The sequence below is a fragment of the Lissotriton helveticus genome, chromosome 5_1 (assembly GCF_964261635.1).
Source record: "Lissotriton helveticus chromosome 5_1, aLisHel1.1, whole genome shotgun sequence".
Lineage (NCBI taxonomy): Eukaryota > Metazoa > Chordata > Amphibia > Caudata > Salamandridae > Lissotriton > Lissotriton helveticus.
Genome location: NC_136065.1, coordinates 783,632,472 through 783,776,650, shown reverse-complemented (window position 1 = coordinate 783,776,650; position 144,179 = coordinate 783,632,472).

The following is a 144,179-nucleotide window of genomic DNA, read 5'->3' as shown; positions in this document are numbered from 1 at the left end:
CCTTGAGTGAGCTGTCCATCATAGTGGGAAGCTCACAAATGTTTTTGGGCTGATGATTGTTTCCTGAATTTGTGCTGCAACTCGAGCGCCATCTTTGTCTCCATTGACCATGTGTGCGTTACTATGCAATCGCACAAATGTGCGCAGTGGTCCCTTGTGTGAGCTGTCCTTCATAGTGGAAAGGTCACAAATGTTTTTGGGCTGATGAATGATTTCCTGAATTTGTGCTGCAACTCGATCACCTGCTTTGTCTCCAGTGACCTTTGTGTGTGTTATTATGCCATTGCACCGATGTGCGCAGGGGTCCCTTGAGTGAGCTGTCCATGATAGTGGGAAGCTCACAAATGTTTTTGGGCTGATGATTGTTTTCCTGAGTTTGTGCTGCAACTCAAGCGCCATCTTTGTCTCCAGTGTCCATGTGTGCGTTACTATGCAATTGCACAGATGTGCGCAGGGGTCCCTTGTGTGAGCTGTCCATCATAGTGGGAAGGTCACAAATGTTTTTGGGCTGATGATTGCTTTCCTGAGTTTGTGCTGCAACTCGAGCGCCATCTTTGTCTCCATTGTCCATGTGTGCGTTACTATGCAATTGCACAGATGTGCGCAGGGGTCCCTTGTGTGAGCTGTCCATCATAGTGGGAAGGTCACAAATGTTTTTGGGCTGATGAATGTTTTCCTGAATTTGTGCTGCAACTCGAGCGCTTGCTTTGTCTCCAGTGACCGTGTGTGTTACTATGCCATCGCACCAATGTGTGCACAGGTCCCTTGAGTGAGCTGTCCATCATAGTGGGTAAATTTAGGAAAGATGGTGCACTCCGCTAGTTGGTGGGCATTGCCAAACGGGGATCTTCTGTGTGAGTTCACATGCCTCTTATGTGTATAAATGGTCAGAGACTGATGAGAGCAGCAGATGGGGAGAAAGAAGCTCCTGGTCATAGGAACTGTTTTTGGATTGCGCTTGTGAAAATCAAGGATGCAAGTGCCTCTGTCCAGCATCACAGTTAACCACAGTAATTCTGTTGTCCCCCTCCCCATGAGAATCCCTGATGACGTCAGCGCGCACAGCACGCGCCAACATCTTCAGGGATTCCCAGGCGGTCGGGAAGCCATTTGCTTCCTGCGCCTGGAGGTGTTAGGTTGGTTTTGAGATATTTGGGGGGTTTGCAAAGAGGCATCAGGGGAGAGGTAAGTGAATTTCCTCTCTTCTGATGTCTCTTTGCAGGGCATTTCTGGCTCACGGTCGCGCACAGCATTGCGATTGTGCGGTGGAAATGCCCCCACTAGCACCAGGGATTTTATTTTAGATTGTAGGAAGTGACCCATTGGGCAAGGGTCGCTTTCAGGTGGGTCGGATTTTAAATTTAGATTTTCTGGCCTCCCCCCGGTGGGCAAATCAACCCGTACTTTTGTCCGTTTTGCCCTTTTTGATGGCCCATCTGTGTGGATGTGATTTTGGGGGTAAATTTGTGTATTGTTTATTCATTTGTTATGTTGTTTGTGAAATGTAGTATTAAATTATTTTTTTTCTTCTTTGTTTTTGATCCAGGCTTTTGCTGTTTGTATTGGTGTAGGTTGTGGTTCGGTTAATGCTGATTTTGCAGCTTGTGTAGTTGCATGTGCTTGGTAAGTAAATGTTTTTTGTACTATTTTTCCTAGATAAATGTGTTTTTATGAAAAGTGAAGTTATTGCTGTTTGTGTGGCTTTGTGTTTCTTGATTGTTAACTTTTTTTTGTATTGCTGCTTGATGTGTACTTTGTCTAATCTATACTTTGTTTTTCTTTCCAGTGGGATTTCCTTTCTTTTTGCTGTGTTTCAGCAGAGTAGGTGCTGGTGAGTCTTCTTATATTTGGTTAGATTTGAATTGTTTTTGAGTGTATTGATTTTTGTGTGAAGACTCTACCTTGTTTACTTCTTACTTTGCACAGTGTAGGTTGTTGTTCACTTGTGTGTGTAGTCTTCTTGATTTGTAAGGATAATGGCTGCTCGCAGGATTACTGCTAAGCAGGTTGTTAGTTTGCTTTTTGAGTCTTCCTCTGACCATGGTCCAGACACTGACTCCGATTCGGAGCATGAGGTAGGTGCAGAAGATTCAGGCAGTGAGTTTTCTCTTCGCATGGTATCATCGGATGATGATTCTTCTTCTAGTGCTGATGAAGTGCCTGTGGTAGAGAGGGACATTGATGTGCCGGTAGAGAGGCAAGAGCCATGTGAGCGGCAGCCTAGGTCCTCAAGGTTTCCCTTTTTTTCTCGTCGGGAACAGGCAAGTGTGGTAAAGGCTGCGCCCAAAAGGTTTCACATTGCTGTGGTGCGCCAAAGGTTATCTGGTGCTGCTAGTCTTCCTGTTGTAGAGCAGCATGAGGCATCTGGTGCTGCTAGTCTTTCTGTTGTTGTTGAGCAGCAAGTGGCATCTGGGGATGCGAGTTCTTCTGTTGATGTTGAGATGCAAGAGGCAGCTGGGGATGTGAGTTCTCCTGTTGGTGAAGAGATGCAAAATGTATCTGGGGATGCTAGTATTCCTGTTGGTGTAGTGATGCAAGAGGCATCTGGGGATGCTAGTGTTCCCGTTGATGTAGTGCAGCAAGAGGCATCTGGCCTGCAGGCTAGGGTGGCTTCTTCTCCTCATGTTAGTGATGACGTCTGGGTTGCCCCTGGCATGGTGCAGCCGGAATTGCCAGACTTCACTGGTGTTCCAGGGTGTAGAGTGAATACTGACAATTTTTTGCCAATTCAATTTTTTCAGTTGTTTTTTGACGATGAGTTTTTGCAGGAGATTGTGGAGCAAACTAATTTGTATGCAGAGCAGTATTTGAGGGACCACAGTGCCAGCCTTAAGCCCCATTCTAGAGCTACCCATTGGTCTCCCACATATGTTGAAGAGATGAAGAAGTTTTTGGGATTAACTTTTTTGATGGGCTTGCTAAGGAAGCCATCAATGTCTTCTTATTGGTCCACTAGTCCCTTGATGGCAACATCTATATTTCCAGCAGTTATGACTCGTGATCGATATATGCTTCTTCTTCGCATGATGCATTTTGTTGATAATGATTTAGTGTTGCCACGCGATCACCCTGATTGTGACCGTCTTTTTAAGATTCGGCCTGTCCTTGATCACTTTGTTGATCGTTTTCCTGAGATCTTTGCACCTGGAAGAGAAATAGCTGTGGACGAGTCTTTGGTATTGTTCAAGGGCCGCTTGGTTTTTAGGCAATACATTCCTAGTAAGAGGGCACGCTATGGCATCAAACTGTATATGCTGTGTGACAGTGAGACTGGATATGTTTATAATTTCAGGGTGTACACCGGTAAGGATTCCAGCATTAACACTTCTGCTTGTCCGTCCACTTTTGGAGTGACTGAGAAAATTGTGTGGGAACTAGGTAGACGATTATTTAACAAAGGCCACCATTTATATGTAGATAACGTTTACACTAGTGTGCGTTTGTTCAAGGAGTTGGCCAAAGTGGGCACTGTTGCATGTGGCACGATGCGCAGTAACCGGAAAGGTTTCCCAATAGAACTTGTTTGCAAAAGGCTTGTGCGGGGACAGTCTACTGCATTGCGATGTGGGAAGCTTCTAGCTGTGAAGTTTTCAGACAGGAGAGATGTTTACATGCTGACTACTATCCATGACGAAAGCACTGAAGCTCTGCCAGTTCGGGGTGAGACTGCTGAAGTGCGTAAACCTGTGTGCATTTTAGACTATAATAGGCACATGGGTGGTGTTGACAGAGTAGATCAGAGGTTGGAACCTTATGCTGCTCTTCGAAAGGCTTACGTTTGGTACAAGAAGTTGGCTATCCATCTTTTCCACTTGGCATCCTTTAATGCTTTTGTTGTTTTCCAGAAATCTTGTCCTGAGTCAAAGATGCCTTTTGTTAAGTTTCAGGAGACTATAATAGGCAGCCTTCTACTAGTGGAACAGGCAAGTGTGCCAAGATGTGGAGTGGTGGAGGAAGTGGCTAGACTGAAAGATCGCCACTTTCCAGAATACATTCCTCCCACAACTGCAAAAGACAATCCCACTAAAAGATGTAGAGTCTGTTGGCGAAGAGAAGTGCGGAGGGGGTCTCGTATGCACTGTCCTGACTGTCCTTCAAATCCTGGATTGTGTGTGCCAGCTTGTTTTAAATCGTACCACACACAAAAGAAGTTTTGGGAGTTTCATTGAGCTTGTAAGTGTACTGTCTGGTCTGTTTTCTGTAATATTTTTTAGTTTGCTTTTAGGTTTGCATTAGTGCAAAGCATTTAGTTTTTGAATTTGTGTTAGCAGATTTGTAGGTTTCTACATTTGATTTGTGGTATTTCTTAAAAAAATTCTAATTTCGATGGTGGTGTGTGCAGGATTGTGCTTGGATTGTTGGTGTGCGTGGACTGGCGCTTGGCTGGTGGTGTGCGTGGTCTGGTGCTTGGCTGGCATAGTGCATGGATTGGAGTTGTGCTGGGGGGGTGAGTGGATTTTTGCTTGGCTGGCGGAGTGCATGGTTAGGTGCTTGGCTGGTGGTGTGAGTGGATGGCGCTTGGCTGGTGGTGTGCGTGGTCTGGTGCTTGGCTGGCATAGTGCATGGATTGGAGTTGTGCTGGGGGGGTGAGTGGATTTTTGCTTGGCTGGCGGAGTGCATGGTTAGGTGCTTGGCTGGTGGTGTGAGTGGATGGCGCTTGGCTGGTGGTGTGCGTGGTCTGGTGCTTGGCTGGCATAGTGCATGGATTGGAGTTGTGCTGGGGGGGTGCGTGGATTTTTTCTTGGCTGGCGGAGTGCATGGTTAGGTGCTTGGCTGGCGGTGTGAGTGGAGTGGTGCTTGGCTGGCGGTGTGTGTGGAGTGGTGCTTGGCTGGCGGCGTGTGTGGAGTGGTGCTTGGATGGTGTTGTGTTTGTGGAGTGGCGCTTAGCTGGTGGTGTGCGTGGAGTGATGCTTGGCTGGCGGTGTGTGTAAAGTGGTGCTTGGCTGGTGTTGTGTTTGTGGAGTGGCGCTTGGCTGGTGGTGTGCGTGGAGTGATGCTTGGCTGGTGGTGTGTGTGGAGTGGTAGTTGGCTGTCGGTGTGCGCTGAGTGGTGTTTGGCTGGCAGTGTGCATGGTCTGGTGCTTGGATGGTGGTGTGGGTGGACTGGCGCTCGGCAGGCGGTGTGTGAGTAGTTACTTTCTGTTGGTCAATACACACACTGCTAGTTGAGTGACACTCCACACAGTCCATCATTTTGTGTAGTTGCAGTGTCAGAAATGTGGGCGTGTGAAAGTGATGGGCCCTTGAATGGCGCTGTTTGCTGGTGTGAGTGTTGAAATGTGATGGGTCCGCGGCTGGCGGTGTGAATGTTTTGTATGTGTCACGCGTACGAAAGGTGTATGAATGGCCTGTAAAGAGGTTGGTGCCTTGACGTGGCTTTACAGCTCACGAGCTGTGAGTCAGTGGTTCAGTTTATCATACTTTCAATTATACGCAGTGTATTTCATTTTTGATGAAATTACTTGCGTATCCAATTGTATGTACTGAATCATCACTCACCCTCGTGCCAAATCCAACCAGTATGTGTGTGTGCTTGCGGATTAGATGGGTGTGCAGTAATAATTGTTTTTTTTCTCTTTCTGCAGTAGGGTGTACCTTGCCCCTTATTGTGATTGTTGTTATGTGTTGCTTTTCCATTCGGATGGTGTCAATGGTCTGGTTTGTATCAGGTATGAAAGGTGCGTGAATGGCCTGTAAAACGGTTGATGCCTTGTCGTGGCTTTACAGCTCACGAGTTGCGAGTCACTGGTTCCGTTTTTATGCATTTATTTATTGACAAAGCATTTCATTTTTTTGAAATATCTTGTTAATAAAATTTTATGTACTGAACCATCACTCGCCCTCGTGCCAAATCCAACCTGTATGTGTGTGTCTTTGAGGAATAGATAGCTGTGCTTGAATGTTTGACTTTTGAGTAACTCTGTTAAGGTGTGGTATCCTTTTACTCGGGAGAACAAGGGGAACGCAGGAATGGTAGGATTTTTTTGCCGGCACGGCGATCCCACGCCAAAATGTTTGGAAAAGTGCTATTTTTACCTATTTTTAAGGTTTGCAAAGAGTTCTGGGTAGAAAAACATTGGGGGACCCACACATGCCATACCTCCCTCGACTCTCCCGGGTGTCTAGTTTTCAGAACTGTTTGGGTTTGCTACTTTCCAAAGAATACCACCCAGCCCCGGGCCACAAACTCAGATGCCCCCCCCCAAAATCAAGGTAGTTTTGCAATGAGGTAATGTAAATTCACCACCGTACGATTTGAACCGTTTCCTGTTGCAGCCACTATGTCTATCCACGCAAGTGAGGTACCATTTTTTTCGGGAGACCTGGGGGCACGCTGGGTGGGTGGAAATTTGTTGATCCACGCAGATTCCAGAACTTTCCACCACAGAAATGTGAGGAAAATGTGTTTTTTTGGTCAAATTTGTATGTTTGCAAGGGATTCTGGGTAACAAAACCTGGGAGTAGGCAGACGAGTCACCCCATCCTGAACTGCCCTGGGTGTCTAGTTTTAAAAAATGTATAGGTTTGCTAGGTTTCCCTAGGTGCTGGCAGAGCTACGGCGCAAAAACAAAAGGTAGTCTTTTTGTCCGAATCGTGCTAAATTTCACTGGGAAATTGAGGTGCGACCATGCTGCGTTTTGCGCTGTTTCATGTCGCAGCCACTATGCCTACCCACGCAAGTGAGGTACCATTTTTTTCGGGAGACCTGGGGACACGCTGGGTGGGTGGAAATTTGCTGATCCACGCAGATTCCAGAACTTTCCACCACAGAAATGTGAGGAAAATGTGTTTTTTTGGTCAAATTTTTATGTTTGCAAGGGATTCTGGGTAACAAAACCTGGGGGTAGGCAGACGAGTCACCCCATCCTGAATTGCCCTGGGTGTCTAGTTTTCAAAAATGTATAGGTTTGCTAGGTTTCCCTAGGTGCTGGCAGAGCTACGGCGCAAAAACAAAAGGTAGTCTTTTTGTCCGAATCGTGCAAAATTTCACTGGGAAATTGAGGTGCGACCATGCTGCGTTTTGCGCTGTTTCATGTCGCAGCCACTATGCCTACCCACGCAAGTGAGGTACCATTTTTTTCGGGAGACCTGGGGACACGCTGGGTGGGTGGAAATTTGCTGATCCACGCAGATTCCAGAACTTTCCACCACAGAAATGTGAGGAAAATGTGTTTTTTTGGTCAAATTTTTATGTTTGCAAGGGATTCTGGGTAACAAAACCTGGGGGTAGGCAGACTAGTCACCCCATCCTGAATTGCCCTGGGTGTCTAGTTTTCAAAAATGTATAGGTTTGCTAGGTTTCCCTAGGTGCTGGCAGAGCTACGGCGCAAAAACAAAAGGTAGTCTTTTTGTCCGAATCGTGCTAAATTTCACTGGGAAATTGAGGTGCGACCATGCTGCGTTTTGCGCTGTTTCATGTCGCAGCCACTATGCCTACCCACACAAGTGAGGTACCATTTGTTTCGGGAGACCTGGGGGCACGCTGGGTGAGGGGAAATTTGTTGATCCACACAGATTCCAGAACTTTCCACCACAGAAATGTGAGGAAAATGTGTTTTTTTGGTCAAATGTTTATGTTTGCAAGGGATTCTGGGTAACAAAACCTGGGGGTAGGCAGACGAGTCACCCCATCCTGAATTGCCCTGGGTGTCTAGTTTTCAAAAATGTATAGGTTTGCTAGGTTTCCCTAGGTGCTGGCAGAGCTACGGTGCAAAAACAAAAGGTAGTCTTTTTGTCCGAATCGTGCTAAATTTCACTGGGAAATTGAGGTGCGACCATGCTGCGTTTTGCGCTGTTTCATGTCGCAGCCACTATGCCTACCCATGCAAGTGAGGTACCATTTTTTTTGGGAGACCTGGGGGCACGCTGGGTGGGTGGAAATGTGTTGATCCACGCAGATTCCAGAACTTTCCACCACAGAAATGTGAGGAAAATGTGTTTTTTTGGTCAAATTGTTATGTTTTCAAGGGATTCTGGGTATCAAAACCTGGGGGTAGGCAGACGAATCACCCCATCCTGAATTGCCCTGGGTGTCTAGTTTTCAAAAATGTATAGGTTTGCTATGTTTCCCTAGGTGCTGGCAGAGCTACGGCGCAAAAACAAAAGGTAGTCTTTTTGTCCAAATCGTGCTAAATTTCACTGGGAAATTGAGGTGCAACCATGCTGCGTTTTGCGCTGTTTCATGTCGCAGCCACTATGCCTACCCACACAAGTGAGGTACCATTCTTTTCGGGAGACCTGGGGGCACGCTGGGTGGGTGGAAATTTGTTGATCCACGCAGATTCCAGAACTTTCCACCACAGAAATGTGAGGAAAATGTGTTTTTTTGGTCAAATTTTTATGTTTGCAAGGGATTCTGGGTATCAAAACCTGGGGGTAGGCAGACGAATCACCCCATCCTGAATTGCCCTGGGTGTCTAGTTTTCAAAAATGTATAGGTTTGCTATGTTTCCCTAGGTGCTGGCAGAGCTACGGCGCAAAAACAAAAGGTAGTCTTTTTGTCCAAATCGTGCTAAATTTCACTGGGAAATTGAGGTGCAACCATGCTGCGTTTTGCGCTGTTTCATGTCGCAGCCACTATGCCTACCCACACAAGTGAGGTACCATTCTTTTCGGGAGACCTGGGGGCACGCTGGGTGGGTGGAAATTTGTTGATCCACGCAGATTCCAGAACTTTCCACCACAGAAATGTGAGGAAAATGTGTTTTTTTGGTCAAATTTTTATGTTTGCAAGGGATTCTGGGTAACAAAACCTGGGGGTAGGCAGACGAGTCACCCCATCCTGAATTGCCCTGGGTGTCTAGTTTTCAAAAATGTATAGGTTTGCTAGGTTTCCCTAGGTGCTGGCAGAGCTACGGTGCAAAAACAAAAGGTAGTCTTTTTGTCCGAATCATGCTAAATTACACTGGGAAATTGAGGTGCGACCATGCTGCGTTTTGCGCTGTTTCATGTCGCAGCCACTATGCCTACCCACGCAAGTGAGGTACCATTTTTTTCGGGAGACCTGGGGACACGCTGGGTGGGTGGAAATTTGCTGATCCACGCAGATTCCAGAACTTTCCACCACAGAAATGTGAGGAAAATGTGTTTATTTGGTCAAATTTTTATGTTTGCAAGGGATTCTGGGTAACAAAACCTGGGGGTAGGCAGACTAGTCACCCCATCCTGAATTGCCCTGGGTGTCTAGTTTTAAAAAATGTATAGGTTTGCTAGGTTTCCTTAGGTGCTGGCAGAGCTACGGCGCAAAAACAAAAGGTAGTCTTTTTGTCCGAATCGTGCTAAATTTCACTGGGAAATTGAGGTGCGACCATGCTGCGTTTTGCGCTGTTTCATGTCGCAGCCACTATGCCTACCCACGCAAGTGAGGTACCATTTCTTTTGGGAGACCTGGGGGCACGCTGGGTGAGTGGAAATTTGTTGATCCACGCAGATTCCAGAACTTTCCACCACAGAAATGTGAGGAAAATGTGTTTTTTTGGTCAAATGTTTATGTTTGCAAGGGATTCTGGGTAACAAAACCTGGGGGTAGGCAGACGAGTCACCCCATCCTGAATTGCCCTGGGTGTCTAGTTTTCAAAAATGTATAGGTTTGCTAGGTTTCCCTAGGTGCTGGCAGAGCTACGGCGCAAAAACAAAAGGTAGTCTTTTTGTCCGAATCGTGCTAAATTTCACTGGGAAATTGAGGTGCGACCATGCTGCGTTTTGTGCTGTTTCATGTCGCAGCCACTATGCCTACCCACGAAAGTGAGGTACCTTTTTTTCGGGAGACCTGGGGGCACGCTGGGTGGGTGTAAATTTGTTGATCCACGCAGATTCCAGAACTTTCCACCACAGAAATGTGAGGAAAATGTGTTTTTTTGGTCAAATTTTTATGTTTTCAAGGGATTCTGGGTAACAAAACCTGGGGGTAGGCAGACGAGTCACCCCATCCTGAATTGCCCTGGGTGTCTAGTTTTCAAAAATGTATAGGTTTGCTAGGTTTCCCTAGGTGCTGGCAGAGCTACGGCGCAAAAACAAAAGATAGTCTTTTTGTCCGAATCGTGCTAAATTTCACAAGGGAAATTGAGGTGCGACCATGCTGCGTTTTGCGCTGTTTCATGTCACAGCCACTATGCCTACCCACGCAAGTGAGGTACCATTTGTTTTGGGAGACCTGGGGGCACGCTGGGTGAGTGGAAATCTGTTGATCCACACAGATTCCAGTACTTTCCACCACAGAAATGTGAGGAAAATGTGTTTTTTTGGTCAAATGTTTATGTTTGCAAGGGATTCTGGGTAACAAAACCTGGGGGTAGGCAGACGAGTCACCCCATCCTGAATTGCCCTGGGTGTCTAGTTTTCAAAAATGTATAGGTTTGCTAGGTTTCCCTAGGTGCTGGCAGAGCTACGGCGCAAAAACAAAAGGTAGTCTTTTTGTCCGAATCGTGCTAAATTTCACTGGGAAATTGAGGTGCGACCATGCTGCGTTTTGCGCTGTTTCATGTCGCAGCCACTATGCCTACCCATGCAAGTGAGGTACCATTTTTTTCGGGAGACCTGGGGGCACGCTGGGTGGGTGGAAATGTGTTGATCCACGCAGATTCCAGAACTTTCCACCACAGAAATGTGAGGAAAATGTGTTTTTTTGGTCAAAGTTTTATGTTTTCAAGGGATTCTGGGTATCAAAACCTGGGGGTAGGCAGACGAGTCACCCCATCCTAAATTGCCCTGGGTGTCTAGTTTTCAAAAATGTATAGGTTTGCTAGGTTTCCCTAGGTGCTGGCAGAGCTACGGCGCAAAAACAAAAGGTAGTCTTTTTGTCCAAATCGTGCTAAATTTCACTGGGAAATTGAGGTGCGACCATGCTGCGTTTTGCGCTGTTTCATGTCGCAGCCACTATGCCTACCCACACAAGTGAGGTACCATTTTTTTCGGGAGACCTGGGGGCACGCTGGGTGGGTGGAAATTTGTTGATACACGCAGATTCCAGAACTTTCCACCACAGAAATGTGAGGAAAATGTGTTTTTTTGGTCACATTTTTATGTTTGCAAGGGATTCTGGGTAACAAACCCTGGGGGTAGGCAGACGGGTCACCCCATCCTGAATTGCCCTGGGTGTCTAGTTTTCAAAAATGTATAGGTTTGCTAGGTTTCCCTAGGTGCTGGCAGAGCTACAGTGCAAAAACAAAAGGTAGTCTTTTTGTCCGAATCGTGCTAATTACACTGGGAAATTGAGGTGCGACCATGCTGCGTTTTGCGCTGTTTCATGTCGCAGCCACTATGCCTACCCACACAAGTGAGGTACTATTTTTTTCGGGAGACCTGGGGACACGCTGGGTGGGTGGAAATTTGTTCATCCACGCAGATTCCAGAACTTTCCACCACAGAAATGTGAGGAAAATGTGTTTTTTTGGTCAAATTTTTATGTTTGCAAGGGATTCTGGGTAACAAACCCTGGGGGTAGGCAGACGAGTCACCCCATCCTGCATTGCCCTGGGTGTCTAGTTTTCAAAAATGTATAGGTTTGCTAGGTTTCCCTAGGTGCTGGCAGAGCTACGGCGCAAAAACAAAAGGTAGTCTTTTTGTCCAAATCGTGCTAAATTTCACTGGGAAATTGAGGTGCAACCATGCTGCGTTTTGCGCTGTTTCATGTCGCAGCCACTATGCCTACCCACACAAGTGAGGTACCATTTTTTTCGGGAGACCTGGGGGCACGCTGGGTGGGTGGAAATTTGTTGATCCACGCAGATTCCAGAACTTCCCACCACAGAAATGTGAGGAAAATGTGTTTTTTTGGTCAAATTTTTATGTTTGCAAGGGATTCTGGGTAACAAAACCTGGGGGTAGGCAGACGAGTCACCCCATCCTGAATTGCCCTGGGTGTCTAGTTTTCAAAAATGTATAGGTTTGCTAGGTTTCCCTAGGTGCTGGCAGAGCTACGGTGCAAAAACAAAAGGTAGTCTTTTTGTCCGAATCGTGCTAAATTACACTGGGAAATTGAGGTGCGACCATGCTGCGTTTTGCGCTGTTTCATGTCGCAGCCACTATGCCTACCCACGCAAGTGAGGTACCATTTTTTTCGGGAGACCTGGGGACATGCTGGGTGGGTGGAAATTTGCTGATCCACGCAGATTCCAGAACTTTCCACCACAGAAATGTGAGGAAAATGTGTTTATTTGGTCAAATTTTTATGTTTGCAAGGGATTCTGGGTAACAAAACCTGGGGGTAGGCAGACTAGTCACCCCATCCTGAATTGCCCTGGGTGTCTAGTTTTAAAAAATGTATAGGTTTGCTAGGTTTCCTTAGGTGCTGGCAGAGCTACGGCGCAAAAACAAAAGGTAGTCTTTTTGTCCGAATCGTGCTAAATTTCACTGGGAAATTGAGGTGCGACCATGCTGCGTTTTGCGCTGTTTCATGTCGCAGCCACTATGCCTACCCACGCAAGTGAGGTACCATTTTTTTCGGGAGACCAGGGGGCACGCTGGGTGGGTGTAAATTTGTTGATCCACGCAGATTCCAGAACTTTCCACCACAGAAATGTGAGGAAAATGTGTTTTTTTGGTCAAATTTGGATGTTTTCAAGGGATTCTGGGTAACAAAACCTGGGGGTAGGCAGACGAGTCACCCCATCCTGAATTGCCCTGGGTGTCTAGTTTTCAAAAATGTATAGGTTTGCTAGGTTTCCCTAGGTGCTGGCAGAGCTACGGCGCAAAAACAAAAGATAGTCTTTTTGTCCGAATCGTGCTAAATTTCACTGGGAAATTGAGGTGCGACCATGCTGCGTTTTGCGCTGTTTCATATCGCTGCCACTATGCCTACCCACGCAAGTGAGGTACCATTTGTTTCGGGAGACCTGGGGGCACGCTGGGTGAGTGGAAATTTGTTGATCCACACAGATTCCAGAACTTTCCACCACAGAAATGTGAGGAAAATTTGTTTTTTTGGTCAAATGTTTATGTTTGCAAGGGATTCTGGGTAACAAAACCTGGGGGTAGGCAGACGAGTCACCCCATCCTGAATTGCCCTGGGTGTCTAGTTTTCAAAAATGTATAGGTTTGCTAAGTTTCCCTAGGTGCTGGCAGAGCTACGGCGCAAAAACAAAAGATAGTCTTTTTGTCCGAATCGTGCTAAATTTCACTGGGAAATTGAGGTGCGACCATGCTGCGTTTTGCGCTGTTTCATATCGCAGCCACTATGCCTACCCACGCAAGTGAGGTACCATTTGTTTCGGGAGACCTGGGGGCACGCTGGGTGAGTGGAAATTTGTTGATCCACACAGATTCCAGAACTTTCCACCACAGAAATGTGAGGAAAATGTGTTTTTTTGGTCAAATGTTTATGTTTGCAAGGGATTCTGGGTAACAAAACCTGGGGTAGGCAGACGAGTCACCCCATCCTGAATTGCCCTGGGTGTCTAGTTTTCAAAAATGTATAGGTTTGCTAGGTTTCCCTAGGTGCTGGCAGAGCTACGGCGCAAAAACAAAAGGTAGTCTTTTTGTCCGAATCGTGCTAAATTTCACTGGGAAATTGAGGTGCGACCATGCTGCGTTTTGCGCTGTTTCATGTCGCAGCCACTATGCCTACCCATGCAAGTGAGGTACCATTTTTTTCGGGAGACCTGGGGGCACGCTGGGTGGGTGGAAATGTGTTGATCCACGCAGATTCCAGAACTTTCCACCACAGAAATGTGAGGAAAATGTGTTTTTTTGGTCAAATTTTTATGTTTTCAAGGGATTCTGGGTAACAAAACCTGGGGGTAGGCAGACGAGTCACCCCATCCTGAATTGCCCTGGGTGTCTAGTTTTCAAAAATGTATAGGTTTGCTAGGTTTCCCTAGGTGCTGGCAGAGCTACGGCGCAAAAACAAAAGATAGTCTTTTTGTCCGAATCGTGCTAAATTTCACTGGGAAATTGAGGTGCGACCATGCTGCGTTTTGCGCTGTTTCATATCGCAGCCACTATGCCTACCCACGCAAGTGAGGTACCATTTGTTTCGGGAGACCTGGGGGCACGCTGGGTGAGTGGAAATTTGTTGATCCACACAGATTCCAGAACTTTCCACCACAGAAATGTGAGGAAAATTTGTTTTTTTGGTCAAATGTTTATGTTTGCAAGGGATTCTGGGTAACAAAACCTGGGGGTAGGCAGACGAGTCACCCCATCCTGAATTGCCCTGGGTGTCTAGTTTTCAAAAATGTATAGGTTTGCTAGGTTTCCCTAGGTGCTGGCAGAGCTACGGCGCAAAAACAAAAGATAGTCTTTTTGTCCGAATCGTGCTAAATTTCACTGGGAAATTGAGGTGCGACCATGCTGCGTTTTGCGCTGTTTCATATCGCAGCCACTATGCCTACCCACGCAAGTGAGGTACCATTTGTTTCGGGAGACCTGGGGGCACGCTGGGTGAGTGGAAATTTGTTGATCCACACAGATTCCAGAACTTTCCACCACAGAAATGTGAGGAAAATGTGTTTTTTTGGTCAAATGTTTATGTTTGCAAGGGATTCTGGGTAACAAAACCTGGGGGTAGGCAGACGAGTCACCCCATCCTGAATTGCCCTGGGTGTCTAGTTTTCAAAAATGTATAGGTTTGCTAGGTTTCCCTAGGTGCTGGCAGAGCTACGGCGCAAAAACAAAAGGTAGTCTTTTTGTCCGAATCGTGCTAAATTTCACTGGGAAATTGAGGTGCGACCATGCTGCGTTTTGCGCTGTTTCATGTCGCAGCCACTATGCCTACCCATGCAAGTGAGGTACCATTTTTTTCGGGAGACCTGGGGGCACGCTGGGTGGGTGGAAATGTGTTGATCCATGCAGATTCCAGAACTTTCCACCACAGAAATGTGAGGAAAATGTGTTTTTTTGGTCAAATTTTTATGTTTTCAAGGGATTCTGGGTATCAAAACCTGGGGGTAGGCAGACGAGTCACCCCATCCTAAATTGCCCTGGGTGTCTAGTTTTCAAAAATGTATAGGTTTGCTAGGTTTCCCTAGGTGCTGGCAGAGCTACGGCGCAAAAACAAAAGGTAGTCTTTTTGTCCAAATCGTGCTAAATTTCACTGGGAAATTGAGGTGCGACCATGCTGCGTTTTGCGCTGTTTCTTGTCGCAGCCACTATGCCTACCCACACAAGTGAGGTACCATTTTTTTCGGGAGACCTGGGGGCACGCTGGGTGGGTGGAAATTTGTTGATACACGCAGATTCCAGAACTTTCCACCACAGAAATGTGAGGAAAATGTGTTTTTTTGGTCACATTTTTATGTTTGCAAGGGATTCTGGGTAACAAACCCTGGGGGTAGGCAGACGAGTCACCCCATCCTGAATTGCCCTGGGTGTCTAGTTTTCAAAAATGTATAGGTTTGCTAGGTTTCCCTAGGTGCTGGCAGAGCTACGGTGCAAAAACAAAAGGTAGTCTTTTTGTCCGAATCGTGCTAATTACACTGGGAAATTGAGGTGCGACCATGCAGCGTTTTGCGCTGTTTCATGTCGCAGCCACTATGCCTACCCACACAAGTGAGGTACTATTTTTTTCGGGAGACCTGGGGACACGCTGGGTGGGTGGAAATTTGTTCATCCACGCAGATTCCAGAACTTTCCACCACAGAAAAGTGAGGAAAATGTGTTTTTTTGGTCAAATTTTTATGTTTGCAAGGGATTCTGGGTAACAAACCCTGGGGGTAGGCAGACGAGTCACCCCATCCTGCATTGCCCTGGGTGTCTAGTTTTCAAAAATGTATAGGTTTGCTAGGTTTCCCTAGGTGCTGGCAGAGCTACGGCGCAAAAACAAAAGGTAGTCTTTTTGTCCGAATCGTGCTAAATTTCACTGGGAAATTGAGGTGCGACCATGCTGCGTTTTGCGCTGTTTCATTTCGCAGCCACTATGCCTACCCACGCAAGTGAGGTACCATTTTTTTTGGGAGACCTGGGGGCACGCTGGGTGGGTGGAAATTTGTTGATCCACGCAGATTCCAGAACTTTCCACCACAGAAATGTGAGGAAAATATGTTTTTTTGTCAAATGTTTATGTTTGCAAGGGATTCTGGGTAACAAAACCTGGGGGTAGGCAGATGAGTCACCCCATCCTGAATTGCCCTGGGTGTCTAGTTTTCAAAAATGTATAGGTTTGCTAGGTTTCCCTAGGTGCTGGCAGAGCTACGGCGCAAAAACAAAAGGTAGTCTTTTTGTCCGAATCGTGCTAAATTTCACTGGGAAATTGAGGTGCGACCATGCTGCGTTTTGCGCTGTTTCATGTCGCAGCCACTATGCCTACCCACGCAAGTGAGGTACCATTTTTTTCGGGAGACCTGGGGGCATGCTGGGTGGGTGGAAATTTGTTGATCCACGCAGATTCCAGAACTTTCCACCACAGAAATGTGAGGAAAATGTGTTTTTTTGGTCAAATGTTTATGTTTTCAAGGGATTCTGGGTAACAAAACCTGGGGTAGGCAGACGAGTCACCCCATCCTGAATTGCCCTGGGTGTCTAGTTTTCAAAAATGTATAGGTTTGCTAGGTTTCCCTAGGTGCTGGCAGAGCTACGGCGCAAAAACAAAAGGTAGTCTTTTTGTCCGAATCGTGCTAAATTTCACTGGGAAATTGAGGTGCGACCATGCTGCGTTTTGCGCTGTTTCATGTCGCAGCCACTATGCCTACCCACGCAAGTGAGGTACCATTTTTTTTGGGAGACCTGGGGGCACGCTAGGTGGGTGGAAATTTGTTGATCCACGCAGATTCCAGAACTTTCCACCACAGAAATGTGAGGAAAATGTGTTTTTTTGGTCAAATTTGGATGTTTGCAAGGGATTCTGGGTAACAAAACCTGGGGGTAGGCAGACGAGTCACCCCATCCTTAATTGCCCTGGGTGTCTAGTTTTCAAAAATGTATAGGTTTGCTAGGTTTACCTAGGTGCTGGCAGAGCTACGGCGCAAAAACAAAAGGTAGTCTTTTTGTCCGAAACGTGCTAAATTTCACTGGGAAATTGAGGTGCGACCATGCTGCGTTTTGCGCTGTTTCATGTCGCAGCCACTATGCCTACCCACGCAAGTGAGGTACCAATTTTTTCGGGAGACCTGGGGGCACGCTAGGTGGGTGGAAATTTGGTGATCCACGCAGATTCCAGAACTTTCCACCACAGAAATGTGAGGAAAATGTGTTTATTTTGTCAAAATCTTAGCTTTGCAAGGGATTCTGGGTAACAAAACCTGGTGGTAGGCAGTCGAGTCACCCCATCCTAAATTTCCCTGGGTGTCTACTTTTCAAAAATGTATAGGTTTGCTAGGTTTCCCTAGGTGCCGGCAGAGCTAGGGTGCAAAAACTACAGGTAGGCACTTTGCCAAAAAAGGGTCAATTTGTAACTGCTAAATTTAGGTGTGACCACGTTGCATTTTGCGCCGTTTCCTGTCGCAGGCACAAGGCCGACCCACACAAGTGAGGTACTGTTTTTATCGGGAGACCTGGGGGAACGCTGGGTGGGTGGAAATTTGTTGATCCACCCAGATTCCAGAACTTTCCACCACAGAAATGTGAGGAAAATGTGTTTATTTTGTCAAAATCTTAGCTTTGCAAGGGATTCTGGGTAACAAAACCTGGTGGTAGGCAGTCGAGTCACCCCATCCTAAATTCCCCTGGGTGTCTACTTTTCAAAAATGTATAGGTTTGCTAGGTTTCCCTGGGTGCCGGCAGAGCTAGGGTGCAAAAACTACAGGTAGGCACTTTGCCAAAAAAGGGTCAATTTGTAACTGCTAAATTTAGGTGTGACCACGTTGCATTTTGCGCCGTTTCCTGTCGCAGGCACAAGGCCGACCCACACAAGTGAGGTACCATTTTTATCGGGACACTTGGGGTAATTCAGATTTGTAAATCAACTGTTATTACCAATTGAGCTTTCATGCATTTCTCCATCGAATGAAAGACATTGTGTAAAAAAGAAAATCTTTATGAAAAATGACCAATAATTCTCATGCTAGTATGAGTATTTCCAACTTTGAAAATGTGCAATTATATACTGTTTCTGAACTCTATAATTTGTACCCAATTCAGAAATACATAGGTGTCTTTCATACAGATTATTCCATGTATACATTTTCCAAGACAAAGTGCACTATACCCAGTAAATGAAAAAATACCATTGCAAGTTGCTGCTCAGTTTTTGGATCTGGGTTCGTCGGGTTCTTGGTGAAACTACAAGTCCTATATATCCCCACAACCAGGAAGGTCTAACCAATGTAACGGTATATTGCTTTCCAAGAGCTGTCAAAATTAGAAAAAGTTATAGGTGAAAACGTTGAGACAAAAGGCTGTTTTTTTCAACAAAATTTCAAATATTCCAATATCTAACTGTTAGTTTCTATAACGAAACCTTCATGGATTTAGACAAATGACCCCTTTCCGAATTCAGAATTTTGTCTACTTTTCAGAAATGTAAAGCCTTCCAGGATCCATTATTGCTTTCAAACTCATTTCTACCATTAACTGGAAGGAGGTGAAAAGCTCTAAAAATAGCAAAAATAGGCTATGTCCCAGAAAAATGCCAAAACTGAGTGAAAAATGTCGGTTCTCTGACAAAAGTCTGTCATTCCCTGAAAGCTGAGAAAATGGAGATTTCAGCCCCACAAACCCTTTTGTGATACCATTTTCAGGGAAAAACCCAGAGGCTTTCATTTGCAGCCCGTTTTTCCACTTTTTCTGAAAAAAACTAAAAAATCACTATATTTTGGTTAATTTATGGGACCCCTCCAAGGGAATCCACAAACCCTGGGCGCCTTTAGAATCCACATGATGTTGGAAGAAAAGGACGCAAATTTGGCGTGGATACCTTATGTGGTCAAAAAGTTACAAGGGCCTAAGCGCGCACTAAACGCCCAAAAAAGCCTCAGCACAGGAGGGGAAAAGGCCTAGCAGCGAAGGGGTTAAAAGATTTATAGTTAGCTTTGTACCCAAAGATTTCTTTATCTTCAATTCTTGTTTGTCAATGCTGTGCTTTTTTTTTTCTCTCAACAAAACCTACCCAAAAAGAAACCCCCATTCCCATCCATTTTCCAAACCCTAACCGTCTCCCCCCGGGCTGTGTGGTTTTGCTTGATGTTTGACTAAATGACATCAATAATTCCACACACTTGCTGGGGAGGATAAGGTCATAGCAACAGGCTGGTGAAGGAATCCGAGGATATATTCTAGACTTACTCAGCTAGCTTCAGTACTATTTCTTGTAGTAGTAGCCAATGTCAAAGAAATTCAACACAAGTACTAGTTATACTTTCTACTTTACCATTTGTTAGGCTCTGTGTGGCACTGTTCTAGTGAACTGTCACCTCCTATATTCTCTATCGTACCGTTGTAATGCTATAGTAAGGACAAACCAGGTTTCATTTTCTTTTTTTCCATATGCATGCAACTGCCACTGTGTCACACCACTAGTACCACCGCAATGAGGACATTTCATCCGCCCAGGATTGCCAACCTTAATCGCCATTTCCTGTGGAGCCAGCCCTGGTACTAGCCCTACTTTCAAACACAAATTACAGGTAAAATAAGCGTTTGGTGGGAGGTAGTATAATGGAGTATTAGGAATAGACGAGAGATTGACGGTAGTACTACTAAAGTCCTAGGACTCCTCAGGAAAACAAACTTACTGTTAAACCCCCACCCAGGAGACTCAAAAGCAGTAAAAAACAGGTATGGTCTGATAAAGTTTCAAAAAGTATATTTTAGTAGCCCTAACAAAATAATCTCCCGCAAGACCCTCCCTAACCCCAACGATTGTCCTTCAAAAGTCCCACAACCCAACTCCCAATTCCCACCTCCCAAAAGTCTCTAAAAAAGGGGCAAGGGAGTCGGGACAGTACACTACGGGAGGGTGCTGTTAACTTTAGCGGCCAGGGCATCATACTCCTTGCGTAGGGTGGCATGGTCGAAGCGGAGGCCCTCCACCAAGTTCTTGTAGGTATGGACCTCCTGCTCCAGGTAGGACACTCTTAGGGATAAGCGGCGCTGGCGTGCCTTGCAACTCCTGTGGGGGGCAGCTGGTGTCTTTGCTGCTCGGCGGTGGCGGTTGGCAGCCCGGCTCCGTACCGCTGGAGCACTGCGCTGGCTGGCAGCCCGTGGGGGTACGGAGGAGGATGCAGCTGTCCCAGTAGATGTTGTTGTCGTACCGGTTGACTGCGTGTCCTCCTCCTCCAGGGCACCAGCCGCCGATATTCGGCGACAGTGGCATCCAGCCTCCGTTGCCGGGCCATTCGAGCCTGCTCCCTCCGCGATGGTCTAGTTGATTTGGAAGGAGCAACTATATGAAGAAAGAAAGACATAGTCTGTAACCAATGCTCCTTAAGATTAATAACACAAAGTGATTGAGCACAAAGTTGTGTCACAGTACAAGTAGCAAATTGAAAGCACAGTACATAACTATTGAGGACAGTATCTATCTAACCTCCCACTTCTTCATCCTTGCTCTAATATTAGTGGGAGTTTAAGGAACTAATTCTACGAGCACTATGGACTTCCATTACAGTCGACTATGACAGTCCACCACTCTTATTCTTCTTCTTCTCTCTTGTTTAGGAAAATTGGTACGTTATCTTATGCAAGCCGGCATCATGCCAGCGCAGTGAACTTGCACCCGAGAAAAACAGATGCACACCATGATGAGTGAGACAGACTTGCGTTACTGTACCGGTCCAGTACATGCAGGTGGTGAAGCTCTTCCTTTTCTATTACGGGTGGCACTGAGAATACTCTGTTACAAGGGCTACTGCTTAATTAATTTAGCTTTCACCCTGCAGTGCAAATGAGTACTAGAAAAGGAAAATGAAGAAGCTAAATAATTTGATTATCTATCACTTCACATGGGATGTTTTTGATGACATATGGGATGACTTTAGGTGCGTTGCTTATTATTGAGTGAACAGTGATACACCCACACATGAATGACGTACTACTACTAAACTAAAGTTATTATGAGAGGTAGGGAGGGAGTGTCCACCGTAAGAACCGGATATATGCTGTGCTTGCAGTTGCAATACAAACTACTGCTACTATTCATGGTAGTATTTGGACAAAATTACAACTTCTTTTCCTTGCCTTTCCTACACTGGAACGGACGTGCGGGTGCGGTGTTACATGCTCTTCAAGGTAACACTTAGTTCATCCGGTGACCGTCTACTCTCTCTAGATACACATATGCTATCTAAGAGTCAGATAATACCATGATCCAGGCATCCATCCATTCAAAGTATATGCACACATACAGTTTCTGTTTCACCCACCCAGGCTGTTCTCCTTCCACCCATCCTTGCTTCATCATTCACCCAGCCATGCACCATACCATTTTCTTTCCTTCCCAGCCACCTCGGGGACCAAGCAAACACATATCATTCTTCTTTGCCAGCCATCATTAAATTTCTCGTCCTTCCACACTTACTTACACCCTTCTTTCGCTTTTCGTTCATCCCATCCATCAAGTTCATCTCAGATCTTATTGGGATTCTTCTCGCCAAAAAATTCACAGCTAAGTCGAAGTACATTTAGAGGAGGCTACTACCTGGTTGATTTATAATACACCCGTGCAGAAAGCACACTATGCAGTCTTCAATCTCAATAAGTAAGGAATATATAGCTTACCTCTTCCCGCCACCACCGTGTGAACCCTCACAGGAACGTCCGGCACTTGCACCGCCTCCTCCCCAGAGTCCTCGTCCAACACCACCACCTCCGCGCTGGCCCCGCCACCAGATGTTCCACCTACAAAGTACATTTAAGAATGTTAGAATACACCACTCACTACTATATAATATTTGGTCTAGGAGGAATAAAGAAATGTGAAAAAAACTAAATACAATGTAATATTTTATTGCATTATTTTGTGTCCATAGTTCTGTTTGTGCAGATTTGTCCCTGCAACAGTAGTAGAATGGATTGTCCTAGTATCCAAAACAAAAGTAAAGTAGTATCTTATTCTTTGTTGGTGGTCATTCACCTTTTTATTGTTGGCAATTGTCAAAGCATAAACATTTCGCAGACTTGAAAAGACATTATGGACAATCCCAGAGGACTGCACTCAGTGCATAGAGCTATTGCTGACTAGAATGGGAGTCCAATGGAATTGCCAAATGTGCAATCTTAGTTAGCTACACAGACAGACTAATAAGAATAATCTAGTAATACCACAGGGAGTCATAGTCGAGGCAGGATAAGAATTTAGTTCCAGTCTACAAGAAGATCAAAGACGATTTAGAAAAAATCGAACGAGGAACGCTAGGAAAAAATAGGTACTCCATATTAAAATTAAAACTTACTGGGGCCAGCAAAGGAGCCCTCGCCTGCCCGATCCTGGCCCGCATCCTGAACAGCACCCTCCTCCTCCTCCTGTGTCCTCCTCTTGCCCCTGGGGGAAGCTGATGTACAACATGAAAGAAAGAAAGACCAGAAAACATGGATGATATTTGTCAACCAAATCAAACATTTCAAAATAACAATACAAAATATTTTGGCGAAATAGCAAATAGATAGACAACTATTCCAAGGGATATATTGACTGATCTCATGTGGTATACTACGTTATTAGTATTGCTTGATTTGCGGACCGTTGACTTTGAAAGTTCCTATGTAACTCACTAAACAGACTACTAAAAAGGTTTACCTTGGCCTGGCAGGCAGCAGTCCGCAGCACGCGAAGTGACAGACAAAGTCCATCGTGCTTGCAGATCAGTGAATACTCAAACTATAAATCCACCGACCACCACCACTATTTCTTCTTATAGCCATGTGTCTAAAGGAAGGACTGGACTTGAGTCTGTAGGGGCTGATTTTGAAGCCCCTTGCGGCTCTTTTGCTCCATTGTTGCGTGACTTTTGTGACGCAGCGGCAGAACAAAAGAGGCGCCATGGTGCGGCGTATATTAACAATGTGACGCATATGGGAGATGCATCACGTTGTAAAGCCCTGCGCCATCAGGGGGCATTCCGGCGCAAGGGAGGGCGTTCCTGCGCAGGAACGAATCCTAAAAGTGGCTGAGGGAAATCTACAAGATGTCAATCAGTCACTTTTAGGACAATGATGCGTGTCTCAAACCCTGCGCCTGCTTGAAGCCGACGTACGGCTTGATGCAGCATTGGGGAGATAGGGCACCCCAGAGAATTGCTGGAGCTGCGCCATCATTGGCACGCAACTCCAGCAATGCGCCGCCTTTACGGCACAGATGTGTAAGGCTTCTGTGACGTTATGGGCCAATGAGTGGTGGTGGCATGGCGCACAATTACTGGCGCATCCCTGCTACTTTGCAGGGATGCGCCGGTAATTGAAAATATGACCCTTAGTGTCTAGCATTACGCAGTTCTTTACACTACACTCATACATAATTTCTCAGGCCAATGAAATGAACACAAAATACAAAACAAATAAGCATAGTAGCAAGGCTACTGAGAAGGAGAGCAGTGCACCTGAAATGCATAGAAGATTTTGAAATATAATTTACCTACAATGTAATCGACAGCATTATTCCTCTTGGTAAAAAACAAACATTTGCAAATAACAGAGCCGGATAAAACAGAGTAGTGATGAAATAGCTAGAAATAGCTACTACTACTCACCAAGCCCGGGATCTCTACGCCAAGCACGTCCAGCAAGTCGCGTTCCCGGTCCATGACATCCGTCCAGCGGTGGGTGGCCTGGTTATAAGTGCGCCGGACCCCAGAGAGTTTAAACATGGCCCGGCACACCTTCTCCCACCGCTTCCGGCGCTCCCGGGTGCCGTAGCCGGTTGCGATCTTGCCGCCTCCCATGATGGTCTTGGGGAGGCGGCTCTGGGCGTGAAATATTAGTGCGGCCACCTCCTCCGCACTAAAAATCTCCCGAGCTGTCACTGTCTCCCCCCTCAAACGCCCGCACGGGAGCCGGGCACGGGGTGCGGGACCCTTCCCCTTTGCGGGCTTCTTCCCGGCTCCCTTTACCATGGTCTGGGCAGAAAGGAAGCAAAATAAGAAAGAAGAAATAGAACAGGGAAGAAGAAAATAAAAGTGTTAAAAAAAGTAGTTCAAAATTAACAAAAAGTAGCAGAAAACACAAAAATATAGAGCTAGAAAAATAGAGGGATGGATTGTGGTAAATAAATAAATAATACCCTATTTTTGACTAGACTTATAGCATAACAGATAGCTCAATAAATAAGAGTCAAGATTCGAGGTAGTAGGAGTTTCTGCAGGTTTATTACAGCATAAGGACAGGATCAGGACAACCTGCATAGGGTGACCCAGCAGCTGCCGGGGCTTGGTCTGGGATGAGCGCGCTAACATTTAATAACATAACATTGATTTATATACATAGCGCAAACACATAGCATTACATTGCAGTAGGCGTAACAGTGGGTGGAGCAGAAGGCGTGACGCGTAGCAGTCGCGAGAGATAAGAGTAAAAGTAGGTGTAACTGGGAGTTTACTTAGACATGTGATGCAAAACGTAACAGAATATGTCATGAATGGGCGGACACATTGGAGGGGGCTACCTAAGGAGCCGGGACCTCTAACCTAATGGTGCGCGAAAACTGGCAATGACGTGTTACTAGGAGAAGCTGGGGGCTACGAACTCTGTGCTAGGAGCAGAGACTAGAGTCTGGAGGGTCGGAGCGACATGTACCTAAACCCTATCTGGTATCTAATGTTTAGGGAACATGTTGATATAAACTAGAAGTCATGAGGGGAAAGGCTAACTGACTCTAAGACTGGACCATGCATTATTCTACATGTAGTGCGTGATGAAGAATATTAAATGACCATTAAATACAGTATTTCTCTAACATGGAGACGAGAAGGCTAGACAATGACGGAAACTATTGATGCAGTTCAGTAGCTTAGGAATGCAGAGGAGGAGGACTGAACTGATAGCTGGAACTATAACATACTTTTGGCAGACTTAGAGGCAGAGCCGGGCTGCACCGGGCACTGCGAGGCAGGAAGTAAGTGAAGGGTCGAGGATACAGGTGGGGGCTGTATCGCTCCTCAGCGAGGCTTTCAGGAGACAGGAGCTGAATCTGTGGTCCGGGCCCTCTTGAGGCCTGGAAACGGGGACTTTATAATGGAATAACGTGCACACTGAGAAACGTGGCAACATTACTTTACATAGGCCTGATATTCGTAGTATTCACGAGAACTGGAAACTAACATATAAGAGGTGGACACAACTGTAATTGCGTCTTCAATCAGAATGGGGAATAACATATGTATATTGGTCATGCATACATAACATATGATGGATGGGGCGTAGGGACACAGAACATGGCAAAATTTACTTTTCCACATTCCCTCCTTGTCACTACGTTTCCATCAGGAAACATCAATATTCATGATACCGTCTATCATTTCATACAGCACCATTTGCTCGTCTTGAATTGTCTTGGAACGGGATTTAGAACGGGGCTTGGGACTAGGAATACAAGAGGTAGCACACATGCTGCAAATCGCAGGGCCACATTGTATACAGAGGCAGCAGCTAAATATGATCGCTACTGCAATACCTAAAAAGGACAGGACTTTCCATCCCCATGCAGAAATTACATTCCAGAACCAACCGGACCATGTCCAGGTGCCTGGATCTTGGTGTAACAGATGGGCAATTTTATGGAGTCTGGTTATAGCTGAATAAACAGACGGCGCGTTATTTGGAATGAAAATACAACAACTGGATCCGAGAATTCTACAGGCCCCGCCCCTATCGGCCAGTATGACGTCAAGGACGAGACGATTCTGTAAAACGACAATTCTCATAAAGGATTGCTCTTCAGTTAAGTTACCTAGAGCAGAGGCAGTCTCATCTACTACAGCTTCAAGGGTTCTTGTTAACCTACGAATTAGCTTACTATTTACAACTGTACCTAAATAAGGGAAAACACCTTTATCTATATCAATGAATTGCTCGGCGGCGGTTTCAGTATAATCGACAATCGGGAGATTTCTCTTGTGTCTAGTGTGTACTAAGAAAGAATTCCTATGATAATCAGGTGGGGCTAGAAAAACAGGTGGCAGTAGGAAAGCAATGTAACAGGTTCCCTCCCAATCGAGGGGCAGACGGACATATGCAGTTTGACCACAAATAAAATAAGAATGACGTGAAGCTTTGAAAATAGATTTCCCACTGTCACTATACTGGATAACAGTAGTACATTCACTATGACCTATATGTACAGAACCATAACTACGGACACATAATTCGCCTTTGACTGGTAGTACTGAAATAGCGGGTGAGTCTGGAGTAGTATCAGACTGAACATTCAGAACCATGAAATTCGACGAATAATTTCCTAAATTATATACTTCATTTTCTAAATCTAAACCTGTTCTGTGGGGGAAACCTTGCTTGTCTGGGAAACATGTACTGTTAAGAAAAAACATATCTGTTGAGGATGACGTTAGCGTGGACCATGCTCCACATGAACCATTGTGTGAGAATGGATAAGGAAAAAGTGGCAGAACTCCCTTCGATGTCTGGAAAGGGGGGAGTCGACCACACACCCAACAATTAGTGGCATTGCTGGTCTGGTGTGAATAATGTAACATACGGATGAATGTGTTATTACGCATGGCGAGGCGGTATGAATATTCGTGAGGAGGCAGATCACTAAACGTGTGCTCTACTGTAGCATTAGCAGACATATTTACATGAGGAACTGAAAAACACAGATAGAAAGCATAACTGGTGCAGGAAATCATTATGCTAAGAAATAATATGAAACTTAGAAAAACGATGCATTGAAGTGAACTTCGACTGACTCTCTCACTATGGGGGTCTATTTTATACATGTCAGAAACAGTCTAACCGTTTCACCTAGGGGAGGACTTATACAATCAAACTGGCTGACTTATTAGACCTGAGCTTTAACTTATACTCCTGTTGCGGAGTTTTCTCTAACAAGGGAGGGGTTGTAATAAAGTCTGGTGCGGGACAGTCCTTCAAAACAATGTTCTGGCAATCCTTCGAATCCTGGGAAATGTTCTTGGCAATGTCTGGTTCCGATCCTTTGAAAAGTTTTACATGAGAAAGGTGGACCCACCCCTTCCTGCCTTCCAACTTGACGGCAGTTCGGGTGGTCAAGAGGACCTGACGTGGCTCCTTCCAACGTGGTTCCAGCGGACTTGATCTGTCAAAATTTCTGATCATCACCAAGGAACCTGGAACGATCTCGTGCGGTGCCACCTCGGTATTGTCTGGAAATGCGGCGGCAACCTGTGAACGACATGAGTTGAGGGCAGACATCAAGGAAGCTAGGTAATCTGTCAGCATATTACATGAAACATCGGTAATACTTCGGGGTCTAGGAGTACCCCACATGTTAGGGGGGCGGCCGAATACGACCTCATACGGGGACAGACCTGATCTGGAATGTGCGACCATACGCATGTAAAACAGAGCGACTGGCAAAGCTACTAACCAATCCACACCCTTGTCTTTACAAACTTTTGCTATACGGATTTTCAGAGTCTGATTATGTCTCTCTACGAGACCGGCTGCTTCAGGATGGCGTACACAATGGAACTTCCACTGGTACCCTAACAACAGGGAAACATGTCTCATGAGTTCGGATGAGAATGGCTGACCGTTATCAGAATATACGACTCTAGGGAGTCCGTATCTAGGGAAAAATTCACGAACCAACTGCTTGGCAGTGGTCGCGGCTGTGTAATCTGGGACTGGATATGCTTCTGTCCATCTGGACAAGGCGCATACAACTACAAGGACATACTTGAAACCTCGACATCGCTCCATTTGAATATAATCCATCTGGAGGACCTCAAAAGGGTGGTCAGGGGGCTGGAAACCACCTTGTTCCACCGGGACACTTTTACCTGGATTAAACTGACAACATATCATACAGGTACGGACTTTCTGCTTGGCTGCAGCTCGTAAATGCTTGTTAAACCAAATGTTCTGGATACTGTCTAACATAGCTTTTTCTCCTAAATGTGCTGGGCTATGTGCGGTGTTGATAATGACTTGAACCATAGAATCGGGGAGAAACCATGTGGCTCTACCCTTCGTTAACCATCCTTGATCTGTCTGGACCCCTCCTTGTACAGACCATTTCTTGATTTCATCGGGAGTAGCATGTGACTGAATATCTATGACATCTTGTGTAGGGTCCTTAACTGTCATGCATGTAATCAGATCTGGAGTATGTGTCATGTTTACTGGAATGTCTGGAGTCTGTGCTGTAAGCTTGGCTGTGCGGTCTGCTAGATCATTACCTTGGGAAATAATGTCAGTAACTTTCGTATGTGCTTTGCACTTCATGATAGCAATAGATGTCGGTAAATGTATGGCATCTAACAGAGCTTGAATAAGGAGACCATGCTGAATCTTGGTTCCATGAGAAGTCATAAAACCTCTCTCCTGCCAGAGCACTCCGAAGTCGTGTACAACTCCGAATGCGTAACGTGAATCTGTGTAAACATTAACCTTCAGGTTCTTGGCGTGTATACAGGCTTGTGTTAGAGCAACTAGCTCTGCTGCTTGAGCGGACAGAGTATCAATACGGTGTGTTTCAATAACTTCAGTGTCAGTAGTCACTGCATACGCGGCGACTAGTTCTCCTGTACTAGTTCTCATACATGAACCATCCACATAAAGTGTCAGGTCAGGATCTAGTAACGGAATGTCTGTCAGGTCTTGTCTTGGCTTTGTCGTAATGTTAACTACTTCCACACAATCATGTGTGTCTGGATTTGAACTAACTGATGGTAACAGTGTAGCAGGATTCAGGACGTTGCAGCGTCTAATTTCTATGTGTGGCTGGAACAGTGTCAATTCATAACCTGTTAAACGTGCAATTGTCAAGTGCTGAGTTTGTGTTCGGTTTAAAAGAACTTCTACTGAATGTGGAACTTGTACTGTCAGGGAGTGTCCTAGAACTATGGAATCACTTTGTCTGATAGCTAGTGCTGTGGCTGCAACTGACTTGAGGCACGCAGGCAACGCCTGGGCGACTGGATCTAATGTGCTCGAAAAATAAGCACAGGGCTTGTATTGACCTGCTTGATCTTGTGTGAGAACAGATAATGCTGTACCTTCGCGTTCTGTAACGAAAAGTATAAAAGGCTTACTGTAGTTCGGTGTAGCTAGAACTGGAGCTTGACATAGGGCTTTCTTTAACTCGTTGAAACTAAGTGTATGGTCAGATGTCCAAGGGAGGACAGTCGATACGGCTGCCTCCTGTGTCGTTAACTGTATCAATGGCTTGGCTAGGAATGCATACTGGGGAATCCATTGTCTACAATAAGAAGTAAGGCCGATGAAGGCACGTACCTCCTTCTGGGTTCTGGGCTGGGGAAGACTCGCTATTAGCTGGATACGGTCGGGTGTCAACTGCCTACCCCTCTTGGACAGCAAGTGTCCTAAGTATACCACTTGCTGGACACAGAATTGAAGCTTTGAAGGTGACACCTTGTGCCCCATCTCGGCTAGAAAATACAGAACTGTAAGTGATGCTCGCTCGCAATCACGTTCAGAACGGGCTGTGATCAGTAGATCATCGACATACTGGAGCAGGGCAGTGTCAGTTGGCATGTGAATGTTGTCTAGTTGTCTCTTGAGTGCTTGACTGTAAATACTAGGGCTTTCTGTGAAACCTTGAGGAGCGCGTGTAAACATATAGCTCCTTCCATTTAAACAGAATCCGAAAAGAAACTGGCTGTCTGGATGAATTGGAACACTAAAAAATGCATTCTTGAGGTCAATAACAGTGAAAAACATGGCTTCGGAATCAATGGCAGTTAACAGAGAAGAAATGTCTGGAACAACTGGGTACTGAGGAATTATACATTTGTTAAGCTCTCGTAAATCAATCACTAATCGATATACTGGGGGTGCATTCGGATCAGTACGTTTCATGACTGGAATGATCGGAGAATTGCATACATTGGAGTCAGTTTCTACAACTACTCCCTGAGCCATGAGCTCGTCAATAATTTTGGATAAGGCTGCTACAGCCTCAGATGGCAATCTGTACTGCCTGATTCGTGGTAACACTACACCTGGTTTGAGAGTCACACGATAGGGTGTGATTTGCATGTAACCTACATCAGTTGGACCTTGCGCCCATAAATGCTGCGGAACATTAGACAATCTTGAATCAAAATCTCGCAATACATAGTGACCCTTAAAGTCACGTAGGAACAGACGTATTCCCTCTGGGGAACAGCAAATAACTGCACCTAACTCTTTCAGTGTCTTAATACCTAACAGATTTTCTGGACATGACTTAGTAAGTAACAGATCAGTAGTACGGGACAATGGACCTACTTCTAGAGTAACTGGCTTTGAAATCTCATTAACGATGGGTTTTCCTGAAAATCCAAGGGAAACATTTCTTGAGCCTGAGAGCGGAGCCCCTGGAACTTCGGCGTGACTAATTGTGGTCCTACTTGCCCCTGTATCGATCAAAAACTTTCTGTCTTTCCCTAATACTTGGCTATGAACATAGGGACCTTCTTGGTCTACAGGTATCTCGATGAGAGGCAAGCCTACCTCCCTCTCTAGGCTGTTTCATGAATATGACTGGTACTCTGGATACTCGGACTGTGCATACTGGTACATCTGCGATGTAACGTGCTGTGTTGCAGCAATAGGCTGCGGTACTGTAACTGTCTGTTGTGCATTCTGTGGCTGAGGAATCTGTGAAACTTGTTCTTGTCTCGGCGGACGTGGTCTTTCTTTAGTCTTACCAGTAGCTATGTTGTGTTTCAGAACTGCACACTCGTTTATAAAATGGCCTGGCTGTTTACAATAATTGCAGTTCCCTTTAACGGGAGCTGCAGGATGACTGGCTTGATTCGGACCCCTCTTCTGACTGTCTTGAGGAATAGATTGTGCAACTAGTACTTTCATTTTCGTGTCTTTCATACGTTTTCTTTCGTGTTCTTGCTCTTCTCTGATTCTATTCTGGTGATACTGAAGCATCTGGAGCATCTGGGACGGAGTATTTGCTTGCCAGGTGCTTTCGACTTTCAAAACTCGATTTTTAATTTGTGGACTTGAATTCTCGACTAATTTGGTAACGAAAAGATGAGGGTATGACTCACTACTTGTCTTAAGACCACTGTTAATACTGAAACATTTCTCAAATCTAGAATAAAAATCACTAATATCCTCATCTTGTTTCTGTTTACAGGCTGAGATTGCATCCCAGTCTTCTTTCCTAGTTGTCAATAATCTGGGTAAAACTTGAATCAATAATTCTGGTAATTCTTTACATTTATCTCCAAGACCGGTACCTGGTACTCGTGCCTTGTCTTCAGCTTCTAGAGCTGCCCAATCGATCTTTTTCTCTCCCACCTCCCATTCTTTTTCCTTTAACTTTTCATACACCCCTGCGGGTAGCAGAACCTTTAACATTTTAATGATATCTGGGTAAGTGTATTCTCCCATACGGAGCATGTCTTTTAATTCTCTATGGAACCCTGCTGGATCTTTGTCATGACAGGGAATTAATTTTTTCATTTCGAGGAGTTCCATCTTTGTGATTGGAGTGTATACAAACACTCGTTGCATTTCGCCACCCGCCCCTTGGACTGGGTGGACTTCTCGTAACGGATTCTGTCTGTCTATGTAGAATGGTTTACTTTCTGGGGGTGAGACATGAACAAAATGCGGGTTCAGGAACGTTCTATACTTGTGGCGCTGTTCTAGAATGACACTTATTAAATCGGTACCTAGACCTCTCCATCTGTACTGGAGTAACTCGTTCAGGATATCATGTAACGGGCCTGGATCAGAATGTTGACCCTCATACAGAGTAATGAGGTGCTGGATCATATACATACCCACCAGTCGTTGCTCGGCTGGGGGCAGTTTCAGAAACATTTGTGCCACTATTTCGTCTGGAAAAGTGGTAGAATCAGTAATCCATCGGACTGCTGATCGGGCTAGTTTTTGTTCATGCATGGTACTTAACTCACTATAACCGACTCGTGATTTCAGAATGTGATCGGTAGCTTGAAATACTTGTTCTAGAGAACCTTGTTCTGGTGTTGGATGATGAAAAACAGACTTGGGTTCTAGGCGTAAATGGCGATCTGGAAATCTGGATTTTCCTACATACGCTATTCTGGCGGGATTCTCGTCTTCCTCTTCAGGATCAGAGATACTTTCTTTCTCGCTTACTTGTGCTGCTTTACGCTGTTCGTGTAACCTTATTATTTCTTTACGAATTTTCTTGTACATACTTTCCATGGCACTAATGGTCTTGTGCTTACCCTCGGCTATATTATCACTCCACCTTGTTAGGATTCTCATTTCGGCGGGATCTTTAGACGGGTAATCTTGTTCTCTTATTAGACAATTGATCAGGAATTTTAATATCATGAGCTGAATCTCGGCTTTCCTTTGAGACATAATCTCACCAATACTTTCTGGATCATCCCCTGTACGGATGAAACGATATATTCTGTCTAGATCTTCTTTCATATTCGGTAAGGTGACTAGATACTCGGTCACCCTTCTTACGCGTACGGAATATAAAACCATATTATACTCGCCTGGGACTGCGTCATAGACACATTCGGCAAGGGCTTGTCTGATTTCCGTAACAGACTTATTACTTTTAGGAGTACGCTGTGATGCTTGAGCATGTAATTCGAGTGCTGATAAACGCTTGTGTGGCGGCGGGGTTTGAGGAGGACCCCCTCCTGCGGCCCCTAGACTAGAATCGTCGACTGACATTCTTCGTGCTTGCAGGGTCGGTAATTGTAACGTGGGCTGAACTTGTATGGCAGGCTGACCCGGGGGTACCGCAACAGGTACTCCGGTGTCTGGAGAAACGGGAAGTGCCTGATTTACAGGGACAGGTGGAGCGCGAACTGGATTTGCATATTCTGGAACTGTGTCGTCCAAATAGGACGAAATAAAAATATCAGCTGCGGTCGGTTTGTGACGTAGCTTGGTCGGAACTAATGGTGGCGGGAAATTACTGGGTGCCTCTGGGGTCGCTTTTAGCAAGCCTTCGGCAAGGAGAGGATACATACCCTTAATAAGGGCATGCCTCTGTCTATCTGACTGTTCGGCTTTGACTTGTTCACCTATCTCGATTAATTCTCTTTCTTGGGCTCGTTCTTGGGATTCTCTACTTAACTCTGACTTTCTGACTTCCTTTTCCGTTCTTCTATGCGCTTCCTTACGCCATAACTCGATGGCATCTTTCTGTGACTGTCTGGCTTTCTTTTTCCATAATGCTTCTTCTACTCGCATGATACATTCGGCATCCCATGTACCCGATACGGGCCATCTATAATTTTCTTCTAACTGTTTGGTATACTCTACCCATAAATCTAGATACAATATGGCGCTTATGCCATGTTTCTGATACATAAAGTGACCTGGACTGTCCCTAGGCGGAACAGGAACTGCTGCTTCCAGCAGACCCTTTCTAGTTTTTAACTGACGTAACTTGGAAAAGAGCGGCATTCTAAACTTGAATCGGAACACAATACAATACACGAAAAACACTAACAATTGGGAAAACAATTCAGGCATACCACGACATTGGAAATACATTAAACAACATTATAAATAACAGTTCGAACAGAATACTACCTGAAAATACTGAAAACAGAAACAGAACAGAATTCTCGAGAACGGAACAGACTAGAATTACTGGATGCACTGCTATAACAGTACGGAACATACCGGTCCCATAAAGGAACACATCAAGACCCGTATCCACCTAGGTGAACACTTCGTTTGTGGGCTTGGGTACCACCAACCCACGGACCAGGAGTCAATTTAGACTGACCCTGTCTAGACACTACCCCAGCAATGGTACTCACCGGGCAGCACGGAACGGAAGGCCTCGGACGGGACTGGACTACGACGACGAACTTCGGACTTCGGACTTCAGTTACGGGTGGACCTCCGGATACCTCGGACCTTGGACTCTCGGCTTGGGCTCTGGTCGGGACTCGCCGCGTTCCTCCACCGTCTCGTTCGGATGCTGGACCGCCTCCTCCGTCTCCTCCGTGGGCCTGAGGGATACTTGAAGCAGAAATATCTGCACTTGGCCAGTATGGTTCCGTCACGACTGCAGAGGGTCAGGGGGTCGGCGTGGCTTCACCGACGCGTGGGGAAAGGGCAAGTCCCTGTTCGGGCGCCATTATGTGGTAAATAAATAAATAATACCCTATTTTTGACTAGACTTATAGCATAACAGATAGCTCAATAAATAAGAGTCAAGATTCGAGGTAGTAGGAGTTTCTGCAGGTTTATTACAGCATAAGGACAGGATCAGGACAACCTGCATAGGGTGACCCAGCAGCTGCCGGGGCTTGGTCTGGGATGAGCGCGCTAACATTTAATAACATAACATTGATTTATATACATAGCGCAAACACATAGCATTACATTGCAGTAGGCGTAACAGTGGGTGGAGCAGAAGGCGTGACGCGTAGCAGTCGCGAGAGATAAGAGTAAAAGTAGGTGTAACTGGGAGTTTACTTAGACATGTGATGCAAAACGTAACAGAATATGTCATGAATGGGCGGACACATTGGAGGGGGCTACCTAAGGAGCCGGGACCTCTAACCTAATGGTGCGCGAAAACTGGCAATGACGTGTTACTAGGAGAAGCTGGGGGCTACGAACTCTGTGCTAGGAGCAGAGACTAGAGTCTGGAGGGTCGGAGCGACATGTACCTAAACCCTATCTGGTATCTAATGTTTAGGGAACATGTTGATATAAACTAGAAGTCATGAGGGGAAAGGCTAACTGACTCTAAGACTGGACCATGCATTATTCTACATGTAGTGCGTGATGAAGAATATTAAATGACCATTAAATACAGTATTTCTCTAACATGGAGACGAGAAGGCTAGACAATGACGGAAACTATTGATGCAGTTCAGTAGCTTAGGAATGCAGAGGAGGAGGACTGAACTGATAGCTGGAACTATAACATACTTTTGGCAGACTTAGAGGCAGAGCCGGGCTGCACCGGGCACTGCGAGGCAGGAAGTAAGTGAAGGGTCGAGGATACAGGTGGGGGCTGTATCGCTCCTCAGCGAGGCTTTCAGGAGACAGGAGCTGAATCTGTGGTCCGGGCCCTCTTGAGGCCTGGAAACGGGGACTTTATAATGGAATAACGTGCACACTGAGAAACGTGGCAACATTACTTTACATAGGCCTGATATTCGTAGTATTCACGAGAACTGGAAACTAACATATAAGAGGTGGACACAACTGTAATTGCGTCTTCAATCAGAATGGGGAATAACATATGTATATTGGTCATGCATACATAACATATGATGGATGGGGCGTAGGGACACAGAACATGGCAAAATTTACTTTTCCACAGGATAATAAGTAAAATAGATCAAAAAAAACTTCAAAAAAGCAAAGGATGGCAGAGATTAAGAAAGGATACAGAGAGCATGCCCAGAACCATAGCAATGAATGAGAAACAAGATGGCCGCGCCCGTTCACGACCGCGTGGGTAAGTTCGCGCAAGATTTTCCTCGCGATCACGCGCGAAATTGTACCAGCGAGCAGCACACTTTGCGAGATTACACATAGCTGCCAGAAACGGAATTACGTCACGCAAACAAGATGGCCGCGCCCATGTACGACCGCTAGGGTAACTTCGCAAACGTAGCGCTACAAGCGCCTTGCGAACACGCACAAAATCACGCGAACATACACGCCGCAAAAAAAACAAATCGTGTATTCGCATGAATTCGCGGCTTCCGAAATCGATCTCGCACGAATTCGCGCCCCGCAAATCGCGCGAAATTGCAGAAAAACGATTTTTGCAGAACTGAAAGCAATCAGCAGGTGCAAAAGTTCAATCTTAACATTAGTAACCATTCACTCTAGTTCTTCCTGAGGGGCCCCTACAGAGTTCAGGTGCCTATTTGCAACTATTCTATGACCCTGCTCTGACCCAAACAGCAGGCTCATAGAATAGCTACAAGTAGGCCATAAAGGTCCTGTGAAAAAAAAATTGCACTGCAACAGAAAGCAAATTACAGATAAGGAAGGAAGAAGGTGCCAGCCAGACTGGAAGTTTCAAAATCACTGACACATTAATCAACCCCAAATTAATTCATGGCAGTTGAAGCAGGGCAGGTATGCTTGCTTTTTTTCACCCCCATAATTTACAGTGATAAACCAACCAGAGGGTGGCAGTGAGGGTGTACCAGAGGGTGGCATGGGTGTACCAGAGGGTGGCAGTGGTGAAACAGAGGGTGCTGTGAACCTGTGATGATGAACCAGACGTAGAAACAACATAGTCGCGGCCGTTGCGAGCCAACAAGTAAGTTTGCAATTGCGAACTGGTACACAAATCCTCGCGAACCCTTGCGAACACAAAAAACACAAAAATCCGCAAATTCGCGAGAGTTCGCGGATCTTGCGGATTGCGAATCCGTAAATAGGCAAGTTCGCGTACGCCAGATTCGCTAAATCCGCCCATGCTTAGCCACAACTTACTTCTCTCTTCTCTCCCACTGGGTAACTCCTTGATGAAATGGATCATGCGTTTTGGGTCCCATCTGATCGGAGAGTGTTGGGGATTGACCCCGTAGGAGCAGCAAGTTAGATCTCATCCGTGCAGGAAAAGTATGGGGCTCTGCAGTCCCAGCTGGGAATCCCTGGCGCAGCTGCTGCTGACGGCTGTCTCTGGCGCTGTACAAGCAGACTGCTGTCGACGGCTTTTGTTGCCAGGCTACCAGGAGGCTTCTGGAGCACAGATCACAGCTGTGATGGCTGCTCTTGGACAAGGGAAGATGCAGATGGCGGTTCGTGCCAACAACTCATTTCAGCCACGTCACAAAGGGACAGAGGCTAAAACAGAGGCAGGAAAGCAGACCCTACTGCCGGTAAGGGGTACAAACAGGATAAGGAAAAGACTGAACTGCAGGACAAGATAGTATCTGTGCCCTAAGTAATACCCGGAAGCCGCCCACGACATCTCGCGCACGGAGGCGCTTAAAAAACGAGGACAGCCCCAGTGGAGCGGGTGCTCTCTGCAACTTACTGAAACTCACCTGACTTCTTTCTTCACTGCCACAGGACTCCCGCTCTTGCTCCCAGTGCCCGGTCTCCCCCGCCGCCGCAGCCTCCTGGCGTCTTGGCGCGGCTGCGGCGAGGAAGGGGCTGCATGGCCCGCGAGCCTCTGCGGCAGGACCCGGAAGCCACCCGCGAAATCTCACACACGGAGGCTCTTAAAAAACGAGGAGAGCCCCTGTGGAGCGGGTGCTCTCTGCAGCTTACTGGGACTCACCTGACTTATTTCTTCACTGCCACAGGACTCCCGCTCTTGCTCCCGGTCCCCAGTCTCCCCCGCCGCCGCAGCCTCCTGGCATCTTGGCACGGCCGCAGCAAGGGGGGACTACATTGCACAGGAGCCTTTGCGGCAGGACTCGGAAGCCACCCACGACATCTAGCGCACGGAGGCACTTAAAAAAACGAGGTGAGCCCCATTGGAGCGGGTGCTCTCTGGAGCTTACTGGGACTCACCTGACTTATTTCTTCACTGCCACAGGACTCTCGCTCTTGCTCCCGGTCCCCAGTCTCCCCCGCCACCGCAGCCTCCTGGCATCTCGGCGCGGCCGCAGCAAGGGGGGACTACATTGCCCATGAGCCTTTGCGGCAGGACCCAGAAGCTGCCCACAACATCTCGCACACGGAGGCGCTTAAAACACAAGAGAGCCCCCGCGTCGTGGGACGCGCGCAGGACTCGCCGGGCTAAGCCCGGGCAAAGGGCGGGCCGTCTGAGGCCGTCATAGGCTGGAGGAGGCTGGGCAGGCCCACCCCCTAATGAGCCATCTATCTAAGTGAGACACTTTATTCTCTGTTTGTTGCCTGATTACTGTTTGTAAAATTGTATACAGATAACTTGAGCACCCAATATTCAATAGATATCCCTGATTGGATAAGGTCTACCAGCGAGTAAGATTATGGCACTTCGACCGGGAAGGGGGAGGAAAGTGGCGTCATGTTCTATTGGGGTAAGCGTTACTGGGACACTGGATAATTTTATAACGAGAGTCGCAGTTGTCCTGGAGTGGTAAATCGCTCTCACTGAAAAGCGCCTATCTTTGGAACCCCTATGCTCGAAGCGGTCGTCTCTGGTCTCTATAATGCCTGCAAAAACCCCATAACAAGTAGGTAGCCAGATTCATATTGGAGATAGCCTTTTAGAAGTTAGTACAGGGTCGGTAGGGAGCCTAACTGGTACTTTGATGAATACCACAACAGATAGTACCTGATCTGAAGAAAGTGGCCCCGCAGTACTAAACACCATTGATATCTCAGTTGATTGCCCGTCCTCAAAATCTATATCACGCCCTGCACAAACTGGGAAAAGAAAGGGAGGTGGAGGACGTCAAAAAGGTAGCCGCCCGAAAGTGACCAAAACAACTGATATAGGGGGAAACCATGTGACATTAGCAAAACCAACACAAAATATTACTTCTAAGAGTCTGCCCACCAAACCCCCTCCTATTTCCACGGCGCAGTTGTCTAAGGGGTCCCTCTTAACCGCACAAGCCCAAGACGGCTTCATGGCACAAGTGGAACAAATACTGAAATCTTTTATGTTAGCACTTATAGAAAGAATGAAAATAATAAACAAGAACCTACGGAAGCTCGAGCGAGCCACTACAAATAACTCACAAATACTGGCCAACCTGGTAACTTGTATGCAGTCCTGAGGCCCTTATAGAAATAATTTAATGATCACAGGTGACTTCAAAGTACATCCGTGTGGTGACCCAAAAAAATACAGATATGGGGTGCTCACTGATACAGGGTTTACATTTTGAGCATTCCGCTCAGGGAAATGTTCTTAATGACATGCTTAACAAATATGATCTGTAACCTGCCATGAGCTACGCTCCTCCAACCAGTAGACAAAGGGAACCGACATTTAAAGGCCGCAGGGAAGGATCTTTTATAGATCATATACTGTTCTCTAGGCCCATCTTGGCCTTTTTGAAGGGATTTTTGATTGCAGCAAGTGCCCATAGTGACCACAACCCAGTGTGTGTGACTTTAGGAGGTAGCATATTGAAGAAAAAGGACTCCGTATCAAACCCTGCTCGGTTACAATCAACCGATGGTAAGCGTCGGTTGAAATGGACCCAAGTAATCCCGTCCCTTTTTAACGAAGCACTTAAAGTTGCATGTGCGGAGGAATTTTCCTGCTGCACGAATGTGGATTCAACCGCTCAGGGCACCCTTAAAGCATTTGAACAAATTTTCATCTAAGGTGGGGAACCTGCTATCTGCCCCGGGGAAAAATAAGGCGTATAGTGATCCTAAATGGTTTAGCCCTTTATGTTTCAAAGCCGCAAGAGATGTCAAGGCGGCCCTTAAAGAAATCCCAAGGGACAGAGAACAGATTCGAACTCTTCGGTACAAATATAAAAAATTGCTGGCAACCCGTAAAAAGGAACTGAAAGAGGCTACATGGAGGGAGCTTCTAGACCCCCTGACTCTCTCTAGTAGCTCCCGATTCTGGGAAATCATTAATAGACCACTCTTTTCAGTGGAAAGAGTTGAGGAAGTGGGTACAAACATAACTGAGGAGGAATGGGTATCTCACTTTGCTAATATTTTTAAAAGTAAATTCACCCTGGTACAGTCGACAGTTAGGACTCTGAATAAGGAAACAGTTGTGTTTACCGTAGGGGATGTGGAGGAAGGCATCAGTAACCTTACAAACAAGAAGGCGCCGGGCCCAGATGGTGTCCCGCCGGACCTTTTTAAATCAAACCCTTCTTTCTAGGCTTAAATCTTGGTTGCAGTAATTAATGCCACAGCTAAAGAAGGTTGCCCAAAATCCTGGGGAACCTCTATCATTGTGCCAGTGTTTAAGAAGGGAGACAGCGACTGCACCATGAACTATAGACCGATCTCCCTCATCGACTCCGTAGTAAAGGTTATAGGAGGAGTCATCTTAAAGAGACTGACTACCTGGGCTGAAGATAACAAGCTCATCTCAGACATCCAGTTTGGGTTCCGCCCAGGCCATTCGACCATTGCACAATGTCTTAATCTCTACCTGATCCTCGAAAGTACACCATTGCCCGCCCAGGGACAATCTACTTGGCCTTTATGGATTTGTCATCGGCTTTTGATTGTGTTAATCGGGAAAAGCTGTGGCAATCCATGAGGAACATAGGGGTGGAGTCCAACTTGGTGGACTTTCTGATGGAACTACATAGAGATACACGGGCAAACATCAGATACGCTTCTGACCTCAAGGTGACCAGAAATTTTAAAATAGAACGGGGGGTACGACAGGGGTGTATTCTTGCACCATTCCTTTTTAATCTTTATATTAATGACCTAGAAGGAACTCTGCGGGAGACTGGGGCGATTATCAATACGTGGGACGCCGGGGACTGCCCGTCTTGCTATATGCAGACGCCGTCCTCTTGGCACGTACCCCCAATGGTTTACAGACCTTACTTGATGCATTTAGGGGGTTTATGGATGATAGAGACCTGGACATAAATAATTCTAAATCATTCGTAATGCAGGTAGGGCAGCGCCCCAAAAAGCAGTATCCCTTTAAGGTAAATGGTGCTAGAGTGCCCATATCCACAACCGTCACGGACCCCCCTATTTTGAATATTAGTGCCCTGGGGTGGTGGTGGTCCCCGGGGCGTGGTGGGTTTGAGCCCCCCCACACAGGTTTTTTTAATTTTTTTTTAAAAGAAGCCCTCTGGGCACCCCTTGACAAATAGTCAATTGCCCCCGGGATTTGGCGCCCCAGGGGCTAAAAAAAAATAATATGCAAATTTTTTTTATCAGCAGGGTACGCGTATCCTGCGATTTATTCAAAAAAATATTTTTGGGGGGCCTTGGGGGTCCTTGTGGGACCCCCTGAGCAGGCCTAGGGGGTCAGGGTGTTTCTACCCTGCCCCCTTTGTGCCTTTTGCACACTTGTTTTTCAATTTACTTGTGCCCTCGGTTCTACCGACGCACAAGATGGCTGCCAACACTTCCTGGTTTGGAGTGTTGACAGACAGTTTACAGCAAATTAGCATGCAGCTCGTGCTCGTAATGGTACGCGTATAATCTTCGGACGGTACGCGTACGGTGCAACTTCGCAAATATATCTATGATTTTACTTTTGATTTTCTAAGGAACTACTGAAAGGATTTACACCATTTAACAAAGCGTAATCTGCGAACCAAACTCTACCTTTTTGCCAAATTTGGTGTAATTCCGTTCAGCAGTTCGGGCTGTAGCCTCACTTAAAGGTCCCTAAGGAAAATTGCATGGGGAAAACACGTTTTGGGTCCCCCTTTTTTCTCGGCCCCCACTTGACAAATAACCCCTTTCAGGGAGGAGTGGAGCAGGCCATCTTCTTTGAGAATTTCACGAAGATTCGTCGACCGGCGCCAAAGTTATTCCAAATAGAATATTGTGGATTTCCTATGGAAACTAGGTCCTCACTATAACTACCTACTGACAACCGCCAGTAGGTAATATATATATATATATATATATATATAGGTAGTTATAGTTAGAACCTAGTTTCCATAGGAAAAGCATTTATTGATTTCCTAATAACTTTGGCATGATTTGTTGAATCTTTGCGGAATTCTCCCAAAAAAAGTCTATCCACGTCAGCTCCTATACTAAAAGTTTGGGGGTGATTCGTAAAGCGGGGGCTGAGAAAAAGTGTTTTTTGTCCACGTTAATTTCCATAGGAAACTTTAGCCAAGGCTACTGCCCGAACTGCTGAATGGAATTACACTAAATTTTGCAAATAGGTAGCTCTTGGTTCAGAAAGCAACCTTTTTTTTTAAATGGTGTAAATCCGTTCATAATTGCTGAGAAATTAAAAAAATAAGAGTCACAAAATCAGTTCCCCATAGAAAACTTTAGCCAAGGCTACAGCCCAAACTGCTGAATGGAATTACACCAAATTTAGCAAAAAGGTACAGCTTTGCTCAGAAAGCAACCTTTTTAGAAATGGTGTAAATCTGTTCAGTAGTTGCTCAGAAATCATAAAAAAAGAAATATCGATATATATGGCCGCAATGGAGTCGCAACCCCTCCCGACCATCAGCTTAATTTTAATTGGCTGACAACACTCCAAACCAGGAAGTGTTGGCAGTCATCTTGTGACTCGTTAGAAGCGAGTAACAAGAAAACAGTGAAACACATGCGAAAAATAAGAAAAGGGGGCAGGGTCAAAACACCCTGACCCCCTAGGCCTGCTCAGGGGGTCCCACAAGGACCCCCAGGGCCAACAAAGCATTTTTAGTTTTTAATAATCAGCCAAATTTATGCCGTGGTCGCGAATCCAGCCAAGAAAATAATAAATAAATTGTATTGAAGCCCCCAGTTAGGCCAGGTCCTGGGGGAACTGAAAAAATATGTGTGGGGCCCCAATCCCCCCAACCATGCCCCGGGACTGCCACCTCCCCGGGGCTTGATTTATGAGTTGCCCGGAGGAACCCCCCCCCCCCCCCCGCAGCCCCCTGGGCTAATTTTTAAATATGTGGGGGCCTCCAAGGACCCCCAAAGCCCCGGGAACCAAAACCCTGGAGCTTTTATTAAATATTTGTGGGGGCACATGCTCCCCCACTGCCCCAGGGACCCGTTTTAAGTTGGGGAATAAGTCCCCTTGAATCCTGAGGGTTCCTGGGGGTCAACTAGCCCACCAGGTACCTCTAGTGAGCGCCAGGGAGCTGCCTTGCAGAGAGGTGGTCCAAGGCCATGGCCCCTTTATACACCACTCTGCAACGCAGCTCTGTGGTGCTTACTGGAGGTAGTTGGTGGGCTAGTTAGCACCCAGGGAGCCTCAGTACTCAAGGGGACTTAATCCCCTAATTTACAATGCACCAGGGTGATTTTGGAGGGAGCTGTTTGACACACAGGTAATGTTTCTGGGCTGGCCACTGCCACATCTTCTCAAACTGGCCCTATTAAATATTCATAGGGAATCGGACTCATACAAGTACAAAACTGCTTCCCAGTGGTTAAGACTCTCCATAGCAAAAAGAGACATTGATTGACAATGAAGCTTGGGGAATGGAATAAGGGCCTATACATAAGTATTTGCATGGAGAAACATATAATATAATCTGGATTGCCTGAGCGACAATGGTGGCATCGTTCTCCCCCCTCACGACCCCACAACGTGGACCACAATGAGAGGGACCACATTCATGGATGAGTAGAAGGAAAGGCACTCATCTCTGACTTCTAGCTGTGAACTGTGGGGATCTAAGTGTTCATATGTGTATGTTTTTTAACTCTCGCTGATATTTGCTACTCTTATGAGAGGTGGTGGCTGTGACATACCTCAGGTCTCTTTTTTACTTGTTTGTGTGAAAAAACCTCAACATTTGTTTTTATTAAAAAAGAGAGATAATGCTTTGGGAGGAAATGTGTTTACAAGACAAAAATATTCAGCTATGTTTTCTCTGGAAATCAGTGAAACTTAAGTCCAGCCTGGTAAAGAGCAAAATAAAAGCACCCTTTTCAAAAGATAATGATTAGCCGGGCTATATGAGATCTACTCTAAATGTATCATTTATTTTGCAGAGTTAACTGAGGGCTTGGATATTTGCACTGGTGTCTAGAAATTCTATGGTCTTCTCAATATCAGTTAAGTTTTGATACCATTGAGGTGGAGATTTCAAGAGCTTCAGTTTTATGTTTATTTATGAGTAAAGAATTATGTATCTTTTTTGTACTTCAGTTGCCCGCATTTATGAATTTAGTCAAGGATTGAGCAGGATAGGTGGAGAGAAGTAAGTCACTGTCAGTGTCACTTCTAGAACTTTGTGGTCTATGAAAAGATAATACTTTTTTATAGAAGGAGAAATATTGGGGTCTGCGTGAAGGTATTCAGAAAAAAATATTGAAAATACAATATCAAGATGCAAACATATTGAGTTGAAAATATCGTGATGCACACATATTGTGGGTAAAAAATATCACTGACAAGAATATTGACAGGCCATCGTTGACGGGCCGCCTGACAGTCAGGGAGTTAGTTGGACCATTGCATTATGGTGCAGGTGGTCGGAACAGACCCTGCAGAAGGAAAGCTCACTGCCTCCAACAGGATATACTGTCCCGTCATATTCCCTTAATAGCAGTTGGGATTATGATTACCGTTTCCCAAAGCCTTTTCATAGAGGTCTCACCGCCATGGAAATGCTGTCAGAAATGGCATTTGGGGGCCCCTAAGAGGACCCCCCTCCATTGTGGGTCACTGAAAATGGTGCATGGATGTGCACATATTGTCCTGTGCTCCTGCCCAAAACCTGGGCTGCCACATGAGCCACAATGGAAAAGTACAATTTATGACTGGCACACCTGCAGTCCTATCATTGGAATCACCACCTGCATGTCAGGTGGTTGTGATGTTGGGTGACGGTCCTTCCTCACTGCATAAGTGGGCCTTATTTTGTTAATTTTTATGTTAAAATATATATGTTGCTAATATCATTTCCTAAAACATTGCTGTTAATACTATTGTTTTTTAAGTATTTTATGTATTTTAGAATATATTATAATTATATATGTTAGAAATTGTATAATTATTGTTAATGTATTTTTTAAACAGTTTGCACATTTTTTGTTGTTTTTAAATTGTATTTAATAATTTTTTGTTGTTTTAAGTCCCATAGTGGATTGTGGGGTTTATAATTAATTATAATGAATTAATAATTAGTTTTTAATTAATCTTAATTATTCAATTGATAATTAAATATGTAATAATGATTTAATCAAGTTAATGTTTAAGTGCGGTTTTGGTTTATTGGGTATAGGGTGAGAAGTTACGTAACTGTTATTAATTAATACCTATTTCTAATTACTATTAATTATTTAATTGATAAAACATTACGTGCATCATGTAATTAATTGTTTTTTGTTGGTGTGAGCTGTCTTTTTTATTGGGGTAAAAAGTGTGAAGGAAATTAATAATAATAATTCATCATTAATGTTATATATTAATAATTACTTAATTTATAATGTATTCTTTAAATTGTGTAATTAAGATATATTTTAATTTATATATCAGGTGTGAGTTTTTCACTTGGTTGGGGTAATGGATGGGGAGTTAATTAAATATAATGAACTTATTATTAGTTAATTATTATTAATTGTTTAAATGATAATTAATTATGTTAATCATGTAAATAAGATATGTTTTCAATTATATATTATGTGCTCATTGATGCTTTGTATGGATGAAGGGTTTAAAGTTATTTAAATATAATCATTTTATTATTAGTTAATTAATGATAATTGGTTAATTGATACTCAATTATGTAACATTTGTAAATATTATTTTTCAGATATATTTTAGGAGTTTGTTTTTAAGTTTATAGAGATATAGGGGTCGATTCCGATCCGGTAAAAAGCGTTCCGAATCGTCGTACAGAGCATTTTTTCCCCGTACGAATCGTACCTGTAAACGTCCCGTACGTACGGCGAAGTATGATTCGTACGAGTCGTACAAGACACCGTACGACTCTAATCTCCGTAGGATTCACCCTCGGAACCCGCTGTACGCGACATCTGTATGGTTCGCGGCTGTTTTTTACGACCCAGCAAGTACGATACATGTCGGGTACGCACTGTAAGACCCTTTTTCTACGGGAGCTGAAAACAGCCGTAAAAGCTGAGTTCGTGCCAAAACAGGTACGGAACGGCCCCCCCCGGGTACGGTGCGTACCCCCCATGATCGCAGGGGTACGCACCATACCCCTGCGATCATGGGGTATATGAGCCGTACCCCCATTGTACGATCGGTGTACGAGCCGTACCCCCATTGTACGATCGGTGTACGAGCCGTACCCCCATTGTACGATCGTGTACGGCTCGTACACCGATCGTACATGGGGTACAGCTCGTACACCGATCGTACAATGGGGGTACGGCTCGTACACCGATCGTACAATGGGGGTACGGCTCGTACACCCCATGATCGCAGTAGTACGCACCGTACCTCTGCGATCATGGGGTGTACAGACCATACGGTGTGTATGTGTTTGTGTGCTTTTCCGTACGACTCCCCCTTACCTGAGGTGGCCGTACGAATCGCGTCCTGATCACCCGGTCTGGATCGTACTCGCCGAGTCGTACGATGTGTGTACGAGTCGTACGGAAACGGCTCCGGATACGAATCATACGGACGGTGATTTTACCGGATCGGAATCGACGCTTAGTGTATTATTTTTTAAGTTATGTGTTTATTGTGTTATGCTTTTTAATTGTAAATAACATTCTATTTGTTGAGTGTTATGATTGGGAGAATATAGTATGGTATTTTATTAATATTAATTATATTTGTTTAAATGTAAACTATTTATTGCACATCGTTATAAATAGGTATTTTTTTATCTTATTTTTTATTTTATGTACATTCACATAGTATTTGAATATTTAAATGTCTTATTATTTATTGTTAAAATATTTTATTTGTTTGAATTGAACTACTCTATCTGTACTGTTGAATAGACTCGAGTGGGAATAGTACATTTTATCCCTCTGCAATCCAACACATTTTGTAATGTTGCACACACTGTAGTGTGATTAAAAAAGGGACTCCCTTTCAGAGTTCAACCCTTTCCCTACTGTTGCCCGACTGGAGTGGGTATTGTAAATTTTATCCCTCCCAAATCCAACACTTTCTCTACTGTCGCACTGAATGGCATGGGAATAATAATTTGTACCCCACCTGAATTCAACGCTTTCCCTACTTTTACATAGACTAGAGTGGGAATAGTAGTTTTTACCCTTCCTGAGTCCAACGCTTTCCCTACTGTTGCATATCTTGAGTATGAATAGTACATTTTACCCTTATTGAGTCCAACGCTTTCCTTCCTGTTGCAGAGATGGAAGTGGCAATAGTATATGTATTATATCCACAGTTTTATAGTTCTGTTTATATTGTTTAAATGTATATTATTATGAAGATTCAGTCTATAAAAAATTATAGTATTTATATTTAGTAATGTTTATAATATGAAATATATGTTTAGCAAAATGTTACTTTTTTATTGTTTATTTTTTATGTGTAATGAAATTGGTCTGTTTTTTAAATTTTGTTTCCAGTTCATTTGTTATGGTTTTTAATATATTTTCTATTTGCATACAAACGGCCATGTATTGAGGTTTATCGGACTATGACTACATGGCATTGTACACACTTACTTAGGAGTGTGCAATCCAGTGCCGGTTAGGGCAATGGCGGCTGGATGAGGGTCCAGGAAACTCTTGTCATCTCTAACCCTGGGCGAAGCACTACGCTACGCTCGCGTAGTTTGCGAAATTTGCGCAACTGTGCACTACGTGAGCTGCACGTAGCAAAGTGCGAACACGCGTAGCGTAGTGCAGCGGTCATTTTTCGCTTGTTTGCGGTCTTCAACGTCATGTTCGCAACCGCGAGCAAGCAAAATGACATCCCGGCGAGACTCTCAACACGGGGAGGTCAGGTTTCTCATCGCGAGCGGTCGCAAGCATGCACGACCACTACCAATTCGCGTTGAGAAAGCTGCCGCTCGAGTAAAAATCTACTCGAGCGGCAGAAAACTACAGCTCGCACTGTGCAAGATGCCGTTTTCAATGATTGCACAGTGCGGGATGCTTGTTTGCACTGTGCAATCATTGAAAATGCATCTTGCACAATGCAAACATGCTACTACGCAGCTCACGTAGTGCTCTGTGAAGTTCGCGTAGTGCGAAGTGCACTTCGCGTAGCTTCGCGTAGCTTCGCGTAGCGCTACTTCACGAACTACGCCCACCCTTAGTCATCTCCACAGCAACATCCAGGCAGGAAAGGTCAAGCTGCAGGCACCGGCAACTGAGGAAGTACATATGTTTCAATGCCTGCAGTAAACAAACCCGGAGCTCTACGTTTGAGGCATCCTCCTCTCTTTGCCTGTCAGAGCATCTCCAACCAATTAGCAGTGAGGCTTTCTGTATTTAAAGGTGGACTTTTTGCAACAGGTTCGATAGCGTTATTTGATAAAGGCATTTGAGCTGAACCGTGTCATTCCAGATCCGCGTTGCTGAAACAAAGCAGGAGTCCCTGTGAACCTGTGTGAGCTTTATTCTTTCTGAAAAAGGATTTTGTGTATATATGTATATATATATATATATATATATATATATGTTCAAAAAAAGATTTGCACCTTGTGGAAAAAGCCCCGCTGCTGGGTTAAGTTCTCCAATCATGCGCGATGTGCAGCAGGGAGGGCAGCGCACTCAACCCCCTCAGCCATACGCGTTTCAGGATCTTCCTCCCTTGTTCACTGGCAACAGGAAACAGTACACAGATCGTTTTGCAGGAAACCACCATTTTATTTTTCACATTAGCCCCGCCCACTGGCCTCCGGGCATTATGGTACTTGTGGTCTTGCATGACTTCCCTAGTGGGCTCCGTGAAAGTTCCCCATCAAATATTAAAAACCCCAGTGGGTGGGTGTTGGGCATCGCTTCATCCCCTGATGCAAATAAATTCACGCTGTTGAAACCCCATCAGCAGCGAGTTCAAGAAGTCCTGCACTCGTTTTCCGCTCTGCGGCAGGCAGTTTCCGCGACCGGGCAGGCCGCTCTAAATGTTCAAAAAAAGATTTGCACCTTGTGGAAAAAGCCCCGCTGCTGGGTTAAGTTCTCCAATCATGCGCGATGTGCAGCAGGGAGGGCAGCGCACTCAACCCCCTCAGCCATACGCGTTTCAGGATCTTCCTCCCTTGTTCACTGGCAACAGGAAACAGTACACAGATCGTTTTGCAGGAAACCACCATTTTATTTTTCACATTAGCCCCGCCCACTGGCCTCCGGGCATTATGGTACTTGTGGTCTTGCATGACTTCCCTAGTGGGCTCCGTGAAAGTTCCCCATCAAATATTAAAAACCCCAGTGGGTGGGTGTTGGGCATCGCTTCATCCCCTGATGCAAATAAATTCACGCTGTTGAAACCCCATCAGCCGCGAGTTCAAGAAGTCCTGCACTCGTTTTCCGCTCTGCGGCAGGCAGTTTCCGCGACCGGGCAGGCCGCTCTAAATGTTCAAAAAAAGATTTGCACCTTGTGGAAAAAGCCCCGCTGCTGGGTTAAGTTCTCCAATCATGCGCGATGTGCAGCAGGGAGGGCAGCGCACTCAACCCCCTCAGCCATACGCGTTTCAGGATCTTCCTCCCTTGTTCACTGGCAACAGGAAACAGTACACAGATCGTTTTGCAGGAAACCACAATTTTATTTTTCACATTAGCCCCGCCCACTGGCCTCCGGGCATTATGGTACTTGTGGTCTTGCATGACTTCCCTAGTGGGCTCCGTGAAAGTTCCCCATCAAATATTAAAAACCCCAGTGGGTGGGTGTTGGGCATCGCTTCATCCCCTGATGCAAATAAATTCACGCTGTTGAAACCCCATCAGCCGCGAGTTCAAGAAGTCCTGCACTCGTTTTCCGCTTTGCGGCAGGCAGTTTCTGCGACCGGGCAGGCCGCTCTAAATGTTCAAAAAAAGATTTGCACCTTGTGGAAAAAGCCCCGCTGCTGGGTTAAGTTCTCCAATCATGAGCGATGTGCAGCAGGGAGGGCAGCGCACTCAACCCCCTCAGCCATACGCTTTTCAGGATCTTCCTCCCTTGTTCACTGGCAACAGGAAACAGTACACAGATCGTTTTGCAGGAAACCACCATTTTATTTTTCACATTAGCTCCGCCCACTGGCCTCCGGGCATTATGGTACTTGTGGTCTTGCATGACTTCCCTAGTGGGCTCCGTGAAAGTTCCCCATCAAATATTAAAAACCCCAGTGGGTGGGTGTTGGGCATCGCTTCATCCCCTGATGCAAATAAATTCACGCTGTTGAAACCCCATCAGCCGCGAGTTCAAGAAGTCCTTCAACAGCGTGAATTTATTTGCATCAGGGGATGAAGCGATGCCCAACACCCACCCACTGGGGTTTTTAATATTTGATGGGGAACTTTCACGGAGCCCACTAGGGAAGTCATGCAAGACCACAAGTACCATAATGCCCGGAGGCCAGTGGGCGGGGCTAATGTGAAAAATAAAATGGTGGTTTCCTGCAAAACGATCTGTGTACTGTTTCCTGTTGCCAGTGAACAAGGGAGGAAGATCCTGAAACGCGTATGGCTGAGGGGGTTGAGTGCGCTGCCCTCCCTGCTGCACATCGCGCATGATTGGAGAACTTAACCCAGCAGCGGGGCTTTTTCCACAAGGTGCAAATCTTTTTTTGAACATTTAGAGCGGCCTGCCCGGTCGCGGAAACTGCCTGCCGCAGAGCGGAAAACGAGTGCAGGACTTCTTGAACTCGCGGCTGATGGGGTTTCAACAGCGTGAATTTCTTTGCATCAGGGGATGAAGCGATGCCCAACACCCACCCACTGGGGTTTTTAATATTTGATGGGGAACTTTCACGGAGCCCACTAGGGAAGTCATGCAAGACCACAAGTACCATAATGCCCGGAGGCCAGTGGGCGGGGCTAATGTGAAAAATAAAATGGTGGTTTCCTGCAAAACGATCTGTGTACTGTTTCCTGTTGCCAGTGAACAAGGGAGGAAGATCCTGAAACGCGTATGGCTGAGGGGGTTGAGTGCGCTGCCCTCCCTGCTGCACATCGCGCATGATTGGAGAACTTAACCCAGCAGCGGGGCTTTTTCCACAAGGTGCAAATCTTTTTTTGAACATTTAGAGCGGCCTGCCCGGTCGCGGAAACTGCCTGCCGCAGAGCGGAAAACGAGTGCAGGACTTCTTGAACTCGCGGCTGATGGGGTTTCAACAGCGTGAATTTATTTGCATCAGGGGATGAAGCGATGCCCAACACCCACCCACTGGGGTTTTTAATATTTGATGGGGAACTTTCACGGAGCCCACTAGGGAAGTCATGCAAGACCACAAGTACCATAATGCCCGGAGGCCAGTGGGCGGGGCTAATGTGAAAAATAAAATGGTGGTTTCCTGCAAAACGATCTGTGTACTGTTTCCTGTTGCCAGTGAACAAGGGAGGAAGATCCTGAAACGCGTATGGCTGAGGGGGTTGAGTGCGCTGCCCTCCCTGCTGCACATCGCGCATGATTGGAGAACCTAACCCAGCAGCAGGGCTTTTTCCACAAGGTGCAAATCTTTTTTTGAACATTTAGAGCGGCCTGCCCGGTCGCGGAAACTGCCTGCCGCAGAGCGGAAAACGAGTGCAGGACTTCTTGAACTCGCGGCTGATGGGGTTTCAACAGCGTGAATTTATTTGCATCAGGGGATGAAGCGATGCCCAACACCCACCCACTGGGGTTTTTAATATTTGATGGGGAACTTTCACGGAGCCCACTAGGGAAGTCATGCAAGACCACAAGTACCATAATGCCCGGAGGCCAGTGGGCGGGGCTAATGTGAAAAATAAAATGGTGGTTTCCTGCAAAACGATCTGTGTACTGTTTCCTGTTGCCAGTGAACAAGGGAGGAAGATCCTGAAACGCGTATGGCTGAGGGGGTTGAGTGTGCTGCCCTCCCTGCTGCACATCGCGCATGATTGGAGAACTTAACCCAGCAGCGGGGCTTTTTCCACAAGGTGCAAATCTTTTTTTGAACATTTAGAGCGGCCTGCCCGGTCGCGGAAACTGCCTGCCGCAGAGCGGAAAACGAGTGCAGGACTTCTTGAACTCGCGGCTGATGGGGTTTCAACAGCGTGAATTTATTTGCATCAGGGGATGAAGCGATGCCCAACACCCACCCACTGGGGTTTTTAATATTTGATGGGGAACTTTCACGGAGCCCACTAGGGAAGTCATGCAAGACCACAAGTACCATAATGCCCGGAGGCCAGTGGGCGGGGCTAATGTGAAAAATAAAATGGTGGTTTCCTGCAAAACGATCTGTGTACTGTTTCCTGTTGCCAGTGAACAAGGGAGGAAGATCCTGAAACGCGTATGGCTGAGGGGGTTGAGTGCGCTGCCCTCCCTGCTGCACATCGCGCATGATTGGAGAACTTAACCCAGCAGCGGGGCTTTTTCCACAAGGTGCAAATCTTTTTTTGAACATTTAGAGCGGCCTGCCCGGTCGCGGAAACTGCCTGCCGCAGAGCGGAAAACGAGTGCAGGACTTCTTGAACTCGCGGCTGATGGGGTTTCAACAGCGTGAATTTATTTGCATCAGGGGATGAAGCGATGCCCAACACCCACCCACTGGGGTTTTTAATATTTGATGGGGAACTTTCACGGAGCCCACTAGGGAAGTCATGCAAGACCACAAGTACCATAATGCCCGGAGGCCAGTGGGCGGGGCTAATGTGAAAAATAAAATGGTGGTTTCCTGCAAAACGATCTGTGTACTGTTTCCTGTTGCCAGTGAACAAGGGAGGAAGATCCTGAAACGCGTATGGCTGAGGGGGTTGAGTGCGCTGCCCTCCCTGCTGCACATCGCGCATGATTGGAGAACTTAACCCAGCAGCGGGGCTTTTTCCACAAGGTGCAAATCTTTTTTTGAACATTTAGAGCGGTCTGCCCGGTCGCGGAAACTGCCTGCCGCAGAGCGGAAAACGAGTGCAGGACTTCTTGAACTCGCGGCTGATGGGGTTTCAACAGCGTGAATTTATTTGCATCAGGGGATGAAGCGATGCCCAACACCCACCCACTGGGGTTTTTAATATTTGATGGGGAACTTTCACGGAGCCCACTAGGGAAGTCATGCAAGACCACAAGTACCATAATGCCCGGAGGCCAGTGGGCGGGGCTAATGTGAAAAATAAAATGGTGGTTTCCTGCAAAACGATCTGTGTACTGTTTCCTGTTGCCAGTGAACAAGGGAGGAAGATCCTGAAACGCGTATGGCTGAGGAGGTTGAGTGCGCTGCCCTCCCCGCTGCACATCGCGCATGATTGGAGAACTTAACCCAGCAGCGGGGCTTTTTCCACAAGGTGCAAATCTTTTTTTGAACATTTAGAGCGGCCTGCCCGGTCGCGGAAACTGCCTGCCGCAGAGCGGAAAACGAGTGCAGGACTTTTTGAACTTGCGGCTGATGGGGTTTCAACAGCGTGAATTTATTTGCATCAGGGGATGAAGCGATGCCCAACACCCACCCACTGGGGTTTTTAATATTTGATGGGGAACTTTCACGGAGCCCACTAGGGAAGTCATGCAAGACCACAAGTACCATAATGCCCGGAGGCCAGTGGGCGGGGCTAATGTGAAAAATAAAATGGTGGTTTCCTGCAAAACGATCTGTGTACTGTTTCCTGTTGCCAGTGAACAAGGGAGGAAGATCCTGAAACGCGTATGGCTGAGGGGGTTGAGTGCGCTGCCCTCCCTGCTGCACATCGCGCATGATTGGAGAACTTAACCCAGCAGCGGGGCTTTTTCCACAAGGTGCAAATCTTTTTTTGAACATTTAGAGCGGCCTGCCCGGTCGCGGAAACTGCCTGCCGCAGAGCGGAAAACGAGTGCAGGACTTCTTGAACTCGCGGCTGATGGGGTTTCAACAGCGTGAATTTATTTGCATCAGGGGATGAAGCGATGCCCAACACCCACCCACTGGGGTTTTTAATATTTGATGGGGAACTTTCACGGAGCCCACTAGGGAAGTCATGCAAGACCACAAGTACCATAATGCCCGGAGGCCAGTGGGCGGGGCTAATGTGAAAAATAAAATGGTGGTTTCCTGCAAAACGATCTGTGTACTGTTTCCTGTTGCCAGTGAACAAGGGAGGAAGATCCTGAAACGCGTATGGCTGAGGAGGTTGAGTGCGCTGCCCTCCCCGCTGCACATCGCGCATGATTGGAGAACTTAACCCAGCAGCGGGGCTTTTTCCACAAGGTGCAAATCTTTTTTTGAACATTTAGAGCGGCCTGCCCGGTCGCGGAAACTGCCTGCCGCAGAGCGGAAAACGAGTGCAGGACTTTTTGAACTCGCGGCTGATGGGGTTTCAACAGCGTGAATTTATTTGCATCAGGGGATGAAGCGATGCCCAACACCCACCCACTGGGGTTTTTAATATTTGATGGGGAACTTTCACGGAGCCCACTAGGGAAGTCATGCAAGACCACAAGTACCATAATGCCCGGAGGCCAGTGGGCGGGGCTAATGTGAAAAATAAAATGGTGGTTTCCTGCAAAACGATCTGTGTACTGTTTCCTGTTGCCAGTGAACAAGGGAGGAAGATCCTGAAACGCGTATGGCTGAGGGGGTTGAGTGCGCTGCCCTCCCTGCTGCACATCGCGCATGATTGGAGAACTTAACCCAGCAGCGGGGCTTTTTCCACAAGGTGCAAATCTTTTTTTGAACATTTAGAGCGGCCTGCCCGGTCGCGGAAACTGCCTGCCGCAGAGCGGAAAACGAGTGCAGGACTTCTTGAACTCGCGGCTGATGGGGTTTCAACAGCGTGAATTTATTTGCATCAGGGGATGAAGCGATGCCCAACACCCACCCACTGGGGTTTTTAATATTTGATGGGGAACTTTCACGGAGCCCACTAGGGAAGTCATGCAAGACCACAAGTACCATAATGCCCGGAGGCCAGTGGGAGGGGCTAATGTGAAAAATAAAATGGTGGTTTTCTGCAAAACGATCTGTGTACTGTTTCCTGTTGCCAGTGAACAAGGGAGGAAGATCCTGAAACGCGTATGGCTGAGGGGGTTGAGTGCGCTGCCCTCCCTGCTGCACATCGCGCATGATTGGAGAACTTAACCCAGCAGCGGGGCTTTTTCCACAAGGTGCAAATCTTTTTTTGAACATATATATATATATATATATATATATATATATATATATATATATATATATATATATACAACAAATCATTGTTTTTATCAATGAGGTTCAAAAATGACATATACAACCCATGATGGGCAAATAATTAATCAAATTGCCCCAACCTAGAGAGAGGCAAATTTATTATTGAGCATTTATGCCGTTGTTCACGATAAACAATAAATAAAAAATAAATCAATAGGCCAGTATTGTATTTGCACATATATTACTGGCTGCTACTGACTTATGAATTTTAACAGTGGATTGCAACCTTTTATTATTTACTGTTATTGTCATGGATTTTAATGTCTTTTACCCAGCATGTATTTCTTACATCGAAAGAGTATGAATTGAATATTTCTCTTATATCTATGAGCACTCCTTTCACATGATTGTAGTTAATTTGCTCTGTCACTTTAAATACGAAAGCTCAACAAGGGTACAATGCCATGTGAACAAGGCTCGGATGAGGCGAAACGTTATGGTGGCTCAAAGGAATGAAAGATTGATTTGCACTACCTTTTGGTCCGTGTCAGTGGTTCGTGGTTTCAGGAGGATTCCTGCAAACTTGATGCGGAAAGCAGTTTTATATATATTACCTACTGGTGGTCGCAAGTAGGTAGTTATAGTTAGGACCTAGTTTCCATAGGAAATCCAAAACATTCTATTTGGAATAAGTTTGGCGCAGGTGGACAAATCTTTGTGAATTTCTGCAAGAAAATGGCCTGCTAGGTTCCGCTCCTTCCCTGAAAGTGTGGGGGGTGATTCGTCAAGTGGGGGCCGAGAAAAAAGGGGGTCCCAAAACATGTTTTCCCCATCCAATTTTCCATAGGGACGTTTATCCAGGGATACAGCCCGAACGGCTGAACGGAATTACACGAAATTTGGCAGAGAGGTAGAGTTCGGTGCACAGATTGTGCTTTTTGATAAATGGTGAAAATACGTTCAGTAGTTTCTGGGAAAATTACAAGTAAAATCATAGCGATATCTAGAGAAGGAGTGCAGCACGTGTACGGAAATCCGTTCAATTACGAGCGCGAGCTGCATGCTGATTGGCTGTGAACTGTCTGTCAAAACTCGAAACCAGGACGTGTTGGTGGCCATCCTGTGCCTCGGTAGAACCGAGTCACAAGAAAACAGTAAAATAAATTTGAGAAATAAGGAAAGGGGGCAGGGTAGAAAATTCTGACCCTATTGTCTTGGTCAGGGGGTGGTATTTGGATCTTTAGGCTCAATTTTTATATTTTTTTAATAAAAAATGGCGGGGTACTCGTGCAGTACTTGTACGCGGTGGAAAAGGTGAAAAAAACTAGAAGTCCGTTTTATTCATTAGGTCCTGGGGGGGCAAATTACTGGGGCAATTTTTTTGCATAAAGAGGGCTTGTAAGGTGCCCGAGCACTGGGGAACGGCACTCCCCTAGTTTTATTTTGAAGTATGCGGGGGGGGTTACGGTCCTACTCCCCGCAGTCTCGGTGAGCGGCACCCCTCTCTCTCTCTCCCCATACACGGCGCGGGGAACTCCACATTTCTAGGGCAGTAATATGTAAAATGACCTTCCAGGTCCGGGTACCTGCATTGTCTGTATTTTTTTGTTAATGTTGGGAGGGTGGGCTTGATAATACGTCCTTGTTAATTCCCATAGAAGCCTATGTTCTGGTGTTAACATGGGCTTCTATGGGAAATAACAAGGCTGTATTATTGAGCTCATTATCGCCGTTTTATCAGCAGTTTCCTGCCAATAAAACGGTGATAATTTTAACACTGGTCCTTGATAATATGCACCTAAGTTTACTGCTCAAAAAAAGAGCAATGGGCCATATTATCAACAAAAGGCGATACATTATCGACACTTTTATCGGCAGGAAACTGCTGATAAAGAGGCGATAATGGGCTTGATAATAGGCCCTAGTAAAATTTCCATAGCAGCCCATGTTCTGATGTTAACCTGGGCTGCTATGGTTTTTCACATGGGCATATTATCAAGCCCATTATCGACGCTTTATCAGCAGTTTCCTGCCGATAAAAGCGGCGATAATGTATCGCCTTTTGTTGATAATATGGCCCATTGCTCTTTTTTTTTACTCTCTACGCATGCGCAGCCTCGTTTCGAACCCCACATTTTTTTCTTTTTCTTCAATTTCAACAAGCTAACCTTTCTTTATTTTAGGCAGTAAATTTGTCGCTTTCTTTTCCCGGGTCGTGTGTGTCATCCGCTGCTGTACTTTTGTAATATGTTAATAATCATATTTTTTCTATATTTATTTGAAAGGTAGTGCCGATATTTTTTTATATCTGTTAGTTAGAACTCAGTAGTTTTCAATCCTAGTCTTGAATATCTTACTATAGTATTTCAACATTATTTTTATTGTGGCCCGTCATACCCCTTCCCCACAAAATAAAAGAAGTATGTAGGTTTTTTTTATTAAAACAATAAATGTAAAGGAAACTCAATTATAACTGTAATAGAAGCAACTAGAAAAATAACTTTAACAACAAACAATATTATGAACAAATTGTTAAATGGACTCCAAAAGATGTCCGATTGGTAATCTGCAAAACCAAAAAGAAAATTAGAGTTTAGAATCATGTAGATGTGAGTAAATGAGCTGAAGCATTACAAGTTTTGGTAACTGTACGGTTTTACTTGTGCAGTGTGCCTCGTACATTTCAGTTCTGTTATACTGTCGCGTTCAAGTGGTGTCTATATGGAAGTGCCTACTGCGTTACTGACGCCCGTTATGCTGACTTATTTCTAATGGTTTGCAATGAAGGCTTTGTAGATCTAGGCCTCTTGAAGTACCGGGTTATTTAGAACCCAGCGGTGCCAGGGGATACACCCAAAGACTTCGAGTTCTCCTGTCTCAGACTACAGAAACGCAGAGACTTCTTGGTGAGGTCAAAGATCAAATTTATTGGCTGCAACCCGTAACAGGCATCCTAGAAGTACAACACGGTGTATGTTCTCAGGAGACTGCTCAATCTTACAAAGTCAGTCAACCCTTTTTATACAAAATATTATGGATCAGAGACAGGTGTGTGTAAGATTAGACATAGTTGTGTGCAATGAAGGGTTTATGGTATGCTGTGCCTTGATCCCTAATCTCGATCGACCACTGGGAAAGGAACTGGCCGAACAGGTTTGGCTTCGGGCAGTGGAGTCAGCTTGCCCAGGTCACATAGAAGTCAGCTGAAAGTGTACGTGTCCCTAAGGCTCGTTAGGCCTTAGTCATCGGCCTATGTGAGCGCAACCACAAAATGGCTGCCATACACAAAATGGAACCCAAGGGTTCAGAACGGAATCTCTGATTTCATGGTGATCTCGTCACTTGAACACGACGAAAATACTCGTATATAGTATACTCGTCATTCTCGGTCTGCTGATACCAAAATCGTCATGATACGACGATGTTTATGACACGGGTCCAGAATCCACGGAACCTCAGTCCCTCCTTTTGCCCTTACATAGGCAATAACCTACACTCACGCTAATCTGAGTCCAGGTCTATATTCATAAAATCATTGAGGTGTTGCTGTAGCATCATCCTATTACTTAGCTCATCTCTCGATACTGGTTTCCTTACACACGATGTAGCACAGAGGCCACATATAGCAGGAGCACACTGTACGCACAGACAGAACAGGAAAAGAATGGCTAAGATCATCCCAATGACCATCAGAATCTTCCATCCCCAGGCGGATAACAGTTCCCAGAACCACCCCATCAACGACCAATCTCCTTTATCCACATGAATAGATTCGGAGATCTTATGCAGTTTGGAAATGGCCTGGTACACTGTTGGAGCATTATCTGGAATGAAAACACAGCAACTTGATTGGATCACTTTACATTCCCCACCTCGGTCTGCAAGTATGACATCTAACGCAACTCTATTTTGAAGAGTCATAAGACGATCCGACTGGAGCTCAGCAGTCAAGTTACTAAGGGCACCGGCAGTTTCAACTACGGTGGACTCAACCACCCTCGTCAATTGCCTTATGTTCCTGCTGTTAACCATAGGTCCCCAAAACGGCAGAAAACCCTTCAAGAAATCTCCCAATTCTTGTCCTGCAGTGTCTTCCTTACTGAAGACACCTCTAACTACCCTTGTCTTGTGGTAATATGCCGCAGCTGTGTAGGTGGGAGGTAACAGGAACGAAACAAAACATATGCCCGAGAAGTCAGGGGGCAACCATGTGTATGCTCTATCATAACAGATGAAATAGGTACCCTTAGCTACTAGGAATGAAGGGGAAGTCTGGGACGCAAAGACATACGTCTCATTGCAGATACTCTTCCCTAGCTGAGCTTTCGGATTCTTGCCATTACCCTGCAGACAGTAGTGACCCAGATGGGGTACAACCCAGATCGGGGAGGATCTTTTCGCTCGCTGGTTCTCACTCAGACTAACTCCATATCCGGTTACGTTCCATCCAATATACGCTAGTGTCTCATCTCTCGGGATAGTCTCATAGGAAGTAGCTCCTCTAATCATATCTACTATACCCTTAACTAGAGTACTATTCTTTGGATTATCTTTTACAGAACGTAGGGGGTGGACTTCACGAGCATAGAGGAACATCGTTCTGTATGCCCACACAGAACCATTTTGGCTGAATGGCAGGACCAGATAAGGGATACCTTTATCAGTAGTATGAGGCATAAGACCACACACCCAACAGTTAGTCGTGTTCACTACTAATTGGTGTTGGTGCAAAAGCTGAACGAAGGAGTTATTGATAAACTCTAATCTTCTAACGGACTCATGTTCAGGCAGAGGGTGAAAAGAATGTGAGGAAATAGTAGAAGGAGGTATGCGCTGTGTAGTGGGTGCAAATGTCACTCGAAAAGAGAATAAAACATATCCTATTAAAAACATCATTACACTAAGCAACATGAGAATGCATAATATCAAAAAACTTTTTCTGGTCATCATTATACACATTTTGGCTTTAAAGTTCATCTCCTTGGCAGGTCTCTCCATCTCGAAAAACTCCATCCTCTAACCTTGCTGCTCGCGGGGGTAGGGTGTTCCGTGCTAAGGAATGCGCCTGTCAGCCCAGGGAACTCCCAAGGACCAACCAGAACCGTCGACCTTGTGTCTTCGACTTGCACTCCAAAGACTTGACGCCGCGACCCTACAGCTGAACCCGGATGGTGGTTCGAAAAACAAAAATCAAAAAAGTTTCTCAGATGAGAGAGCTGCACTTTAAAAAATAGCAAAGAAAAGGAATTTTATTTATCCATAGTTCTCGGCCTCAGATTATAATGGCTTTTCCCTGGTAATGTCTGATCACGAAACAATAGGTCAGGCTCAGTAGTGTCCAGTCGAACTGAAGATGGCACGGCTTCTTGCAGAAGATCGTCGCTTTCGCGTTCAGAATTTGTCCCAATTAAACGTGCATCGCTAAAAGGCAGAAAACGAGGCACAGTCTCAGTCTCAAAGTCAGCAATACCCTCCTGGACCCACCGGTCGTACGGCAGAGGCAAAGGGACCCTCTTACAATGTACGCCGTGGATCCAGTTCTTCTTTCCTTGTACTCGTACTGCGGATTTCGTTGATAAAAGGACTAAGTAGGGGCCGATCCAACGGGGCTGATCGTTCTTTGTCCGCTGGAAATTCTTAATTAGGACCCACAATCCAGGATCGATGACGTGTCCTGGATCTTCAGAAACCTGAGGCAAAGTATTGTGAACCTGGTGGTGTAAAACACGCAATTTAGCCGTCAAATCATACAAGTAATCAAGCAGTACATGGTGTTCAATCTCACTGAATTTTGTCGGCCTTGGCACTCCCCATATGTTGGCCGGGCGGCCAAACACAATCTCATACGGACTAAGTCCCACTCGTGAATGCACACTCATTCTTGTCGATAAAAGTGCTAATGGCAACGCATCAGGCCATTTAAGACCAGAGCTCGCTTGTATCTTGGCCAGTTTCAGTTTTAGAGTGCCATTGTAGCATTCTACTAGTCCAGCTGATTGGGGGTGATTTGCAGCATGAAACTTCTGGTGGATTCCTAGCCCTTCACATACTCTCTTCATCATTCGACCCACAAATTCACTCCCATTATCACTCCAGGCCATTCTCGGCAAGCCAAATCTAGGGAAAACCACTTTGACAAGGGTTTTAGCTGTGGATAAGGCAGTATTGTCTTTCAGGGGGTATGCTTCCACCCATCTCGAAAAGGCACAAACAACAACGAGTACGTATTTCAAGTTGTTGCACCTTTCCATGTGGATGAAATCTAGCTGCAAAACCTCGAACGGATACGTTGGAGGTGCAAAATGACCAGCTGGAGTTGGAGTTCCCTTACCAGGATTGTATTTCAGACAAACCATACAATTCTTGACCACATTCTCTGCACACTTGGGAATTCCAGCATTTTGCCATACTGGAGCCAACAACTTACAGATCCCTTTCACACTGATATGGTCCATTCCATGCGCCATTGTAACCACTGCAAGCACATATGCATTGGGTAACAACCATCGCTGATGCTCTGACAATTCAACCCAACAACCATTCGCGTCTAATTTACCCGTACTCTCTCTCCACACATTCAACTCTTTCTCTGTAGCTTCAGCTTAAATAGACTTCACACTCTCTATCGTATCTTCACACATTCCAACATCCCCAATCCATCTTCCAGGGCTCGCAACATACATGCGACTCATCACATCTCTTGCTGTTTCTTTTGCAACTTCATCAGCAAACGCATTACCACGACCAACATCATCGGTAACCTTCTTATGTGCACTGCATTTCACAATGGCGACTTGCAACGGCAAAGTAAGTGACTCAAGAAGCTCATTCACCAACTGACCATGCTGTATCTTGGCTCCATGCGAAGTCGGGAACCCAAGCTCTTTCCACAATCGTCCAAAACTATGGGCCACACCAAACGCATACTGGCTGTCGGTATATATGGTCACTTTCATTCCTTTTGATAACCCACACGCTCTCGTAAGTGCAATTAACTCTGCTGCTTGAGCTGAATTATGTGGGATGCGTGCAGCTTCAACAATCGTATGCAAAGTCGTAACAGCATATGCCGCAGTCGTATCACCATTCGGTAGCTTGAAGCATGAACCATCCACCCATAAGGTACCATCACACTTCACAAGAGGAGTGTCCCTAAGGTCTACTCTCCCTTTCGTGTCTTCTTCTGTCCTAAAAAGGCAATCATGCTGTTCAGAAACATCTGTTTCTGCTACAATCGGCAACAACGTAGCTGGATTCAACGTATTGCATCTCTTTATGTGTACATGACTTGCTAGAAGTGTCAGTTCATAACCTGACAATCAAGCACTAGTTAAGTGCTGTGTCTTGGTCCTGTTTAGCAAAGTGTCCACTGCATGTGGAACCATTACAATCAACGTGTTGTTCATCACCAAACCAGCAGACTGCCGAATAGAAACAGCTGCTGCCGCTGCAGCTCTCAAACAACTCGGCAACGCTCTAGCTACTGGATCCAAAGTCGACGCGAAATACGCACATGGACGCTGCTTGTCCCCAAAAGACTGTGTCAACACCGACAACCCACAACCTTCTTTCTCATGGACATACAGTGTAAAGGGCTTACTGTAGTCGGGGGTACCCAACACAGGAGCCGAACACAACGCATCACGCGATTCCGAAAAACTTTTTTGACAATCATCAGACCACGTGAGGGGATTTGGTGTATCTTTGCAAGTTAATGCTACCAAAGGTTTGGCCAGCAGAGAAAAATTTGGTATCCATTGTCTGCAATATGACGTGATACCCAAGAAAGCACGTACTTCTCTCTGTGTAATTGGCACACTTATTTTTGCAATTGCCTGAATTCTTTATGGGGTCAATTTTCTTCCCTCCTTCGATATAAGATGACCTAAGTAGGTCACTTCTTGTCGACAATACTGTAATTTTGAAAGAGACACTTTATGATGCAAATCAGACAAACGATGCAACAACGACAAGGTGACTTCTTTACAAATTTCCTCAGTATCTGCAGCGACTAACAAATCGTCGACGTACTGAATAAGTGTAGCACCATCAGGTAAAACAATCATATCAAGCTCTGTTTTTAAAGCCTGACTATAGATTGACGGACTCTCACAATAGCCTTGAGGAGCGCGTTTGAACCAGAAGCTTCGACCTCCTAAACAGAAGCCGAAAATATCCCTGCTCTCCTCGGCAATTGGGATGCTGAAGAAAGCATTTTTCAAATCAATGACCGAGAACCAAGTGGCTGAAGCAGGGATCATAGTTAATAAGGCAGTGATATCAGGAACAACAGGAAATTGTGGCACAACGATTTTATTCACCTCTCTAAGATCGATCACAAACCTGTAAACGGGTGACTGAGAAGAGTCAGTTCGTTTTAAGACAGGCAAAACAGGGCTATTGCAAACATTACATCTTGTTTCTTCAATCACATCCTTTTCAATCAAATCATAAATGATCGCTAACAACGCCTTTTCACCTTCATTAGAGATCTTGTATTGGGGAATGCGCGGCATTTTAACATTCGCTTTCAATGTCACGACATATGGCGGTATTTCCAAAAGACCCACGTCATTAGGACCAGTAGCCCAAATAGAATCAGGAAGACATGACAATTCTGTCGGAAGTTTATCCTTCGACAAATACATTGATGAGACCACTTTCTTACCCAGTGTAAGTTGTACTCCCGAAGGAGAACAATACAATGTCGCATACAATCTTTTCAACAGATCCAATCCTAACAAGTTCTCACCACAACCTGTCATCAGAATAAGGGGTGCTTTGAATTCGCAAGGTCCAACAGACAGAGGCATAGGACTAGAAATCGGGTTCCTAACCGGGGCGCCAGAAAAACCTACTGAAACATTCGTCTCGCCAGACAAAGGTGCGCCAGGGAGTTTAGAGTGCATAATAGAACTCTTCGTAGCACCAGTATACAACAGAAAAGGCTCTGACACACCAGATGTAATCACCTCAACGTAAGGTCCACTCTGATATACTGGAAGTGAAACAACTCCCTCTCTTTGTCTATGGCTGTCCTAGCAATCATCACCTTCCATATTCTCACCTTCTGCATAGTAGTCATCAGCATAGTACTGAGTCGTCCTACCAGACGCGTTATTCTGCTGATCAAAGCTATTCATTGAATTTTGAGGAGGAAAGGGGCGCGCGTTCTGGGGAAAATTTCCACGCCCTCTACCTCTAGGAGCTTGTGGAACACCTCGACCTCTTGCGCTAGGAACACCATTCATACGCTGTAACAACACAGGGCAGCTACTTTTAAAATGCCCCTCTTCTTTGCAATATGCACATTGATTAGGGCCTACAGGAAAACGTGGTTGAGAAAACTCGAACCTTTGCGAATTTCTCTGAAACTGCTGAGGTTGTTGATAGTCACGCTGACCACCACGAGGCGGATACGCCTGCTGTAAAAGAACCTTCGTCTTCAATTCTTTCGTTTTCTTGTCTGCTCTATCCTTCTCGTCCTTATCTCTATTTTTGTAGTACTGTGCAGTAGCCAATATCTGTGCTGAAGAGGAAACGGCCCAAGAACTCTCTGAATCTTTCAATTTCTTACACAACTCTGGAAGCAAATTGTGCACAAACTTGTCAACGAACAACCGTTGACCACCTTCTGTACTCATGTCTTGACCACTGTGGTCGATAAACGTCTCTTCAAACCTGGTGAAGAAGTCAGACACGGTTTGATCTTTCTTCTGCTTACATGCAGACAATTTATCCCAATTTACACGCATCGCAGGCATTAAAGTCTTCATGTAAGTAACAATCTTACCAGGGAGTTCTGCAACTACAGGCTCAGGTTTAGCACCGCCTACTTGTCTGTCATTCGCAGCACTAATATTAGCCCATGTGTCACCTAGCTCCTGCGCATGATCCGTATGACGAATCAAACCCCATAAAGGCTGTGGAACCACATTTCCAAACAACATGTCTATATCAGCTAAATTCATAATACATGAGTCTGCAGTCTGCGATAATTCCTTATAGTACCCTGCAGGGTTTTTACGGGGGTCAGGTTAAGTCTGCTTAAGGGCCAAAACTTCAGCTCGCTTCCACGGAACATGTACCCAAACACGCTGAAAATGTGCGGGCGCAGCTACAATACCAAGACCAGCATCAGCTTGAACTGCTTCCTTCCACACCGGAGGAACTTCTCTCATTGGATATTGTCGCACCTTCCTCCTAACAGAGGGATCAGGCTCAGACAACTGCCGAGAAATACCCTCACTCCTAAATGACAACAATGTCGCAACTGCTCTCTCAAAATCGGAACCCACAATCGTGCCTTTCGCAAACTCGAACCGTACACTGCACAGCTCAGGTGGATTGGGCTCCAAATCATTATCCTCCAAATCCTCACAAAGAAAAGCACACATTTTCTCAAAAACATATCTCTGCTTCGGTGCTTCCCATTGACGGAAGACATCCATAATAGACTCTAGTTCATATCTTGCGGGGTCAGTAACCCATTATGTGCCAAATGATCCAATGTTTCCTGCTCTCTAGAGTCGGGCAGTTGACTACGCAACTGTTTGCGCGTTGAAACAGGGGTCATACTTGCTGCACCAAAGAGAGGAGATAGAAGACTAGCAACAGTATCAGTCATTCTCTGTCGAACAGAAGGAGAAGTCGATAAAAGAACAGGAGGAAAAACAGAGTGAGGCAAGGCAGACGCAGAGGCAGTATCAGAAGGAATATCGGAAAAGGTAGTCGACCCAGTAGGCAAAGTCGTAGGAAGTGAAGGCGGAGCAGGTAGCAAAGTCGGCGGCCCTTGAGGAGGCTGCGCCATAGCAGTAGGAGCCAACTGGAGAGGAGCTGGCGGCTGTGGAAGAACCTGAGGCAAAACAACCGGAGGTTGCACAACTAAAGGTTGCGGAGGTGCTGTAGCACTCTGCGCATAAGGGGGTGGCGAACTCAATAAATGTGACATTAAAGGGTCTTTCTCAAGTTCTTTTGCTACATCTTGCTGGAGAGGCGGCAAAACTGGGTAGCATTTATCAATCACCATTTTACGTTGCCTGTGCAACTGCTCACTCGCTTGTTCTTCGTTGTCTTTAAACTGTATAGCAGCTTGCATTATCGAGGTACCCTTTTCTCTTTTATTTTTCTTTGCTAATTTAATTTCTTTCTGTTTGGCTTCCTTTCGCCATAGGTGGAAAGAGTCAAACATCGCCGGCCGGGCTTTCTTCTTAAAAAGTCTAACCTCTAAATTATCTAGAACTTCCGTGTCAAAACTACCATAATGGGGCCATTTTAGGACACCATCTTTCCTAGTGTACCTAACCCATACTTCATTATACGCGATAGGGCCCACGCCGTGCTTCACATAGAGCTCATAGGTTGGAGTTCCAATCGGAGGAACCGGACATGAGTCCTCCAATCGGGAATCCCTATTTCGACCACAACAAAACAAATTTCCAAGTCTGCTAAGACCAGGCATCTTCGCTCTCTAGTCTAGCTTCAAACTTCAAAGGATTATCGAATACGATAGTCTCGTGAATACACGAGTCCCTCGGCTTTGGCACTTGCAAGTTCCAAATCAAAGATCACAAGGGGATACCCAAAACTAAGGACTGGGAGACACTCCACTAATACTTAACTGAGGTATCGATGACGTCACCAGAAGACTCATCTATCGTCTCGCTCTACAAATCATCAAAGGGTCCAAGACAGGGCGATAGTCAGGGCAGCAGCCGTCGGGAAGCGGGGAACCTCGCAGCAAAGACTTTCGGACCACGACGACATACAGGGGTCGATGAAGTGGTTGGCCTTCCTCCAGAATTTCACACGAAGCTCCTCATGAACCTCAGGCTTGGACCAGTACCACTGAAATCGCCCACCGTTGGGCGCCAAATGAAGTACAGGGTTATTTAGAACCCAGCGGTGCCAGGGGACACACCCAAAGACTTCGAGTTCTCCTGTCTCAGACTACAGAAACGCAGAGACTTCTTGGTGACGTCAAAGATCAAATTTATTGGTTGCAACCAGTAACAGGCATCCTAGAAGTACAACACGGTGTATGTTCTCAGGAGACTGCTCAATCTTACAAAGTCAGTCAACCCTTTTTATACAAAATATTATGCTTCAGGCAAACATTCCTTATTTACAGTAAACCAATCCCATGTGTACAATAAAAGCATTACATGACAAACCCACATGTCATCGTCCAGCCCACTATCAATTACCCGGCAAGACCCAACACTCTTCATCAGATAAATCGGCTAGACCCCTGATAAAAACGGGCACCTCCTCATCGTAAAACAGGTCATAAAGAACAGATCAGAGACAGGTGTGTGTAAGATTAGACATAGTTGTGTGCAATGAAGGGTTTATGGTATGCTGTGCCTTGATCCCTAATCTCGATCGGCCACTGGGAAAGGAACTTGCCGAACAGGTTTGGCTTCGGGCAGTGGAGTCAGCTTGCCCAGGTCACATAGAAGTCAGCTGAAAGTGTACGTGTCCCTAAGGCTCGTTAGGCCTTAGTCATCGGCCTATGTGAGGGCAACCTTAATATGGCTGCCGTACACAAAATGGAACCCAAGGGTTCAGAACGGAATCTCTGATTTCATGGTGATCTCGTCACTTGAACACGACGAAAATACTCGTATATAGTATACTCGTCATTCTCGGTCTGCTGATACCAAAATCGCCATAATACGACGATGTTTATGACACGGGTCCAGAATCCACGGAACCTCACTCTGTGCTTACCGTTGTATAAACAGTGCGGCCAAACGCTTTGGCCACTTGGTTTCACAACTTCAGTTGGGCTGTTCTTCTACATGTCCAAGCAGACAGCAGGGTCTATAAGTTTAAGAGAGAAAGAGAAATGATTTCACAGAGAGGGAGAGAGAGAAAGAGAGAGAGAGAAAAGAACATTAAAACTGTCTTGCAGAGTCTGGAGTTGGGATTTTTTCTTGAAAAGTCAGACGTAGATTTACAAGCTCCTTGCGTCACTTTACCCATGTTAAAAGTGACAGAAAAGTGGCGTAATAAGCTTGTAGATCTGTTTGTCCGACTGTTGTAACCTATCTGTTGTCACTGCTCGGAGGTAATTATAGATTTTACACAGAGAAGCTGTTGTACACTACGCACTCTGGGCCATAATATCAAGCCTGGGCGACAAGATATCGCCACTTTATCAGCAGGAACGTGCCGCTAAAGTGGTGATAATGGGTTTGATAATATGCTCTATGGAATTCCAATCGAAGCTCTTGTTAGATGTCCTTCACATCAAACATGAGCTTACAAGTCTCTTCGCCAATCTGCTCTCACCTCTTTTACTGATTTCTCTTCAGACTTGAGAAAAAGAATCCTTGTTCAATGAAATCTGAATTTTATTATGTCAATGTTTGCTTATGGTGCAGGTGGTTGGTGGTTCCTGGGTGGCCAAATGACAGCAGGCTACCTGCATTCAGTCTACATAGGAAGAAACTTCCATTAGCGCACTCAGAAGAGTTTAGTATTGTATTGCAATGTTTATATAGTGCTTACTACCCTTATGTCGGGTACTAAAGCACTTGTCTAAAAGAGTAGCATGATACATCATGTGGGTGTGTGGCTGGAAGTATGATGTCTTTGTTTTGGTCCTATGTAGGAAGTGTTTCACTGTCGTGTGTGAGGTACGGTTATCATGTTATGGGACGCAGCCCTTACCAGTGTGATGGATGAAGAATTGTGAGACAGAGGCGCACAGTTTATGGTTTTCAGTAATCTGGCAGTTCTGTAGGTCCTTTTATTGTATTTTGTTAAGATCATAGTCCGCTTAGCTTTGTCTGCATTGTCAGTGAAGTGGATCTTTGAATTTACAGGTCATGTAAATGTAAATGTAAATGTAAATGTAGATTGTGCTTATATAGCGCACGGCTACCCGCAGTGGGTGTCCCGGCGTTTGCTTAGGGAACCCGTCCTGATATTCCCTTGTGAGATAGCAGGGTATCCACAAGGTGAAAGTCAGGCATCCCGCCGCGAGGGGCCGTTGTGGAGATTAAGCAAGCTATTGCCCAGAGTCGCAGAGTGTGAACCCGTGAGTCGAGGAGGCACCGGGGCGAGAATTATCGAGTCCGTGGAATTTTTTTTTTTTTTTTAGTCCAAGACCCGCCGAGGCGGGGAATTGAACCCTGGTCCAGGACCGATCTCAGCTTCCGGGTCTGCCGCCTCTAACCCCTGAGCCACACTCTCCGCAATACACAGATAGGGTGTTGGATTCCGCAGTGGGAGCAAGAGAAACTAGTACCACATCTAAGGAAGAAAGCTAGTGCATAAAGTACACACAGTTGGGCAGATTTACAAGCTCGTGGGAAAAATGATGCAAAAGTGGCGCAAACCTGCCCCAGTGTGTGGTAGAAAAGATGCAAGAAAAGACGGAAGTGTGCAAATTACCCACCACTATTCACGGGTAGTAGTTACCAAGAAGGTTGAATAAAGGGCCTGCACTTTGAATTTGAATTAAAGAATAATAATTGATGAGCTCAGCCAAGAATGGTAGCAAGTAGGTGTGTGTATTTGTGGTTGCTGTGTTGATTGAGCGGAAGATGACTAAGGTGAAAAATTAGAGAGGTTGCGGAGATGCAAACTTTCCATTTCTTTGTAAAGGAAGTGGGTGTTTAGTTTTCCAGTGCATATATATATATTCACTGAAAAAAACATAGGTTTCAACCACGTTATAGTTAGGAATTAGCATTTAAAAAACCTTGGAAATTCACTGAAAAAACCATAGGTTTCACAAATGTTATAGTTAGCTGGACATTTCACTCATTCAAAACCATTGAAATTCCCCCGTTATAGTTAGTTCAGCTAACTATAACTGATGACGTCACATATTACATCACCATTGACATGGTCAGTGACATCACTCATGACATCACTGATGACATCTCAAATGATATCTCTGATGACATCACTGATGACATCATCCTTGTGAAAGAGTGGCAGACCTCCTCTCACCATAATATAACCTTTCATACATATATTCAAAAATAGAAACTACAATTGTGAAAAGAATGGAGATACCAATACCAGTTACAACAACCTGTTCAGTAATTTCACCATCTGTATACACATCCACTAATTCACCAACAGTTCTATATAGTCACTCATACATGTACTCACTCATTATATGTAGTCATACACCTATACATTCTGTTACACACCGATACTCATCCATACAGTTACTCACACACATACTCACACATGCAAATCAACTATCAAACATCCATTTACTTGCATATACAGCTATACACACACCACTACACTTACTTTTACAGAAACGTACACATACTCACTCTCTTGAACAATCACTTATAGAAACACATACTTATTTATACAGGACCTCTTCCATTCTGTCACACTCTCACATATAATCACTTATATACATCAATACTCACATATAGTAGATTAAAACATATGTAGTTACTCATAAAGATACTATTGAGATTCATTCTCTCACTAACACACCCATGCATACACTTATCCACCCATACAGTCCTGCACACATGCTGTCTTCAAAACACATACAAACAGTGAGTCACTCATTCATGCATCTATGCGCTAAGTAATACTCCCCACCGAACCATACAGACACTCATACTGATACGCAAAAAGCCAACTAATAACTCCTACAGACACTCATATAGCTACTCACCAACCCATTCAGCCACTTATAGACAAAGTGACACACTGATACAGATATTTACATATTTAAACATGAGTCGCTAATACATGTATTCACTAAGATACACATAATAAGTCAGTTATGTAATCATTTTTACAAAAAAACATCCATTTAGACATTTATTTACCCATTTATTTTTCCAACAACCTTTAGCTATACATACATAAAAAATATTTATTTTTCATTAAGACACACATTCACTGGATGATATCATCAGTGATATCATTTGAGATGTCATCCGTGATGTCATGAGTGATGTCACTGACCATGTCATGAGTGATGTAATATATTACATCATCAGCAGTGCATTGCGGGCACACGAGTTATAGTTAGTTGAACTAACTGTAAGGGGGGAATTTCAATGGTTTTGTACGAGTGAAATGTCCAGCTAACTATAACATGTGTGAAACCTATGTTTTTTTCAGTGAATATATATATACATATATATATATTCACTGAAAAAACCATAGGTTATAGACCATATATAGTTAGGAATTAGCATTTACAAAACCTTATTTTACTCACACAAAACCATTGAAATTCGCATATATAGTTAGTTGCACTAACTATATATCGCGCACCCGCAATCCACTGCTGATCATGTCACATATTACATCATTCATGACATGGTCAGTGACATCACTGATGACACCACTGATGACATCTCAAATGACATCACTGATGACATCACTGATGACATCTCAAATGACATCACTGATGACATCACTGATGACATCTCAAATGACATCACTGATGACATCTCTTTGACATTAATGATCACATCACTGATGACATCATTCATGTGATAATTCGATGAACCTCTTCAGACTCTAATATAACCTTAGATACACTCAGTGTAAACAGACACTCACAGACTGTCACTCATCCATGGAGTTACTCACACACCTAGTCAGTCATGCAAAGAATCAATCACACCTCCATTTCCTCAACTATACAGTTATACACACCTTACTTATTCAAACATATACTAACACATATTTACTCTCTTATACAATCCCTGATACAAGTTCACAATGATCCATACAGCCACTCACACATTCACTGGCTCTTATGCACCGTTATTTATATATGTCAACTCTCACATGTACTGTGTTGTACATATGTACTTACTTTCACATGTAGCACTGAGATATCCATTCACTCACCAATACACTCATGCACACAGTCAACCGCCCATACAGCTGTTTCCACATGCACTTTTGAACCCATACATCTAGTGAATCAACTGCTCACACATCTATGCACAGAGTCATACACCTCCCAGCCACCCACACACACACTCAGTCTCCCATACAAATACTTGGGCAACCAATCAATAACCCATATAGTTACTCATATAGCTACTGATCAACACATGCAGCAGTTTACCGAACAACAGACATAATGATGCACAAATTAAGACAGTTTAGTCACTAACCCATGCACTCAGTGAGACACCTTTAATCACTCACTCATACAGTCAGTCATGCACCTACTAAATCCTTCATCCAGACACTTATACATCCACTCATTCTTCAATATGTAAGACATATTTTAACTTTACAGAAACATACAGTCACTGGATGTTGTCATCAGTGATGTCATCAGTGATGTCATTTGAGATGTCATCAGTGATGTCATCAGTGATGTCACTGACCATGTCATGAATGATGTAATATCTGACATGATCAGCAGTGGATTGCGGGTGCGCTATATATAGTTAGTGCAACTAACTATATATGTGAATTTCAATGGTTTTGTGTGAGTAAAATAAGGTTTTGTAAATGCTAATTCCTAACTATATATGGTCTATAACCTATGGTTTTTTCAGTGAATTTTCAAGGTTTTGTAAATGCTAATTCCTAACTATATATGGTCTATAACCTATGGTTTTTTCAGTGAATTTCAATGGTTTTTTAATAGCAAATATCAAAAGCTGTAAAATGTATTCTTCTTTTAAAGGAAAAATATATTTTATATGTATTTAATATAATTTTTTTTTGTATATACATTTTTTGAGGGAACGAATTTATCAACTATCATGCTGAAGAAGAGTGTGGGGAAAAAAAAACAAAGAGGAGGACTAAGAGGAAAGAACAATCAGTTCAAAAATACAATTGCTTTAAAGCATGAAGTGCTTTTCCACACATTTACATTTAAATAACCCATATTAGAACATACAAAATATCTACAGAGGAGACGGTGTACATTGAATTTTAGACTCTTCATTGGTACCTACATGTTGGTACTTACATCACCCACACAACACAACAGCTCTATTCAGAGCTACCCTACCTCAAAGCACTCTAAAATATTATTTTACTATTTCCCTTGGTTTTCCCCTTGTTACGCTTTCCGGAACGCTACCCGGTGCGCGGACCGGGGGCTAACCGTGCGAAAATTTGAAAAAAAAAAGGTTATTTTTTTTACATATATGGGCCTCCTCAGCCACCCTAAGAAAACCTAGGGGGTCAGGATATATCTCCTGTGCCCCCTTATACCCATTCCCAACATTGTTTATCCTCCATCTTGTGACTAAATTCGTCCGAAACACAAGATGGCGGACTCCCGTTACGCTACCGGTGAGCTACCCGGTTCGCGTACCGGGTAGCGCTTCCACCGCGAAAAATCGAAAAAAAATTTATTTTATTTTTTTGCCCCGTGGGGCCCTTTAATAGCCCCCACATCAATCCTAGGGGGTCAGGAGGGGTCTACCTTGCCCCTTTCATTCATTTCCCCCTTCGTTTATTTCCACCTCTTTTCTCTCGATCCTACCGAGAGACAAGATGGCGGCCGCTCCGGACTGTTTAGAATGTTGAGAGTCACCGGAGAGCCAATCAGCTTCTCCTCGCGAAGTTCCGTTACTCGTCTGGTACGCGAACCGGGGCGCTAACCGGGACGCTGTCACAGATATGTATATTTTTTTTACGTTAATTTCTCAAAATCCACTGGAGCACATATCTTGAGACCTAGCAAAGGCACATCGGGCAAACAGTCTCTACAATTTTGCCAAGTTTCATAGAAATCCATTCAGCCGTTCGAGCTAAAAGTGAGTCCAACCGCCCTATGGAAAACTCAATGTTAAAAACACGTTTTGGGACCCCCCTTTTTTTTCGGCCCCCACTTGACGAAACCCCCCCAAACTTCCAGGGGATGCTCAGAAACAAATTGCGCCATTTTCCTGAAAATTTCAGCCAATTCCGTCCATCAACGCCAAAGTTATTCAACATAGAATTTTCAGAAATCCCTATTCAAAAAAATCCTAACTATATATACCTACTGGCGAACGCCAGTAGGTAATATATTACCTACTGGCGGTCGCCAGTAGGTATATATAGTTAGGATTTTTTCTCTATGGGATTTTTAAAAATTCTATGTCTAATAACTTTGGCGTTTGTGGACGGAATTGCCTGAAATTTTCAGGAAAATGGCACATTTTGTTTCTGAGCAGCCCTTGAAAATTTGGGGGGGGGTTCGTCAAGGGGGGGCTGAGAAAAAAGGGGGGTCCCAAAACGTGTTTTTAACATTGAGTTTTCCATAGGGCGGTTGGCCTCACTTTTAGCCCGAACGGCTGAATGGATTTGCACGAAACTTGGCAAAATTGTAGGGACTGGTAGCCCGATGTGCCTTTTGTAGGTCTCAATATATGTGCTACAGTGATTTTGAGAAATTAACGTTTAAAAAAAGATATATATCTGTAACAGCGGACCGGGCAGCGCTCCAGGACGCGTACTTTTCGCGCAACGGAGCTTTGTGAAGCGAAGCTGATTGGTTCTCCGGCGTCTGTCAACATTCCAAACAGTCCGTAGCGGCCGCCATCTTGTCTCTCGGTAGGATCGAGAGACAAGAGGAGGCCAAAGCGAAGGGGCAAATGACCATAAGGGGGAATAGTAGATCCTCGCTGACCCCCTACGTTTGATGTGGAGGTTTTAAAAGGGCCCCGCGGGGCAAAAAAAAAATAATAATAATAATAATCGAACGGCTGAATGGATTTGCACGAAACTTGGCAAAATATTAGGGACTGGTAGCCCGATGTGCCTTTGCTAGGTCTCAATATATGTGCTCCAGTGGATTTTGAGAAATTAACGTTCAAAAAAAGATATATATCTGTAACAGCGCTCCGCTTCGCGTACTTTTCGCGTTACGGAGCTTTGCGAAGCTGATTGGTTCTCCGGCGTCTGTCAACATTCCAAACAGTCCGTAGCGGCCGCCATCTTGTCTCTCGGTAGGATTGAGAGACAAGAGGAGGCCAAAGCGAAGGGGGAAATGACCATAAGGGGGCATAGTAGATCCTTCCTGACCTCTTAGGTTTGATGTACCATTTTGCCAAGTTTGGTGTAATTCCGTTCAGCCATTCAGGCTGTAGACGTATGTAAATGTCCTATGGGGAAAACACATTTGAAAGTGTTGAAATTTAGAACCAATTAAAATGTTAGTTTGGTTTTGTATTTGTGTGTGATGAAAGTTAATTGGTTATGTATATATTTCAAATGAGAGGAAACCACAGCCATTTTGTGATACTACTGTCTGAGGTACATTTGTGAGGAATTTTTGGTGGTGAATTTCTGGTGTTTGATTTACACAGTACTAACACTTCTCCTACTTTTAAAAAGGTGAGTTGTTAATTTGTAAGGGGAACTATGTTGTACACTTGAAGATAATTTGAAAAATGTTTTCTGTTATTTATTTGCAGTCCTTCTGTTATACTAAATACTTGATAAATTTAGTTTTATATTATGTATTACTAAAAACGATAAATGAAAGTGATTATTTTTTTCTGCAATTTACAGCAAGCAATTTCAAAATAAAATGGCTCACAATGAAGAGACCGTGGCAATTTCTTTTGAATTGTCCACTACATTGATTGAAATTGAGAGCACCAATAATGAAATATTGTCACAAGGAGGAGATGACTTGTATGATTCCATTAGATTGATTGAAATGGACAGCACCAATAATGAAATATTGGCACAAGGAGATGACTTGAATGATTCCACTACATTGATTGAAATTGAGAGCACCAATAATGAAATATTGTCACAAGGAGGAGATGACTTGTATGATTCCATTAGATTGATTGAAATGGACAGCACCAATAATGAAATATTGTCACAAGGATGAGATGACTTGAATGATTCCACTACATTGATTGAAATTGAGAGCACCAATAATGAAATATTGTCACGAGGAGATGACTTGAATGATTCCACTACATTGATTGAAATTGACAGCACCAATAATGAAATATTGTCACAAGGAGGAGATGACTTGAATGATTTTTTTGATCAATCTCTTGATGGCGAATTTATCGAATGTTTGGAGACCATAGAGTTACAAGAATCATCATTGCAGACTTTTCATGAGGACATTGCTGATGAGGACATGTTACTAGTTCTTTCAAATTTAGAAAATTCTGAAGAATAAATTTATATTTAGAAATCAAAAATTGTTTGAGACATTATTCATTTTTATTTTTAATTTATGAGGTTGTAGCGAAGTGATTGTAGTATAAAATGAGACTTATAGTATAGAGTGCAACATTTTTATGTTACATGGTAAGTTTACTCATATTTACTTCCCTTCTCCCACTATATTATCTCCAATGTGTATTTGACATCTCTTCTTCATCTCCGGCCTCCTTTCTCTCACTGTCTGTCTCTGATGCATCTTATCGCTGCCATTTTGTGTAATTACAGAAGAGAGTAAAAAAAAATAGTTCGGAACGTGAAAAGGGGGCAAAGTAGAGTACCCCTCACCTCCTAGGCCTTCTCAGGCGGTCCCAAAAGGATCAGTTTCTGCTTTCCTGAGAGATTATGGTATGAGTTCCATATACCACAATAACTTGCATTACAACATGCAAGATATCTATCTCCTATTACCAACTTTTGGAGATATTCGCGCTAAGCGCGAATATCTCCAAAAACTAACACCTGCCCTGAGCAGTTCTTAGCCATGTTATCCAATGGGAGGTGGATAACATGGCTAAGAGCATTAGCTCGGTAATGCATGAATATCGCTGACTTTTTAGCGATATTCATGCATTGCGGCCGTTTTTTATCGCATTTGCGATAAACCTTGATAATAGCAAGGTTTATCTTCGATAATTTCTGACGATGCTTAGCGGTAAAAAATTAGTTGCTAAGCATCGTTAGCGATAAATATCGCTTAACTTTGGTAATATGCACCAACGTCTGTTAACGTTCGATTCGAAGGAAATGAGGAAGTGTTGAAAAACATTGTCTGCGCCATCTTGCCTTTTTTGAAATGCCACACTTTTGTCGTGCACGGCAGCCATTTTAGATGCCTTGACCAGACCCACTCTCTGCACGCTGTCGATCCTTAGCATGGCTCCCCACCTTCGCAAGCATCTTCCCCAGGCACTGGTCACCCCCGCTCTCTGTGTTATGCATGGGCAATAAACCTCCCCCCATCTGCGCTGCTCTTCCTTGAGAATCACACTCTGTGCCCGCCCGACACCTCCCTTTCGCCCTATTCACTACTGCACCCTCTGACACTCCTCTTCCTCTGTGTCCGATTGTCCAGGCTATCAGCTAGCCCTGCAGATGTAGTTTATGTCCCCAGCTGTAAAGAATCACCCCTCTTCAAAGGAGTTATAGTAGATCAAGGACCACACCCGATGAGATCCGTCACACCACACGTGTTCCTACTATCTGAAAACCATCCTGTATTGTGATTGGGGAGGGGACCGATCCTGAAGCGGAAGATTCCAGGGATGACTCTTTGTACATCAAAGTTTTTACAATTATGTGTCATATTAAAAATATATAGCACTCCAACAAAGTAGTAGGATTATAAAACTTTAATAACTTATAAATATATACAACAAAACAAAAACAGTAAAAACATTTAAACAACGAAGAGACCGTGGCAATTTCTTTTGAATTATCCAATACATTTATTGAAATTGACAGCACCAATAATGAAATATTCTCACAAGGAGGAGATGACTTGAATGATTTTTTTGATCAATCTCTTGATGGCGAATTTATCGAATGTTTGGAGACCATAGAGTTACAAGAATCATCATTGCAGACTTTTCATGAGGAAATTCCTGATGAAGACATGTTACTAGTTCTTTCAAATTATGAAAATTCAGAAGATGTTGCCTGGGTGCCGCACTGATTTGGGTATCCGGCGTGGGGCGTCCCGGGGGGTGGATTGTCAGTAGCGGTCTGTTGTGTGAATAGTTCCAAGGCAGCAGAAAGCGCTGAAATCTGGATGTCACGAAGGTGATGTCTAGTAAGTTGCCGCCCAGCAAATAACGGCGTGGGGCGCCGCGGGGGTGAGTGAGTCCAGTAGGCACCACAGCTATACTTATCGGCATTGCAGAATTACTGCTGGGGACAATGCCTGTGCTGTAGCAGGGTCACAGCAGAAACAAAAAGGATTCTGTTGAAGATGTTGTTGGTTTTCAATTTGAAAACAGTTCTGGTGTCAACTGCTATGCTAATGTAGTGGTTAATGTTTTGTTTTCTCTAGAAAATGTAAAAGAGGGGGAGGCAGTCCATAGTTCCGGTAAAAGGGCAAAGGAAAGGATCGGTGGTTTGAACTATCAGTCAAAAAGGGGAGGGGGTGCAACAATTTTTCCTACCGGGTCACACTGTGCTTTCACCGGAACTGAGGTCTGCAGGATTCTAGTCATTCAAACTGAGGCTGGTGGCAGCATGGGAGCGCCGACGTCCCGCGGATACAGTTTCGTCACTCCACGGGCGATCATGGCAGTCATTCCCCATCGGGGGTGTCTGCGGGGGTCGGAGACTCCCGCGGCTCCTCTAGAATCTTCAAGGTCGTGGAGGACTACGGTGGTGGAGTCAACCAGTGACCGGGCCATTTCTTTATGCTGGGCCCGCTCTTGCCAGGTCGACCGCCATTTTGAGAGTTCGGTAGCTACTGGCGATCGCGGGGTCAAATGAGCGGACGGGCTCCACCCTGCCGGGCGAGACGTTGCAGCATCGCCACAGTGGAAGAACCCTTTTCCGGGCGCCTGGAGCGCTGAGGGTGCAGCTGGGAAGCCTCCACCTGGGGAGGCGGGAGAGGCCTGTTCGCATCGTCTCTCCCTTCCAGTGCACCCCACGGCGTCTCGCTTGACATTTGTTATGGCCGGACCAGGCGATGAGGATGAGGGGGGGGGGGTCGGAGGCATGTGCAAGACATCCCCCCCCAGTGTTGTCGCAGCCATTATAAAAGAAAGAAGAAATGTCCCGTCCGTCTTTGGGCCGCACCTCCGGTGGATGGCGGCCGGACGCCCTTTGCTCTGGCCCCATGAACGGGTTCCTTGGCTCATCGGCTGCAGCCGGATCCCGTCGGCCCCAGCCCCCGGCCGTTGGTGGCCGGACCGGGAGAGAGTGTGGAGGGACAACCTGCAACTCTCAAGGGCCACTACGGCCGGACTGGGAGAGAGAGGGGAGGGTCGAGGACAGGGCCTTTCCCCACCTGAAACTCTCCAGTGTTGTCAATCCCCCTGGCCGGGTCCCGCTGGCCTCGGCCTCTCCTCCGGCTACACCCTACGTGATGATCTCCTGGCCGAGGCGTGGCAGCAGGACCCGCCTTATATGTGTTGCTTCCGGCTGGGCGTAGCCGAAAACCTGTTGCCCTTTGGAAGTTTCTAGAATGGGGCGGATGTCTTCTGACTTCTATCTTTCCCAGTTTGCCGTTATTTGGCCGTGGCAGGCGGTGGGACAGACACGTTTTGGGGCAGTGAGGGGCGATGTTTTCAGGTTTCTTATTACGGGCTTACTTCTAACGTTTCTTGTTTCTAGGACAATAATAGGTTTTATCATTACGTATTGTTATCGTTTCTTTGTTTGTTATTTAATAAAAAGTTCATCAGTGGCCTACTGATTTTCGTTTTCCTATTCTTTTCTTTCCAGGTTGTTTCATGCTAAAGTTTCTGTTAACAGGATACAGTGATCACTTCGTTATTATTGCATATGTCCTTTTCACTAGGGGTGCTCTCTGGTCGGGCCAGATGACCTATCTCTAGTAAATGGTCCGGGTGAAACAGGTGCATCAATCAGTGGGGAGTAGATAGGCATGACAGATTACAACGGGGGAGAAAGGTCCGCATTACGTACCCTTTCACTACTTGCAAAGATTTTCCTACGTTTATTTGCAAACAGGGAATACCTCCAAAAAGAACTAATTCCCAAACAGTCAATGTTCGGACAATCAATCAATCAATGAGGAATGAAATAGGTACGACGTGTTAAAGGCTTGCGTTACCTACCCTTCACTATCTGCAAAGGGAGAGAGAATATTCCTATTCTTCCTCGTTTGCAGGCAGAGAAGATCCTTAAGAGAACCAACTTCGAACAATTCAATGCTCGATTCAAACAATCAACAAGGGGTACTGTGAACACAAATGAACGCCGCTTATGTACATACACATTGCTATTTTCAACAGGTTGTTCCTAATGTTTCTATTTTAGCGAGGTCAAAAAGAGATCCCATTAGTGGCCTACTGATTTTGCTCGATTCCTTTTGTTTTTTTACACGATTTTTCGCTATCTGCAAAGACTAAACAGAGTATTGCGACTCTGTGCTTGTTTGTAAATAGAGAATGAACCAAAGAGAACAATCAATCAAATGGAGAGAGAAGCAGGCACGACGGATTACAACGGGGGCAAAGGCATGCGTTAACTACCCTTCACTATCTGCAAAGAGAGAGTACTCCTAATAGAAATGAGGGGTGGGGGGCAGCATTCAAAGCAGATCAGTGTGCATAAACACGAAAATGTTTTTACTTACCACGTACTTGACATTCGACAGTGTATGATATTTGCTATTAAAAAACCATTGAAATTCACTGAAAAAAACATAGGTTATAGACCATATATAGTTAGGAATTAGCATTTACAAAACCTTGAAAATTCACTGAAAAAACCATAGGTTATAGACCATATATAGTTAGGAATTAGCATTTACAAAACCTTGAAAATTCACTGAAAAAACCATAGGTTATAGACCATATATAGTTAGGAATTAGCATTTACAAAACCTTGAAAATTCACTGAAAAAACCATAGGTTATAGACCATATATAGTTAGGAATTAGCATTTAAAAAACCTTATTTTACTCACACAAAACCATTGAAATTCCATATATAGTTAGTTGCACTAACTATATATCGCGCACCCGCAATCCACTGCTGATCATGTCACATATTACATCATTCATGACATGGTCAGTGACATCACTGATGACATCACTGATGACATCTCAAATGACATCACTGATGACATCAATGATGACATCTCATTTGACATCATTCTTGTGCTAATACGATAAACCTCTTCAGACTCTAATATAACCTTAGATACACTCAGTGTATACAGACACTCACACACTGTCACTCATCCATGGAGTTACTCACACACCTAGTCAGTCATGCAAATAAACAATCTCACCTCCATTTCTTCAACTATACAGTTATACACACCTTACTTATTCAAACATATACTAACACATATTTACTCTCTTATACAATCCCTGATACAAGTTCACAATGATCCATACAACCACTCACACATTCAGTGGCTCTCATGCACAGTTATTTATATATGCCAACTCTCACATGTACTGTGTTTTACATATGTACTTACTATGACATGTAGCATTGAGATATCCATTCACTCATCAATACACTCATGCACACAGTCAACTGTCCGTGTAGCTGTTTCCACATGCACTCTTGAACTCATACACCTAGTGAATCAACTGCTCACACATCTATGCACAGAGTCACACACCTCCCAGCCACCCCTACACAAACTCAATCTCCCATACAAATATTTGGGCAACCAATCAATAACACATATAGCCTCTCGTATAGCTAATGATCAACACATGCAGCAGTTTACATCACAACAGACATTATGATACACAAATTAAGACAGTTTAGTCACTAACCCATGCATTCAGTGAGACACATTTAATCACTCACTCATACAGTCAGTCACGCACCTACTAAATCCTTCATCCAGACACTTATACATCCACTCATTCTTCAATATGTAAGACATATTTTAACTTTACAGAAACATACAGTCACTGGATGTTGTCATCAGTGATGTCATCAGTGATGTCATTTGAGATGTCATCAGTGATGTCATCAGTGATGTCACTGACCATGTCATGAATGATGTAATATGTGACATGATCAGCAGTGGATTGCGGGTGCGCGATATATAGTTAGTGCAACTAACTATATATGGAATTTCAATGGTTTTGTGTGAGTAAAATAAGGTTTTTTAAATGCTAATTCCTAACTATATATGGTCTATAACCTATGGTTTTTTTCAGTGAATATATATATATATATATATATATATATATATATATATATATATATATATATATAACATTTCTATGGCAAAATGAAACCCCTCATTTTGTTCCTTTGCAAATTAAATGTTTTAAGTGTTAACACTTTATTCCAATCAAGATGACATCAGGTGTGCCATACTTTTGTCATAAGTAAGACTGTTAGCGCTCTAGTTGTTCTTTAGAACACTCTGGGACATTCTGTCACTGGGCTATAGTTGGGCTACATCTGGCTGATATTTGGGCTACATTTGTTTTTTTTTGTCTCTGGTGGCCATCTTTGGGCTACATTGGGCTACATTGGGCTACATTTGGGCTCTAACATATATATAGCCCAATGTAGCCCAATATATATTTTTCAAAGTTAATTTTCGTAAAAACCACTGGAGCATATATCTTGAGACATAGCAAAGGCACATCGGGCTACCAGTCCCTACAATTTTGCCAAGTTTTGTGGAAATCCATTCAGCCGTTCGAGCTAAAAGTGAGTCCAACCGCCCTATGGAAAACTCAATGTTAAAAACACATTTTGGGACCCCCCTTTTTTCTTGGCCCCCGCTTGACGAAACCCCTCCAAACTTCCAGGGGACGCTCAGTAACAAAATGTGCCATTTTCCTGAAAATTTCAGCCAATTCCGTCCATCAACGCCAAAGTTATTCAACATAGAATTTTCAGAAATCCCTATTCAAAAAAATCCTAACTATATATACCTACTGGCGACTGCCAGTAGGTAATATATATATATATATATATATATATATATATATATTCAGTGAAAAAACCATAGGTTTTACACACGTTATAGTTAGGAAGTAGCATTTACAAAACCTATGAAATTCACTGAAAAAACCATAGGTTTGACACCAGTTATAGTTAGCTGGAAATTTTACTGATATAAAACCAATGAAATTCCACGTTATAGTTAGTTGGACTCACTATAACTTGCGCGTGTAATGCACTGCTGATGACGTCACATATTACATCACTCATGACATCACTGATGACACCATCCAGTGAATGTGTGTCTTTCTGAAAAATAAATATGTGTTATATATGTATATATTATTGAATATCTTAGTGAATACATATATTACTGAGTAATGCTTAAATATTTAAATATATGTATTAGTGTTTCACTTTGTGTATAAGTGGCTCCATGGGTTGATGAGTAGGTACATGTGTATGTATATAGGTTATTAGATGTTTTTCTTAGTATCAGTATGAGTGTTTGCATGGTTTGGTGGGAGTATTACTTACTACATAGATGCAAGAATGACTGAGTCTCTGTTTGAATGTGTTTTGAAGACAGCATATGTGCAGGACTGTATGGGTGGATTAGTGTGCATATGTCTGTGTTAGTGAGTGAATGACTGTCTTATTAGTGTCTTTATCAGTAACTACATATGTTTTAATGTAGTATATGTGAATATTGATGTATATAAACGAGTATATGTGAGAGTGAGGGATTGTAAGAGTTCCTGTTTAAATTAGTATGTGTTTCTATAAGTGATTTTTTAAGAGAGTAAGTATGTGTAAGTTTCCTTAGAAGTAAAGTGGTAGTGTGTGTATAGTTGTTTATGCAACTAAATGGATGTTCAATAGTTTATTTGCATGTGTGAGTATGTGTGTGAATAACTTTTGGATGACTGTCGGTGTGTAACAGGATGTGTAGGTGTATCACTACATATGATTAGTGAATATATGTATGAGTGACTATATAGAACTGTTAGTGAATTAGTGCATGTGTATATAGATGGTGGAATTATTGAATTGGTTGTTGTAACTGGTATGGGTATCTCCATTTTTTTGAACATTCTAGTTTCTATTTTTGAATATGCGTTTCAAGGGTTAGATTACAGTGAAAGGAGGTCTGTCACTGTGTCACAAGGATGGTGTCATCAGTGATGTCATGAGTGATGTAATATGTGACGTCATCAGCAGTGCATTACACGCGAAAGTTATAGTGAGTCCAACTGACTATAACGTGGAATTTCATTGGTTTTATATCAGTAAAATTTCCAGCTAACTATAACTGGTGTCAAACCTATGGTTTTTTCAGTGAATTTCATAGGTTTTGTAAATGCTACTTCCTAACTATAACGTGTGTAAAACCTATGTTTTTTTCAGTGAATTTCATTGGTTTTTAAAATGCTAATTCAGAAATATCTTGTGTATACAACCTATACTTTTGTCAATAAAGTTCTGGCAATATTTTTTTCGGAAACAAGCCGTTTTCTTCACTGTTCAAGTTGCATAGAGACTCCTTGTAAAGCGATACAGAATTAGAAAGTCTGTACCTTGCCTTTTTTTGAACGCATTAAAATTTGTCTGTAAATAAAAATAGCCTTTCTAAACTTTCGTGCGCGACCCGGTGTGCGCACTCTCGGCAACAGTTCTCAATAAAATGGATATCGCATTTCCAGGCTTTCGTGCGCGACCGTGTGCGCGCACCCGCCTATATATTTCGTGAAAACTTTGCAATGTGAACTTATTGAATTTGTGAAAAATGGAACCGAATGTCTTTTTAAACTTTCGTGTGTGACCGAATGTACACACCTTGGTATTTTAAAAAAAAATATAAAAGGTTTTATACTTTAACAATTGTATGCTTGAATCGAGCTCAGAAGATATATTAAATCCAGATGTGTTTGGATTTACTCCTTTTCACGTTTTGAAATTTCGCTGAATTAGACCGCTACTTCCAAATGGCGTACGTGACCAGATACTATCACCGCGTACACGTCCTGAGACGCGCATGTGAAGTCATGTGACTTGAAAACAACACTTCCAATTGGTTCTTAGTAGTTTCTATGCTGCGTCAATACCTACGCCTGCTTCAAGCACATGCACAGTTTTGAAACAGCATGGGCCTGAAAGTCACTGAGTGAAATATCATACATTACAGTCAGCCACTTTCAAGACGCATTCCTTCAGAGGAACACTTACCGTTTATTAGAGGTAGATCGTCCGACTCCACCGGAGGACACCCCTAATAAAAAAGACATATATATAAAATGCGGACTAGCCGCTGTATCGTGCTAGCAAACTTTAACTTAAAAATCGTTAGAGAAAACAAAAGGAATCGAGCAAAATCAGTAGGCCAATGATAGGATCTCTTTTTGACCTCGCTAAAATAGAAACATTAGGAACAACCCCTCATGAGAAATATGAAACTAGTGAGAGAAACCGAGCTCGACGCCATGATGGCTGCAACATAGCTCGGCGCCGCCGCCCACCCCGCCCAAAATAAATACAAACCCTATGCAAGTATTATAAATAAATACAACACACCAGCAAAGTAACAGGGTAAAACGTTTTATTAAATAACTATTTACATGGCAGCCTGCTGCAACATGAAAACAACACTTCCAATTGGTTCTTACTAGTTTCTATTCTGGAATTTACACGCAGCACTCCACCCACTTCTCTCACTATCTTTTCTACTCTCAAAAGAGAACAACGTTCAACACTCTTCATCGCCTGGTCCAGCCATAACAAATGTCAGCAAGACGCCGTGGGGTGCACTGGGAGGGAGAGGCGGCGCGGACGAGCCTCTCCCGCCTCCCCAGGTGGAGGCCCCTCAGCTGCACACTCAACGCTCCACGCACCCGACAAAGGGTTCGTCCACTGTGGCGGTATAGGGACGCTCCACGCGCCCGGCAAAGGACTCGTCCACTCTTGCGGTGCAGCGACGCTCCACTCACCCAGCAGGGTCTCGTCCAAAGGGAGAGGCGGCGCGAACGAGCCTCCCCCACCTCCCCAGGTGGAGGTTTCTCAGCTGCACCCCAGCGCTTCACTTGGCCAGCTGAATTGTGCCCGCTCTTGCGCCAGGAGACGACGTGGGGTGCACTGGAAGGGAGAGGCGGCGCGAACGAGCCTCCCCACCTCCCCAGGTGGCGGTTTCTCAGCTTCACTGATCTCCTTGTCCTCAGTCAAGCATCAATAGTAAGATTTTCGAAGGTGAGTGTAGGTTCATAGTTTTCCATCCACAGACTAAAAGCCTGGAGTGGGAGTGAAAAAACCATAACTAGGTAAGAAGGAACGCAGAGGCTGTAGGAAGGACTCTGGATATGCTTGGTCCCTGAGATGCTTCGATGTCACTGCCTTGCAGAAATGGCATAAGTCCTGAATGTTGGGTGCCATAGTTGAGGGTTTGACCTAAAGACACGTCCTGCGGTGCCCTGGTCCAACCATCATATATACCTGCGCCAGGAGACGGCGTGGGGTGCACTGGAAGGGAGAGGCGGCGCGAACGAGCCTCCCCCACCTCCCCAGGTGGAGGTTTCTCAGCAGCACCCCAGCGCTTCACTCGACATAGGCGGCCGGCTCCCGGGGTCCGGCGGAACTTTTAGCCTTTTGGTGACTCTTCCATTCTGGACCTTGTCCCACAATCCGTTTGACCTGAAGACACGTCCTGCGGTGCCCTGGTCCGACCATCACATATACCTGCACCAGGAGACGGCGTGGGGTGCACTGGAAGGGAGAGGCGGCGCGAACGAGCCTCCCCCACCTCCCCAGGTGGAGGTTTCTCAGCTGCACCCCAGCGCTTCACTCGACAAGATGAGTTACGCCCGCTCCTGCGGCACATTGCCTCGCTCTGCCAGCTCAATTACGCCTGCTCTTGCTATTACATCGTCTCACCCGCCATCCGGCTGAATTGCACCCACTCTTGCGGTACAGCGACAGGCGGCTGCCACGGAGCTCATGAAATGGCGGTCGGCTCCACAGACTTGGGCCTGGCCTGCAAGGATGGCTCTGGACAACCCTGGAACTCGGACGCTTGACTGCTAGGGCATGGGCCCCATTCCCAAAAGCGTCCCCTCAGCCTTGAAGATACTACAAGAGTCACCGGGGCCCCCGACTCTCGCAGACTTCCGGTGGGGAGCGACTGCCATGATTGCTCGCGGAATGGCCACGACGTAGCCACGGGGTGCTCTCATGCTGACGCCAGCTTCAGTTTGAAACATCCAGAAACACTGTAGTATCGCGTTGTTGCGTAATGCGTCATATGACGCGCCGCGTTAGCGCATCCGGTGCGCGAAGTGAGGCGCGAAGCGCAGCTTCCCGGAAGCAATCCGGGGCGCAGCGAGAAGCGCGTATGTTATGTTATGTTATATTTATTCTTGTATAGCGCACGGCTACTCAAAAAGAGTGTCCCGGCGCTTTAAGTAAGGAGAACTGCAGTACAATAACATAACACGGTAAAAAAAGAAGAGAGAACACAGAAGAGCAGACAACGGGATGGCCTACTGGGTGAACAACCAAGTTTTAAGACCTTTCCTAAAAACAAATAAACTGGTTGCTCCCCGGAGTGTGAGTGGCAATGAGTTCCACATCTGCGGCGCCAGCAATCCAAAGGAGCGACCTCCCAGGCGGGCTCTCTTCACTCGCGGGACAGCAGCCAGGAACAAAGATTCTGACCTCAGAGAACGAGCCGGGTGGTAAAAGGCAAGTCTCTTTTGGAGGTACTTTGCTCCCACCGCATGGAGAGCCTTGTAGGCCAAGGTCAGTGCCTTAAAAGCAATCCGTTTGCGGATGGGAAGCCAGTGCAGCGTCTGCAGCAAACCCGCAGCACTAGCTCGTCTGTTCAGACGGAAAATGGCCCTCGCGGCCGCGTTCTGCACGACTTGGAGCCGCTGTAACAGATACTCTGGTAGGCCCAGTTAAAGAACGTTCGAATAATCTAACCTAGAGCCGATCAGAGCCTGTACAGTCAGCTTCCTATGCTCCTCAGACAAAAGGGGTAAAAACCTCCGCAACATCTTTAGGAGGCCGAAGCACATCCCCGTCACACCAAGGATCTGGGCTTTCAGCGTTAGTCCCTTGTCCATCTTAACCCCCAGGTTCTTAGCAATTTGGGATGAACAAGACGGGGGAAACATATTAATGGGCCACCACCCCTGCCAGTCTGGCTCCGTATCACACCCGAAGAAGAGTATCTCGGACTTATCGGGATTGCACTTGAGGCCGTTTAGTTGGAACCAATTAAAAACAGCCCCAAGGCAATCCCGGATACTCTCCCCATCAAAGTCTCCTCCACTCCTACAAGAGAAGAGGAGCTGGGTGTCGTCTGCGTATGATACGATCTGGGCCCCAAAAGACTCCGCCAACGCCGCCAAAGGGGTCATAAAGATGTTGAAAAGGGTCGCTCTCAATGTAGAGCCCTGTGGGACCCCGACTCCCAATGGCGGCATCACGGCGGAATCCGGGGAGGCCCAGACCGTTTGCCGGCGGCCAGCTAGAAAGGAAGAAAACCAGCTGAGCACCGTCCCCCACAGGCCGATCTCATAGAGTCTTGCGAGAAGGCCGTCATGGGGAACGGTGTCGAAAGCCGTCGACAAGTCTAACATCACCAGCATGGCTTTGCCCCCAGTATCCAAAACTCCTTTAATGGTTTCTGAAACCTCCAGGAGCGCGGTCTCTGTGCTGAGATTTGGGCGAAAGCCAGACTGGGTGGCATGCAGAATCTCGTGTGTCTCTAAAAAATTGGAGAGCACCGCCTGAACGTGCTTCTCCAAAATTTTCGTTAGAGCCGGCAACAGAGAGATAGGCCTATAGTTGACTGGGGCCTTTGGATCAAGACCAGGCTTCTTAATCAGGGGGATAACCATTGCCTGCTTCCAGGCCGGCGGAACCACTCCCTGGCTCAATGAGAGATTCAGGAGAGGGTTCGCCAGCGGATTAATCACCTCCGCAATTTTCGCCAAAAATTTGGCCGGGCACGGGTCCAGAGGCGACCCAGATTTGAGATTGCCCATGAGCGCCAAGGAAGCAGGGGCCGAGATAGGTGGAAACACAGCCAACGTCGCACCTGGCGAAGCCAGAGGGAACATATCAGCCTCCAGGTTGATCGGCCCCGCAGGGGCCCCCGGTGGAAGAGAATCCTGTATAAGTTTGATCTTGCTCGTAAAAAAACTAGCAAGATCCGAGGCCCAGGATTCAGAGGGCATCCCTTCAGACGTAATGGACCGTGGAGCCATGAATTCTCTCACTATAGTGAAAATCTCCTTACAGGAGTTGGCGGCGGCTTCTATCCTCCCTGCAAGGTAAGCTTTTTTTCCAAGGCGGATGTCCCGGTGATAGGCCTTCACCGCCGTCTTATAGGTCTGCCGAGCCACAGCATCGTATTGTGCCCGCCAGGCTCTTTCGGCTACCTTACACTGCTGCCGTGTAGCCGACAGTGCTACGGTAAACCAGGGAGCCGAGACCCGTTTCGATGTCGAGCGGGGGGCCAACACCGGGGCAAGATCGTTTAGCCTGTCTAAAAGCCATGCTTGCAAAGACTCCAAGTCTCCAAGTCGTAACGTCAGCATAACAAGTCATGTGACTTGTTAATAAAACTTTTCATTGGTTCATTTCACTTTTGGTTTCCTAATGATGTACGGCTAGGTCATGTGACCTAAAAGTAACACTTTTCATTGGTTTAGAACTAAACCACACCTCCTCAGGTGGTGGTTGAGCAAGAGGTGCCCCCCCTCCCCACCTTCATGTTGCCTGATTCGGCCAGCTCAATCGATCGAGCATGAGACTCTGTTGTGATCTGAAGAACCGCTGCCTGCAATGCCTCACAGAACCGCTTGATGGAGACCCCCGAGGGGCGGTGTGGTGGCTAGGACTGGGAGGGGGCGCTTGGCTCCTGCCCCGTCCCCAAGTCTCGCTTGGCCAGCTGAGTTCCGAACACTCTTGCGGCCTAAGACATGGAGAGGCCGAGGCGTTGACTAGGCGGGACCTCCGGCCGCAACCACAGCGCCAACGATCGCTGCTGATGGAGGGGAGCCTTGCCGGTGAGAGCCACTGATCTGAAGAACCGCTGCCTGCGGTGCCTCCATGAGCCGCTAGACGGAGGCCCACGAGGGGCGGAGTGGTGGCACGGACTGAGAAGGGTCGCTTGGCTCCTGCACCCTCCCCAAGTCTCGCTCGGCCAGCTGAGTTTCGCCCACTCTTGCGGCCTACGACATGGAGAGGCCGGGGGGTTATGGATCAGTATGAGCAAATTGATCTCAGTCTTGTTGCCCTGTTGTGGCCTGAGATCGGCCCCGACATAAGCGGCCGGCTCCCGGGGTCCGGCGGAACTTTTAGCCTTTTGGTGACTCTTGTCTTCTGGACCTTGTCCCACAATCCGTTTGACCTGAACACACGTCCTGCGGTGCCCTCGCAATACGGCCTGGTCCCTGAATGTGTGCAGAGGGACGGTATTGATTGGATCAAGATGGCGGCTTCACACAAAGCTGACTCAAGTGTTGCTGCTGATGCTATGCAGACAAAAACTGGTTTTCAGTTTGTACATTCTTCAGGCTTTTTCTTCATAAATGTAACAATGTGAGACTCACTAGGAGAACGGCCGTTTATCTTTCCTTTCAAAATGCTGCCAACAATATTTTTTGAATGGAAGACACCATCTGAAATCGCCCCCGACATAGGCGGCCGGCTCCCGGGGTCCGGCGGAACTTTTAGCCTTTTGGTGACTCTTGTCTTCTGGACCTTGTCCCACAATCCGTTTGACCTGAAGACACGGCCTGCGGTGCCCTCGCAATGCGGCATGGTCCCTGAATGTGTGCAGAGGGACGGTATTGATTGCATCAAGATGGCGGCTTCACACAAAGCTGACTCATGTATTGCTGCTGAAGCTATGCAGACAAAAATCGAGCATGAGACTCTGTTGTGATCTGAAGAACCGCTGCCTGCGGTGCCTCACAGAACCGCTTGATGGAGGCCCCCGAGGGGCGGTGTGGTGGCGCGGACTGGGAGGGGGCGCTTGGCTCCTGCCCCGTCCCCAAGTCTCGCTTGGCCAGCTGAGTTCCGACCACTCTTGCGGCCTACGACATGGAGAGGCCGAGGCGTTGACTAGGCGGGACCTCCGGCCGCAACCACAGCGCCAACGAGACATTCAACTATACTCTGGACCTGCCTGGCCTCGACCAAAATGGCGCCAGTATGGGAGCGACTTGCAACTCCTTATGACGTTCTAGTTACTTAGCCTTGACGTTATGGGGGATGTATGCGGACTTTGTGCACATGGCGGGCGGAGAAGGGTACTGACTAGGAATACGGACAACCCTATTGATGTCGATTTTTCATTATTGATTATTGTATTAATAAAGCTTCGAAATAATGTTACCCATGATACTCACCCATGGTATGCGTATTGACGATTTTATTGTAACTGATCCTGTTATACTTTCAATTAAAAAAACAACCTTCACTGATCCTGCAACCGTTTGTCACGTTTTTTTTTTCTCAATTAAATGGCTCGCTTTTTACATACTCCTATACCCCTGGCTTTTGAAAGACACCATCTTGTAGAATAAAGGGCTGCGTCAAGGATGGTATTGCCCAGAATGTCTTGTTTTCTAGTGCTCGTAATAACAAAGCCAGAACTGCCGAAAGGGATTCTGGTCCTGCCGCTACTTATTGGAGACATTGAACTATACTCTGGACCTGCCTGGCCTCGACCAAAATGGCGCCAGTATGGGAGCGACTTGCAACTCCTTATGATGTTCTAGTTACTTAGCCTTGACGTTATGGGGGATGCATGCGGACTTTGTGCACATGGCGGGCGGAGAAGGGTACTGACTAGGAATACGGACAACCCTGTATACTTTCAATTATAAAATCAACCTTCACTGATCCTGCAACCGTTTGTCACGTTTAATTTTTTCAATTAAATGGCTCGCTTGTTACATACTCCTATACCCCTGGCTTTTGACCCTTTCCTACGCGCGGTCTGTACTACCGCCCTCGAGCGATCTATGTAATGAACAGACTACCATTGCCGAGACACAAGGAAATGCATCTCAGAGAGATAAGTCAAGTACGTGGTAGATAAAAACATTTTCGTTTTTATGCACGCTCATGTGCTTTGAACGCTGCCCCCCCCTCACAAGGGCTCTTTTCAGAGCCACCTTATATCAAAGCACTCAAACTTCTGATTTATCTCCATTTTCACACTATTGTAAATAGGTGTGCGCGCACGACTGCGCGCACCCCGCAACTTAAAAAAAAAATATATATATATATTTTCGCGTTTAAGGGCCTTACTGCACACCCTGAGAGAACCTACGCAGCAAAACAATCTCTACCTTCTCCCCTTTCCATGTTCCAACGCTTTGAAATGACAATATATTTACTCGCAGTGACAAAATGGCGGTCAACACTTCCTGATTTCCTTCAAATCGAACGTTAACAGACGTCACGCAGCAAAAAAAAATTCCGCTCGCGCGCAGCCGCTCGAGTGCGCGCACCTGTCCGCGCTTATAGATATATAATTGACTTTAACTTTAATTATCTCAGCAACTGCTGAACGGATTTACACCATTCCAAAAAAAGCGTAATCTGCGAGCCGGACTCTACAGTTTTGCCAAATTTCTTATAAATCCATTCAGCCGTTCGACCTGTAGCCGTGTCTAAACGTCCTATGGAAAATAACATGGAGAAAACACGTTTTGGGACCCCCCTTTTATCTCAGCCCCCACTTCATCAATCCCCCCCAAACTTTCAGGGAAGGAGCGCAGCGGACCGAGCCATCTTCTTTGAGAAATTCGCAAAGATTCATCCACCAGGGCCAAAATTAATCCAAATAGAATGTTGAGGATTTCCTATGGAAACTAGGTCCTAACTATAACTACCTACTGGCGACCGCCAGTAGGTAATATATATTTATATACATATATATGTATGTATGTATGTATCTATGTATGTATGTATGTATATATGTATGTATATATGTATGTTTATATGTGTTCGTACCAAAGTTCCGTAAAGATGATCACTCATGGGATAAATCCAAGTGGTTGTTGTATTAAATCCAGTAACGTGTTCGACTGCCATGCAGTCTTGCTCATACACAGGATGTGAGAAAGATCATAGGTTACATACAGATCTTTCAAAATAGAAGACGGACTGAATTCCATCTGTCCAAGAGCTCTCTTATTCAATACTTCATAATAGAACAGAATTACAGGGGGGCAACAGAAGCCTCCAACTAAGGAAACGAGAATCCTGGCATATCCTAGATCTACAGTGTAAATTCCCAGGGGGGCACAACGTGGATGAAGAGTTAACAATACATTTGCATGAAAACTAGTTAGCCTACTCCCTTTCTCCACTATCTCGTAGAAGGGCTCTGGGTCTCAGTTTCTTCGATTCTTTGAATTTTTTCAACATTTTTAGTAATGTTTTCAAGTCTGGCAGTACTGTATATAATGTATGTTCTTTGAGATGTTCATAAAAAAGGCATTATTTTATAATTTAAAAGTCAATGAATTGTATTTTTTCTTTTCTGTCACAGGTGAAAAGGAAGGGGCCTAATTTCGGATGGTGACGTCGTCAGAGGTCCCTACCTTTTTCTTCGAACATCACACTGCAGTCACAATCTATTTAAAACTTACCTGTGAACAAGGTAGCCATGTCAGCCGAAACTCTTCCGGTTTTCATGCAAAGGATTTGATGTAAGCTGTCACATTGCATTGAATATTGAAGATTAAAACCACTGTATGCCCGAAAGTCCAGTGAGCTGTGCATTTCTTTTCAGATTGTTGAGTAAGTTGTGTTTGTTGAAAATTATATATTCATATATAGATATATATACACAGAATCCTCCTCACTCTTCAAAGGACGACAAGCCACACCAGCCAGGTACGATTAGAATTTTTTAATCGGGCAAAACAGACGCGTTTTGAGCTCTCAGGCTCTAGGTCACATATATGTATTTTCTGAGTTTGCTCCTGCTGCCCAATTGTGTAGCTCCCTTGCTCATGGATATCTGTTGACTGGCTACAGGTTCTGCCACTATGGTGTCTAATATGAAATGTAGTACTATCTGTACTGGTCCAGAATATATGCCTCCATGGAACAGATTCATATTCAGTGCAATCTCTGTTGAGTTTTCTTTCTCTTTGAGCTTTGATGACCCCCTCAGACAATTTGAGCTTGGATTTCAATGCCTACGCCGTGGAAAGAGCCCCGCTGCGCAGTGTCAGACCCTTCGAGATGCTTGATATGCGGACCGGATTAAAAGGGACAGGAGCTGTTTTGGAGGTACTAAAGTGCCAGTGAATGCGAGGAAGGATGTACAAGGACCCACTGGGGTGATATTTGAACTGTTATTATTTGGGGTGCACCGCTATCTCACTGAAGAAAAACCGAAGTACCACAAATACCATAAGGCCATGCAATTGGCCACGCCCACTGGGCAGGTATTTAGAAGAACGCAGGTGCTTCGAAAAACTGTTGGTGCATGCCTAAGGAAATAAAGCCCAAGAAGAAGTGCAGGAGCACGAAACGCGTCGGCTTTTAATTGTTTGCCTTGCATGCCTTTGACCTTTCATTTGACAGCCTTCATTAAAAGATTTCAGCGAAAACAACCTGTTGTGGGCCTTTCCGTTTTGGGTAACCTTGTTTGATGGATGGATATATATATATATATATATATATATATATATATATATATATATATATATATATATATATTACCTACTGGCGGTCGCCAGTAGGTAGTTATAGTTAGGACCTAGTTTCCATAGGAAATCGTCAACATTCTATTTGGATTAACTTTGGCCCTGGTGGATGAATCTTTGCGAAGTTCTCAAAGAAGATGGCTCGGTCCGCTCCGCTCCTTCCCTGAAAGTTTGGGGGGGATTCGTCAAGCGGGGGCTGAGATAAAAGGGGGGTCCCAAAACGTGCTTTCTCCATGTTATTTTCCATAGGACGTTTAGACACGGCTACAGGTCGAACGGCTGAATGGATTTATAAGAAATTTGGCAAAACTGTAGAGTCCGGCTCGCAGATTACGCTTTTTGTGGAATGGTGTAAATCCGTTCAGTAGTTGCTGAGAAAATTAAAGTCAAAGTCAATTATATATCTATAAGCGCGGACGGGTGCGCGCACTCAAGCGGCTGCACGCGAGCGGAATTTTTTTTTGCTGCGTGACGTCTGTTAACGTTCGATTCGAAGGAAATCAGGAAGTGTTGACCGCCATTTTGTCACTGCGAGTAAATATATTGTCATTTCAAAGCGTTGGAACATGGAAAGGGGAGAAGGTAGAGATTGTTTTGCTGCGTAGGTTTTCTCAGGGTGTGCAGTAAGGTCCTTAAAGGCGAAAATATATATATATTTTTTTTCTCGAAAAAGTTGCGGGGTGCGCGCATTTGGGCGCGCACACCTATTTACAAGAGTGTGAAAATGGAGATAAATCAGAAGTTTGAGTGCTTTGATATAAGGTGGCTCTGAAAAGAGCCCTTGTGTTAATTGAGTTGTTTCTGCATTTATAAGTAAGTACCAATGCAGAGTCTGATATAATATTGTTGGCAGCATTTTGAAAGGAAAGACAGGGGCCCATTTTCTGGTTAACAGGCGACCAGGCCAACTTTTCACGCCAGGCCCATTCCTGCAAAGTCGACCGCCATTTTTAGGAGATCTGCAACCACCGGCAGTCACTGGGTTGCAGGAGCAAATGGACTCAAGCCTGTCGGGCGAAGCATCGTTGCACCGCCACAGTGGACGAGACCCTGCTGGGTGAGTGGAGCGTCGCTGTACCGCAACAGTGGGCGAGTCCTTTGCTGGGCTCGTGGAGCGTCCCTATACCGCCACAGTATGCGAACCCTTTGCTGGGCTCGTGGAGCGTCCCTATATCGCCACAGAGGACGAACCCTTTGCCGGGTGCGTGGATCGTTGGGGGTGCAGCTGAGGGGCCTCCACCTGGGTAGGCGGGAGAGGCTCGTCCGCGCCGCCTCTCCCTCCCAGTGCACCCCACGGCGTCTTGCTGACATTTGTTATGGCCGGACCAGCCAATGAAGAGAGGGGGGGCTCGGATATATATGAGTTATACTATTAGGTATGTCACATCCCCCCTTGTGGCCTGCAAGGCACCGAAAAAAGAAGAGAATGGGAAGAATGGGAAGACAACTACATCTCGGGTCGGGCCCATGCCTTCTCTGGCCGATGGCGGCCGGCCGCTCTTTGCCACGGCCCCAGGAACGGATCCCTTGGTTCATCCTGGGGACAGGCCTTGGCGCGTGGTGTCGCCTCCGGACTATTCGCGTAATGGTTCTCCACCCCAGGCCGTTGCCGACGGCTTTTGTAGACTTTCTGACGCTCAAAAACCCTACTAGAAAGCAGCCCAAAAGTAGCCCAACATTGCTACTTTGGGGAAGGAGGGACAGGGACGGCGTAAAGTAGACGGCGAAATGCATTGTGGGTTTGTTGCTGCGGCCGTTTTGTTTTTGCTGCGTGACGTCTGTTAACGTTCGATTTGAAGGAAATCAGGAAGTGTTGACCGCCATTTTGTCACTGCGAGTAAATATATTGTCAATTCAAAGCGTTGGAACATGGAAAGGGGAGGAGGTAGAGATTGTTTTGCTGCGTAGGTTTTCTCAGGGTGTGCAGTAAGGTCCTTAAAGGCGAAAATATATATATATTTTTTTTCTCGAAAAAGTTGCGGGGTGCGCGCACTCGGGCGCGCACACCTATTTACAAGAGTGTGAAAATGGAGATAAATCAGAAGTTTGAGTGCTTTGATATAAGGTGGCTCTGAAAAGAGCCCTTGTGGTAATTGAGTTGTTTCTGCATTTATAAGTAAGTACCGATGCAGAGTCTGATATAATATTGTTGGCAGCATTTTGAAAGGAAAGACAGGGGCCCATTTTCTGGTTAACAGGCGACCAGGCCAACTTTTCACGCCAGGCCCATTCCTGCAAAGTCGACCGCCATTTTTAGGAGATCTGCAACCACCGGCAGTCACTGGGTTGCAGGAGCAGATGGACTCAAGCCTGTCGGGCGAAGCGTCGTTGCACCGCCACAGTGGACGAGACCGTGCTGGGTGAGTGGAGCGTCGCTGTACCGCAACAGTGGGCGAGTCCTTTGCTGGGCTCGTGGAGCGTCCCTATACCGCCACAGTATGCGAACCCTTTGCTGGGCTCGTGGAGCGTCCCTATATCGCCACAGAGGACGAACCCTTTGCCGGGTGCGTGGATTCTTGGGGGTGCAGCTGAGGGGCCTTCACCTGGGGAGGCGGGAGAGGCTCGTCCGCGCCACCTCTCCCTCCCAGTGCACCCCACGGCGTCTTGCTGACATTTGTTATGGCCGGACCAGGCGATGAAGAGAGGGGGGGGTCGGATATATATGAGTTATACTATTAGGTATGTCACATCCCCCTTGTGGCCTGCAAGGCACCGAAAAAAGAAGAGAATGGGAAGAATGGGAAGACAACTGCATCTCGGGTCGGGCCCATGCCTTCTCTGGCCGATGGCGGCCGGCCGCTCTTTGCCACGGCCCCAGGAACGGATCCCTTGGTTCATCCTGGGGACAGGCCTTGGCGCGTGGTGTCGCCTCCGGACTATTCGCGTAATGGTTCTCCACCCCAGGCCGTTGCCGACGGCTTTTGTAGACTTTCTGATGCTCAAAAACCCTACTAGAAAGCAGCCCAAAAGTAGCCCAACATTGCTACTTTGGGGAAGGAGGGACAGGGACGGCGTCAAGTAGACGGTGAAATGCATTGTGGGTTTGTTGCTGCGGCCGTTTTTTTTTTGCTGCTTGACGTCTGTTAACGTTCGATTCGAAGGAAATCAGGAAGTGTTGACCGCAATTTTGTCACTGCGAGTAAATATATTGTCATTTCAAAGCGTTGGAACATGGAAAGGGGAGAAGGTAGAGATTGTTTTGCTGCGTAGGTTTTCTCAGGGTGTGCAGTAAGGACCTTAAACGCGAAAATATATTTTTTTTTTTCGAAAAAAGTTGCGGGGTGCGCGCACTCGGGCGCCACAATTATTTACAAAAGTGTGAAAAAGGAGAAAAATTAGAAGTTTGAGTGCTTTGATATAAGGTGGCTCTGAAAAGAGCCCTTGTGTTAATTGAGTTGTTTCTGCATTTATAAGTAAGTACCGATGCAGAGTCTGATATAATATTGTTGGCAGCATTTTGAAAGGAAAGACAGGGGCCCATTTTCTGGTTAACAGGCGACCAGGCCAACTTTTCACGCCAGGCCCATTCCTGCAAAGTCGACCGCCATTTTTAGGAGATCTGCAACCACCGGCAGTCACTGGGTTGCAGGAGCAGATGGACTCAAGCCTGTCGGACGAAGCGTCGCTGCACCGCCACAGTTTACGAGACCCTGCTGGGTGCGTGGAGCGTCGATGCACCGCAAGAGTGGACGAGTCCTTTGCCGGGTGCGTGGAGCGTCGCTGCACCGCAAAAGTGGAGGAACCCTTTGCTGGGTGCGTAGAGCGTTGGGCGTTGGGGGTGCAGCTGAGGGGCCTCCACCTGGGGAGGCGGGAGAGGCTCGTCCGCGCCGCCTCTCCCGCCCAGTGCACCCCATGGCGTCTTGCTGACATTTGTTATGGCCGGACCAGGCGATGAAGCGAGGGGGGGGGGTCGGAGGCATATGCAAGATATTCCCCCCTTGTGGCCTGCAAGGCGCCGAAAAAAGAAGAGAATGGGAAGACAACTACATCTCGGGTAGGGCCCATGCCTTCTCTGGCCGATGGCGGCCGGCCGCCTTTGCCACGGCCCCAGGAACGGATCCCTTGGTTCATCCTGGGGACAGGCCTTGGCGCGTGGTGTCGCCTCCGGACTATTCAAGTAATGGTTCTCCACCCCAGGCCGTTGCCGACGGCTTTTGTAGACTTTCTGACGCTCAAAAACCCTACTAGAAAGCAGCCCAAAAGTAGCCCAACATTGCTACTTTGGGGAAGGAGGGACAGGGACGGCGTCAAGTAGACGGCGAAATGCATTGTGGGTTTGTTGCTGCGGCTGTTTGTCATGTAAATAGTTGTTTTAATATATTTTTGTTCAAGAATAAAAACGTTTTAACCTGTTATTTTGCTGTCGTGTGGTATATTTCTAATATTTGTCGCTCTGATGTCGTTTCCCCTCCCAAATGTAACATGTGATTGTAATTTACAGCCGGACATTCCGACAAGACATGAGAGCAAAAGGGGGGGGGTCAGATCTGAAGTTGGGCAGGCGATAAGATCACGTTTTGCTATGTGGGGATATCTATGTTCGTGATGGGGCCTAAAAGGGGGCAAGATGGCGGGGCCACTGTGCCGTGACTTTCGCTTTAACTCCAACAGTGGTGAGGGTGAACACAAATGAACGCCGCTTATGTACATATACATTTTCATTTTCTACACCACATGAAACCTGCGTCAGGTTTCATATAGGCGTTTTGTTGCAGGGTGGGCATTCATTTGCATGAAAGCCCTGTAAAACTAACACAGTGAAATTTAGAAGATTTCACTGAGTCAGCTTTATAGCATTCCTGAATCAAATCCTTACGCCTGTTTGAAACAGGCATAAGGAGTGATGCACCATGCAATGTGTGGCTTGCTCCTGTGCATTGGAGTAGACATGTCGTGCTTACGACGTGATTCCTGCAATGTGCTGCTTTTGCGGCACAGATGCGTGACGCATCTGTGTTGTTTTTGCTCAATGGTGCTCCACATTGTAAATGCGGCACACCATGGATGGCAGAGCAGCAGTGCACATTAACTGGTGCATCTCTGGGGATGCGCCAGTTAACATAAATCTGCCCCTTTACATTTAAGTATGAGCAGGGGACACAGAGTTGGTGAGGCTTATCCAAGGTTAAAAAGAGATGAGTCCTGTTCACTGAAAACTTGGACATAGGACTCACCTCCTCAGCATCGCTGGACATGGCTAAATAATAGCTGCAAAATGTTACTCTTGTTAAACAATTTTACTATTATAGTCTCTGAGATTTGTCTCTTACTCTGCAACATCTCATTGTTGTTCTCTTTCTTTAAAGATAACGACAACATTAACCATGAGTGATAATAAGCAATCCGTTGATCTCGATCTTATCGTTGAACTTGTCATTGAAACGTCAGTGGAAGTGGATCCCTTAGATGAATTAAATCCTGAGGATGATGAAGAACATGATGAGGATGCCGATTTGTCAGAATTGAATGACATAGGGTGGGAAGCTGACGTGCTTCAGCATATGGAACTATAAACATTTATTTTTAAAATTTACTGGAAATAAAAAGTGAAAATGTAAACTGTTTCATTTAAAATTAAACATAACTTGAAAAACAGGTTATGTGTAGTGTCTTTAATAAAATAGTCAAATATGCTCATAAAAATATTTCTAAACCAATGAAAAGCTTTATTAACAAGTCACATGACCTGTTATGCTTACGTTACGCGCTCCGCGCCGCGCCCCAGATTGTTGGTCATTCAAACTGAGGCTGGCGTCAGCATGAGAGCGCCAACGTCTCGTGGCTACGCTTTGGTCGTTCTGCGGGCAATCATGGCAGTCCTTTTCCATCGGGGGCGGTCGGAGGCCCGCGGAGGCAGAGGGCCCTCCGCAGCTCTCATAGAATCTTCAAAGTTGAGGAGAACGCCTCTGGACAGGTGTCTTCCATTCAGAAAATATTGTTGGCAGCATTTTGAAAGGAAAGATTTGCAACCACCGGCAGTCACTGGGTTGCAGGAGCAGATGGACTCAAGCCTGTCGGGCGAAGCATCGTTGCACCGGCACAGTGGACGAGACCCTGCTGGGTGAGTGGAGCGTCGCTGCACCGCAACAGTGGACGAGTCCTTTGCCGGGTGCATGGAGCGTCGCTGCACCGCAAGAGTGGACGAGCTCCTTTGACGGGTGCGTGGAGCGTTGGGGGTGCAGCTGAGCGGCCTCCACCTGGGTAGGCGGGAGAGGCTCGTCCGCTCCGCCTCTCCCTCCCAGTGCACCCCACGGCGTCTTGCTGACATTTGTTATGGCCGGACCAGGCGATGAAGAGAGGTGGGGGGTCGGAGGCATATGCAAGACATCCCCCCCTCGTGGCCTGCAAGGCGCCGAAAGAGGAAGAGAATGGGAAGACAACTACATCTCGGGTCGGGCCCATGCCTTCTCTGGCCGATGGCGGCCGGCCGCTCTTTGCCACGGCCCCAGGAACGGATCCCTTGGTTCATCCTGGGGACAGGCCTTGGCGCGTGGTGTCGCCTCCGGACTATTCGCGTAATGGTTCTCCACCCCAGGCCGTTGCCGACGGCTTTTGTAGACTTTCTGACGCTCAAAAACCCTACTAGAAAGTAGCCCAACATTGGTACTTTGGGGAAGGAGGGACAGGGACGGCGTGAAGAAGACGATGAAATGCATTGTGGGTTTGTTGCTGTGGCCGTTTGTCATGTAAATAGTTGTTTTAATATATTTTTGTTCAAGAATAAAAACGTTTTAACCTGTTATTTTGCTGTCGTGTGGTATATATCTAATATTTGTCGCTCTGATGTCGTTTCCCCTCCCAAATGTAACATGTGATTGTAATCTACAGCCGGACATTCTGACAGGACATGAGAGCAAAAGGGGGGGGGTCAGATCTGAAGTTGGGCATTCGATAAGATCACGTTTTGCTATGTGGGGCTATCTATGTTCGTGATGGGGCCTAAAAGGGGGCAAGATGGCGTCGAGCTCGGTTTCTCTCACTAGTTACATATTTCTAATGAGGGGTTGTTCCTAATGTTTCTATTTTAGCAAGGTCAAAAAGAGATCCTATCAGTGGCCTACTTATTTTGTTCGATTCCTTTTGTTTTCTCTAACGATTTTTAAGTTAAAGTTTGCTAGTACGATACAGCGGCTAGTCCGCATTTTATATATATGTATTTTTTATTAGGGGTATCCTCCGGTGGAGTCGGACGATCTACCTCTAATAAACGGTAAGTGTTCCTCTGAAGGAATGCGTCTTGAAAGTGGCTGACTGTAATGTATAATATTTCACTCAGTGACTTTCAGGCCCATGCTGTTTCAAAACTGTGCATGTGTTTGAAGCAGGCGTAGGTATTGACGCAGCATAGAAACTACTAGGAACCAATTGGAAGTGTTGTTTTCAAGTCACATGACTTCACATGCGCGTCTCAGGACGTGTACGCGGTGATAGTATCTGGTTGGAAGTAGCGGTCTAATTCAGGGAAGTTTCAAAATGTGAAAAGGAGTAAATCGAAACAAATCCGGATTTAATATATCTTCTGAGTAGTATAAGTTCTATGATAGGTCTATGAAGAAATTTAATAAGTTGCAATCGCGAAGTTTTCCCGAAATATATAGGCGGGTGCGCGCACACGGTCGCGCACGATCGAAAGCCAAAAAACAAGAGATAAACGCCCTTTATAATATGCTCCTGGAGCTGTTTTTGGTACAATGAGTTAGTTCTGAAAAGAACTTTTTTTTTTTGTTTTTTTTTAAAACAACTGTTATGTTGTTTTTTATTTTTTAAACTTGCAACAACATTTTCAAGTGTGACACAGGATCAAAATGAAATGAAGAAATTTATCTTTTCTCGGGGCATTTATGACTCTCAATTTTTAGTTTAGTAAGAATGAGGCTCTGCTCTCCGTACAGAAGAATTTCTCCACACTCGTTGCATTTCATGTGCACCTTTGCAAGATATGGTCTCAAGTCCATCACAGCACTCGATGGAGATACAGGTCGTCCACCAGAAGATGTGCTGGCCACCTCTGATGGTAATAGCGTGGCCAGGGCTCTTGTCGATGCCTTTGCAAATTCCACAGGGTGCACTTGTTTGACATGCCGCACCATGGTATGTATGGAAAAGGAATATTTGTTTCTTGGATTTCCTCTTGAGAGAACCGAATTGCATATCGTGCAGGTAACTTTTGGCGCATTTACTTTCTTTTGTTCTTCAGGATAAGTGAAAAATTGCCAAATAAAAGATTCCTTTTTTCTTTTTAAAGGTAGTCGCTCATTTCCTTCAGATTCGGAAGATGAATGCGGGGCGGCAGCCATTTCAGCAAAGTCTTCCGAAGGGTGTTGAACGTTGTTCTCTTTTGAGAGTAGAAAAGATAGTGAGAGAAGTGGGTGGAGTACTCCGTGTAAATTGCAGAATAGAAACTACTAAGAACCAATTGGAAGTGTTGTTTTCAAGTCACATGACTTCACATGCGCGTCTCAGGACGTGTACGCGGTGATAGTATCTAGTCACGTACGCCATTTGGAAGTAGCGGTCTAATTCAGCGAAGTTTCAAAACGTGAAAAGAAGTAAATTCAAACATATTCGGATTTAATATATCTTTTGAGCTCGATTCAAGCATACAATTGTTAAAGTATAAAACCTTTTATATTTTTTTTAAAAATACCAAGGTGTGTACATTCGGTCACACACGAAAGTTTAAAAAGACATTCGGCTCCATTTAATGAAAATTTTCATAATATTAAAAAAGAAGCCTAGGTTTAGTCTGTTTGACGTATTATAAGTTCTTTGATGGGTCTATGAAGAAATTCAATAAGTTCAGATTGTAAAGTTTTCACGAAATATATAGGTGGGTGCGCGCAGTCGGTCGCGCACGAAAGCTTGGAAATGCGCTATCCATTTTATTGAGAACTGTTGCCGAGAGTGCGCACACCGGGTCGCGCACGAAAGTTTAGAAAGGCTATTTTTATTTACAGACAAATTTTAATGCGTTCAAAAAAAGGCAAGGTACATACTTTCTAATTCTGTATCGTTTTACAAGGAGTCTCTATGCAACTTGAACAGTGAAGAAAACGGCTTGTTTTCGAAAAAAATATTGCCAGAACTTTATTGACAAAAGTATAGGTTGTATACACGAGATAGTTAGGAATTAGCATTTTAAAAACCAATGAAATTCACTGAAAAAACCATAGGTTTTACACACGTTATAGTTAGGAACTAGCATTTACAAAACCTATGAAATTCACTGAAAAAACCATAGGTTTGACACCAGTTATAGTTAGCTGGAAATTTTATTGATATAAAACCAATGAAATTCCACGTTATAGTTAGTTGGACTCACTATAACTTGCGCGTGTAATGCACTACTGATGACGTGAGTACCTGTATGGGTGCTTGAGTGCCTGTGTTGTAACTCCCTGTATGCATGTATGAGTGGGTGATTTAGTGGGTGTATGGGTTCATGAGTGCTTATGCAAGGGGATGTATGGGTGAGTGAGTGTACATATGGCTGTTGGTGAGTGAATGGATGTCTCCATGGTTTATATGTGAGTAATTACATACGTGAAAGGCAGTATATGTGTGTGTTGGAGGATATAACTAACTATATATGAGAGTGAGTGATTTTGAGAGTGGCTGTATACATACGTGTGTGCTTGTGTCAGTGATTGTATAAAAGAGTAAGTATGTGTCAGTATCTGTATGAATAAGTGAGGTTGTGTGTGTATAACTGTATAGGTGAGTAAATGGGAGTGTACTTAATTCTTTGCATGACTGACTAGGTCTGTGAGTAACTCTATGGGTGAGTGGCAGTGTGTGAATAGCTTTATGGGTGTATGACTGTATATGACAGTGACTGTATTGATGAGTGACTGCATGTATGAGTGACTGTATGGGTGAGTGAGTAGATGTATGTATAGATCTATATATTAGTGAGTAGGTATGTACTAACTGGTATTGGGGTGTCTATGGTTTGGAGAATGGAATTCTATAATTTAGAGTGGGTGTATCAAAGGTTATATTAGGGCATGAGGAGCTGCGTCAGATGATCACATGCATGATGTCATCAGTGATGTCATTTGAGATGCCATCAGTGATGTTATCAGTTATGTCTCTGACCATGTAATGAGTGATGTAAGATGTGATGTCACCAGCAGTTAATTGTGGGGGTGCAAGTTATAGTTAGCTCAACTATCTATAATGGCTGAATTTCTCTGGTTTTGTACAAGTGAAATGTCCAACTAACTATAATGTCCTGGAAACCTTTGGTTTTTCAGTGAATTTCTATGGCTTTTTTAAATGCTAATTTCTGACTATAACATTCCTGAAACCTATGGTTTTTTCAGTGACTTTCTATGTTTTTTTTAATGATAATTTCTAACTATAACGTCCCTGAAACCTATAATTTCTTCAGTGAATTTCAAAGGTTTTTTAATGGTAATTTTTAACTATAGCGTCCCTGAAACTTATGTTTTTTTTCAGTGAATTTCAAGGTTTTTTAAATGCTAATTTCTAACTATGCCTACAGAGGAAGGACGTGTGTAGAAAGAGGAAGAAAGGCACAGAAAGAAGTAAGAGAAATTCAGAAAGAGGCAAATGTAGTCCAGAAAGAGGAAGAAAGGTGCAGAAAGAAGCAAGCTGCCTTGTTCCAAAGTCATCCTGTTGTTTCGTATGACAAATGGGGGTGCGCAGGTAACAAAGTCCAAACGGTCACAGTAGGTGAAATAGTCACTTATTTATTTGAAAATATTTCACTTTTAAAAACATTCCAATCATCAGCCAACGTGTTTCGGTCCACATGGGGAGCTTCCTCTGGGCAAATTAGTATCAAAATGGCAATGTAACCATCACAGTGTTGTATTATCCGAAATGGGAGAGCTCGTTAGTCCAACAGTACACCTGTCGCCGTATGTCAGACACATGTAGTATTTCATATAGACTCCTGTTTGGAGATAAAGGAGTATCCAATCTGATCCGAAGTCAAGCAAAAGAAATAGTTCCGATATCGATCCAATGTAAAAAAAACGCTAAGCTCAATAGTCCGTACGTAGCTGCACTCTAACTCGAGCTGCACCGGAAAGATAGACCAAAGTCAATTTAGAGTAGTAAAAGGTGTCCGTTCAGTGTGGCATCAATAAGATCTCCTCAATTCGGCCAATATCTGTAATTATAACTCAATCACTCCAAAGTGTGCGGGTGCAGTGGTCCATAATGGCAATATTACTAAAAAATGAAAATCAGAAGAGGGCAAGTATCTATAGCCGATCTCTCTGGTAACTCCAACACGACGGCTGCAAGTCAATAACTCCACATATATTGCATCGTGGCCCAAGAGCTGTGAACAATGTAAACAAAGTATTCCTTATGATCCGAAACTGAGCAGCATATTGATCTCCTACGGCCTAGGAGATCGGTATGCTGCTCATTTTCGGAACTTAAGGATTACTGTGTTTACATTGTTCACATCTCTTGGGCCACGAGGATTGGGGATTGCCTAGTTCAATACTCAATGCTATAATCGCCTTATATAGTGATACCTGGGCAAGATTAAAGCTTGGCGACGGGTGCAGTACAACCTCAAGCATCCATACGCAGCAAGGTCTGAAACAAGGCTGCGTCCTAGCGCCAAGCCTATTTAATTTGTTCCTTTCAGATATTACTACGCATATGTAAAAAGCCGATTGCCACCGGCCAAACATGGCCAATGTGTCAGTTTCTGTCTTACATTATGCTGATGACATCGTTTTGTTGAGCCAAACCCCTATTGGATTACAAAGAGCAATAAATAGGGATGTATGACATTACAACGCATGCTTTTACCACGCATGCCTTTACAATGCGGTTTTTACATCGCAAACCTTTACAACGCATAGCGCTTTGAGGTGCTGGATAGTGAAAAGTTTAATTTACTATTCCAACACCAGTCCCCGTGGACACTAGGGAAGGTGTTGGATAGTTGTAACAACTGGATTTTCGGACTAGATAGAATCAGCTCACCAAAATACCACTCACCCAGCTGAAACGTAACCACCTCCCTCCTCAGGACTTACTCACCTCATTAGATAAACACTGGATCCCCTCCTGGGAAGGAGAATTAGCTATATACATGCATATAATATATACATATATGTACAATATCTCTACACCTATAGGGATTACTAATAATAATACTTACCAAATTGCTAGTCTAAACTACACTTATTCATACTCAGTAGCCTCGCGGTAAGTCATACCCAGGCTATACTACCAGCCTCCACCCGTGAAGGAGCAGTTCTTATGAGATTACCATTACACACCAACCCTGGTTGGTGCCCACGCAAGCCGCAGTCTTCCGTAGGGTATAAACGCTGTATCCCCCCAGCGTATCACGCACTAACACACAAACACGTACCGTATCCTCCCGGCACCTCACACGACCAACACAATCCGGCGTTGGTCACACAAAGCAGCGGCGATTTCTTCCTATGCAAACCTCCTTATCTCTATATGGGACATATCACTACATATATCTACTATGTGGTATATAATATATATATATGGAATTCTGTATGCAGTGGAATGGTGATCCAATCCTCTCACACAAAGATGGCCAAAATCATGGTGTATAAGAATTGTTAAACAACCCAAACTCTCCCTTCTCCCTATTTGTCCACACACCACTTACCCGGACAGGATAAATCTCCGTCCACAAAGCAGCATCCAGCTAGAAGAAAAGGTTAGCTTTGGCAAATAAAGCAAATCACACACTGGTCCACTACGAACCTGGGGTCCCTTTTATTACACAATATCAACAATAACACTAATAAACATATAACCTAGAAAGCAATAAGAGAATTAGAATAGATATGTGCACACTACTGAGAAAGGGCAGACTTCACCTTATGAGTATGGGGTCTGGACTCAGTCATCATCTCGGGTCCCTGCTTGTCTGTGCCCTGGACCATCTCTGGGATCACCCCTGCAGTCATGGATACACGTCTGCACCGCTATGCTCTGTCTCCTCTCTATTCTCCTCCAGGTCACCGGAACCCCTCTTTCCTGTTATTCGTACTGTCTGTTTCACTCTCGGCTATCGGTATTACTCCTCGTCTCTCTCTCCCTCTATCATCAATCGATTCGAGAGATCGTCAGCCTTCAATATCTCCAGACTTCAAGATGGCGATTGTCTGCTCCAGATTATGAGATGTCTGCGACTAGCTGACAGGGCAATAGAAAATGGCTACCTCTCCTCTCTGTACCTTCGCTAATATAGAACCCTCTTTCTGCATGGAAATTTCCAGCCAGTAACCTGCCGCCCACCAAATTCCTGTACCACTCCGTGCCAAGGACGCGCTCCCAGCTGGCCAGCCTGGTGTTGCGTCTTCAACATAGAGAAAAATACATTCTTTCGATAAGGGCCAGCCTGAGACGGTTCTCTTCCTGCAGAAAAACAGCTTAAAGCTAAACAATACCTCTCACCTACAAGCGCCCCGAGCAGCCGAGGCAGAAAGAAAAGATGGAGTCTCTCCCGTTTTGGGCCTACAGGGCCCGAACTAAGCAGAAAAGGTGAATAACTCCATAATAGCTATCTAAGAGGACAGCATAATACCTGCATTAACGGGACTATCCCCTACCCTAAGCTTATGGGTTCTAAGAATAAGGATAACAGTGTCGAATTATATATAAATGAAGGAATTGGCCTTATGAATAGGCCTATTCTTCAGTCCTAACCACTATACTAAGATAATAGTAGGCTAAAGTCACCATCACTCACAAAGTGAGACGAAAAACCCGGTCACGACATTTCACCCTTGACTGTAGTCTACTATTATCTGCTAAAGAGAATCAATATTAGTAGAGGAATAGTAAGACACGAAACTAACAGATCTAACTTTACTACCCCATCTACAGGTATTAATAAAGGAAGGAATGCATTGAATAAAGCAACAAATCATAACTAAAATGCAAATAACTAACAGGAAACCCCCTATTAAGAATGCATATCTGGCAACCAATGAAAAAGCCAGTCAAACCAGCCCTGATCTATATGTTCCCTGACTTCCTTGGTCAAGTCGTGGAGTTTGTCAATATGAGCCTGAATATATCTAGTGTGGTCTGAAAGGTTAAAACAACAAAGTCCTTCAAAGTCAGAACAGTCATTTCCGTGTTTAAGTAAAAGATAATCTATAGCAGCTCTATTTTGTAAGATTGCTCTACGTTCACCCTGGGCATCTAATAGCATGTCAGACAGAACTTTAGACGTGTTATTAATGGAGTTAACCATCCAGCAGGCCATTTTACCAATAGATTTAGCATTGTACACAGCAAGGGCAGGAACACCTATAATAGAAACAGCCAAACTAAGATATTCGGATTTAGAAAACAAATGAAGTGAAGAGTCACAGTCCCCGTCCAATATGACAGTATTACGGGTTATTCGGGAATTTGCATCAGGATGTGAAGAAAGCATCAATAGGCTTAGTCTGGTAATAGCACAGGGTCCTCCCATAATGTTTGCAGGAATGTAAGGCCAAGAGGTGTTGCCGCAAGAGAAAAGCCAACCGGAAGGTAAAGACATTGCACGATAATGACTGGGGGTAACTATTAAACGTTTACAGGTCATATTATTCCTAACTGAAGTACAAAATTTGGAAAGTCGTCGATGGCATAACATTTGTTTATGAGCAGTAATCGTAGAAACAGTTTTCAATTTTAGACGAATACATTCTGTGATAGCTCGTGGATCACACGTCATGAAAAAGCATAAGTCAGCATCTGTAATATTAAACGTAATAATTTTGGAGTGAACTGGGGGCACCGGATCAAGTATTTCAGTGCATACGGGACAGTTCTTGTGAGTGGCAAAATCACCTAGAATGATATTGGGACGGGTCGTAGATATATTGAAGATATGAGAAATGGTCTCTATGGATACTGGAACAGCAACCAGACAGGTCGCTAGGACATCAGTCACTGAACGCATCGGCGTCAAGCAAAAATGTGGAGAGTTAGTGACTCTTCGAGCAAGAGTCGTCCAGAAATTAGATGAAGAATCCCACACAGCAAAGGAACGTTGTCTCCGTAATGGAGAGTCATCCGGAATCTGTCGATTGTTTCCTCTTCCGGCGTAGCAGGCCAAAAGGAGTCCAGCGCCTGCACACGCCACAGCAACAATCCGGAAGATGATCTGGGAAAAAGTAGGAATCAAAAACAGGTATTATTCATTCTCGTAGGTAACATTTGTCAGCTGGGACAGCCTCCCAGCCATCTCTCCCTGGCTTCATTACTAGAACAGTATTGTCATGACCGGTTGCAATTATTTCAGCTTGCTCAGGGGGATTCTTAGGCAATTGTACCCATACTCTTGCACCTGGGTTATCGGTAGAACCAAACCCTTTTTGGCCTCTTATTGTTAACAGAGTTGGGGCAACGCCTTTCTTGATCTCACCACTGAAAACAGGCATAAATAGTAATTGAGCAACTCGGTCCGTTTTGTGTATTGATAGTTCATCATCACTGCTGTTAAGCAGTAGTACCTTAATCTCTCCCTGGTAATCACTGTCAATCACCCCTCCAAGCACTTGGATGCCTTTCAGAGCCAGGCCCGATCTAGGGGCAATCAATCCGAAATTTCCTGGCGGTATTTCCACACCCATGCCAGTTTCAATAACAGTTTGATCTTTTCCAGGTAAAATAACATCAGACATGGCATGCAGGTCCAAGCCTGCGGAGCCTGGAGTGGCTCGACAAGGAGCTAAAGCTCCAGGTGTTATCTCCCAATAGCATACAGTATTGTGAATCGTATTTGGTTTAGCATCAACACTTGGAGGAAAAAGTCTCATTAAAGGGGAGACAGCATTCAAATAGGGACGATTATTCAAAATCAACAAAGCATTATACAAATGATCACGCCAATTCTTATACGAATTATCAGATAATTTTCTCAGTTGATCTTTCAACAAACCATTCATTCTCTCAACAAGACCAGATGCCTGTGGGTAGTATGGTATATGAAATACCCAGTCAATATAGTTGTTAACACAGAATTCTTGTACCAACCTTCCTTTAAAATGTGAAGCATTGTCAGATTGAATTTGAGAAGGGACACCATAATACAATATAATCAATTCCAACGTTTTGATGGTATTCACCTGGGTAGCATTTTTACAAGGGAAAGCTACCAAAAGACCACTATAAGTATCTACAGCAGTGCATATGTACTGACAATTTTTACTCATGGGAAGAGGGCCTACAAAGTCCATTTGCCAAACCTGAGCTGGCAACGAACCTTGATGTAATTGACCTCTAACAATGCAAAATGGCATCTTTGATTAAATTTGGAGGAATAGAAATTCCTCGATCAGCAGCCCACCTGCTAGTGGCTCTCTCTCCAAAATGTCCTGCCTTCTGATGGGCCCACTTCGCCAATCTAGCCAAATCAGAATTCTGCATGTCCACCACAGCCTCAGCAATTTTAGAGTTTTCATCTGCAATATTGTGAAAGAATTTGTCAAGGGAATCTATTGGTGTATGGGCATCTACGTGATACACTGTGACAGTACTTTGTGGAAGCAACTCCCAGATCTCCTGCCACAAATGTTTCCCCCATAATTCTTTAGAGTGTAGCTGCCAATTACGGGCATGCCACGTAGGCAACCAAACTGCTAATCCATTTGCAGTGGACTAAGAATCAGTAAAAATATGACATGTACCTGGAAGTTCTTGTTTCAAAACTTGATACACGGCATATAGTTCAGCGAATTGACTACTCTTTCCCTCACCAGATGTACTCAGCAATTTTTGTGTGACAGGATTATACGATACAGCCTTCCAATGCCTTTTTCCTCCAATGTACCTCGCCGAACCATCCGTAAACCACACATGGTTTCTGTCCTCCACGGACAGATCATCAAATGGTTTACCCCACTTAACAGGGGATTCCTGCACTATAGGTACAGAACGATCATTTTCAGCTTCGGCCAACGGCACCTGCGCCACTTGCTCATGTAACATTGCAACACCTTTTGAGCCAACACGTGCTCTATCCTGTATGTACCATTTCCATTTAATCACACTTGCTTCTTGAGCATGTCCAATTCGATGAGTTTTAGGCGAACTCATAACCCAATTCATAATAGGAATTTCAGGTCTCAAGATGATATCATGTCCTAGAGTCAGTTGCTCGGTATCCACTAGAGCCCAATAACATGCAAGTAATTGTTTTTCAAAAGGTGTATAACGCTCACCAGCATCAGGTAACTTTTTAGTCCAAAATCCTAAGGGTACTCTGTTTTTGCCTTGTTTTTGCCATAAGCTCCAACTTGCATAGGAACCATGCACAGACACATTCAAATCCATATCACCATCACGTACAGGCCACAGATCCAAAGCATGCTGTATGGCTTCTTTAGCCAAATCAAATGCATCCTGCTGCGATGTACTCCATTCAAACGCATTTTTCTTGCGGGTTACTCTGTATAAAGGGGCTAATATTTGACCTAAATGTGGAATATGTTGGCGCCAGAAACCAAACAAACCAATGAACTTCTGAGCTTCTTTCCTATTTCGGGGAACTGCAAATTCAATAATTTTCTGTTTCACTTGTGGAATAACCTCTCTGTTTCCCTTATGCCAATTAATACCTAGAAATTTTACATTTTGTGCAGGACCTTGCAATTTGTCAGGGTTGATTTTCCATCCTTTCTCTTGTAGAATCCTAATAACTTGATCTAATCGTGTCTGAACTTGATCTTCCGTTTCACCTTGAATTAGAATGTCATCAATGTAATGGCACATGTGTATCTGTGGATCATTGGGTATTTCAGACAAATGTTCTGCCACCAGCCGGTGACAGATTGTAGGACTATGTACATAGCCCTGGGGAAGACTTCTAAATGTCATTTGGCGCCCATTCGATGTAAAACTAAATTGTTCTTGACACTCAGGGGCAATTGGAATGGAAAAGAACGCATTTGCAATATCAATGGAAGCGTACCATGTTCCTGGGTGTTTCTGAATTCTTTCGATTAAAGTAATAATGTCAGGAACTGCAACAGTTAAAGGGGGTGTGTGTTTATTCAGTTCGCGATAATCAACAGTCATGCGCCAAGAATTGTCACTCTTGCGCACTGGCCAAACGGGATTATTCCAAGCGGAAGTAACAGGAGTTATAACTCCTGCGTTAACTAAGTCCTGAATGGTAGAACTAATTTCCTCATGACCACCTGGAATACGATATTGTTTTTGGGAAATCACTTTAGTAGCTTGTGGAATTATTATAGGGGGCATCCTTAGACGACCAACTCGTACAGATTTTGTAGATATGTATCTTTGGATTCCAAATTGATAGCATCCATCATCTAGATGTAATATAGTGCCCTTCAAAATATCAATGCCAATTATATATTCCAAAAGGGGCACAACCAAAACAGAATATTCTTTTCGGGGAATTCTACCAATTTTCATTGCAATATTTGCCTAAACTGCAGGAGTCTCTTTTCCGCCTAAACCAGTAATGGTAAAAAATTGGCCTTAAATTTCTTTGGATTTCCATGAATCAATGTGGCCTCCGCTCCTGTATCTACTAACGCTCGGGCCCTCTGTATGTTACGATGTCTCCCAAAAATTTCAATATCCACATAGGGTCTACGATCTTTATGAGCCCAATTACGTACCGGAGCTTGACCTATTTCCTATTCCGTTTTGCTACTTTCAGACAACCAAGACAAATCAGGGTAAATGCTGTCAAATCTTTTAGGTAATGTAACCTCTCGTTCATATCCTTTCCCATCATGAAATGGGTTCTTGTCGTCTACATTAGATTGTGAATTTCGTTCAGATAGTCTATGTCTTTCCTCTCTTCTTCTAATTTCAGGGGACAGACTCCTCTCATCTCTGTGACTGCTGTAATTCCGTTCATTTCTATAGTTACGATCAACACTCTCATCTCTCCCCCTCTCTCTTTCTCCCCCTCTCCCCCTCTCTCTCTCTCGACAAGGGGACACATCAGTCTCATGCCGTCGCCGATCAGAAGCATCACGGCGGTGATCATCACCACTGTCACCAGAAAGCTCACGGTCACAGTCTTGCTTACGTACTCGCCTCGCACCCTCCTTCCGGTCCAAACCACGCTTACGAAACAAATGTCACAAATGAGCATTGGATTCACCATCAATTACCTCCCTCTTCACACCATCCTCAATCAAGGTAAGAAGCATATCACGGCGTGAAAATCTATAGCCACCACCAGTACGACTCTCAGGTCTAGATTGTCTTTCAGGTTTAAGCCATTCACCCAATTCACCAAGCTGACGCACAGCCTCAAGTACCACGGATAAAGGACTTCCAGTCTGGTTAATCAGTAAAGTCATCATAACTTGCTTATATGCGATAGGAGAAAAGCGAATGATACGATTTCGTACAGAAGATGTCATCAAGCCATCCAACAATCTGTCAGATGTACCCAGAAAAATCGCAGTTTTCATCACTTCCTCTTTCAGACGTTGCGCCGCATCACGTAAAGTGTACCAAGGTTTGTCATTGACAGGCCAGTCAGATTCAGTAGGGTATTTATGATTGCAACCTTCGGTCGCCAACTGAAGCATACTAATCTGACCTGGAACATTGTAGTTACGAAAATGGTCCTGAACAGTAGAGTCAGTACTCAAAGAACAAAACTTCAAACTGTCACCACTATCCAACATGATACCAGCAGCGCCCAATTCATATAGACGCACCATCCATGTAAGTAAAGACTCACCCGGTCGCTGTCAAAATCGGTCAAGAATGTCACTAATATCTTGTTGTGTAAAGTCTTCCAAGCTATCCAAAGGGATACCGTTAGGGTTACCAGGAGCTTGTTGTAATTTCCGTCGAAAAACGGGATGCGCAGAAATCTCAGTACGCGAACCCGAAGGAACGCGATCAGTAGAAGGTAGAAGACAATCAGGTCGACAAGAATCAAGACATTTGGAATAATGAGCACGTCGACAGGGATCATCACATGCAACAGGAGAATCAGATTTAGAGTCACGACCAATGCGAGAACACCCGCGTTTGTCAGATTCCTCAGCCGAGGAACCAGAATCATTCGAGTCCCAGATATTGCCATCACACTCATCAGGATTCCAGTCCAGTCCGGCTTTCGCCACAACCAGACGCACTTTCCGTTTGCTCACGCGACCACGACGATTCTTGTATTTATATTTCGCAATACGGACAGCAGCCCGCTTAGCAATAGTCTGATAAGTCTCAAGTTTTTCGGCAAGCAATTTATTTTGACACCTCAAAAGAGTGTGAGCATTTTGCACTTCAACAAACTTAACCTCAAGATCACGAGCATGTAATTGCAACTGCGTGAACTTTTCATGTATAATCCTGTAAGCGTACAGTAAAATCCAACCTCTGCGTCCCAATATAGGAAGCTCCTCACCCTTCACAATCGGCGCTTTATGCAAACAAGCAATAACTTGCGCCGGATCCGCCCCATCCAAGCAAGAACTCCAATTCTCACTCAGGCCTGCGCAATTAGCCCACTCATGAGCCAATGCTCCGTAAGGCGTCGATTCCCAGCCGGGAATTTCGACAGGCAATTTAAAAACAGTCTTAGATTTTCTCAAAAACATCATGAGAAAAATAAAACAAAAACAATATACATTTATATACAAATAATACAAAAATGAGCACCGTACGTACCGAGCGCAAACCAATAAGATAAAACCACAATAGCGCACACAGGCTTACGTAAACGGTTCGTGACGCCAAATGTAACGACTGGATTTTCGGACTAGATAGAATCAGCTCACCAAAATACCACTCACCCAGCCGAAACGTAACCACCTCCCTCCTCAGGACTTACTCACCTCATTAGATAAACACTGGATCCCCTCCTGGGAAGGAGAATTAGCTATATACATGCATATAATATATACATATATGTACAATATCTCTACACCTATAGGGATTACTAATAATAATACTTACCAAATTGCTAGTCTAAACTACACTTATTCATACTCAGTAGCTTCGCGGTAAGTCATACCCAGGCTATACTACCAGCCTCCACCCGTGAAGGAGCAGTTCTTATGAGATTACCATTACACACCAACCCTGGTTGGTGCCCACGCAAGCCGCAGTCTTCCGTCGGGTATTAACGCTGTATCCCCCAGCGTATCACGCACTAACACACAAACACGTACCGTATCCTCCCGGCACCTCACACGACCAACACAATCCGGCGTTGGTCACACAACGCCGCGGCGATTTCTTCCTATACAAACCTCCTTATCTCTATATGGGACATATCACTACATATATCTACTATGTGGTATATTATATATATATATATATTTGGAATTCTGTATGCAGTGGAATGGTGATCCAATCCTCTCACACAAAGATGGCCAAAATCATGGTGTATAAGAATTGTTAAACAACCCAAACTCTCCCTTCTCCCTATTTGTCCGCACACCACTTACCCGGACGGGATAAATCTCCGTCCACAAAGCAGCATCCAGCTAGAAGAAAAGGTTAGCTTTGGCAAATAAAGCAAATCACACACTGGTCCACTACGAACCTGGGGTCCCTTTTATTACACAATATCAACAATAACACTAATAAACATATAACCTAGAAAGCAATAAGAGAATTAGAATAGATATGTGCACACTACTGAGAAAGGGCAGACTTCACCTTATGAGTATGGGGTCTGGACTCAGTCGTCATCTCGGGTCCCTGCTTGTCTGTGCCCTGGACCATCTCTGGGATCACCCCTGCAGTCACGGAGACACGTCTGCACCGCTATGCTCTGTCTCCTCTCTGTTCTCCTCCAGGTCACCGGAACCCCTCTTTCCTGTTATTCGTACTGTCTGTTTCACTCTCGGCTATCGGTATTACTCCTCGTCTCTCTCTCTCTCTCTCTCTATCATCAATCGATTCGAGAGATCGTCAGCCTTCAATATCTCCAGACTTCAAGATGGCGATTGTCTGCTCCAGATTATGAGATGTCTGCGACTAGCTGACAGGGCAATAGAAAATGGCTACCTCTCCTCTCTGTACCTTCGCTAATATAGAACCCTCTTTCTGCATGGAAATTTCCAGCCAGTAACCTGCCGCCCACCAAATTCCTGTACCACTCCGTGCCAAGGACGCGCTCCCAGCTGGCCAGCCTGGTGTTGCGTCTTCAACATAGAAAAAAATACATTCTTTCGATAAGGGCCAGCCTGAGCTGGTTCTCTCCCTGCAGAAAAACAGCTTAAAGCTAAACAATACCTCTCACCTACAAGCGCCGTGAGCAGCCGAGGCAGAAAGAAAAGATGGAGTCTCTCCCGTTCCGGGCCTACAGGGCCTGAACTAAGCAGAAAAGGGGAATAACTCCATAATAGCTATCTAAGAGGACAGCATAATACCTGCATTAACTGGACTATCCCCTACCCTAAGCTTATGGGTTCTAAGAATAAGGATAACAGTGTCGAATTATATATAAATGAAGGAATTGGCCTTATGAATAGGCCTATTCTTCAGTCCTAACCACTATACTAAGATAATAGTAGGCTAAAGTCACCATCACTCACAAAGTGAGACGAAAAACCCGGTCAAGACAATAGTAAATTAAACCTATTCCCTATCCTAGAGCGCCCCCCAGCGCAATGCGTTGTAATGGTTTGCGTTGTAAATACCGCGTTGTAAAGGCACTGCGTGGTAAAAGTTTCATTGTAAAGGTTGTTCACCATAAATAGCCTTGTAACCTACCTGGATCAGGAAAAATTGGAACTAAACAAAGAAAAAACATTTGTTGAGTGGACTCTAAACCAACTAATGGTCGGTGAAAGGGTAAACTGTGGAAGAGCGAGGGCCCCGCAAATATCTTGGCGCAACAATAGGGCAGGGCACAACACATAAGGAAAATAAACTGTCCATAAAGGCTAACGCACAATCGCTAATTGATGCATACAGATTACTACGCAAAATATTGGACTGCCTGAACCATAACCATCTGTTAAAAGTAATGGCCCCACAACTTCAGTCCAGCCTGTCATATGGTTTAGTCTCTTGCTGTGGCAAGGAAGCTGATTTATTAAATGAACTTCAGACAAGGATTTATAAGGCTGTTTTTGACCTGCCAAAGTCTGCCTCCCCAGCTCAGGTCCGGCTGGAATTCGGCCTCCAGAATCAGAAATTTCGGGGCATGAGCGGCTTTGTTAAACTATGCTATAAATTCCGCTTTTCCAATCCAGATACAATGAATAGATTATGCTGGGAAGAAATCAAGCACCAGATGGACCTCGAAACACCGAATTCCTGGGGAAGCTACCTGAGAACTTCATTAGCTGAGTTGGAATTACAAACAGCATGGGAAAATGGGGTTGATAGAGCAGGCTTCAGTAAAGCTGCTAATGATGCAGCTAAAAAGAAATCTTTTCTGGGAGACAAAAAGGCAATTACCAAGCGCCCGCATGGGTGGACCGTCATCAACTCTTATAAACCCTTAAAGCCACAAGCATATCTATCTGCTCACTTCAGCTTGCAGTTAAAAAAAGAGCTTTACAGATTATCGAATGGGCCTGCATGAAGAAAAAGACTTGCAGCCATTTTGGAAAAAGTCCTACCAAACCACGAACTGTCGATTATGTGGTTTTCACGCAAAATCTTTAATCCACTTATTATGTGTATGCCCAGCAGTCACGGACCAGAGGAGACAGTAATTAAAATTCATTTTCAATGATCTGAATATTTATGCACACAGGCAAGCTGTGATATGCTGGTTGGAGGCACCTCCATTATTCTGGCCTGTCGGGGGGTCAAATATATGACAAAGGTTAGAAGACTTTTACGGCAAGCCGATGCGGAGTAAACTAAATAAGTATGACCTGCTGAGCAAGGCCACAGTTGACTCATCAATGTAATAAATGGATTGAATCTAAAATCATTAAGAGACCTTTGCTAGTTGTAGGCCCCTAAAGCTGGACTGAAGCATTATACTTTTCTGAAAACCGTGCTGTCCTAAAAAGAATTTGCTTCCTTTTAGGGTTCTCTATTTATTAATTAGGTTGTTCTTGTTTTAAATTGTAGTACCTATCTTGATATCATACTGTGCCGAATAACTGATTGCTCGTCTTTTGTGATTTCCATTCAGCAGAGTGGGAGATACTATACTATAGTAAGTTAAAGCGCTATCATGGTTTTAGCTAGGAAAATGATGTTGTTAGCAGGTATTTCGACAAATGTGTTCCTAACATTTTGTATCGAAGGATAAGCACTTGCACTTTAGCCAAATAACTAACGGGATTGTGGTAAAGTCTTCTAGTTTTATATTGTGAATGTAATGATAGTCTTTTATACATGTTTTTATCCATATTGGGGGGGATTTGTAAAGATTTTAATTAATCATACAATAAACTATGACTGACTGACTGATAATCAAAAGAGATGCAGAAAGAGGCTAGACGGGTGCAAAAAGAGGCAAGAGAGGGGCAGAAAGAGGCAAGAGACGTGCACAAAGAGGTAAGAGATATGCATAAAGAGGTAAAAAGGGTGCAGAAAGAGGCAAGTAGGGTGCAGAAAGAAGCAAGAGAGGTGGAGAAAGAAGCAAGAGAAGTACAGAAAGAAACAACAGAGGGGCAGAAAGAAGCAAGGGCAGTACAGAAAGAATCAACAGAGTTGCAAAAAGAAGCTAAAGAGATGCAGAAAGAGGCAAGAGCAGTGCAGAGAGTACAGGGAGATGTGCATGAAAAAGGAAGAAGTGTGTAGATAGAGGCACCAGGGTGCAGAAAGAAGCAAGAGAAGTACAGAAGGAAGTAACATACGTATAAAAAGAGGTAATAAAAGTGCAGAAAGAGGCAACAGAGTTGCAGAAACTGGCAAACAAGGTGCACAAAGAGGCAACAGGGATGTAAACAGAGTCAAGAGAGCTACAGAAAGAACCAACAGAGGTGCAGAGAGAGGCAAGAGAGGTGCAGAAATGTGCAAGAGAGTAGCAGATAGAAGCAGCAAGAGCAGTGTAGAAAAAAACAACCGAGGTGCAGAAAAAGGCAAAGGGGGTGCAGAAAGAGGCAACAAAGTACAGAAAAAAGCAAGAGGGGTAGAAAAATATAAGAGGGGTGCAAAAAGAGGCAAGGGATGAGCAGAAAGAAGCAAGAGAGGTACTCACAGAGGAAAGAGGGGTGCAGAAATATGCAAGAGAGGTGCAGAAAGAATCAAGAGAAGTGACGAAAGAATTAACAGAGGTACAGAAAGAGGCAAGTGGGGTGCAGAAAGAAGCAAGAGAGGTGAAGAAAGAAGCAACGGAAGTGCAGGAAGAAACAACAGAGGGACAGAAAGAAGTAAGAGCTTAACAAAAGTAACAAATAGAGTCGCAAAAAGAAGCTAAATAGGTACAGAAAGAGGACAGAGGGATGCAGAACGAGGAGTGCAGAAAGAACAGAGAGATGTGCAGGACAAGGGAAGAAGTGCGCAGAAAGAGGCATAAGGGGCAGAAAGAATCAAGAGAAGTAAATGTAAATGTAAATGTAAATGTAAATGTAGTTGAGCTTATATAGCGCACAGCTACCCGCAGTGGGTTTCCCGGCGCTTGCTTAGGGAACCCTTCCTGGTATTCCCCTGTGAGATAGCAGGGTATCCACAAGGTGAAAGTCAGGCATCCCGCCGCGAGGGGCCGTTGTGGAGATTAAGCAAGCTACTGCTCAGAGTCGCAGAGTGTGAACCCGTGAGTCGAGGAGGCACCGGGGCGAGAATTATCGAGTCCGTGGAATTTTTAGCCCAAGACCCACCGAGGCGGGGAATTGAACCCTGGTCCAGGACCGATCTCAGCTTCCGGGTCTGCTGCCTCTAACCCCTGAGCCACACTTCTCCACAAGAGAAGTGTAGAAAGAAGCAAGAGAAGTACAGAAGGAAGCAACAGAGGTGCAAAAAGAGGCAATAAAAGTGCAGAAAGAGGCAAGAGAGTTGCAGTAACAGGCAAACAAGTTAAAAAAAGGCAATAGGGGTGCAAACAGAGGCAAGAGAGCTCCAGAAAGAACCAACAGAGGTGCAAAGAGAGGCAAGAAAGGTACATAAATGTGCAAGCGAGTAGCAGATAGAAGCAAGAGCAGTGTAGAAAAAAACCAACAGAGGAGCAGAAAGAGGCAAGAGGGGTGCAGAAAGAGGCAAAATAAGTGCAGAAAAAAGCAAAAGAGGTACAGAAAGAAGGAAGAGGGGTGTAGAAAGAAGCAAGGGATGGCAGAAAGAGGCAAGAAAAGTGCACACAGAGGAAAAAGGGGTGCAGAAATATGCAAGAGATGTGCAGAAAAAAGCAAGAGAAGTGACAAAAGAAGCAACTGAGGTGCAGAAAGAGACAAGAGGGGTGCAGATAGAAGCAAGAGAAGTGCAGAAAGAAGGAACAAAGGTGCAGAAAGAGGCAAGAGGGGAGTAGAAAGAAGGAAGAGAAGTACAGCAAGAAACAACAGAGGGACAGAAAGAAGTAAGAGCAGTACAGAAAGAACCAACAGAGGTTAAGAAAGAAGCGAATAGGTGCAGAAAGAGGCAAGCGGGGTACAGAAATAGGCATGATAAGTGCAGAAATAACAGAGAGATATGCAGGAAAAGTGAAGAAGTGTGCAGGAGGAGGCACAAGGGGGCAAAACGAAGCAGGAGAGCTGTAGAAAGAAGCAAGAGAAGTACAGAAGGAAGCAACAGAGGTGCAAAAAGAGGCAATAAAAGTATAGAAAGCGGCAAGAGTGTTTCAGAAACAGGCAAACATGGTGCTCAAAGAGGGAAAAGGGGTATAAACAGAGGCAAGCGAGCTACAGAAAGAACCAACAGAGATGCAGAAAGAGGCAAGAGAGGTATAGAAATGTGCAAGAGAGAAGCAGATAGAAGCAAGAGCAGTGCGGAAAGAACAAACAGAGGTGCAGAAAGAAGCAAGAGGGTGCAGAAAGAGGCAAGAGAAGTACAGGAAAAAGCAAAAGAGGTACAGAAAGAGGCAAGAGGGGTGCAGAAAGAGGCAGGAGAGGAGCAGAAAGAGGCAACAGATGTGTGCACAGAGAAACAAGGGGTGCAGAATTGTGCAAGAGAGGTGCAGAAAGAAGCAAGAGAAGTGAAGAAAGAAGCAACAGGGGTGCAGAAAGAGGCAAGAGGGATGCAGAAAGAAGCAAGAGAAGTGCACAAATAAGGAACAGAGATGCAGAAAGAGGGAAGAGGGGTGCAGACAGAGGGAAATGAGGTGATAAAATAGGGAAGAGTCGTACATAAAGAGTCAAGAGGGGTGCAGAATATGCCAGACAGGTGCAGAAAAAACAAGAACTGTACAGGAAAAACCAAGAGAGGTGCAAAAAGAAGCAACAGAGGTGCAGAAAGAGACAAGAGTACTGTAGAAAGAGTGTTGTAGAAAGAGGTAAGAGTGTTGCAGAAAAAGGCAAGAGATATGCCGAAAGAGGTGACAAGGGTACAGAAAGAGTCAAGAGAGGTGCAGAAAGATAGAAGCGAGGTGAAGAAAGATGTAGAAAGAGGAAAGAGGGGCACAGAAAGAAGCAAGAGAAATACAGAAAGAAGCAACAGAGGTGCAGAAAGAGGAAGAGAAGTATAAAAAAGAAGCAACAGAGGTTCCGAAGGAGGCAAGAGTAATGCAGAAAGAGGCAAGCGAGTTGCAGGAACAGCAAAAATAGATGCAATAAGATGCAAGAGCAGTGAAAGAACCAAAAGAGTTGCAGAAGGAGGCAAGAGGGGTGCAGAAAGAGGGAAGAGGGGTGCAGACATTTGCAAGAGAGGTACAGAAAGAAGCAAGAGGAGTTCAGGAAGAGGGATGCAGAAAGAGACATGAGGGGTGCAGAAAGTATCAAGAGAGGTGAAGAAAAAGACAAGAGTAGTGCATAAAGAAGCAACAGAGATGCAGAAAGGGAGAAGTGGGGTGGAGAAAGAGGCAAGAGGGATACAGAAAGAAACAAGAGAGGCACAGAAAGAGGCAAGGGGGTTCAGAAGGAAGGAAGAGGGTGTAAAAGAGGCACAAGGGGTGCAGAAAAAAGCAAGAAGGGTACAGAAAGAAGCAAGAGAGGTGTAGAAAGAAATGAAAGAAGTGCAGAAAGAAGGAACAGAGGTACAGAACGAAGAAAGAGGAGTGCAAAAATAAGGAAAAGGGATGCAGTGAGAGTCACAAGGGGTGTAGAAAGAAGCAAGAGATGTGCAGAAAGAAACAAAATAAATGCAGAAAGAAGGAACAGAGGTGCAGAAAGAGACAAAAGGGAGCAGAAAGAGGAAAGACAAGTTAAGAAAGAGACACAAGGGTTGAACAAAGAAGTGACAGAGGTGCAAAAAGAGACAGGAGAAGTGCCGAAATAAGCAGCAGAGATGTAGTAAGTGGGAGGAGGGGTGGAGAAAGAGGCACAAGGGGTGCAGAAAGAAGCAAGATAGGTCCAGGAAGAAACAAAAGAAGTATAGAATGAAGCAACAGAGGTACAACAAGACCCAAGAGGAATGCAAAAAGTGGGAAGAGGAGTGCGGAGTGACACACAGGGGTGCAGAAAGAAGCAAGAAGGGTGCAGAAAGAAGCAAGAGAAGTACAGAAAGAGGCAACAGAGATGCAGAAAGGGGGAAGTGAGGATGAGAAAAAGGCAAGAGGGATACAGAAAGAAGCAAGAGAGTTGCAGAAAGAAACAAGAGAAGTACAGAAAGAGGCAAGAGGGGAGAAGAAAGAGGGAAGAAGGGTGCAGAAAGAGGCACAAGGGTTGCAAAAAGAAGGGACAGAGGTCCAGAAAGAAGCTAGAGAAGTGGAGAAAGAAACATCAGACGTGCAGAAAGAGGGATGGTGTGGAAAAATAGGTAAGAAAACTGCAGAAAGAAGCAACAGAGATGCAAAAAGGGGGAACAGGGTGGAGAAAATGGCAAGATGGGTGCAGAAAAAAGATAGAGAGGTGCAGAAAGAAACAAAAGAAGAGCAGAAAGAAGGTACAGGGGTGCAGAAAGAGGCAGGGGGTGCAGAAAACATGAATGGGATGCATAAAGAAGCACAGGTGGTGCAGAAAGATGCAAGAGAGGTGCAGAAAGATACAACACAGGTGCAGAAAGAGGCAAGAGGGGTGCAAAAAGAGGGAATAGGGGTGCAGCGAGAAGCATGAGGTGTGTAGAAAGAAGCAAGAGGGGTGCAGACAGAAGAAACAGAGGTGCAAAAATAGGGAGGAGGGTTGGAATAAGAGTGAAGCGAGGTGCAGAAAGAAGCAAAAGAGGTGCAGAAAGAGGGAAGAGAGATGGAGAAAGAGGCAAGAGGGGTGAAGAAAGAAGCAAGAGAGGAGCAGAAAAGACCAAAAGAAGTGCAGAAAGAAGGAACAGAGGTGCAGAAAGGGGGAGGAGGAGTGCAGAAAGAGAAGAGGGGTGCTAAAATATGCACACATTGTGCAAAAAGAAGCAACGGCGGTACAGAAAGAGGCAAGATAAGTGTAGAATGAAGCAAAAGAGATGCAGAAAGAGGGAAGTGGGGTGGAGAAAGAGGCAAAAGGAGTACAGAATGTAGCAACAGAGATGCAGAAAGGGGAAGAGGGGTGGAGAAAGAGGCAAGAGGGGTGCAAAAAGAAGCAAGAGAGGTGCAGAAAGAAATGAAAGAAATGCAGAGAGAAGGAACAAAGGTGCAAAAAAGAGGCAAGAAGAGGGCAAAAAGAAGGAAAAGGGGTACACAGAGAGTCACAAGGGGTGCAGAAGGAAGCAAGAGAGGTGAAGAAGGAAACAAAACAAGTGTAGAAAGAAGGAACAGAGGTGCAGAAAGACAAGAAGGGAGCACAAAGAGGAAAGAAGAGTTCAGAAAGAGGCACAAGGGTTGCAGAAAGATCTGACAGCGGTGCAGAAAGAGGCAAGAGAAGTGAAAAAAGAAGCAACAGAGATGCAGAAAGGGGAGGGGTGGAGAAAAAGGCATGAGGGGTACAGAAAAAAGCAACAGAGGTATAGAAAGAAGCAACAGAGATACAGCAAGAGACAAGAGATATGCAAAACGAGGGAAGAGGGGTGCAGAATTAGGCACAGGGGTAGAGAAAGAAGCAAGAAGGGTGCAGAAAGAAGCAATAAAAGTGCATAAAGAAGCAACAGAAATGCAGAAAGGGGGAAGTGGGGATGAGAAAAAGGAAAGAGGGATACACAAAGAAGAAAGAGAGTTGCAGAAATAAACAAAAAAAGTGCAGAAAGAAGTAACAGAGGTGCAGAAAGAGGCAACAGGAGAGAAGAAAGAGGGCAGAAGGGTGCAGAAAGAGGCACAAGGGTTGCAAAAAGAAGGGACAGAGGTGCAGAGAGTTGCTAGAAAAGTGCAGAAAGAAGCAACAGAGGGGTGAGGGGTGGAAAAAGATGCAAGAAAAACTAGTGCAGAAAGAAGCAACAGAGATTCAAAAAGGGGGAACAGGGGTGGAGAAAATGGCGAGAGGGGTGTAGAAAAAAGATAGAGAGGTGCAGAAAGAAACAAAAGAAGAGCATAAAGAAGGTACAGGGGTATAGAAAGAGGCAAGAGGGGTGCAGAAAGAGGGAAGAGGGATCAATCAATCAATCATTTGTAAAGCTCACTACATACCCGCGAGGGTCTCAAGGCGCTGGGGGGCACTACTGATCGAACAGCCAGGTCTTGAGTATCCTCCTGAAGGTCAGCAGGTCTTAGGTCTGCCATAGGCTCAGTGGGAGGGTGTTCCATGTCTTGGCGGCGAGGTGGGAGAAGGATCTCCCACCGGTGGTTGTTCTTCGGATGCGTGGGACAGTGGCGAGTGAGAGTTTGGTGGAGAGTGCTGGCGGTTGGGGATGTAGAAGGAGAGCCATCTGTTGAGGTAGGCTGGGCTGGTCTTGTGGAGTGCCTTGTGTGAGTGGGTGAAGAGCTTGAAGGATATCCTCTTGTTGACGGGGAGCCAGTGCAGGTTTCTCAGGTGGGGGTGATGTGGCCGTGGCATGGTATGTTGAGGATCAGTCATGCCGAGGCATTTTGGATGCGTTGTAGTCGTTTGATGAGCTTGGTCGGGTCCAGCATAGAGGGCGTTTCCAAAGTCGAGTCTGCTGCTGACGAGGGCCTGGGTGACTGTCTTTATTGTATCAGTCGGGATCCATCTGTAATCTTGCGGAGCATGTGGAGGGTGTTGAAGCAGGAGGAGGAGACGGCGTTGACTTGCTTGTCATTGAGAGCGTTGAGTCGAGGATGATTCCCAGGTTGCGTGCGTAGTCGGTGGGTGCCAGGGCTGCCCCCAGTGCCGCCGGCCAACAGGAGTTGTCCCAGACTGAAGGGTTGGAGAGGAGGATGAGGACCTCCATCTTCGCCGAATTCCGCTTCAGACGGCTGGTCTTCATCCAGTCGGTGACGGCCTTCATTCCTTCATGGAGGTAGGCTTTGGCGGTGATGGGGTCCATGGTGAGGGAGAGGATCAGCTGAGTGTCATTGGCATAGGAGAGTATATTGAGGTCGTGCTGTCGGGCTACGTGTGTGAGCGGGGCCATGTAAATGTTGAACAGCGTCGGGCTGAGGGAGGATCCCTAGGGTGCGCTGCAGATGATCTTGGAGGCTTTGGAACAGAATGGGGGGAGGCAAAGGCTCTGAGTTCTGCTGGAGAGAAAGGAGGTGGTCCAATCCAGAGCCTTGTCTCGGATCCCTGCGGCGTGGAGGTGTGCGCGTAGTGTGCGGTGGCAGACGGTGTCGAAGGCGACAGAGAGGTCTAGGAGGATGAGTGCTGCGGTCTGGCCATTGTACAGCAGGGTCCTGATGTCATCAGTGGTGGCAATGAGGGCAGTCTCGGTGCTGTGGTTGCTGCGGAACCCTGACTGGGAAGGGTCCAGGATTCTGTTTTCTTTGAGGTATCGGGTTAGCTGTCTGTTGACGGTTTTCTCGATGACCTTGGCCGGGAAGCGGAGCAGAGAAAAGGGCCGGAAGTTCTTGAGGTCTCTTGGGTCTGCCTTAGGTTTTTTGAGTAGGGCGTTGATCTCGGTGTGTTTCCAGATCTCTGGGAAAGTCGCGGTCTCAAGGGAGAGAATAATGACGTTGTGCAGGTGGGGTGCGATGGAGTTGCTTGCTCTGTTGAAGACGTGGTACGGGAATGGGTCTGACGGAGAGCCGGAGTGGATTGTGCGCATGGTCTTGATTGTGTCATCGATGCTCACGCTGGTCCAGACTAGCAGGGGGTCATGGTCGATGGTGTGTGAAGGTCTGTTGTGTTGTTCTCTGTTGAGGCTTTCTGGATGTTGAAACTGTTGTGCATGTCTGTTATCTTGCGGTGGAAGAAGGTGGCGAGGGAGTCGCACAGGGCTTGCGACGGGGGAATGTCTTTGGTGTTGGAGCTGGGGTTGGAGAGTTCCTTCACGATGTTGAAGAGCTCCTTGCTATTGTGTACATTGTTGTCGAGTCTTTGAAGGAGGTCCTCTTGGCTGTAATGGTGAGGTGGTGGTGGTTGAGGATGGCGTCCTTGTGTGCTGCGTGGCTGTCCGGAGTTTGTTCACTGTGCCATTTCTTCTCTAGTTTCTGGCAGGCCTGCTTGGAGGCTAGGAGTTCTGGGGTGAACCAGCTGGCCCTCTTGCTGGTGTCTCTATGGGGGGGTTTCTTCAGCGGGACGAGGGTGTTGGCACAGTCCTCGATCCAGTGTCTGCGGCTGTGGGCAGCATCGTCCTTGTTGGAGGGTTCGGTGGGTGGGCTGAGAGCAAGGTTTGCGTGTAGTTGGTCTTCGGTGATTTTGCTTCAGCAGCGGCAGAGGATCTGTTGGGTGCGGAGGACGGTGATGGGCTTCTGGAAAGTGAAGTGGATGGAGCAGTGGTCGATCCAGAGGAGTTTGGTGGTGTGTCTGACAGAGACGTGCGGGCTTGAGGAGAAGATGGGGGTCAAGCGTGTGGCCGGCGGAGAGGTTGGGCATTTTGACAAGTTGCCTCAGTCCGAGGTTGGCGAGGTTATCGATCAGGGTTGTGCAGTTGTTTTTGTTTTTCTCAAGGTGAAAGTTCAGGTCTTCGAGGAGGATGTAGTCGGTGGAGGTCAGGGCGTGCGTGCTGATCAAGTCAGCGATGGAGTCACTGAACTGGGGGCGGGGTCCGGGGGGTCCATAGATGAGAGTGCCTCTCAGGGTGGAGTTAGGGTCTGCGTAGATCTGGAAAAGCATGTGTTCGGCGGAGCTGAGTGCGTCATCGGTGCTAGTCGAGACTCTGATGATGTTCTTGTGGACGATGGCGATTCCTCCTCTGACTTCGTTGGTGCGGTCTCTGCGGGTGATATTGTAGCTGTCTTGGATGGCTATGGCCATGTCGGGTGCGGAGGAGTCGTTAAACCAGGTCTCTGTCAGGAAGGCGACATCCGGGGATGTTATGTCGAGCAGGTCCCAGAGCTCGATGGCATGCTTGCGTGTGGAGCGGGTGTTCAGTAGTATGCATCGGAGGTGGTTGGGGTCTTATTTGGTGGGTGGTTTGTCAGCTCTGAGGCTGGTGTAGCTGCATTTCCGGCAGGTGAATGGGCCGTGTGTGCATTTTGGTGCTGCCTTGAAGCAGGTGTGGCTCCGTCCAGAGTTGAGAGCAGAGTGCTGGCGTCGTAGTGGCGGCGGTCATCGTGGCGGGTGCGAATGCCAGGGGTTCCGGTGCTGTGTGTGTTCCAGGCGCGGACGGGCGTAGATGGGCTTGCCTTAGGCATGCCAGCTGTGGGGAGGTGGGAAGGGAGGAGCAGCTGGGAGGCGAGGACAGCGAATGGGCAGTGGGCCATCAGAGGGGTGGGGCCGCAGGGGACACAGCGGCACAGGCGGTGAGGGACAACAAAGGTAACAGAAGGAAAAAGGGGCACAAAATCGAGGGAAAAAGGAGTAGCACAGAAGTCAAAAGGGCACAAAAAATGAGTGGAACAGAAGGCAAAAGGGGCACAGAAATGAGGGAAAAACGAGTGGCACAGAGGGCAGAAGGGCACAAATAAACTAGTGGAACAGAGGGCAGAAGGGCACAAAAAACAAGTGGAACAGAAGGCAAAAATGGCACAAAACCAAGCGAAAAACGAGTGGCACAGAAGGCAGAAGGGCACAAAAAACGAGTGGAACAGAGGGCAGAAGGGCACAAAAAACTAGCGGAACTGAAGGCAAAAGGGGCACAAAAACAAGGGGAAACGAGTGGCACAGAAGGCAGAAGGGTGCCAAAACGAGTGGAACAGAAGGCAAAAGGGGCACAAAAATGAGGGAAAAAACAAGTGGCACAGAAGGGAGACGGCACAAAAAACAAATGGAACAGAGGGCAAAAGGGGCACAAAAACGAGGGAAAAACAAGTGGCACAAAAGGCAAAAGGGCACAGAAATACCAGATAAACAAGTGGCACAGAGGCAAAATACAGAACACAGAAAGACAGGGGCAGCTAAGAACAGACGGCAGAACGGGCAGAGAGGCACGGGGCAGCTAGTGTAACAAAAGGGAAAACCGGGCACAGACACAGGGCAGCGAGGGGAACATAAGGGAAAACCGGGCAGAGACACTGGGGCAGTGAGGGTTACAGAAGGAAGGTCTGGGCAGAGAGAGCACGGGGACAGCGAGGGGAACAGAGGGAAGAAAAAGGGTCACAGACCACGTACAGGCAGAGGGGGAAGACAGACATCAGCAGTCACAGGCACAACAATGAAAATACAGGCAATACATAAAAAGCAATAATGCGGAGGATGAACAAACCTACCTACGGCCTACCACTGGCCACCAGGGATGAGGCACAGGTGGTAGCCTGCGGGTGGTGGAGGGCCTCAAATGTCCGCAGCTGTGGCAGGGAGACACAGACGGTGCTGTGCGGAGGGGGAGCGACCTTCCTGGTGGGGTCAAGGGACACATGCATAAAGAAGCATGGGTGGTGCAGAAAGAAGTAAGAGAGGTGCAGAAAGAAGCAAGAGTACTGCAGAAAGATGCAACATAGGTGCAGAAGGAGGCAAGAGGGGTGCAACAATAGGTAATAGGTGTGCAGAAAGAGGCATGAGGGGTGCAGAATGAAGCAAGAGGTGTGCAGAAAGAAGAAACAGAGGTGCAAAAAGAGGGAAGAGGGTGAATAAAGAGTCAAGAGAGATGCAGAAAGAAGCAACAGAGGTGCAGAAAGAGAAAAGAGGGATGGAGAAAGAGGCTAGAGGAGTGCAGAAAGAGAAGAGGGGTGCAGAAAGACGCATAAGGGGTGCAAAAAGAAGAAAGGGCGATACAGAAAGAGGCAAGATAAGTGCAGAATGTAGCAACAGATATGCAGAAAGGGGAAGAGGGGTGTAAAAAGAGGCAAAAGAAGTACAGAAAGAAGCAACACAGATGCAGAAAGGGGGAAGAGGGGTAGAGAATGAGGCAAGAGGGGTGCAGAAAGGTAAGAAGCATATCACGGCGTGAAAATCTATAGCCACCACCAGTACGACTCTCAGGTCTAGATTGTCTTTCAGGTTTAAGCCATTCACCCAATTCACCAAGCTGACGCACAGCCTCAAGTACCACGGATAAAGGACTTCCAGTCTGGTTAATCAGTAAAGTCATCATAACTTGCTTATATGCGATAGGAGAAAAGCGAATGATACGATTTCGTACAGAAGATGTCATCAAGCCATCCAACAATCTGTCAGATGTACCCAGAAAAATCGCAGTTTTCATCACTTCCTCTTTCAGACGTTGCGCCGCATCACGTAAAGTGTACCAAGGTTTGTCATTGACAGGCCAGTCAGATTCAGTAGGGTATTTATGATTGCAACCTTCGGTCGCCAACTGAAGCATACTAATCTGACCTGGAACATTGTAGTTACGAAAATGGTCCTGAACAGTAGAGTCAGTACTCAAAGAACAAAACTTCAAACTGTCACCACTATCCAACATGATACCAGCAGCGCCCAATTCATATAGACGCACCATCCATGTAAGTAAAGACTCACCCGGTCGCTGTCAAAATCGGTCAAGAATGTCACTAATATCTTGTTGTGTAAAGTCTTCCAAGCTATCCAAAGGGATACCGTTAGGGTTACCAGGAGCTTGTTGTAATTTCCGTCGAAAAACAGGATGCGCAGAAATCTCAGTACGCGAACCCGAAGGAACGCGATCAGTAGAAGGTAGAAGACAATCAGGTCGACAAGAATCAAGACATTTGGAATAATGAGCACGTCGACAGGGATCATCACATGCAACAGGAGAATCAGATTTAGAGTCACGATAAATGCGAGAACACCCGCGTTTGTCAGATTCCTCAGCCGAGGAACCAGAATCATTCGAGTCCCAGATATTGCCATCACACTCATCAGGATTCCAGTCCAGTCCGGCTTTCGCCACAACCAGACGCACTTTCCGTTTGCTCACGCGACCACGACGATTCTTGTATTTATATTTCGCAATACGGACAGCAGCCCGCTTAGCAATAGTCTGATAAGTCTCAAGTTTTTCGGCAAGCAATTTATTTTGCCACCTCAAAAGAGTGTGAGCATTTTGCACTTCAACAAACTTAACCTCAAGATCACGAGCATCTAATTGCAACTGCGTGAACTTTTCATGTATAATCCTGTAAGCGTACAGTAAAATCCAACCTCTGCGTCCCAATATAGGAAGCTCCTCACCCTTCACAATCGGCGCTTTATGCAAACAAGCAATAACTTGCGCCGGATCCGCCCCATCCAAGCAAGAACTCCAATTCTCACTCAGGCCTGCGCAATTAGCCCACTCATGAGCCAATGCTCCGTAAGGCGTCGATTCCCAGCCGGGAATTTCGACAGGCAATTTAAAAACAGTCTTAGATTTTCTCAAAAACATCATGAGAAAAATAAAACAAAAACAATATACATTTATATACAAATAATACAAAAATGAGCACCGTACGTACCGAGCGCAAACCAATAAGATAAAACCACAATAGCGCACACAGGCTTACGTAAACGGTTCGTGACGCCAAATGTAACGACTGGATTTTCGGACTAGATAGAATCAGCTCACCAAAATACCACTCACCCAGCCGAAACGTAACCACCTCCCTCCTCAGGACTTACTCACCTCATTAGATAAACACTGGATCCCCTCCTGGGAAGGAGAATTAGCTATATACATGCATATAATATATACATATATGTACAATATCTCTACACCTATAGGGATTACTAATAATAATACTTACCAAATTGCTAGTCTAAACTACACTTATTCATACTCAGTAGCTTCGCGGTAAGTCATACCCAGGCTATACTACCAGCCTCCACCCGTGAAGGAGCAGTTCTTATGAGATTACCATTACACACCAACCCTGGTTGGTGCCCACGCAAGCCGCAGTCTTCCGTCGGGTATTAACGCTGTATCCCCCAGCGTATCACGCACTAACACACAAACACGTACCGTATCCTCCCGGCACCTCACACGACCAACACAATCCGGCGTTGGTCACACAACGCCGCGGCGATTTCTTCCTATACAAACCTCCTTATCTCTATATGGGACATATCACTACATATATCTACTATGTGGTATATTATATATATATATATTTGGAATTCTGTATGCAGTGGAATGGTGATCCAATCCTCTCACACAAAGATGGCCAAAATCATGGTGTATAAGAATTGTTAAACAACCCAAACTCTCCCTTCTCCCTATTTGTCCACACACCACTTACCCGGACGGGATAAATCTCCGTCCACAAAGCAGCATCCAGCTAGAAGAAAAGGTTAGCTTTGGCAAATAAAGCAAATCACACACTGGTCCACTACGAACCTGGGGTCCCTTTTATTACACAATATCAACAATAACACTAATAAACATATAACCTAGAAAGCAATAAGAGAATTAGAATAGATATGTGCACACTACTGAGAAAGGGCAGACTTCACCTTATGAGTATGGGGTCTGGACTCAGTCGTCATCTCGGGTCCCTGCTTGTCTGTGCCCTGGACCATCTCTGGGATCACCCCTGCAGTCACGGAGACACGTCTGCACCGCTATGCTCTGTCTCCTCTCTGTTCTCCTCCAGGTCACCGGAACCCCTCTTTCCTGTTATTCGTACTGTCTGTTTCACTCTCGGCTATCGGTATTACTCCTCGTCTCTCTCTCTCTCTCTCTCTATCATCAATCGATTCGAGAGATCGTCAGCCTTCAATATCTCCAGACTTCAAGATGGCGATTGTCTGCTCCAGATTATGAGATGTCTGCGACTAGCTGACAGGGCAATAGAAAATGGCTACCTCTCCTCTCTGTACCTTCGCTAATATAGAACCCTCTTTCTGCATGGAAATTTCCAGCCAGTAACCTGCCGCCCACCAAATTCCTGTACCACTCCGTGCCAAGGACGCGCTCCCAGCTGGCCAGCCTGGTGTTGCGTCTTCAACATAGAAAAAAATACATTCTTTCGATAAGGGCCAGCCTGAGCCGGTTCTCTCCCTGCAGAAAAACAGCTTAAAGCTAAACAATACCTCTCACCTACAAGCGCCCTGAGCAGCCGAGGCAGAAAGAAAAGATGGAGTCTCTCCCGTTCCGGGCCTACAGGGCCTGAACTAAGCAGAAAAGGGGAATAACTCCATAATAGCTATCTAAGAGGACAGCATAATACCTGCATTAACTGGACTATCCCCTACCCTAAGCTTATGGGTTCTAAGAATAAGGATAACAGTGTCGAATTATATATAAATGAAGGAATTGGCCTTATGAATAGGCCTATTCTTCAGTCCTAACCACTATACTAAGATAATAGTAGGCTAAAGTCACCATCACTCACAAAGTGAGACGAAAAACCCGGTCAAGACAATAGTAAATTAAACCTATTCCCTATCCTAGAGCGCCCCCCAGCGCAATGCGTTGTAATGGTTTGCGTTGTAAATACCGCGTTGTAAAGGCACTGCGTGGTAAAAGTTTCATTGTAAAGGTTGTTCACCATAAATAGCCTTGTAACCTACCTGGATCAGGAAAAATTGGAACTAAACAAAGAAAAAACATTTGTTGAGTGGACTCTAAACCAACTAATGGTCGGTGAAAGGGTAAACTGTGGAAGAGCGAGGGCCCCGCAAATATCTTGGCGCAACAATAGGGCAGGGCACAACACATAAGGAAAATAAACTGGCCATAAAGGCTAACGCACAATCGCTAATTGATGCATACAGATTACTACGCAAAATATTGGACTGCCTGAACCATAACCATCTGTTAAAAGTAATGGCCCCACAACTTCAGTCCAGCCTGTCATATGGTTTAGTCTCTTGCTGTGGCAAGGAAGCTGATTTATTAAATGAACTTCAGACAAGGATTTATAAGGCTGTTTTTGACCTGCCAAAGTCTGCCTCCCCAGCTCAGGTCCGGCTGGAATTCGGCCTCCAGAATCAGAAATTTCGGGGCATGAGTGGCTTTGTTAAACTATGCTATAAATTCCGCTTTTCCAATCCAGATACAATGAATAGATTATGCTGGGAAGAAATCAAGCACCAGATGGACCTCGAAACACCGAATTCCTGGGGAAGCTACCTGAGAACTTCATTAGCTGAGTTGGAATTACAAACAGCATGGGAAAATGGGGTTGATAGAGCAGGCTTCAGTAAAGCTGCTAATGATGCAGCTAAAAAGAAATCTTTTCTGGGAGACAAAAAGGCAATTACCAAGCGCCCGCATGGGTGGACCGTCATCAACTCTTATAAACCCTTAAAGCCACAAGCATATCTATCTGCTCACTTCAGCTTGCAGTTAAAAAAAGAGCTTTACAGATTATCGAATGGGCCTGCATGAAGAAAAAGACTTGCAGCCATTTTGGAAAAAGTCCTACCAAACCACGAACTGTCGATTATGTGGTTTTCACGCAAAATCTTTAATCCACTTATTATGTGTATGCCCAGCAGTCACGGACCAGAGGAGACAGTAATTAAAATTCATTTTCAATGATCTGAATATTTATGCACACAGGCAAGCTGTGATATGCTGGTTGGAGGCACCTCCATTATTCTGGCCTGTCGGGGGGTCAAATATATGACAAAGGTTAGAAGACTTTTACGGCAAGCCGATGCGGAGTAAACTAAATAAGTATGACCTGCTGAGCAAGGCCACAGTTGACTCATCAATGTAATAAATGGATTGAATCTAAAATCATTAAGAGACCTTTGCTAGTTGTAGGCCCCTAAAGCTGGACTGAAGCATTATACTTTTCTGAAAACCGTGCTGTCCTAAAAAGAATTTGCTTCCTTTTAGGGTTCTCTATTTATTAATTAGGTTGTTCTTGTTTTAAATTGTAGTACCTATCTTGATATCATACTGTGCCGAATAACTGATTGCTCGTCTTTTGTGATTTCCATTCAGCAGAGTGGGAGATACTATACTATAGTAAGTTAAAGCGCTATCATGGTTTTAGCTAGGAAAATGATGTTGTTAGCAGGTATTTCGACAAATGTGTTCCTAACATTTTGTATCGAAGGATAAGCACTTGCACTTTAGCCAAATAACTAACGGGATTGTGGTAAAGTCTTCTAGTTTTATATTGTGAATGTAATGATAGTCTTTTATACATGTTTTTATCCATATTGGGGGGGATTTGTAAAGATTTTAATTAATCATACAATAAACTATGACTGACTGACTGATAATCAAAAGAGATGCAGAAAGAGGCTAGACGGGTGCAAAAAGAGGCAAGAGAGGGGCAGAAAGAGGCAAGAGACGTGCACAAAGAGGTAAGAGATATGCATAAAGAGGTAAAAAGGGTGCAGAAAGAGGCAAGTAGGGTGCAGAAAGAAGCAAGAGAGGTGGAGAAAGAAGCAAGAGAAGTACAGAAAGAAACAACAGAGGGGCAGAAAGAAGCAAGGGCAGTACAGAAAGAATCAACAGAGTTGCAAAAAGAAGCTAAAGAGATGCAGAAAGAGGCAAGAGCAGTGCAGAGAGTACAGGGAGATGTGCATGAAAAAGGAAGAAGTGTGTAGATAGAGGCACCAGGGTGCAGAAAGAAGCAAGAGAAGTACAGAAGGAAGTAACATACGTATAAAAAGAGGTAATAAAAGTGCAGAAAGAGGCAACAGAGTTGCAGAAACGGGCAAACAAGGTGCACAAAGAGGCAACAGGGATGTAAACAGAGTCAAGAGAGCTACAGAAAGAACCAACAGAGGTGCAGAGAGAGGCAAGAGAGGTGCAGAAATGTGCAAGAGAGTAGCAGATAGAAGCAGCAAGAGCAGTGTAGAAAAAAACAACCGAGGTGCAGAAAAAGGCAAAGGGGGTGCAGAAAGAGGGAACAAAGTACAGAAAAAAGCAAGAGGGGTAGAAAAATATAAGAGGGGTGCAGAAAGAGGCAAGGGATGAGCAGAAAGAAGCAAGAGAGGTACTCACAGAGGAAAGAGGGGTGCAGAAATATGCAAGAGAGGTGCAGAAAGAATCAAGAGAAGTGACGAAAGAATTAACAGAGGTACAGAAAGAGGCAAGTGGGGTGCAGAAAGAAGCAAGAGAGGTGAAGAAAGAAGCAACGGAAGTGCAGGAAGAAACAACAGAGGGACAGAAAGAAGTAAGAGCTTCACAAAAGTAACAAATAGAGTCGCAAAAAGAAGCTAAATAGGTACAGAAAGAGGACAGAGGGATGCAGAACGAGGAGTGCAGAAAGAACAGAGAGATGTGCAGGACAAGGGAAGAAGTGCGCAGAAAGAGGCATAAGGGGCAGAAAGAATCAAGAGAAGTAAATGTAAATGTAAATGTAAATGTAAATGTAGTTGAGCTTATATAGCGCACAGCTACCCGCAGTGGGTTTCCCGGCGCTTGCTTAGGGAACCCTTCCTGGTATTCCCCTGTGAGATAGCAGGGTATCCACAAGGTGAAAGTCAGGCATCCCGCCGCGAGGGGCTGTTGTGGAGATTAAGCAAGCTATTGCCCAGAGTCGCAGAGTGTGAACCCGTGAGTCGAGGAGGCACCGGGGCGAGAATTATCAAGTCCGTGGAATTTTTAGCCCAAGACCCACCGAGGCGGGGAATTGAACCCTGGTCCAGGACCGATCTCAGCTTCCGGGTCTGCTGCCTCTAACCCCTGAGCCACACTTCTCCACAAGAGAAGTGTAGAAAGAAGCAAGAGAAGTACAGAAGGAAGCAACAGAGGTGCAAAAAGAGGCAATAAAAGTGCAGAAAGAGGCAAGAGAGTTGCAGTAACAGGCAAACAAGTTAAAAAAAGGCAATAGGGGTGCAAACAGAGGCAAGAGAGCTCCAGAAAGAACCAACAGAGGTGCAAAGAGAGGCAAGAAAGGTACATAAATGTGCAAGCGAGTAGCAGATAGAAGCAAGAGCAGTGTAGAAAAAAAACAACAGAGGAGCCGAAAGAGGCAAGAGGGGTGCAGAAAGAGGCAAAATAAGTGCAGAAAAAAGCAAAAGAGGTACAGAAAGAAGCAAGAGGGGTGTAGAAAGAAGCAAGGGATGGCAGAAAGAGGCAAGAAAAGTGCACACAGAGGAAAAAGGGGTGCAGAAATATGCAAGAGATGTGCAGAAAAAAGCAAGAGAAGTGACAAAAGAAGCAACTGAGGTGCAGAAAGAGACAAGAGGGGTGCAGATAGAAGCAAGAGAAGTGCAGAAAGAAGGAACAAAGGTGCAGAAAGAGGCAAGAGGGGAGTAGAAAGAAGGAAGAGAAGTACAGCAAGAAACAACAGAGGGACAGAAAGAAGTAAGAGCAGTACAGAAAGAACCAACAGAGGTTAAGAAAGAAGCGAATAGGTGCAGAAAGAGGCAAGCGGGGTACAGAAATAGGCATGATAAGTGCAGAAATAACAGAGAGATATGCAGGAAAAGTGAAGAAGTGTGCAGGAGGAGGCACAAGGGGGCAAAACGAAGCAGGAGAGCTGTAGAAAGAAGCAAGAGAAGTACAGAAGGAAGCAACAGAGGTGCAAAAAGAGGCAATAAAAGTATAGAAAGCGGCAAGAGTGTTTCAGAAACAGGCAAACATGGTGCTCAAAGAGGGAAAAGGGGTATAAACAGAGGCAAGCGAGCTACAGAAAGAACCAACAGAGATGCAGAAAGAGGCAAGAGAGGTATAGAAATGTGCAAGAGAGAAGCAGATAGAAGCAAGAGCAGTGCGGAAAGAACAAACAGAGGTGCAGAAAGAAGCAAGAGGGTGCAGAAAGAGGCAAGAGAAGTACAGGAAAAAGCAAAAGAGGTACAGAAAGAGGCAAGAGGGGTGCAGAAAGAGGCAGGAGAGGAGCAGAAAGAGGCAACAGATGTGTGCACAGAGAAACAAGGGGTGCAGAATTGTGCAAGAGAGGTGCAGAAAGAAGCAAGAGAAGTGAAGAAAGAAGCAACAGGGGTGCAGAAAGAGGCAAGAGGGATGCAGAAAGAAGCAAGAGAAGTGCACAAATAAGGAACAGAGATGCAGAAAGAGGGAAGAGGGGTGCAGACAGAGGGAAATGAGGTGATAAAATAGGGAAGAGTCGTACATAAAGAGTCAAGAGGGGTGCAGAATATGCCAGACAGGTGCAGAAAAAACAAGAACTGTACAGGAAAAACCAAGAGAGGTGCAAAAAGAAGCAACAGAGGTGCAGAAAGAGACAAGAGTACTGTAGAAAGAGTGTTGTAGAAAGAGGTAAGAGTGTTGCAGAAAAAGGCAAGAGATATGCCGAAAGAGGTGACAAGGGTACAGAAAGAGTCAAGAGAGGTGCAGAAAGATGGAAGCGAGGTGAAGAAAGATGTAGAAAGAGGAAAGAGGGGCACAGAAAGAAGCAAGAGAAATACAGAAAGAAGCAACAGAGGTGCAGAAAGAGGAAGAGAAGTATAAAAAAGAAGCAACAGAGGTTCCGAAGGAGGCAAGAGTAATGCAGAAAGAGGCAAGCGAGTTGCAGGAACAGCAAAAATAGATGCAATAAGATGCAAGAGCAGTGAAAGAACCAAAAGAGTTGCAGAAGGAGGCAAGAGGGGTGCAGAAAGAGGGAAGAGGGGTGCAGACATTTGCAAGAGAGGTACAGAAAGAAGCAAGAGGAGTTCAGGAAGAGGGATGCAGAAAGAGACATGAGGGGTGCAGAAAGAATCAAGAGAGGTGAAGAAAAAGACAAGAGTAGTGCATAAAGAAGCAACAGAGATGCAGAAAGGGAGAAGTGGGGTGGAGAAAGAGGCAAGAGGGATACAGAAAGAAACAAGAGAGGCACAGAAAGAGGCAAGGGGGTTCAGAAGGAAGGAAGAGGGTGTAAAAGAGGCACAAGGGGTGCAGAAAAAAGCAAGAAGGGTACAGAAAGAAGCAAGAGAGGTGTAGAAAGAAATGAAAGAAGTGCAGAAAGAAGGAACAGAGGTACAGAACGAAGAAAGAGGAGTGCAAAAATAAGGAAAAGGGATGCAGTGAGAGTCACAAGGGGTGTAGAAAGAAGCAAGAGATGTGCAGAAAGAAACAAAATAAATGCAGAAAGAAGGAACAGAGGTGCAGAAAGAGACAAAAGGGAGCAGAAAGAGGAAAGACAAGTTAAGAAAGAGACACAAGGGTTGAACAAAGAAGTGACAGAGGTGCAAAAAGAGACAGGAGAAGTGCCGAAATAAGCAGCAGAGATGTAGTAAGTGGGAGGAGGGGTGGAGAAAGAGGCACAAGGGGTGCAGAAAGAAGCAAGATAGGTCCAGGAAGAAACAAAAGAAGTATAGAATGAAGCAACAGAGGTACAACAAGACCCAAGAGGAATGCAAAAAGTGGGAAGAGGAGTGCGGAGTGACACACAGGGGTGCAGAAAGAAGCAAGAAGGGTGCAGAAAGAAGCAAGAGAAGTACAGAAAGAGGCAACAGAGATGCAGAAAGGGGGAAGTGAGGATGAGAAAAAGGCAAGAGGGATACAGAAAGAAGCAAGAGAGTTGCAGAAAGAAACAAGAGAAGTACAGAAAGAGGCAAGAGGGGAGAAGAAAGAGGGAAGAAGGGTGCAGAAAGAGGCACAAGGGTTGCAAAAAGAAGGGACAGAGGTCCAGAAAGAAGCTAGAGAAGTGGAGAAAGAAACATCAGACGTGCAGAAAGAGGGATGGTGTGGAAAAATAGGTAAGAAAACTGCAGAAAGAAGCAACAGAGATGCAAAAAGGGGGAACAGGGTGGAGAAAATGGCAAGATGGGTGCAGAAAAAAGATAGAGAGGTGCAAAAAGAAACAAAAGAAGAGCAGAAAGAAGGTACAGGGGTGCAGAAAGAGGCAGGGGGTGCAGAAAACATGAATGGGATGCATAAAGAAGCACAGGTGGTGCAGAAAGATGCAAGAGAGGTGCAGAAAGATACAACACAGGTGCAGAAAGAGGCAAGAGGGGTGCAAAAAGAGGGAATAGGGGTGCAGCGAGAAGCATGAGGTGTGTAGAAAGAAGCAAGAGGGGTGCAGACAGAAGAAACAGAGGTGCAAAAATAGGGAGGAGGGTTGGAATAAGAGTGAAGCGAGGTGCAGAAAGAAGCAAAAGAGGTGCAGAAAGAGGGAAGAGAGATGGAGAAAGAGGCAAGAGGGGTGAAGAAAGAAGCAAGAGAGGAGCAGAAAAGACCAAAAGAAGTGCAGAAAGAAGGAACAGAGGTGCAGAAAGGGGGAGGAGGAGTGCAGAAAGAGAAGAGGGGTGCTAAAATATGCACACATTGTGCAAAAAGAAGCAACGGCGGTACAGAAAGAGGCAAGATAAGTGTAGAATGAAGCAAAAGAGATGCAGAAAGAGGGAAGTGGGGTGGAGAAAGAGGCAAAAGGAGTACAGAATGTAGCAACAGAGATGCAGAAAGGGGAAGAGGGGTGGAGAAAGAGGCAAGAGGGGTGCAAAAAGAAGCAAGAGAGGTGCAGAAAGAAATGAAAGAAATGCAGAGAGAAGGAACAAAGGTGCAAAAAAGAGGCAAGAAGAGGGCAAAAAGAAGGAAAAGGGGTACACAGAGAGTCACAAGGGGTGCAGAAGGAAGCAAGAGAGGTGAAGAAGGAAACAAAACAAGTGTAGAAAGAAGGAACAGAGGTGCAGAAAGACAAGAAGGGAGCACAAAGAGGAAAGAAGAGTTCAGAAAGAGGCACAAGGGTTGCAGAAAGATCTGACAGCGGTGCAGAAAGAGGCAAGAGAAGTGAAAAAAGAAGCAACAGAGATGCAGAAAGGGGAGGGGTGGAGAAAAAGGCATGAGGGGTACAGAAAAAAGCAACAGAGGTATAGAAAGAAGCAACAGAGATACAGCAAGAGACAAGAGATATGCAAAACGAGGGAAGAGGGGTGCAGAATTAGGCACAGGGGTAGAGAAAGAAGCAAGAAGGGTGCAGAAAGAAGCAATAAAAGTGCATAAAGAAGCAACAGAAATGCAGAAAGGGGGAAGTGGGGATGAGAAAAAGGCAAGAGGGATACACAAAGAAGAAAGAGAGTTGCAGAAATAAACAAAAAAAGTGCAGAAAGAAGTAACAGAGGTGCAGAAAGAGGCAACAGGAGAGAAGAAAGAGGGCAGAAGGGTGCAGAAAGAGGCACAAGGGTTGCAAAAAGAAGGGACAGAGGTGCAGAGAGTTGCTAGAAAAGTGCAGAAAGAAGCAACAGAGGGGTGAGGGGTGGAAAAAGATGCAAGAAAAACTAGTGCAGAAAGAAGCAACAGAGATTCAAAAAGGGGGAACAGGGGTGGAGAAAATGGCGAGAGGGGTGTAGAAAAAAGATAGAGAGGTGCAGAAAGAAACAAAAGAAGAGCATAAAGAAGGTACAGGGGTATAGAAAGAGGCAAGAGGGGTGCAGAAAGAGGGAAGAGGGATCAATCAATCAATCATTTGTAAAGCTCACTACATACCCGCGAGGGTCTCAAGGCGCTGGGGGGCACTACTGATCGAACAGCCAGGTCTTGAGTATCCTCCTGAAGGTCAGCAGGTCTTAGGTCTGCCATAGGCTCAGTGGGAGGGTGTTCCATGTCTTGGCGGCGAGGTGGGAGAAGGATCTCCCACCGGTGGTTGTTCTTCGGATGCGTGGGACAGTGGCGAGTGAGAGTTTGGTGGAGAGTGCTGGCGGTTGGGGATGTAGAAGGAGAGCCATCTGTTGAGGTAGGCTGGGCTGGTCTTGTGGAGTGCCTTGTGTGAGTGGGTGAAGAGCTTGAAGGATATCCTCTTGTTGACGGGGAGCCAGTGCAGGTTTCTCAGGTGGGGGTGATGTGGCCGTGGCATGGTATGTTGAGGATCAGTCATGCCGAGGCATTTTGGATGCGTTGTAGTCGTTTGATGAGCTTGGTCGGGTCCAGCATAGAGGGCGTTTCCAAAGTCGAGTCTGCTGCTGACGAGGGCCTGGGTGACTGTCTTTATTGTATCAGTCGGGATCCATCTGTAATCTTGCGGAGCATGTGGAGGGTGTTGAAGCAGGAGGAGGAGACGGCGTTGACTTGCTTGTCATTGAGAGCGTTGAGTCGAGGATGATTCCCAGGTTGCGTGCGTAGTCGGTGGGTGCCAGGGCTGCCCCCAGTGCCGCCGGCCAACAGGAGTTGTCCCAGACTGAAGGGTTGGAGAGGAGGATGAGGACCTCCATCTTCGCCGAATTCCGCTTCAGACGGCTGGTCTTCATCCAGTCGGTGACGGCCTTCATTCCTTCATGGAGGTAGGCTTTGGCGGTGATGGGGTCCATGGTGAGGGAGAGGATCAGCTGAGTGTCATTGGCATAGGAGAGTATATTGAGGTCGTGCTGTCGGGCTACGTGTGTGAGCGGGGCCATGTAAATGTTGAACAGCGTCGGGCTGAGGGAGGATCCCTAGGGTGCGCTGCAGATGATCTTGGAGGCTTTGGAACAGAATGGGGGGAGGCAAAGGCTCTGAGTTCTGCTGGAGAGAAAGGAGGTGGTCCAATCCAGAGCCTTGTCTCGGATCCCTGCGGCGTGGAGGTGTGCGCGTAGTGTGCGGTGGCAGACGGTGTCGAAGGCGACAGAGAGGTCTAGGAGGATGAGTGCTGCGGTCTGGCCATTGTACAGCAGGGTCCTGATGTCATCAGTGGTGGCAATGAGGGCAGTCTCGGTGCTGTGGTTGCTGCGGAACCCTGACTGGGAAGGGTCCAGGATTCTGTTTTCTTTGAGGTATCGGGTTAGCTGTCTGTTGACGGTTTTCTCGATGACCTTGGCCGGGAAGCGGAGCAGAGAAAAGGGCCGGAAGTTCTTGAGGTCTCTTGGGTCTGCCTTAGGTTTTTTGAGTAGGGCGTTGATCTCGGTGTGTTTCCAGATCTCTGGGAAAGTCGCGGTCTCAAGGGAGAGAATAATGACGTTGTGCAGGTGGGGTGCGATGGAGTTGCTTGCTCTGTTGAAGACGTGGTACGGGAATGGGTCTGACGGAGAGCCGGAGTGGATTGTGCGCATGGTCTTGATTGTGTCATCGATGCTCACGCTGGTCCAGACTAGCCGGGGGTCATGGTCGATGGTGTGTGAAGGTCTGTTGTGTTGTTCTCTGTTGAGGCTTTCTGGATGTTGAAACTGTTGTGCATGTCTGTTATCTTGCGGTGGAAGAAGGTGGCGAGGGAGTCGCACAGGGCTTGCGACGGGGGAATGTCTTTGGTGTTGGAGCTGGGGTTGGAGAGTTCCTTCACGATGTTGAAGAGCTCCTTGCTATTGTGTACATTGTTGTCGAGTCTTTGAAGGAGGTCCTCTTGGCTGTAATGGTGAGGTGGTGGTGGTTGAGGATGGCGTCCTTGTGTGCTGCGTGGCTGTCCGGAGTTTGTTCACTGTGCCATTTCTTCTCTAGTTTCTGGCAGGCCTGCTTGGAGGCTAGGAGTTCTGGGGTGAACCAGCTGGCCCTCTTGCTGGTGTCTCTATGGGGGGGTTTCTTCAGCGGGACGAGGGTGTTGGCACAGTCCTCGATCCAGTGTCTGCGGCTGTGGGCAGCATCGTCCTTGTTGGAGGGTTCGGTGGGTGGGCTGAGAGCAAGGTTTGCGTGTAGTTGGTCTTCGGTGATTTTGCTTCAGCAGCGGCAGAGGATCTGTTGGGTGCGGAGGACGGTGATGGGCTTCTGGAAAGTGAAGTGGATGGAGCAGTGGTCGATCCAGAGGAGTTTGGTGGTGTGTCTGACAGAGACGTGCGGGCTTGAGGAGAAGATGGGGGTCAAGCGTGTGGCCGGCGGAGAGGTTGGGCATTTTGACAAGTTGCCTCAGTCCGAGGTTGGCGAGGTTATCGATCAGGGTTGTGCAGTTGTTTTTGTTTTTCTCAAGGTGAAAGTTCAGGTCTTCGAGGAGGATGTAGTCGGTGGAGGTCAGGGCGTGCGTGCTGATCAAGTCAGCGATGGAGTCACTGAACTGGGGGCGGGGTCCGGGGGGTCCATAGATGAGAGTGCCTCTCAGGGTGGAGTTAGGGTCTGCGTAGATCTGGAAAAGCATGTGTTCGGCGGAGCTGAGTGCGTCATCGGTGCTAGTTGAGACTCTGATGATGTTCTTGTGGACGATGGCGATTCCTCCTCTGACTTCGTTGGTGCGGTCTCTGCGGGTGATATTGTAGCTGTCTTGGATGGCTATGGCCATGTCGGGTGCGGAGGAGTCGTTAAACCAGGTCTCTGTCAGGAAGGCGACATCCGGGGATGTTATGTCGAGCAGGTCCCAGAGCTCGATGGCATGCTTGCGTGTGGAGCGGGTGTTCAGTAGTATGCATCGGAGGTGGTTGGGGTCTTATTTGGTGGGTGGTTTGTCAGCTCTGAGGCTGGTGTAGCTGCATTTCCGGCAGGTGAATGGGCCGTGTGTGCATTTTGGTGCTGCCTTGAAGCAGGTGTGGCTCCGTCCAGAGTTGAGAGCAGAGTGCTGGCGTCGTAGTGGCGGCGGTCATCGTGGCGGGTGCGAATGCCAGGGGTTCCGGTGCTGTGTGTGTTCCAGGCGCGGACGGGCGTAGATGGGCTTGCCTTAGGCATGCCAGCTGTGGGGAGGTGGGAAGGGAGGAGCAGCTGGGAGGCGAGGACAGCGAATGGGCAGTGGGCCATCAGAGGCGTGGGGCCGCAGGGGACACAGCGGCACAGGCGGTGAGGGACAACAAAGGTAACAGAAGGAAAAAGGGGCACAAAATCGAGGGAAAAAGGAGTAGCACAGAAGTCAAAAGGGCACAAAAAATGAGTGGAACAGAAGGCAAAAGGGGCACAGAAATGAGGGAAAAACGAGTGGCACAGAGGGCAGAAGGGCACAAATAAACTAGTGGAACAGAGGGCAGAAGGGCACAAAAACAAGTGGAACAGAAGGCAAAAATGGCACAAAACCAAGCGAAAAACGAGTGGCACAGAAGGCAGAAGGGCACAAAAAACGAGTGGAACAGAGGGCAGAAGGGCACAAAAAACTAGCGGAACTGAAGG